This window comes from Ostrinia furnacalis, unplaced genomic scaffold, assembly GCF_004193835.3.
Source record: "Ostrinia furnacalis isolate ACB-3 unplaced genomic scaffold, ASM419383v2 OfSCF0606, whole genome shotgun sequence".
Taxonomy (NCBI): domain Eukaryota; kingdom Metazoa; phylum Arthropoda; class Insecta; order Lepidoptera; family Crambidae; genus Ostrinia; species Ostrinia furnacalis.
This window is the reverse complement of record NW_021130845.1, coordinates 125,996-270,174: the sequence shown is the minus strand read 5'-3', so window position 1 is coordinate 270,174 and position 144,179 is coordinate 125,996. Positions and strand designations below refer to the sequence as shown.

General features: G+C 37.2%; 1 protein-coding gene and 1 non-coding gene across 2 annotated transcripts; both read right to left on the bottom strand.

The window, feature by feature from the left end:
- Positions 1-20,747: 20,747 nt before the first annotated feature.
- TRNASTOP-UCA (transfer RNA opal suppressor (anticodon UCA)) lies at positions 20,748-20,819 on the bottom strand. Its single transcript has one exon. It is a non-coding gene; the product is annotated as a tRNA-Sec (tRNA).
- A 38,895-nt stretch (positions 20,820-59,714) lies between these two features.
- On the bottom strand, positions 59,715-138,295 carry LOC114366252 (Meis homeobox homothorax). Its single transcript, XM_028323068.1, has 6 exons — positions 138,018-138,295; positions 110,031-110,203; positions 105,251-105,392; positions 70,175-70,225; positions 66,586-66,636; positions 59,715-61,194 (listed from the first exon to the last, which is right to left on the bottom strand). The coding sequence occupies exons 1-6, from the start codon at positions 138,030-138,032 to the stop codon at positions 60,925-60,927; spliced, it is 702 nt and encodes a 233-aa protein (XP_028178869.1). The 5' UTR covers positions 138,033-138,295; the 3' UTR covers positions 59,715-60,924.
- Between the last annotated feature and the right edge of the window lie 5,884 nt (positions 138,296-144,179).

Sequence of the window (144,179 nt, the reverse complement as noted above, 5' to 3'; positions counted from 1 at the left end):
AAAAAACTATCGACGAAAATTGAAAAAAATTGAAATTTTTACTTGGCCTGGTAGGAAAGTGCAGTGTCGGACAACATTGACCGCGTTGGCGTTCAATGTGTTAAAATTGGGATTGTGATATATTGGCAACATAATAACATTAGACTTACTGATTTTCATTTGACCCAGACCGTAACTTAGACAACGATTGACGTCAAATCTTAGAATAACTTTTTAACTTTCCCAAAACTCGAAGCGTTGTTTTGAAGCTATACAAAGAACGAACGAATCCGCAGCTCCGATTACAATCTAATGTATATTGCCGGTAAAATATCAGCGAGCTGGGAACACCACGTATTAAGCCTGGTTTCCACCAAAGTGGAGAGGAGACAACAGAAGATGTGCTGCGAAGCTGGCAGGTTGATTCTATCAAAGCGGAGAGGCGATGCGTCACACCCTCTCTGGTGTGGTTCGCCCGCCGCAGCCTTAGAGTAGGCGCACACCGTTGATTTTTCGTCGGCCGATAGTTTAGTCGGGCAGTTGATCAGTATGGGCATGTATGGGAGTTCGCACACTACGCCGATTCGATTTGGCCGATTCTTTATACAATTTAAAATCGGGCACAACTATCGGCCAACTAAAAATCAACGGTGTGCGCCTACTCTTACTCGCAGCATTAAATTCTATGAAAAAAAAAGAATATCGTAAATTGGATCAGAAATCTCGGCTTAATCGGTGCGCATACATAAAAAATACCAACCGAATTGAGAACCTCCTCCTTTTGATGACGTCGATTAAAATGAGACAAGTCTCCTCATATCCGTTCCATCCATTTCCACTAAAGCTGAGCGAAGAGAAGATGTGACAATTTTCAATCAAAACCCATTGCACAAAATTAAAGCACAAAGGGTGAATAAAATCTGTTACTTATTCAAAAAACTTAATATTATGTAAGTCTAGATATTAGCACGTCACTACCTTGTTTAATATACCACGCAATCTTGTATTCCCATTCTTATGATACACCATACAAGAATGCAAGGTAAATTCAGTGAACTGCTCCTGAATCGAACGTACCTACTACTACTATTTCTATTTATTTATATTAACCGGCAGACAGTGGTGACTGAGTTTGTTGCGGCGCTTCTTCTCAGCACTTGCCAAATGTTGGTCTCGAAGCGCTGGTAGGGTAAAAAGATTATGAGACATGTAGAGGCTCCTTAAAGAGCATATGACGATTTGTAAGAACTATTTATTAGTCTAAACAAATAAAGAAATTTTGACTTTGACTTTAAAAAAACATCTCCGCTTGTCTCCTCTACTCTCCGCTTTGGTGGAAACCGGGCCTAACCGGCGCATGCCGAGTGATGCAACCACTCATGCTGATTTATAGGCTCTGACAACGCGGATTTATCGCGCGCCCCTGATTGTACTAAACATTTTACTCATATCCCTAATTTGCGCGGCTTTACGCCTATGTGAACTGAGATTTATTGCCAAAAGCATTAAATTATGGTGTTAGTGGTATTTTTATAGCTGTCGTCTAAGAAGGAATTAGTGAAAAATACCTACCTACATCTTTAGGTCTAAGTCGCTGACATAGCCCGACGGATTACCAAGCTGAAGTGGCAATGGGCAGGGCACATAGTACGTAGAACTGACGGCCGATGGGGCAGCAAGGTTCTGGAATGGAGGCCGCAGCCTCGGAATTATCGGAAAACGCAGCGTGGGACGTACACCTACAAGGTGGACCGACAACATCGTAAAGGTAGCAGGAAAGCGCTGGACGCAGGCCGCTAACAATCGCTCAACGTGGAAAGCATTGGGGGAGGCCTAGTGTTCAGCAGTGGACGTCCTATGTTTGAAATGATGATGACGATGATGATGACATCTTTAGGATGGTGAATATAGGGATGACGGTTATTGTAATCTACGAATGCTAGGTACGGACGACAGTACATCAAGCTGAATATATGTAGAGGCGTACGTCTTATCTAGTTGTTATAGAGGCTATTTTGCAACGAAAATGTAGAGTTTGATGTGCTATCAACTTTTACATCCTGTTTTCTAGTGGTCTCAGGATTTAGTGGTTCAGAACATCTATCGTAAAGCTGCCAATACGTATTTAACATCATCGAATTCATCAAAAGTTTAGTACTTAACCTTACCTTACCTAAATCCTGGGCTCAGATCAAGTCGTAGCAGTCTAACTTTGCATGTGTTTGCTCCAGGAAAGCGACTTTCAGGCACACGAAGTAATGAAGTCACAAATAGACATGATTAAGAAGTTTGATCTAATGTTTCTTTGGTCAGCTAGAATGAAATGACTCTGGGACAACGGTTACTCTTGAAAGTTTCTGCAAGTTTAGTGGATAGAGCAGTCACCCAGCAAGTGATAGGTGGTATGTTTGAGTCTCATCTGAATCATTATATTCTGACAAGTTTTGATTGATGTAAGAAATAATTTAGTTTGAGATGCGACTCTTAAAAGAAAAATAACGTTCAACGAATGATTGACATTGTGTCAATCCATTTTGGTGGAACTGTTTTATTAATCGACCTCACTGTTCGAATGGGCTACATTTTGCTGTCCAAGCGACACAATAGAACGAAATTGCGCCAAAAAAATGGCCTTAATGAAACCGCGTTTTCATCTTTATAAATCCTTCGGCAAAAGCTAATATCTCTTTTACCCACTTGTTACTAGGAAAATTCACATTTACTCAGCGTTTTATCAAAAGAGAGAACGCGTACGTTTTGTAAAGCAATATAACGACAAGTACACACTTATAAATTAACTAGCTGTGCCCGCGACTTCGTACCTACACGTGAAAATAGTTTGAATAATATTTCCCGTTGTTGCAAATTGGTGTAGGGTCATGTTGTAGCCTAATAATTTTCCTCGATAAATGGGCTATCCAACACAAAAATATTTTTTCAAATCTGACTGGCAGTTCTTGAGATTAGCGCGTTCAAGCAAACAAACTATGCGACCATATTGCGTATGGAAATTAAAATGAAATATGGACGTGGTTCAGTAAATTACATTTCGCGGTTAAACTTAAAACAACGCCGTTGATTATGGTCGGAACTTGTTTAATTACCCTTCGATTGGCGGATTTGAGCCATGTTTCGGCTGTTTGAGCTCAAATATTTACTTTGTTTGAGTTAACCATCAACCGTCATGGCTGATTAAAGTCGGATTCTATTGTTATTTCTATAAATACACCTACGAAGAGCAATAAACCCGAGCTGTTTCATAACGCTTTGCTAATAAAACATTTGTTAATAATTATTAGTAGTATAGTAAAAAGTAAATGTAAGACAAAAGATTTTCATCATACAATACAATTTAGCGTCAGACAAAATAGGGTCATATATTTTTAGATTCATTTGCTGCTACGCCCATTTCATTTTCTATGTCTAAAGTGTCTGACTTGGAGATGACTGTCAGTTTCTGTAATTGGACATGAAATCTGACGTATTTTCACGATAACATAAAGATAGTAATATTATTATGCATAGGTTATAACCCAGGACAGACTGTCCTGACGCCTCAGAATAAGGAGAATCGACCCCACATAATGGGAAAAAATGCTTGGGAAAAAAAAGAAGATGCATAGTTTTTTTATAAAAAAGTTACCTACTATCGGCCAGAGTGTAACAATCCATTTCCTTTTTGCTCTCACTCTCATAAAATGGTGTTTCTTTGCGATAAAACGAGACGACATGACCGGCAATTGGTAGTTAAGACTGTTTGCCGATAGTACCTTTATTTATTATTTACACATTTATTATTTTATTTATTTATAGTTAAGTTAACTTTAAGTTAAAGTACCTACCTATAAAATAGAACATCCGGTTCATTAAATTGTGATTGCCTTAGCCTACAGGCTGTTGACATCAACTTTGAAGTAACTCATCGTGTATCACCAACTTCGATAGTGCTTTAACTTAAATTACGCCCTGTTCGCCAGTCGACCTGGGAAACTTAGTGTACACCTGACCTTACAAGTTGACGTGCAGTAAGGTTAAGTTATTTTAGTTAAGCTAGACTAATAATATTATAGACATTTGTATTTTTGTATGTTTGTAACGAATAAACTCAAAAAGTACTATATCGATTTGAAAAAAATATTTAACCATAGAATCCCTTTTTTGTCTGATAAAAATCAGCATAGGTATCCTAATTTATAATATTTAAAAAAAGTTAATAAGCTCTGCACGGGGCAAAGCTAGGTCTAAACACAAACTGGGTCCTACTTTAAAGGCTGACAATTTTGAACGAATTTTTTTTGACATTTAGGTAAATAGTATTTATCTCACAGAACCAGCAACGACCAAAATAGCCGTGACAAAATAACATACTCGCAATAGTGAAACTAATGTAATAAAATTACTCATGATTGTTGACAGCATGGTAAACATGTTTTTTCCCAAGCAAAAGCTTTTCACGTGAACGTGGGCGAGTGATTTTTAAAGAGGCTTTTAGCATCTAACTTTTATGTCTAAAGATAGAAAAGTTAATTTAAAAGGTTCAACAGAATATAATTAAGTCAAACGATATAATTAAGTTAATAAGACTCAATGAGTGCTAAATATCTAGAAATTATCTAAGACCTTTTTTAATGTCAAGGTTTAGTGCTTTCAACTTAAGAATATATTTTTATTTTGTCATTACCTTTTCTATATTAGTAAAAGCCGCTCAACCTAGCGACAGTCATGTTCCTAAATTACGAAATTACCGTATTTTCTTTTAAATTAGTTTCCCTTATACCGCCTACATTTCACATTTGCTACATAATGTTTTTATTAAAAGCAAGACATTTAAGTTTGTTGCCAGTAAACTGCTTTGCATTTTCCACACGAAAGAGGAAAATTTTCATATTATATTTGATATTTAAAATAGGAACAAGTAATGTGAAAGAAAACCCGTTAGCTCTGCTTATATGGCTTTGCTTTTAGTTCTTAGTTCTCTCTCAATACTCAGAAAATGTACTGATTACTGATACTGCACTGCAATATCGGGATTAGCCTAACAGGCTGAGGTACTGCATTAAAAGTGATATTATGGTCTGTGTATTGTTCTTCATACTTATGTAAAAATTCCGCGAACATGGTACAAAAATGTTGGATCAAAGCGAATCCTTTTAAAATTATGTTGCTTTTACCATTATTATATGAAACGTGTTAAATCCACGTTTCTGCGAAATTCAATTACTAGGAGTCTTTTAACCATAATCTCCTTTATTTTGTGAAATCAAATTGAAAATCACGTGACAATAAATATAATATTTTATTATGATGATTTGGAACGTGTATCGTTTTTCGCAGAGAGGTCATGACATCTTTTAAGGTTGAATGTCCCTGCTGAATAACATAATGTGGCAATAACAAAATAATATTATGATTTCCAAAAAACAACAGCAGATATTTCGAAGAAGCAAATTACGAGGTTTCCTAAAACACGTACAGAATCTCAGGTATGTTCCGCACTCGAAGCAGAACACCGAAATCTGCAAGTCAAAACGGTTTTCTCGGAAAGCCATTTTATTTTTGGCTAGTGATATTTATTTTGCCTTGAGGCTAAGAATTAAGGGGGATTTGATGTCGTCATCTCAATTAGGGATTAATTCATCATCCCGCCACGCCTGTCAGGGCCCGACGGCCAAAAAACCATGCAGTAAGTTCTATGGGGACGTTTTTGCTTAGTGGAAATCGCCATTGTTATGATTTTGGAAGTTAAGGAAAGCTTTACGTACCTTAAACAGGAAATGAAGTATTGCTTTGAATATTATTAGTACCTACAAAAATTACAATGTGTATTCACACGAAATCCCGGTGTTTACTCATAATCTGAAAATTTCCGTTTTTTGGCTGGTAAAGAAAAATTATTGGGAGGCCCTCTATTTTTTGCGAGAGTTAAAATGATGTAGGAACTAAATAATTATCTTCTTCTTCTTCTTCTTCTTTTCAGCCAAATGACGTCCACTGCTGGACAAAGGCCTCCCCCAAGGTTTTCCACAATGAACGGTCCTGCGCTGCCCGCATCCAGGCTCTTCCCGCGACCTTTACCAGATCGTCGGTCCACCTAATAGGAGGCCTGCGGCGTCAACCTAATTGATTAAAAAAAGTCAGGCCAACCCAAGAAAGCGACATCTAGTTGAAGATATTATGCCTCGTTGGTCTAAGTAAATTCTTCAAGAGGCTCACAGCACAGTAGATTTGATGCATAAAAGAGTAGAAGCATCCATCTTGTAAAACACCATTACATGAGATCACTTCGCTCGTAAAATGCTGTTCCTAAATAAAATGTTTGCTGCCTCCATTTCCTCTATGGCTTCATTCCTGTGATAGTATTAGGGGCAATAACAGGATATTATGAAATATGCTCATAATTTCACTGTGGGCGTTTTATTTTGACACTAATGTATTGTATTGTAGGTACACAAAATCACGCTCTTATGACTATTGGTATACGCGCTTCCTAAATATAATTTACCTAATATTGTTAATAAAATTATTGCGACACAAAAATTCTGACGTTTCCCTCCAAAATGTAAATACATTTTTATCCTGTCTAAGCACCTACAATCCCAAGGGGATGCTTGGTTTTTCGCTGTCATCGATATTGCCTCGTGCTGTAACCAAACCTGAATTTAATATCTGAATCAATAAATCATTACCATGACAGTCACTGTAGACCGGCCGATCTTAATGATCCATTTGTATTATCAATTTGACATTCAGCACCACGCCTCAGTTTTCTTAAGTCGGAGCCGAGACAAATGAGCCAATAAATCCCTTAGTGGCACCTCTATTGTGAGTGTTTCTAATGAACAAGCCCCGTCTATCTGACCAATGACCGTTAGTATTCTCGTTATTGACGAATAGTTAGATGCTGATGTGAAATGTGTTGTACAGTGTGAAAATGTGAACAGACAAAACTCATAATCGGTCAAAACCATTTTTTACTGGAAAAATCACTCAAAAGTGATATTGAAATCAGTTAAAACCAGTGCTGACTGATTTTTGCAGTCAAAAGTGATTTTCATCGATTATGAGCTTTGACTGTAACTTAAGTAGGTACTTAATGCGTCTTGTTTGAGTTTTCGTCCAATTAAACGTCATCCAAGATTAACGAGAGGGTGCATAAAAGATCTCACCCTGCCGTGCTAGATTGTGTGCAGATTTGCTGTGCGATCGCAATTTTTCAAAACCAGAAACCGTCTGGCATCGAATACGGTATTGTTACCTGGAGAATTGACCGTGGGCGGAATTAAACGTCGTCCGAGATTGACGAGCGAGCGCATAAAAGATCTCACCTCCCCGTGATAGATTATGTGCAGATTTGTTACCCATCCATCCTTTGCTGATCAGATTGTCCCGGATTCCGTAGATATTTTCCACTCGAACAAACGAAATTGAGAGCAAATACTCCGGTGTTGCTATTTTTAGGGATGACCGCAAAAGGAAAATAATTTTTATATTAGTTTTTAGGTTCAGTATTTCTTCGTGTGTGTGAAGGCAAAACGCTTTATCGGAAAGAGCAAAGTTCAATCCAACAATGACATGAAATTGGAGGTTGGCATTAGTCAAGCTATAGTTCCAAAATACTGGACTGTCCTGTCGATGACATTGACAGTGGGGCGCCACCGTCAATACCGGATCGCTGATTCAGATTTTTGACATGTTGGAAACCATATAGTTGAACGATGGTAGCGCCCCCCTGTCATTGAGTTTGGCGGGACAGTTCAGCGTGGGTCATCTATACTCGACAATCGCCGAATAGGGTTGTTCATAACAAAATATTATAGTTTCTTACGAGTATTTTAGATTAGTTTCTGATCAAAGTACGAAACCCTAGTGTTGGGNCACACTGATCCATGTATTCATGCACTTGACAAATTTATGTCTTGAAACGCTGGTAGGGTAAAAAAAATAACGAGATTTGACGAATTGTAAGAATTACTTTATTTTAAAAAGGTAAATAAAGATGTTTTTGGTTTTGTATTTAACAAATTATCAGTTATTTTAAATCTCATTAAAAACTCACTCGTAATAAACAACTCGATCGAGTTGTATTAAGGCAAAAAAATGTTGGGTAATTTATCTTGTAAATTTTGAATATCGAATTTGATGTTAAATTAACAGTCTGTTTTTATTTCAATTATTGCCATCTTGAATTTTGCGTACTTAATAGTGCCAACATTATAGATCTTACAAATTAATGTTCTTTTTATAGCAATTTCTTTTAGGATATCGTGTGAGTGAAAGTAGAATGGCTTCCCAAAACAGTTTTAACTCCAAAACATGTTTACCTCGAACTTCTAAGAAGAACTTGGCACCGAAGCAACAAGGCTAACCTACTTGTTACTTGGCATATCTTACAGTGATGGAGGTATGCATATCTTACAGTGATGGAAGACCTTTTTATTTAGCATCCCAATTTTAAGACTGTTTTGCCTATTGGTTTGTATATCAACGACAACAATCTGGTTGGAATTCGAATCCCAAAGGCAATGTTAGTATAATATGAAAACCAGCAGTTGAATAAGAAGCCTAGTGTAAGTATGATAGATACGTTTCTTCGGCACGTTTACTTCTGAATATGAAGACGTCCACAGCTGGACAAGACGCCTCAAGGAATTTCAATAACAACCAGTCCTCCGCTGCTCGCATCCAGGCACTCCAGGCGCTTCCCGCACCAGGTCGTCGGTCCACTCAGTGGTTTCACGGTCTTATCTCCAGCTGATACAAGAGGACCAGATATTTTATTTTATATTACAAGGCAGGTATTTGACCGCAAACGCACCTGGTGTTAAGTCTAGGATGGTTCATATCTGCCCTGTAAGTGCCTATTCACTCTCGCCTTGAAAAGACCCCGATTATAGTGTATGCCACCCAAATAACTATTATTAAATTAAATCAAAGTGCGATAACCACCTAAATTGTGTTGTGCGTTTGACTTAGAGTGGGGTTGCACCACCTATCTTTAACGGTAACTATGACGATAACCGGTGCTTTTTGTGTGGAATTTGACAGATTTTTGACGTTTGTCAAAGTTAAAGTAAGGTGGTGCAAACCAGCCTTAGTATTTCTTTTGTCATTTTTGCGTCTGCAATAAACAGTATCTAAGGTTAATGTGTAAAAGTCATCATCATCATCATCATTTCAGCCATAGGACGTCCACTGCTGAACATAGGCCTCCCCCAATGCTTTCCATGTTGATCGATTGGTAGCGGCCTGCGTCGGTCGTCGGTCCACCTTGTAGGTGGACGTCTCACGCTGCGTTTTCCGGTACGCGGCCTCCATTCCAGAACCTTTCTGTCCCATCGGCCGTCAGTTCTGCGTACTATGTGCCCTGCCCATTGCCACTTCAGCTTGCTAATCCGTCGGGCTATGTCAGCGACTTTGGTTAGTTTACGGATCTCCTCATTTCTGATTCGATCTCGCAAAGAAACACCAAGCATAGCCCTCTACACAGCAAGCTGTGCAACTTTGAGCTTCTGTATAAGGCCTATAGTGACTTAAAACTTACGTGTAAAAGTAAACCTACAGTATGCCGGTAACTCATTACGGTGCGCGCATTCGCTCCGAGCGCTAATGAGGCGGCGCGCACGCCAGCGCGCCATTATGCGCGCGCGCACCTGCACGCGGCATGGCTAGTCTATGGGTTCCTGGTTCAATATCATAGGCATCTTGGGACATTTGACACAGAGACATCTTTTTCTTAACTAAGCAGAGCTTGGCCCAAGGCGTGCAGGATCATACGTATGGTAAGGCTATGGGTTCCTGGTTCAATATCATAGACATCTTGGGACATTTGACACAGAGACATCTTTTTCTTAACTAAGCAGAGTCAGAGGTCGACGGGCAAGGCGTGCAGGATCACACGTATGGTAAGGCTATGGGTTCCTGGTTCAATATCATAGGCATCTTGGGACATTTGACACAGAGACATCTTTTTCTTAACTAAGCAGAGCTTGGCCCAAGGCGTGCAGGATCACACGTATGGTAAGGCTATGGGTTCCTGGTGCAATATCATAGGCATCTTGGGACATTTGACACAGAGACATCTTTTTCTTAACTAAGCAGAGTCAGAGGTCGACGGTCAAGGCGTGCAGGATCATACGTATGGTAAGGCTATGGGTTCCTGGTTCAATATCATAGGCATCTTGGGACATTTGACACAGAGACATCTTTTTCTTAACTAAGCAGAGCTTGGCCCAAGGCGTGCAGGATCACACGTATGGTAAGGCTATGGGTTCCTGGTTCAATATCATAGACATCTTGGGACATTTGACACAGAGACATCTTTTTCTTAACTAAGCAGAGCTTGGCCCAAGGCGTGGAGGATCACACGTATGGTAAGGCTATGGGTTCCTGGTGCTATATCATAGGCATCTTGGAACATTTGACACAGCACCCATTTTGTTGCAATTGGGTACCTGACAGTGGTCAACATACTGTTCTATATAACACTAACCCCCTTACAAATAAAAAGTTTAGTTCACACGCGTTCAACAGTAGTTTAAAACGACATTTCCATTTTCCATACGAAACGTCACTAGTGTTCAACGCGATACAAACAGATATGAGTAGTTCATTCTCAGAAGTGTCTTGGGGATCAAATCCGCCACCGCTCTAGTTGGTCAGTTGGTAAACTACGATGGCAAAAATACGTTAAAAATGGCACAATGGTTATCTGTTTCTTTGTAGTTCTAGGACTTCCTAAGCCATCACTGATTGTGGTCGGTCAAGTCCAAACATTGTCTTTAGGCCGTTTCTACTTGCCACTATCGTCTTATTGGACCAGACATCCCATCTAACGTATCGTGACGTTTGTCGACCAGCGACTAATACCATCAACAATGGTAGCAGCCGCGAGACTGACATCTAGTCTATGGGATTCTACGGTAAAATACATGCCCAACGTTATTTCCTTGAAGCAAACCCAATTAAATTATATTCTATTAGCTGTGCCCCCAACTTCGTACGCGTGAAAATAGTTATAATATTTCCCGTTTCTGCAACATTTTTCTTTGCTGCTCCTCCCCTATTGGCTGTAAGGTGATGTTAAATAGCCCAAAGCCTTCCTGGATAAATGGGCTATCCAACACAAACAAAAAATTTCAAATCGGACCAGTACTTCCTGAGATTAGCGCGTTCAAACAAACTCTTCAGCTTTGTAATATTAGTACAGATTCTATTCCAAACGCAGTCGATTACCGAGCACTGGTTTATCTACATTTGATTAATCCCCATCAATTTACCGTCGGATAGCGGTAATTACCGAAAAAACATGTCTAATTGCGTACCGGTACCGGTACGTACCGATTGCTAACGATCGTTAGTGTTACGCCATTGTTTCCATTTAAACTAATGGACGGTTTAATTGAATACGTTACACTAATTCTTAAGATCACCCTTGACCCAAATTGATCTAGCAATATGTCTATGAGAAGTTTGAAATGAGAACGGAAATTATTAAGAAAAAATCTTCTAACAAGATGTCGCTTTTTCTGTTCAAACTGTTAATTTTTAATTGTAAGGAAAAAAACAGGCTAAGGACATAAACTGTAATGCCTAATTTCCCGCGCAAGTGATAACTGTCAAATCATATCGCCATTTTGATTTTTAAAAAGAAAACACCACTTCAACTTATCAACACTTTTATCCTGAAAACCTCTCTTGATTAGAAAATTTTCAAATAGTCAAAGTTCGTAGTGATGAAGAATATACAGTTGAAATACAGTTGAGCTTCTTATCTTAATTGATGTAAGAGCAAGACAAAACTCGCATCCCTAGGGCAGCCTTGGATGCATACGGGAATGGATTGCATCAATGATTTATGACACATGCCTGTATATCACAGCATCTCAATGATGAAATAATGAAAACCATTTACCGGTTTACCATAAAATCACACAATTCATTAGCCCAATACTGCCAACCGCACCTTATTTTAATAAATGGACATTACAAAATCCCGTTCGTTTATTTTCTTAATTATTATTTATGTTAGGCCAATTTGCCGTTTCGCAAATTGAATTCCGCGGTGAATGCAGATTTAAAAACTATTTTCGTATTATTATAATTAATTTTGGATAAGCGAAAATCATTTTAGAGTACCGTAGGTATGGATATAATAACTAACGTGACGGTCTGTCTGTTACGGGCAATTTTCTCCAAAACAAGTTAATAATGGGTAGGGTATCACAAAAACCACTATGTAATCTTGCGGTGGCGTTTTGTTTCATGGCATTTCAAGTGTTGACACTGGCAGCCCGCTTGTTTGTGAAATCGGATCGGAATAATCTTTAGAAATTCCAGTTCAAAAATAGAACGCACATAACCCAACTGGCAATTTCAATAATCATTAAAGAAACCGAACAGACGGCGAATTTGAATTCGTATTTAGAACAGATGTCCGCCGTTCGCGGTTGCCAATCCGAGATCCATTGCTCGAACTTCAAACCTTCACAAACGAATCGATTACGTGACAAAACAGTTTATTCCAGACTCTATTCCTAATTTGAATATCGAACACATGTTTCCAAGGACTTCCTGTACTAATTATTCAAATGTCTAACGCCGTATGCGTTCAGTCAGAAGGTTTCAAATCGCGAGCGTAGGCTTGTTCCTGAAGAGCGTTCCTTTTTCGAATTACGAAATAGTTTTACGTTTGTTTTTTTAAAAGTCCTTTTTGTGGCAGGAAGCGCGGCCGCTAATGCGTTCCGTTCACACCATATGTGAGAATCGAAAACGAGTTCGCGAGTTCATCATTATGTAGGTTTTATTGTTATAATTTTGTTTATTCACGTCATTGGGGCGGGCGTAATTTAGTATCGTTAGCGAATCCACTACGTTGTTTAACGATTGGAGTAATGTGTAACACCTTTGCTTGTAATTATTTCGATATTTTGGTTGGTTTGGTGTTATTTATTTATATGCCCGCATGGGTTTGGAAATTTCGTTAAAAGTGGAATGTTAGTGAAAGCGGTGAGTTATGTTCTCTAAACGCGTCAAAACATTCGCGCCATTTGGACAGGCCTGCGCAAAAAGAGTTTTTATTTGAACGCATCCGTTAATATGCGTTTTAACGAAATCAGCAGATGTGCGAGTAGTTCCTATTTCAAATATTTTACAGTTCGGTTATGAGGTCAAGGTTGTGTTTGAGAATAAAAAAAAACATTTTAAAATGAGGTAACATAACAACAGACAGAATAATGTTATCAATATTAATTGAGTAGATACTCAATTAGTTATGTAATTCCAAAAGCAATAAGTTCCTACCGCCACTTCTTCTTAGCACCAGTCGATATGTTCTTTCGAAGAGGTAATAGGGCAAGATGTATTAAGTACTTTTCGCCATTTATTTGGAGGACTACACCAAAATTGGCTGAATTTCTTTAGGTTTTCAGACAATGAGAGGCGTGGCGGCAACAGCCGGCAATCCGCACGGTCCCGCGTTCGGTTCCCGGAACGCGCAAATCCCTTCCGTAGAAAGTTTTTGTGGTTAATAACATTTGGCACCGAATCTGTCTGTCCCTTGGATTTTTTTTTAATCCAGACATATCTTGCTGTCAAAAGGATTTATATTCAGAAATGTATCATTTAGTTTTAGTTAATTCGTTTTAAGTTACAGCTGTCATCACTAGCATTAACAGAAACTCTAAGAAAAATGGGTATTTGGAGTTATTTTTGCTGTTAAGAAAATAACTCTTTGGTTATAATTTGGGTACAAAAAGCATAGCCCTCCTTCTGGCGCAGTTGGGTAAAAAGTGCGTAGAATATACCAAAAATGAAGTAGTACAAGTAATTTGACAAGTAAACATAAATTAGTGCAAGTCTCTTGCGAATGAATGAATGTTTTTTTTTGTATGAATGCACTTTGAACGTAAATTATTTTATTGTCACACAGATATAACCTAATCATAGCATTTATCGATGACACATCTATTTATCATAGCGTTCAAACAATCACATTTAACCGACTGAAAAAAGTAAATGTTTTAATCACCGCAAAAAACCATATCACCCAACGCATGAATTGGGCCTAATCAGTCACACCGCCACAGGGTCGAGTCCCGGGCGGGTCACAATAATTGCAACACCACTATTCACACGCGCGCGCCGGATCGGGTGTCGTGGGAACGGGGGTAGGCAGAGAATCAGATGTGGGGGTAGTAATGAAATTAGCAATTATTGTATATTCCATTTCTATAAAGATCGAGTTGCAAATAATTTGGAGGGTGTAAGGAATGAGGGCTATCGTTTTAGCGCTCACCAGTTAGCGCCACTGTAGAGTAAGGTCCTGTCACTTGCTAGTAGCGAAGACAGTGGCGCCAACTTGTGAGCGCTAAAGTGGTAGGAGGACTATCGCATTTGCACTCATCAAGATGGCGCCACTGTAGAGTAAGGTCCTGTCAATCGCCAGGGGTGCCAACTGTTAAGTATAAAAACGATAGCTCTCATTGGATTGGCAATATTTGGTGGATGTCATTTTGGCATCATATCTAAATATACATATACATATAACTCAAAAGTGACTGACTGACATAGTGATCTATCAACGCACAGCCCAAACCACTGGACGGATCGGGCTGAAATTTAGCATACAGGTAAGAAAGGATTTTACGAAACTCCACCCCTAAGGGGGTAAAACGGGACCCACGCGTACGAAACGAAGTCGCGGGCGGCCGCTAGTGTTAATATAATTATTGATTTTAAAGGGGATTTAGTGTTAACTAATTTACATATTTATTATCTCAATTACTTATATTACACTTTAATCGAACCACTTTGCATTAATTGCAACTAATATTTTTAGTTATATTTGCATCCATTTACATTTATTACTAAGATCATTTACTAGATAATGTTTAGGCAATAATATCTTGCAAATGTTGGATTAATATTTATAAGATAAATACATAAAAATTACTCCATAGCGAGTACTACTAGTATCTATACGTCAAAAAAGTTTGGACTTTAATAAACTGTCAAAACTTTCGAACTATAAAGTTTAAATGGTAATTATTCATATTTGTAGCTTCTGAATTTTCTTTTAACTGACCAAAATAATGATAAATAGATTATTGAAGTCTCATAAAAATCTAATAAAAATAAGTCGATGTTTCCAAGAACGTTTAGGCTGAGTTTTCTGTATGAAGTTTGATAAATTTTGACGTTTGTTAAAGTTAAAGTAAGATGGTGCAACTCGGCCTTAGAATAGAACTGGAAACCCTTGAAAAGGAGACTGACAATAGTGACTGAGTTTCTTGCGCTGCTTCTTCTCAGCACTGGCCCGTTTATTGTCCCGAAGCAGTGGTAGGGTTAATACTGGGACGTGCAAAAGTGCTTTTTAAAAGCCTATTTGCAAAAAACAATGAGTTTTATAAAATCATCGTTTTTAACTCTAATTCAAATTGTTAGTGACAAATCTACTATCGCGAAAAGGACTGTCGCCAAACCGCTTGCTAGCGATCCGGATCAATCCCGGGTGCGTCTGGTCCAGCTACCCGGGTACCCGGGTGGGGGGAGGGTTGACCGGACTTTTCCATTACCATTAATTCGACAAACAAGACTTTACTACGGTGTCATCGGCGATACGTCTTAATGTAAGCCGTTGTTTCAAGACAAGGGAGTAAAGAGGTTTTTTGGCAATTCTGTAGAAGGGCTGTTTGGCTGACTGCAGAAATAGGGTAATGTTTGGCTACTTAAGAATGGTATTTTTGTAAGCTAAATTACATTTTTAGTAAATAGAAGTTGAAATCTAGATTGTAAGGACAATTTAGATTGATTTACACGGTTTTTTAGTTGGACTCTACATTTTTAAAAATTTATTAGTTTTTAAAAGTGTAGACTCAATAGATTGTTGACTCAATTAATATTTTAACCCCCTACTAATAATAAGTTACACACTTGTTGAACACTTTTTTAAAATAACATTTCCATACTAAACGTCATTTTAAAACACTGTTCAACGAATGTTTAATTTTTATTAGTAAGGGGGTTCATGTATTTAAACGTGTTGCTTAATTTTCACATCTAGCTGTCTATCAGACGTAGAATATAATGATTAACAAGGCCATTCTCACTTACGGCTAAAAATATAAACGTCTACAAAAACACTAAGATTTAATAACACAACCTCGTTCTTTACCAAACAAAACAATCCAATACCTTCAAATTACAAAACACGCTTCACAATCCAATCATTGTTCTAAAACCAATGCTCCTTTGACAAACACCCTCCCCCTCTCCCCGCAGTAATCCGAGATGCGCACGCGCCACTATTGTAGCGCGATCGTTCCCGATTGTTCCCGATTGTGCCCGACCTCTGCCGCCGACGGCTGGCACGGGCGAGTATTCTTTCTTAAACAAACTACCCTCTGTTATACCCTCTACCCTCTAAGAGTCGGTTTTGAGGGTGGCTTTGTGGGCAGGATCTGGCCCAGACTGTTTTTGATTTGAATCATTTCCGTGTTGCACGATTTGTTGTGAAATTAACGGTTGAAATAATGAAGGGTACATAAAAGTGTGTAAATATTGAGTTTTGATCAGAGACCCCTATGTAGATACTTTCTTGAATTAAAAATGCTAGCTATCACAACCTTATTTAGTCCATTGAGAGCTAGCGTCAAGTCAAGTCAATAATGTCAAGGAGCCCTTGAAGGTAGAGTCAACAATGTAACACTCAAAAGTCACTTGTTCATATCACACAAACTTTTGCTAGTTGGTTAGGTGAGATTCGAACCCGCAACCGTAGCTAACATGTCTAGCATGCTAGGATACGCACGGGACTATTCCCACCTCTCGTTCCTACCGCTGCAACTCCTGTGTAGCCAGGATCTACATATTAACCGCCAATAAAACCCAACCCGTGAAGGTCAAGTTTATCCCAGAATAGGATAGGCATTGGAAGACGAATTAGCTATGTATCATCATTAAAACACTATAATACGAGCCTCTTCAAGATGAGAGTGAACAGGCGATTGCAGGCCAGGTATGTACCATCCTAGACTGCATCTCTTAACATCAGGTGTGATCGCGGTGAAATACCTGCCATGCTGCTAAAAAACCCTTCAAAGTTCAAAGTTTTCGGTTAATTCAACATTTGCACTTTAAACTGCGAAGTATAAACTCAACTGTCCACTGGCGCAAGCGCATGACATTTCATTGTCATTCGATCTCGCGTCACGTTGCACCTCGAATTGTTGCAGAATGCTAAAGGCCGTTACTCATTGCTCGCATTTTTATGTTTGTTTTTTGGAATATTTTATCCTACAACTTCAGAATTTAACTTAAATTTTTATGACTGGTCTTAGTTGTGTCCTTCAAGTACCAGCGAATCGAGGTACAATTGTCATGCGACCACTTATGGTTCCACAAGTTATAAAAAAGTATGTAAAATAATCAATATTCAATAAACAAATTAAGTATCAGTAACATCTCGATAAACGGACGAAGCCAATTACCGTTTTCCAAGAGCCATTACAACTGCGCCGTACGCGCGAACCATACGCAAGTGACAGTCGCGTGTCCATCAATATTCCTTACCGCCTCTCTATTACAAACGAGGTAATCACTCATCCAAATAGGTCATCTTCCGGGCATAAAACCCCTAACAATTGTACGTCAATTATTTGACACTTAGTATGGCCGGCGAACCAAGGTCAAGTTTTATCGTCTCTCGTCGAACCTCCGCGGTGCATGCCAAGTAAACCCATGGCGCCCCCGGTTCACCGACCCACGGAACTTGGCCCAGCAATTGGTGTAACCTTTCGATCCTAAATCCGAGGATTAGAGTCCAAAATCGAGGGAGGACTGTTATCGCGATTTGGACTGTTGATTTTTGTGGCCCCGTTCTCAGGGAGATAGTACAAAATCAGTTCAGCAAAAAGTTTTTAATCAAAAACTAAACATTGACTAGATCCGCGTCTCAAAATTAACTTTAAAAAATAGTAATTTAAACGAAGCTAACCAAACAGACCGCTTAATTAAAAGCATTTTTCTCCACGCACATTTACATCACCTATCTTAGAGGCAGAGCGAAATTAATACAGGCTCATTTAGTATGCAAATAGTGTAGCCGGCGCCTTATCTGCGTGTCCGGCCCGTTCAATCAAAATGTCCTTTACGCCGTATCGCGGATCGCTTGCTCTCATGCCGCCCTGGTGCCTCCAATTTATTGCAGCCCGGTATCACTTCGCTAATCTCGGTTTATCTATTTCTTCGGTTTGTGTCTAATTAAGTAGTTTGACGGATATCGGTGCAACCCGCCGTTTATCGCGAATGTTTTTAGACAAATGTCCGCCTACACGACGTGTGATTGAACGGACAGTCAATTTTTAGTAAGACCTGTACTATTACTTATTCTGTGGTAAGAGGTAAGAGTTAAGCTATTATTAATATTATTGATTCTATGACTTTTTCATGTTCCAAAAAACAAATAAGTAGGTAAAGTACATCTCAGGTCAAAAATTACCTAAAAATATTACTAGCTTTTGCTTAAGATTCACCTGCTTGAAATTTCAGCCTAAGATACATAAGTAGTAAATAAGTAATCATGTAGCGTTATATTGGAGGAAGAATTTTCAAAATCTCTTCAGTAGTTTTACAAACATTTTTTATGCAGAACAAGGCAGGTATTAATTACTTAATTCATCTCTTTATAATTTTCTAAAAATAAGTACAAATAAAGGAGTTTAATTACAAACACACCTATAACAATGCCGTAACCAGCGCACGCTCACCACCCCAGAATCGGTCCTCTGCTAATCAGAGGGTCGCGGGTTCGCTTCCATTGTGGGCCAGCCCTCGGGCGAGTACCTACAAGCATATTGGCGCTGTTTGCCCAACCAAGTGGTATACCACCGTTTGAAGTCTAATTGGATCGGCAAATACATTTAAACTATTGAAGTATTAAACTACATGCATTAATTAAGAACAGTATCACCTAATGTAGGTTAACTTGATTATTTTTTATAATTATCGCGATTTGATTGGCAACAGAATTACAGTTAATAAACAATTTACGTTCTGTATTTTAATTTATTGCTCGCTGAAATCTAATTAGCATTAAATTTCATAATCGGCTTAATCCTTTTATCCTTAATTTTCAAGACCCTGTAACACTTGAATGTAGACAGTGATTAAAAATAATACATTTCCTACACTTTCCATCGTCAATTAATGTCTAAACCGCATTATTTATTACATCAGTCTTCTGTTTGTATTATTTTTATAAAGAGCTGTGGTTTTCTGAATAAAGAAAAATAAAAATAAAATAAATCAGTGCCCAGTGGCGGCAGATTTTTCTATTCGGTTTGGTTGATGGTAGGGCTTGTTCTAAGTCCGCCTGGCTAGCTACCACCATCTTACCTAATTCTGTCGCCATAACAACAATGTTAACGGCATTGTTGTGTTCCGGCGGTTAGAGATAAGATAGCCAGTTCCTCCGTGGTTGAGGATTCCGGGTGAAGCTCGCTTCCACCTTCGGCCTGATCGTCACTTACCATCCGGTGAGATACAGGCCATGAGCTTCCTTGTTGTGGATAAAAAAAACTGACTTATAGACTTTTAATATCACGTTGACAGCACAGCTAAGTGTCCACGGACAATTAACAGTAATGTACAGCGACAGCACGTCAGACTGTATACTTTTCTTGCAATATAGACCGTATTACAACGAGATAAGAGCTACTATGTTTAGCTTGATGAGCCGTCGTCTGTTCAACAGCAGACGCCAGCCAGACTGCCGCTTCCTACCGGCACATCAATAACTAAACTAAAACTAAAATGCACGCACGGTTTAGGCTAGCAATCCATTGATTGAGCTAGGCGATGAGCTAGCTCAAAGCTTGCCACACAACTTCAGACAAGGAAACTGAGCGGTGAACTAGCTCAAATCTATGCTGTCAGATTATAATTTTTTTTACAATAATTGCCACTATTTCAACTGCATAATATCACACAGTGCTTAGAAATAATATACACACGTCAAGTCAAACTTTAGCTTACATTATTCCTCTCTACGTAGCTTCATATGAGTCTTCCAGTGACTTGGCCCACGGGCAACTTTTAGGGACTTTTAGCTTGGTCTAAGATTCCGAAGCTTATATTTTGATTTTATGTTGAATTTATTAATAAAACATTAAAGTGGGCCCAGTTACTGGCAGAAAAAATATTAAAAAATTGAAACCAGTCACTCGGTCCGTGGACCAAGCTAAAAGTGGGCCAAGTCGCTAGAAGACTTGCTCACATTCGGTGGAGCCTCAGCTTTAAGCAAGCTGACGGAACGCATAGTAATGCATGCTGTAGGAAACTCTCTTCCGGCCCGTTAATTGATTAGCCATTACTTAATAATATTCGTCTTGAACGTAGAGTCATAGCCCATTAAACATCCTTCGATTGAGTCAATTAACACAGTGAAATGTATGACGTTAAACTTTGAAGACAGACTTTCCGCCATACTAGTTAAGTTTTGATTAGTGTCTTGACTCGCTACGATATATCAACGATTTGTATGTTTTTTTTCTTAATGTATCTGTATTTACAATGTATCATTATGTTTTAAAGCTAAGCTAAGGCTCTTCTTATTTTGGGACCTAGAATCTAGAAATTAGTACCTCTAACTGCCGGAACACAACAATGCTGTTAACATTGTTGTTATGGCGACAGACTTAGGTAAGATGGTGGTAGCTAGCCAGGCGGACTTAGAACAAGCCCTACCGCCAACCAAACCGAACAGAAAAATCTGCCCCCACTGGGAATCGAACCCAGGACCTCCGCGTCTGAAGCAGGTGGTCTTACCACTAGACCACAGAGGAGGTTGTTGATGCCACTACACAAGAACGCAAATTAAAAAGTGACAGTAAAGATGCAGTCACATCTAAGTTTACTCGTGCATTGCAAATATTCTCACCGCGTACGAATAAGAATGTAAGTACCAATCTTTCCTCGACCCTTCAACCCTCAAGATTTCCTCTAACGTTAATGAGTGTGCTCAATTGTAATTGATTATTTAACTCGAGTTATCGGGCGTTATTCAAATGAGATCGCTCAATGGGGGTCTGACTGTCCTTTATGTGGCCTTAAGACCACTTGTAATTAGCGCCATCAGAATAAGATTTGGAGATAAAGACAATTGGGTGGTTTTAAAGCGCTTTAACTGTTTTTATAGAGCTTTAAAAGAGCTTTGGTCTTGTAGGTGTAAGTAGGTCTTTTGACAAGTAGCCTTTAAATATTCTATCATTTAGGTAGATATTTCATCAATGAAAGCTGTATGTGTGATGTAGAGTGCATTTTTTTAGAATTTAGGAAAATCTAAATATATAACTCAAAGGTGACTGACTGACTGACATAGTGATCTATCAACACAGCGAAAACCACTGGACAGATCGGGCTGAAATTCGGCATGCAGGTAGATAATATGACGTAGACATCCGCCAAGAAAGGATTTTACGAAACTCCACCCCTAAGCGGGTAAAACGGGATCCACGCGTACGAAGTCGCGGGCGGCCGCTGTTACCAATACATAGATTGTTATGTAATTTTAATTTACCAATTACTTACATTTTTTAATTTATGTCGCTCAGCACTACTGTTAATATAGTTATTGTTAATTAAAGAAAAAAATACACATAAATTACTTGTATGATGACAAAAATATTGCAAAAGATTGTTCATGAATCAAAGTGAAAACTACTAAACAGGCGAATTCCCGTGTCTATCTTTTAGGTGAATAGTTTATATTTATATTTATAAATATTATAAAGAGGAAAGATTTGTACCTATTTTTGTATGTTTGTAATGAATAGGCTCAAAAACCAATGAACAGATTTTGATGAAACTTTACAGTACCTATTATTGTTCATAATCCAGAATAACATATACATAGGCTATAATTTATGACGATCTGTGACAAACGAAATTTCACGCGTGCGAAGCCGCGGGCGGAAAGCTAGTAGTTTATAAATACAACTATTTATATCTCAAAATTACTATTAAATGTTCAACAACCGACATGTCAAGCTAATCTCAGGCAACATAGTGTAGGAACTTGCTACAAAATAATGTTTCCTGACAAGCGAACTGAGGAACTGGAAAATCTAGATCCTCATGAAGTCCTCAATCTAGGTGGAACTATACAAACGACGGCATGTTAAGCTTAACACTGTGGCACCTTATGTTAGTTGAAATAGAGACGATTTTTCAATAAAAATGTGTAGCCTAATGTACTGTATGTACGCAGCAGAACGCCTCAGTGAACTAGTAGGATGTTAGACAGGGAGGTCTAAGGTTTGAATGATGAATGGGGTAATGGAAGAAGGAAATACATAGTTTCTAGGCTTATTAGAAAATTGCAAGCAATTAACTGGAAGGTTGCTAAGAAAAGCAATCACGCTCTACTCAGATTTAAACTGATGTTATGAATGAGACGTGTTATTCCGGACAATACTTTGGTGTTTGTTTTGCAGACTTCATCTGCAATAAATGTCCCAAACACTTACCTAACTTGAAATCAAGCCCTGCTTAAAACTTCTCAGTATGAGAATCCATTCCACCACTTTTGTATGGAGGAAACGTTATAGCTTAATACGTGTTGTTTTGAATTTGAATTTGAATTCCGTGGTTAATTTTATTGAATTTAAAAAACCCAACTCTTTCAAATCCACCCTCAACTTTCACAAAACAAATCCTATCAAAGTCAATCGAATTCCAATCCCGTCGAACGTGTATATTAAAAACTGTCGCCTGAAAGCTTTGAATGGGCTTTTTACGTAGCTTTCATTGTGAGCTTAAAGGGCCCGCGACAATGCGGCCGGCTTAATTAACCAGAGCTTAAAGCTTAATTGTAAGTGCCGTAAGTCCGACACGTGTCTCGCTCTGCATTGATATTGAAATTTCGAAGTCTAGGAGCTTTAACCGACATCGGACAAGCTTTTGATTTAATCAGTTGAACTTTAGATTCATGGGCTTATGGCGAGCTTTGGTGAAAGGTGAGTAACTTTTGAATGAGAAGAAATTAATTCTACCACAAGAAGGATTATTCATTTTATCAGGCAACCACTGAAAATTGATATAACAACATTTTCTAATAAAAACAACACAGAATATAGTAAGGCTAATTCTGGTGATAGACTTCATGAAGTTACCTTAAGCGTCAGATGGATCTCAATAAGACTAGTAGTTATCGTATATGTACGAAATCATATTTATTTTCATACTAACAGAACCGAGTTTGACACAAGCTGGAAACAGCTAGGGAAGAGGGAAACCTCTTTTAATGCTTTTGCCTCTGTGAATATTTATTGCACTAAAAATATAAATCTTAACAATAATTAATTAATCTCTCCAGTTTCTTATTCCAACAGCCATAACCTTAATCCCCCATTAAATCCCCGCAAATTACAGCGAGTATTAATTAAATTTTCAGGTGGTCCATTGTCAATAACAAGCGTAAGCCGAACTTACCGCAGCGATCCTGCGGAAAACCAAACAACAATTACAGAACAAAAACAAATAATAGGAAAAATCATTAGGGTCTGGTGAGGGGAAGCACAAAAGAGTGGTGGTGGCCCGAGGGTAGTTCAATGCGAGATTACTGCTGTTCTGTTACGGTGAGGGCCGTAATCAGGAGTGGGAATGTAGGCAGAATAAATAGTTTGCCTTTGCTTGTACACAGGCAGAATGGATTGTTGTCTTTGCGTGTTAGGCAGTGTGAGTTGATTGCTTTGACAGCTTCCCTTTTTTATCTGCGCACAATTTTACCCGCCACAAATTTTAATTGTCTGTGGTTCTTTAAAATGCTGCAAACATTCAATGCAAATAATATCATTCAGTAGAATTAAACGACCGCAATGAATAATTTGAAACTGTGACAAATTTAGGATATCTAATCTAATAATCTTATCTATCTACGCTATGATTATAAATACTCAGTAATTCCCACGCTAAAGCAATAATGATAAAATTTAGTGTAAAAATAGAGTGGTGGACTTGGAAGAAGGACATAAATAGACTAGCTTTGGTCGCAAAAACAGTCAGATAATATTTGAACGGGTGACCCATCACTTCTTATCTTTGGGACATCACTATTTCTATGATGTACAAGTCCAATCAGCTAACGGTATTCAAATTTTTACTATTTTCTATCGACCATTTTGTTACCATGTTTCTGAGCAAATAGGTAAATGATTTATTATTATTTATTATTTATTTAAATAATATTCTTTCGTTCGTTCGTTTCAGCCGAAAGACGTCCACTGCTGGACAAAGGCTTCCCCCAAGGATTTCCACAAAGACCGGTCCTACGCCGCTCATAGAGAGGAATATTCTTTACAATAAACAAAACAAAATATACCACTTAAAGTGTCCCAAAACTAAATCAAAAACATAATGTTACCTAGTTTAACAAAAACTGTTTCCAAAGTTTTCCACACAACCCCTTGGAATCTTTTAAAGAAATAGAAAAACTGAAATCGGATGCTGATTCTATTATTCTTCGCACATATTCAATCAGGTCGGGTAAAGTTGTCAAACGGGGGTGTATTGTTTTACTATGGGGTGCGATGGAAGTTATTTTTGCCATGACTGTTGGTAGAAATGGTGGTTATAAACATACGGTTGTTTTTAATCATAATAATTCTGATGTACGGATAAGGGAAAGGAACAACATGCTGGTGTAAATAATTGAGTTTAGGCGGGACAATTTTTGAGATACAATTATCATTGTTGTTAGAAAGTAAGAAACATAGATGGATGGACCGATTCTTGGCTATTTTCATGTAACCAACTAGCGAAAAGCAAGATTGTCCTAAGTAACTCCATTTTGACCGAGGGATCCATTGCATCGAAGCAATGTACTCTTAATAACTAAATGAAATTTTCAATTTACAGTAGCTGTAAGTTTTGTAATACTTACATTTAAAGTAGCTATCTACTTTTAAGCTACTCAAAGAGCTCTGAGAATATGGACTACATAATAATATTATTGTGTACTAGAAAATATATATACACTCAGTAGGTATATGTCATATCCTTCATAGGGCTCTATAGCTTCGCCATATCCACATTATTTTCGCCCACAATCGCATTGAATAGAGTCAGTGTGTTTGCGTGTAACCCGACACCCTCTCCCCAACCCCCCTTATTGTTTAAAGTGCTCCTTCTATTAATGAGTTATCGGGTTACGTTTATTGTTGATTAGAAATCGACAAAAATCACGGAAGTCGTATACAATTATAATTTTGAATATACCTACATTATTATTTTCCTTTCAAAAATACATTCCACTTCATTAGTGTAAAAACTCCAGTTTTTTCCAACCAACTAACGTTTGAATTAAAAACAACAACCAAGAAATCACTTTGGACGGAAAAATCGATGAAAACAATAATTAGTAACTTGTTCTAAGTATATCACAGTAATTAGCACCAAATTAAGCAGAGCGTGTACTATGGCGGCTTTATAAAGGATAGTTACAAAAATAAAATAATGAACGTTATTTAATGAATGAGGATATAAACGCTCTTCCTCATCATACGAACGAATTGGCTTAGATATGATTTGAACTGCTGGTATTTATGGCAGAAGAGCCGTCATCATCTTAAAATTTCATAAGTGGACTACATGAGAACTTCCTTATTCCCTACAGGTAACACTAGAAACAAACACTCAGTAAAAATGGTACAATATAGAGCTGAAAACAATTAAAGCACTTCACACTATCTACATTACGACTTCCAATAACTCATAATATAAATATAACATAATAACTCATCCGAAAGCTGGCATCGACTAAAATATGGCGAAGAAAAATTTCGAAAACGTCACGCTCCCTAATACGGGCGATAACATAAACAATATCTCCATACAAACTCGTAACGTTACAGTCAGAGACACACTCTTTAACGAAATGCAAAAACATTGTAGCCAGAGAGCTAAGAGCTTTCTCGTATAAAAACAAAGTCCATAGCAAACTTTGGGATGATTGAAGCAGGTCTTAGAGTTCCGAACACGTCCCTCTAAGTGTATTAAACAGTCTCAACTCGGGGAAAGTAAAAGGAGACAAAGTGAAATAATATAAATACTTTCAATAATAAAAAGTTGATATTGGCGGAAGTTTTTTGCGGGCGACGCAAGTTGCTAGAAATTCGCGTTTTTGTAACTATACGACTTTGAAAGTAAATATGTAAGTTTCGTAAAGAACTTTGCTGATACTGTTTCTATTAAGAACTATTAAAATTTGTTCTACTATGATCATCTACATTCAAGTATGACAACGTTAAGGAGTCTTTCTACGCTAGATTTGCTACACATTTTTTGCCTTTAATTGCACTCTAGATTTCTAGAATCTATCAAACTTAGCTCCTATAATCATTTCATGAATACATTTTTGCTAACTCCTTTAAACACTCTGGTTTTTTAAATACCAAACCAAGCAGAATTCGATTTTGATACTATTAATCGATTTTTCTAGCACTAAAAGTTCTCTCATAACTTGAACCACCCCGCAACTTACAAAGTTGGTCCAAGGGGCGAGCCCTGGGAGACCCCGAAAAATTTCGAGAATGCGTTGGATAAGCGCCCGACCTGGGAATAGACCGGGACGCTGAGTGTGGGCGAAGTTGGTGACATGTCATGATGCAGAGGAACCGAGAAGTTTTTGTGATAACCTGAAGGTGTAAATATCAATGATACTTTTTGAGACAACTGGAGAAGGGTGCCCTTTCCATTAGATAAGAGGCTGTTATTGGAATATAGGACAAAATACGAGAAACCATCTAAGTAATTTGTCTAATTTGGATTCTGTGTAGCTATTTTTTAAGTATAGTATCTAATAAATGAATCTGTATTACATAATCCCTTGACAAAATACCTTTCTCAACAAATCTTTGTATTTTCTTACAACATATTACATTATTCTTTATCCTATACTTATCTCTTATTTATTGGTGTCAGATTACATATTAATTAAGAATCATTCTAGATCCTATCTTCACTTGTTACACAAAAAGTATGATAAAGACTTGATTAAAATTTATTAAATTTTTTGATACAATCAGATAATCCCTTTGTTCACTCTTTTAGTCAATGGTTAGTGTTTTTTGAGTCCTACACAAAAAAGCTTAAAATAATCGTAATTGGTATTGATCACGAAGTTAGTTTGTATATAATATTAATAATTTAATAGGTAATTAGTACTTTGCCTGCGGCTTTGAATCATATAACAATAAAACGCGTAATGTACGTAATTACCTGATCCTATAATTCAATAGTTATGATAATTCCATTGTTTGTTTTTAGTGCTAAAGTTGAATTACCTTAATGATTTACATCTTTATTTTAAAGGCATTAAAGTTTTTTATGTCCTATTGAAAAAATGAAATGAAATGGTGAAAAAATACAAAAGACAAACATGTCGTCAATATAGATGAAGGAAAATGAAAAGAAATGGGTAAGTACACCTGACGGCTTCAGTTGTGTAAAAATAACAAGTTGCAAACTTCGCAAACTGTCGGTTGTTACGACTTTCGTCGGAGATGAATAATATAGGAATAGACGGATAAAATAACCGATGACGTGTCGGCAATTTTGAAACTTGGACTCGTCAATTTTTATTTCTATTGGGTGACTGGAAGTTGTCAACTTAGTACGTTGTTGCAATTCCAACTTCCCCTACTTAAGTCGGCATAAGCATGTTATAAATATAGTTCCCCCTTTTTTGTCATTGATATTTTAGTTACTTTTTTCGAACAAATTTCTACCAGCAAATAGTTAAGTTACTTATTACTGACATTTTCAAGCATAATGATACTTTTAAGTGTACATTTTTGTTGGGATTTCAAATTAATTCTATTCTCTCCCTTTGTTCTTTCCCAAATTAAACCATTGCTATGTGAAAAATAAGTAATTATACAATGGCTTAAGGCTATATTAGACAGCATAACAAATATTAAATCGATTTGTATACTGGCATAAGTGAAATGTTAGAATTAACTTTAAGTTACATCATAACGACATGTCCGTTTCAATGTAATTCAAGGTGTGTACATGAATTTTTTTGTGCGTTCGAAAACTTGTAAATTACTCAAAATCATGTCTTTATAGGGAACGCTTTATCTACAAGTATTTCTTATCAAATACATGTTTTCCACGCTCGTTATCGGTCACTTGAACATTCGGCAAGATGCCGTAATCTGGGCCCTTATCGCTATCACGGCGTATCTACCAAACATTCTCGTGTACTTGCTTTCCGATATCGAAAACGTACATTTTTGCAACTAGACATGTTGATTTACAATCTATTGCTATTTTTATTACGGCTAATATCAGATTTTGAGGAACAGATAAAGGTTTTGATTTATAACCGCAATTATTACCAATAGCCATCCGTCTTGGTATGCAATACTTTGTTTTTTTGTATAATTCGGTAGTGGTAATGCTAATTGAATCATTCGAATGCATAATCTAGTCATCAGTACATTGCAATTAATAAAAATCTTTATCAATCACAATACATAACAACTTTATTACATCAATGTAATTATAACACCAGACACACTTGAACTTTCAAAGTTGCAGAATTTGAAAACAAGCTTAATAGATCTGCTATTGACAATAAGAGGTCCACAATAAATGAAATCTATTGCAAGGACCCCCGAGATGATTTATCTTGAATCTGTTTACATGACATCCGTAATGCCTACTCGGAACAGAATTAATGAAAGGAGAGTATATCACTTCCTAAGCCAACATTGGTCCCCGCTAATAATAGCACCACCCTTATACCCACCCTTTAAGAATTCCAACTAATAGAATGCGCATAGACAGACAGACGATCCATCACGGTCCCCTACCAATGTATTATTTATGGGGACATCCTCAGCGCAGCCTACTGCTAATCTTTCAATATCTTAAGAATTTCGGGGATCCTACAACTGGGGATGTGTAGGCAATGCAAACATTGCGATGATTGACAACGATCTTAATGTTTACGCGTTAACGCCGATTTTCGATTGATTTAATGATACGTAAGACGCTGCTGCACCAGAAGTGGCAGTACTTAACAATGCAGTGCCAGAAAACCTTAAATCAATAGCAGTAGAGGCGACAGTTGAATCATTTATGTATGAAACAGTTTGTCCCGTTAAGATAATTGCAAGATTTGTTTGTTTGGTAAGGAACGACCGTAATGGCATTGCATTGGGTTCGGAATGAAATTAATGGTGCAGCTTTAATGAATTTTCGTTATGAGACTCACTAGCAGTAATGTAATCGTTTTAACTGCAAATGAATGTTAAAATAGTATCCTTATCAATTTCATATTCTTATTGATTTAAATATCGCGATTTGCATTACGGAATGAGTAATAATTTAAAGTTTTAACTACTACACTGTCACCATTAAATAACCCATAACACACCTAAAACTAGCTTTAAATCTTCAAAACTTCTCCTACTGATTTACCAAAAGATAAAACTAAATACAAATCTAACAGTTCGCCGTCTATTTCTATAAATACATCACTTAGTGGCAGGAGATGAGGAAAAAAAATTTCGAGACGCAAGCAGAGGGTACCCAGAATAGATCCCTGTGGGACTCCTTTATGCGGTAACCGGAGCTGGCTTGTTTTACACACTCCTGCGCGGCGTGACTCAGCTATAGTTTCCTTTTAGTTGCTATAATTGTTATAATGAACAGAACATGCGATGCTTATAAATCGACGCTGTTTGTAACTTACTCTAATGCTTTTTATGGATCTATAAATAGTTTTGTTAATGTAAGACTTAATTACTATCAATTTGAGCCTCGTTAAGTGACCAGATCGGAAGTAATACAATAATCTCTTACCGAATCGCCTTTCTGAGTCTATTCAATCAAAAACAACACTTACCTGAAACAAAAGCATTGAGAACACCATTAAAAAAACATCATACAAATCATAAAATGAAAATAAAAAACACCCAACTCAAACCGAAGGCATTTTAAACCGCTCCTATTCATCATCGAGGAGTCTTAATTTAAAAATGGCCGCGTGTAATCGACGTGATGTAAATGAAATGCGCCCGCGCTCATTACCGTGCTCATAACGAGCGTTCGTAAATCAACCGAACACCCAAAGGCCATTGTCTCGATCGAGATGGGATTGTAAATCGATACTCATTGTGAACATCGATTCTAACAATTATCGATTCTTGGGATGCCGATTGTGACTAATATGATAAATGATGCATTGTTGTTGACAGACGGCGGGGCTCTGATAAAAAGTGGAGCAGATTGGATAACGGGATGGCTGGCTGTCACCTATGATATGTAATTAAACCTAAAGATCTCTTTAGTATATTTATTTATTGATTTATTTTTCAGAATCGCGTGAGTTGTATTCTCGGATGTTTATAAACTGGTCCACCAGTGCGCGTTTCTGGGTTACCCCACTTTCCAATTTAGGCCCAGGGCCCCAACCTGTCCAGATATAACGCTGCAATACCTGACTCCTGAATGTTTTATACGCGACAGCACTTTATACGAGCGGTCGGGTGCTCCGCTGCCAGCGGCGATCACATAAATTTGGACCTTAATTTTGAATAGGCAGGATCCACAATTGATGTTTTGTTTTCGGACAAAGGTGATCTTGGTCTGTGACCCAGAATGCGCGGGGACTCTGCCAAATAATCGACAACGCAGTGTCATCGTCTCGCCAGCGGGAATATTTCGCAATAAATCTAATTCGAGTGTCGCTCGCGCTATCGTGCGGAAAAATGTGGGTCTGAATTTCGCTTGAATATGCATAGTCCTGCATGTTTTAACGGCAACTGAATAATGAACCGAGGAGCGTGAAATTGATGTCTTCTAAACGTTAATTATAGTGCACGTGTTTTACGGTGTAAACATTAATTATAACAATAATGAGATTTTCTTTAGAGCGGATTATGAAGAATTTATGATTAGTTAAATTATTCTGCGTGCGGTTTTAAGTGTTTTCTTCGTCGTTAACCTACTTTTGTTCGTTGGGCTGACTATATTCAGCCGTGTGACATTTAGGTGCTGCGGACGCGGGTTCTTGCCAAAACGGCCGTCGGTTATCAACGGGCATTATCCAATCGAGTTCGAAATTCAAGCCCGCATGTTCAAATTAATGTGTGTCCGTTTAAGAAAACAATTGACACAGCGTTCGGGCCGGTTCGTTCACCCGTTCGTGAATCATCGGCTGGTTTCGGGTTGGCAGCAGGCCTAATCGCGGGTGCCGCGCTCGCATATATCTCGCGCCGTCATCGCGGCCCATTCTTCAGCTGGTTGGGAGCGCTCGCTGACTGACGGGGTGGTGGTCCGCCTGACAAATTGACGGCTCGCTCGAGCCCATTCACTCGGGAGCTCGTCACCGGGACATCGACGCGACCCGGCGTCACTCTCCTCGTCAGGTGGCGACGTGACGAAACGTCAATTTTCACTTTCATGGGTGTCAGAAAATCGATGTTCTTTTCTTACAGTCTCCTAACAAGGCCCAGATTGCTCTGAAGCGGCACTTTTAAATACTTCGACTCGTATTTTCCAAGAGAACGCGTTAGTAATAGCACATTTCGCTACAATTCTCAACGCCTCAATGCCCGCAACAGCGCTGGCGGCTGTAGACAAAGGCCGAATTGATTTTCTGTGTCTGCGATTCTGTACAACACTAATTTTGAAGTATTATAGAAATACCAAGCTATTTAAAATTTTAAAACGCTCTTAGTCACCGTATGTAATGAGATTACTAACATAATGTACCTGAAGCTCAGAGAATGGCGACTAAAGCACTTCAAATGAGCCTTGAGTACTAATAAGTGCACCTTTTTTGGTTCCAAGTAGGTAGTAAGTTATTGTCGGGTTGATTTCTTTATGTGTGCCAGTGTCTATAAAGTGCGCACACTTGACGGCGATCGAGCTTTACATGTGGAACATATTTATAAGTAGCTCTGTTAGGTTCAGGTCAAGTGACTACATTATAAAGTCAGACAAATTCACTTCGAAATTCAAATTGTTCGTTCATCAGACATATTCGATCAAGAAGGATGGAACCTATTTTATTGTCTTCTTCTATTCTCGTATCTAAATCTTGACAGAAACATCACTCAAAAGTTTTACTATACGATAAGAAGTCCAGGCAATTAGTATAGTAGCAATACTATCTATTGCCTGGACATCAACCTCACCTCCTTTCAACTAATATTTTTCTAATTTCAAATTTTCAAATAAGGAACTGAATTCTTCTAAAATCCACTTCCTTCACAGCTCTGAGGCTGGCACAACAAGGCAAAGACACAAACAACTAACGAGAGTAACCCGAGCTCGCGCCGATCCTTCATTAGCCTGTAGAGGATGATATTCCTTTGCTATAAAATATGATATCACGCGGATAAAAAGCTAAAACATTGCTTCCAAGATGCAGTCTCTTTATTAAGCTGTATAAACTGATATTTTGTTGCAAGTAGATGCATTTTACGTGACCACTTGTTAAGCTGTCAATCAAAATTATGTCATTAACAGCGCCATATTTGACGTTAAAAAAGTGTTTTAATTTGACCATGACACCTTAATTTTTTCATCAATAACAGCCCTAATAATTCCTTTATTTTCCATAGAATTATCTTCGTTCCAGTGAGTTGTAGTACAGATAATGAGCAGTATCAGCGCCGAGGCTGCATCTCACAATGCGAGGGTGGCGCTGGCGTCGCTAACGAGGAAACCCGAGCCCGCACCGATCCGTTCATTAGGCTGCACGGCCGATACGCCTTCGCCTGATAAAATTTGATACTGGCCGGATACGATGTAGCGCTATTTTGCTTGTCACAACTTTGAGGTTCTAGAACGCGTTTTTGAATTTAAAAGAAAATTGCGTTCTTTGTAATGAGGTTCGAAATTTCGTTGAGTCGAAAATTACTAGGAAACATACAAAGAGCGCCATCTCTTAATTGAAATGTATAACTATTTGCATATTAATGTTAAATGCAATGTACATTTATTAAGAAAGTATTAGTAACAATAATTTATACTTAAATAATTGAATCATACGCCTGTTAAAAGTTTTCTGTCCGACAAAGATATTCATAATTAACATTCGCATGTACAATTAATACGTGTCAATTACTCCTATCAATATGTGGCAGTGTAAACAGGCCTTATGTAGAATGTACAGTCAGCAAAAATCAAACTGTCATTAAGAATTTTATTGTTCTTCTTTTTCTTCCTAATAAGGGTAATAAAACCTTTCAAAGACTGAAGCTGAAAAGCTAAAGAACTAATAAAACCTACTGAAAAACTGATTCAGAAGTATATGCAGCTAACTACTGACAACCATAACTATTATGACTTAGTTCTCATAATAAAAAAATAAATCAGTTTTCACTTACTAACGGTCCAGCACAGAACGCTAACTCCAATCATTCCAACGCTACAGTATTAAGCAATACGATTTTACGTCGTCCCCTTTGTGCCGATTTTGGCGCGTCAGCAAAAAGCGGCCGATGTGAACACGTCGTTAGGACACGTCAGTTTTTGTCAGCTGATGAGCTGACAACTCATAAAGGAGCTCTGTTTAGGAACGAGAGAATCGCAGAGTATTGGAGAAAGTTCCGTAGATAATGTCTTCAATGAAGTTTGGGAATTATATCTTTTCAACTCTAGATAAATTTCCTGATTATCATGATTGGGACATTGCAAGCAATAGGCAATGTTTCTAATAAGCAATATTCTGCTTGAAATCCACATATCTTTGAATTTTATCTTCGTCTAACATCATAAGAGAAGAAATAAGCATATTCATGAATGTAGAGTGTCAGAGGACTGCTCGACTCTACTTGATTTAATTAAAATCTGCTTGACTCTATTCGCTCTATTCATCTTTATAATTTTAGTTTTCACTAAAGGAAGACAGCCCCCTTTGATAATACCAAAAACCAAACCTGGTATCAAACTAACTTAGATAGCAGTATAGCCCTGTTATCAGAAATTCGAACCCAACGCCAAATAATTCCCATTTTTAATACCTTCCTTTAATTAATACCATGTCTGTATGTCATTCATTAGCAACAAATAAATAAAAAGCCATCATATTTCTTTAAATACCTACATCGAAGTTCGATACGGAATTCCCGGTAATCATAAGAAACGATATGTTTCAGTCAAATGCTAATATTATAGGTTTCTGAGGCAAATTCAACTATTATATCGTGCGCGCACGCCACGGCAGGTGCGCCGAATTGTGCGTACGCGCAGGTCTAGCCTTTAGCTGGTAGTGGCGGAATTGTTGCCAAGATATTTTGAACTTTAGTAAGATAACATAAGGTTTTCTTTATACTATTTAAACTAAGTTGAGGGCTGGCAGATTGGCAATTAATAAATTATCACGATAGTGGAATATTTAGATCATCATGTCATTTTGTCTCCACTGTAGGAGCACGGTAAAGGTCGTCCATCCATCCATCGTCTTCCATAGCTCTCTGCCTTTAGCAGAATTATCCAATCGCTTCCTACTACTTGAGTCACTAAAAGAAGTCCTGAAAGGAAACTACAGCTTGCATCTAAAAAAAAGTGGCTTTTGATACATGATCCATGTCTTTCTAGTTTACCAGAGGCAAATGGAGGTATACATCTGTTAGCCGCTTCTGTAGTCTAGTGGTAAGACCTGCTTCAAGCCCAGAGGTCCCGGGTTTGATTCCCAATGGGGGCAAGTATAGTAGGATCTAGCAGGATATGACTCCAGAGCGCCTGGTTGTAGGTAAAGAGCAAACACCCTTTTCTCAGGTCGCGCTGGATATGCATTAATTTATGAAATACCGGACTACGAAACAAACATTTAGTGCCTGTCAGGCTTATTTGACCGACATCATAAAAGTAGCAGGAAGAAGAAGAACCAGTCAATATGGAAGCCATTCGGGGAGGCCTATGTTTAGCGGTGGACTTCATACAGCTGAAATGATGATGATGATTTGACATTGATTGAGGTATTCACGTCTAAAGCAACCCAGAGAACTGCTCCTGAATCAATATTGTACCTGCTACTGCTATTTCTATTTATTTATATTAACCGGCAGACAGTGGTGACTGAGTTTGTTGCGGCGCTTCTTCTCAGCACTTGCCAAATGTTGGTCTCGAAGCGCTGGTAGGGTAAAAAGATTATGAGAGATGTAGAGGCTCCTTAAGAGAAAAATATTTGACGATTGGTAAGCACTATATAATAGTCTATACAAATAAAGACATTTTGACTGACTTTGACCAATCAGAAAGACTACAACAATATTGTTGAAAAATTACACTTACTCGTATTTATACAATTTCTACTAGTGGCACCCCTGAGCACCGAACCATTGACCGCAGCTTCTGTGCGTGTATGAACTATTACGATCGCATTGCTATGGCGCTTATCTTAAAAACACTATTTTGCGAGAATCTCACTTATTTTGACCACAACTTTCCCAATACTCAATTAACGAAACATTGTTTAAATACACGTTAACGCGTAATATTGTTCTTTAATACACGATAACGCGTGCGAGAGTGTCGTGTGCTTAATTTTAACATGCACTGGCAATTTTATGTTGTTTTAAGTGACAAAAGTAACATTGTATTGCAAATATTGCACTGTTTGTGGATTTTGAGAAACTTGTTAGGGTCATTCCATGAAAATCTGTATATTTTCGACGTCATTTTGTCCCAAAATTTTTTAAGATGCTTTTAAATACTTTATTAGTGTAAATTATAGTTTATTTATTAATTATGTTATGTCTTAAAGGGCCAGTCACTTTATGCTTTATTTTAGGAGAAATTATAATTTTCAATTTTTTCATACTACATTACTCCTATATGACTTTTAATAAAGTATAAAACTTATAACCTTAACATTTATAGATAAGTTAATATACTTCATGTAGTTGTTTTGTTATTATCACTATATATTATCCTGCTTTCGCCTCCGAGATTTATTTTACCATGTAGTACCCCTGTACGACAAGCCAATCCGCACACAATATTCAGCGCAGTAGTAGTAAAAAACAAAAGAGCGGGCAACCCCACCCCTACCACGCTGTGGGCTCGGTGTCCGAGCGGTCTCATTTCCTTTGTGCGCACGCGCAACGACCGCACGCAGTATAAGAAAAATGCTTAAGTGACGTCACCAGGACGTTTTTACCGACAAAAAACGTAATTATTTTAAGTTGTGCAGTGTAGTGACGAGAATTAGACCCAACACAAGGTTGGTTGTAACAACTATTTTGTGCAAGTGCTCGTACATTTTTATTATAAGCGTTGTGACACGACGCGTAACTTTGACCCATTTTTAGCTCCAAGTTAACGCGCGATGTTAACCAGTAGCCATTTTTTAATGATCAAACGAACTTACCAAGTGAAGTTCGATCTAAATTATCCTGTTTTCGCCGGTCCCTCCCAACCCGAAGATTTCTATATCTTCTTCCCTGGAGGTAAACGTCAATGTCATCTCTTCTCTAAATATAATGAGACCGCTCGGACACCGAGCCCACAGCGTGGTAGGGGTGGGGTTGCCCGCTCTTTTGTTTTTTACTACTACTGCGCTGAATATTGTGTGCGGATTGGCTTGTCGTACAGGGGTACTACATGGTAAAATAAATCTCTTCGGCGAAAACAGGATAATTTAGATCGAACTTCACTTGGTAAGTTCGTTTGATCATTCAAAAAAATTTCATTCCCTAACTAGTAACATAGTCCCTAGCGCCGTTTTAAGCTAGGGCCTGACGGTCTAGGGACTGACGATTTGGAGTAAAACTTAACACTAATGCAGATTAACTTTATAATAAACAAGATGCTTAATACAATGTGCCGAAAATAGCCGAAAATCCACACGTAAATGCTATTAAATTATATACAATTTCCTATTGTAATCAATAAAGCTACTCAACTAGGGACTGACGAAGTGACTGGATCAACACATGTTTCCACAACAACTGGCACGTTTGCACTTATTCAAAAAACAGCTGCCGCAAAGCCAGTATGGTCTGAGGATAACTTCGTATCGTACTTTAAACTCAACTAAATGTCATTCACTCTTAGTAGATATAAAAGCGCAAAATTATAAAATCAGTGCGTGGCGAGGGAATGACGCTAAAAGCTGTGGACTCTTTTTCAACTAAATAAAATCAAATTATTGTTTATTAAAACTGCAAAATATTAATAGAATTTGGTGTAATATACGTTTAAATAGATTATTCGTTACTTAAAACAAAGGATGAATTTGATGTTTCTGTTAATATGGGTTCCAAAATACAAACTTTTGGAGTACGGACATGCCTAGGGAATGACGATTTGGGTCATTTAAAAGGAATTTAAGATTTTTGAAAAATAGTTTTAAAAAATATAAATGGGTTATGAATAAAACACATTGCGAGCTGTTATTTAACCATTTTGGAATAAAATATTAACAAATATTCCATGTGAAATGTGGCGCGGACTAAGAGTTGACATATTTTGTGGAATGACCCGTTAATGAGATTTAGCTTTTTACGGGAAACAAACAAACTTGTGAGAAGATAATGAAATGCGATTATTTCTTACTACGTTAATTACGTTTTGTTTGTTATTAAGGTAAACGTACTTTTGGAATCATGTCCAGAAAGGAACCTAAAATAATTTTCAGTAATGCTAAAATGAAAAAGTGGGATTATTTATCAGGATGTTTGCATTTAACACGAAAGTTTATTACAACCTATTGTAAAAAGTAAGAAAAAAGATTGTAAAGGCTCTTTTCCACGGAGGTCGGAGACATCCCGTTTTTTGCAGGATACCGTTTAGTAGTATGTGATTTAATATTAACTCTCACACGAACATCCGTTTGCAGGGTCCCGCAAAAAACCGATCCGTTTGAATTTGGAATTCGAATTTCAAACATACTTGTGTTTTGTGTGTTCACACGACAGTCCAGTTTTGCGGAATCCTGCAAAACTGGATTGCAGTGGGAAAGAGCCCTAAATCTTATTGATTGTGGCCTCATTTCCTCATTCCCAAAAAATCAGCTCCGTCACCATAGAATTTTCATGATTCAATCAATTCTGGACTAAAAAACTTCACACATTCCGCGGACGGTCCCCGACCAATTAGAAGGCAATAATTAAAAGCGCGCTTATTTCGAGCGGCGAGCGCAAAAAGCTATCAGGCCCTCGCATTTCGCTCGTCGTATTTTCAAAATCGTCGCCCGGTCATCTTTTAGCTCGGATTCTTGGCTCTTTACTGGACCAAAACGTCCCATTTCATTTAAACCCACAATAAAAAACCAACCCTATCCTTTAAGGATTAAAGTGCAAAATCAATCGAACGGTCCCCATTGAAAGATGGACGATAGTATGCAGAATGAAGCCGCGTCGCCGTCTGAATTATTCGCGAGATAGTTTCGGAGATATTGCGGTTGTGCGGTCGAACAAAACTAATTGAAATGAAGCAAATTGAGCTTTCGAATGCGTTTCGATCTCGCACCGCTCCGTGTTCATATTTCTCTGTTGCGTTTTGTTTAATCGCCGAGGAGGATCGGTAAATGGATGGTTTAAGTTTTAAATGTTTTAAATGAAGTTACTGGACACTTTTTAACTCGTATTTCAGACAGTAAGTACAAGAATAAGAATAAGAAATTTATTAGGTACTTCAATAAATACATTAAAGAGGCTTTATTGCTGTAGGTGTTTTTTTGTTGTAAAGGGTATTTTTTCACTAGATGTGTTGTTTTCTCTTATAATTTCAACTAAATTTAATCAAGGTTCATGAAATTCAGCAGTGTAGGTAAATATTAATAAAATAATCCACAATTTGAATATAACAGGATTGTGTCTCCATTTACCAAATTATACTTTACAAGCTCTGTGCTAATGCCATCTTAAAATTCGCGTCTACACTTGTTGGTCGAACGAAAAATTGTAAACCTGAAACCCAAATGGAGTACCGTTTCATTCAATACCATCGTTCCACTATCGACTTTGTTACGAACGTCATAGTTGTCATAACTGCATGCATTTACATACGGTACCAATGGCGCGTGTTCCAAATTTGAAATTGTAATAACAGCCGGTAATATTTGAAATTTAATAAATGGAACCGAGCGAACGCCACTTATACTTTTTAATTTTATATCTCGATTGACCTTCGTTTCAGCCAGGATGAATACATCGGACTTTTTTCGCCGTGCTGTCGGTCCGAATCTTTTTGCCGATTGAAAATTTACTTGCATAATTTTGGGTATAGCGGTTGCATGTTGTATTTATGAAGTTTTTTAGGGTATTGAAGTTAGTGAGTGCTAAGTGAGCACACGTGTGCAGGCCCGGGTTCGTTTCCCGGTTAAATTTAGCCCGGCGGGTGGAGGGGCGTAGGGAATTAGTAGCGAAGCACCTTTTTATAGAAGCGGCGTCGGCCACACTATCTCGTAAACATACTCCGGTATAGCTAAATGATGTATCGTTAACGAGACACTTTCGGATTTGGAACACGGTTTTGTTTTTACTTTGTTGGAGAGGATATGTTTCGGACCGATTCTTGGGTAAGTGCGTTCTTTTTGGAACAGCATTTGAATTTTGAAACGAAAGATATCGAATATGTATTTCATAATCTGTGGGCTGTAACAATCATACCAAACTTTACGAGCCTTCATAGGCGTCTAGACTGACCTATTTAGAGAATCCATCATCCTATGAAGTTAATGAAACGTTATTTTCCAAGGAAAGAGTAGAAAGTTAGTTGTTGTTGTTAAGGAATATTGTTGTTCAAAATAGAACTTAGTAGTTATGGTTAATTATATCTCTACTAAAATAGACTCTAGAAATACATCATATCAATCAAACTTCTTCATCACATAAGTATGTACCTACTTAACATGCACTGCTTAAAGGTCATTTCAGAATAGAGAAAAGTTTGAATCAATATTTTTATTGACAGCCATTCGACTCTATTTGATAGTTCATACGAAGAATTAAAGAATTCGAAACTTTTCTTCACTAGACATCACCCTTAAGAGCCTCTTGCCAGCATTGTAATCACAAAAGCATCCGTTTCCCAGATTAAAATAAACCTAAGTTGTCGAGTTACGATGCCACTTAGCATAGACGTCACCTCCTTGACCATAGACATTGTTCGTCAAAAATTAACTCCTGGGAACCACAGAGTGCGCGCGCGCAGCATAAAAATGGCGCGTTAACGCGAATTCGCGCAGACGCGGGCAGCTGCACCGATGAATACAAAACACCATTATACGAGTATTACTCGTATAATAAAGTGCAGAATATTAGCATTTTGAATTACGCGGGGTGGGGACCCGGTGGTGGCGGGTGGCGGTGGTGGTAAACGTGGTGGAGATGCTTCTATGACCTGGATGAGGCAAGGTTTAGCTCATTATCATCGTCATTTCGTACCACAGCTGGACATTAGAGTCCTTCAAAGAGTCCTAAAGGCTCAGATCATCAGTGAGCTTCAAGAGTTCCACTTCTAGAAATAGGTGTTACAGGTTTAACTCAATATCATCATCATTTTGGACCACAGCTGGATATTATAATTTGACTACAGCTGGATATTATGATTCATAGAGTCCTGAAGGCTCTGGTCATTAGTCGACTTCAAAAGGTCCTCTTCTGGAATGATGCTTACCCAGTTGAAGACAGGAGGATCTAGTAGTTGGATATAAGACTCCTTCGTAGAGTCCTGAAGGCTCTGACTTCAAAATGGCCACTTCTTGAAATAGGAGTCACAGGTTTAAGTCATTGTCATCATCATTTTGTACCACACCTGGACATTATGACTTCATAAGAGTCCTGAAGCGTGAGTTCTGGTCATCATCATCAGGCGGGTTTAAGAGATTCACTTCTGGAAATGATGCTTCCCCAGTTAAAGAAAGGAGGATCTAGTTAACTAGTCATCCAGATCCAAGAGTTCACGGTATAAAAGAAAGTCATATGACGCATTTCTGAGAGCCAAGATCGTCAGGGAAGAATCGAAGAATCTTCCTACAGGAAATACGATTATGATTTTGAAGTTAAAACCATAGTTTGTAAGAAGATAAAATGATACAGAAGGTTTAAAAGAACCATGAACTGCTTGGATAGTAAAGTTGACTTGGTAGAGTCACTCAAGTGTCCTCAATATTTTGTAAAATATTAGTAAATTATGCAAATTTTTAGTCTGTCGCTCTAGTCAACATAATAACCAGGCCGACTCACGCTTGACCACTTTTTCTAATAGACATTTAATAATGGAGCTTATTAGATTTGTAAGCCGATAATGACAATGTGGGCTACATACTATGTCGCTATGATGGCGGATACTGACGGCTATGCTGGTCTATTGAACAGTATAGCTGCTGTGGTCAGATGGTAGCGTTTTTGCCGCTGCATGTTAGGCCACGGCTCAATAAGGGGGTAATTATTTAATGTATCTAATACATAAATAAATGAATATCAATAGAAACAGCGGAATCTAAAGGTAACATTAATTACATTACTGTTACAGTCAGTCAAAGTATCATCATCATTTCAGCCACAGGACGTCCACTGCTGAACATAAGCCTCTCCAAATGACTTCCACATCGCCCAGTTGGTAGCGGCCTGCATCCAGCGCCTTTATGAAGTTGTCGATCCACTTTGTATGTGACCTCCACTCCAGAACCTTGTTACCCCATCGGGTGTTAGTTCTGCGTACTACTGGGCCCTGCCCATTCACTTCAGCTTGCTATCCTCTCGTCAGAGCTACCGTGGCAGCGAAAAAAAATTATTTGAAGACACTTGCATAATTCGTATCTACAAACGTGTGTCTAGTTAATTATAACACATACCGCTGTCTTTTTAACAGACGCGCCCTGTTTTCTCTCAAAACTATTGGATAAGCGTGGATTTGCTAACATGATTAATTTAAACATGCCAGCTACATTTTTCAGAAGACAGTTGTCAAATTATAAACAGCGTTGGCGCGAGTGACAGCCAAATCTGAGAACGCTGTCAGTCACGCCACGGCTCTCACAGTAGTCGAATTCACAGTCGCGTTCTCGAGATTGCCATCTAAGAACTATCGGGGAGGCGGACCGCTTACTAATTTAGTGCTCGCTGTCGGTCAGGCCACGGCCTCGCACAGTAGTCGGCATCAAAAGCGTGTGCGAGATATTATCGACGAGTACAAGTATTGGGAAGGCGTGGTCTCCATCGAAAGAAGCGCCTATTTAACCATTTGCATACGACATAGTTTGTAATTTTATGCATAGTGTGGTATCGATTTCGTTGATACCAAGGTGTGGTTCCTTATTAGGAAATCAAGTACTATCTGATAGGTACAACAAAGTAAGAAATATGCATGTTTTCCATATAAACTTGACTATTATTTTGACTGGTTATCGAGAATTATGAATGTATGTAAATATGAGTATCTTGATCGCAATAATATCTGAATTGAAAACTACAAGACAGACACATCAAGCTGTTATACAGTTGTAATAGTTGCTAATGCAATATAATTAATAAAATTTCATTTTGTTTTGCATAAATTAGTCTTTAAAAATGCACTTTTACAGGTTTCAGTATTAACCCCACCACTGCTTCGGGACAATAAACGGGCCAGTGCTGAAAAGAAGCAGCGCAAGAAACTCAGTCACTATTTGTTTGTCAGCCTCCTTTTCAAGGGTTTACAATAAAAATGTATAAGTATTGATATTATGTCGACTTTCCACAGTACTAATACTAAAATGATTTGAATTATGAAGGATTAAAACTATTGTTCGATAATTATTTTCATAAAAAAGACATTAGACAAAGATTTAACACGATCAATCAAATCAATGAATAATAGATTGCTCAGTAAATATGTCAGCTTTTGCCCACTAACTGATTTTTATAGTCTTACAGAGATTGATATGTGCTCATGCGCACTTGACACCTTGTCGCATTAGCATATTACATTATTCTACGCTAAACCGCCCGAGACGGCCATCGGTTTGCTGTGAGAAGGTGCTAAATGTTTATTGGGATCATTTTTATAAGGCTGTAAAGTGATCAAACATTTTCACGCTGATAAATTGAGTTAAAGAAGTGCCAGAAAATTAGATATACATAATTACTTTCATTTCATAAATAACAATATTATGTAGGTACTAAGAAGTGCCAGAAAATTAGATATACATAATTACTTTCATTTCATAAATAACAATATTATGTAGGTACTTTACAGTTTGGTCAAGAAATTCTAGAACTTTTGTGATACTAATGGCCATTTTCACCATCAATCGCTAATTTTTAAGTGACCCCTATGAAAACAAAATTCCTGTTATGTGTTGCCATAGGGGTCACTTAAAAATTAGGGATTAATGGTGAAAACGGGCGTAAAGAACTTTCAGGTTTATCACTTATGTAGAGTTCATATTTCACGTTTGCAAATGCCCACAAACAATAGCCAGCACTATTTATACGGTAAACTGTGTTTTGGTATAAGAAATGCAATTGATTACTATTAATTATGCCTTTAGTAAATTAAGATAGGATCGTCCTCCTGCGTGGAAATCTGAACCTGAAACCTGTAGGCTTAGGATGCGCACCGCGATAAGCGGTTATCACGCCATTTTATCGATTTTGCCCATACCTTTTGACGTCGATAAAGTATATCACGACGCGCATCCTAGCCCGGATGATGATGAAGACGATAAACTTATCACTTTGCCAATTACATACCTAAGTGTCTTTCAATAATAAAGGTTTTATTACAAACTATGTCTTCATACGAAACGTTTCTATTCTACAAAACTCTATATTAACGGCACCCAAGCAGGTTAGCAGGAACCGCGCGGTTCCCATAGTGTTTATGCATGCACGTGACAGACAGACAGACTCGGCGGAACCCCTAGGAATCTATGCGACTAAAAATACTATACATTATGTATTTGGTGTAAGGCTACGCGCGGTGTGAGTGTGGAAACGCTCGAGTTGTAGAGTCGAGCGGTCGATATTGATATATTTTTTGTACAAAAAAGTTTTTAGAGAGCGCCACTTAGTACCAAATTAAGCAAAGCTTGGACATTTGGTAACAGACAACGGATATAAATATACCTACTTTTAAATAAATAAGCTACATAGAAGATGCCCACACGTTTTTCTAGTTTTGTACGGGAATCGAACTCACGATTTCTAAATCCAATATGCAAGCTAATAGGCTAGGTGGGACTAAACTTTAGCCTTGTTTTATTGATTTACTGTCGTGTAATAATAAAGAAAGACTCCTAGTGTTTTCACGTAATCTCATTTGTGGTACAGTTACTCATCATTTAAGAAGTGTTTTATTGATAAAAGTTAAAGATTTTCCATGTAGAAGTGCCTACCTCAAACATACAGATGCCTGCCACTTACTACTTACATTATCGATCCAGTAAATCTAAGAAAAAATCACAAGTATCTGATGAAGAACCATAATCCTTTTTCAAAAATCTCTACCAATATTTCTTAACAACTCTACCGATACCAGAATAAAAATCGAACCGGCGCTCATGCGGCGCACGGCGATTGCGATCGCTCTCACGCGCCGAGCATGACAAGTCGATCGAGAAACCAACACTCCACACCCTTAGTCCCCTGACTTAAGGTCTACAATCGCGCGGATTCTGACACAAAACACAGGTTACATTGAAGCTGACCAACACGTGTTTTGAGCATAAAGATCGCGAGTATTTCTCTATCTTGAGATACGAAACTAGAATAATCTCGGCTTTCATGCTGCATTGTAATATTGTTATAACTGTTCGCCTTTACATGGAAGGTATTGACATAGAGTCACTGTCATATAGCGCGTAATATAGTGCCTATCTGGTAAGACGAACTGATAAGTTTTGATGGATAATAGTGGTTTGACTTTTGCAAGTACTTAGAACTTAGTACATAATATTTATTAGTAAGTATACAGGGTGTTAGGTAAATGGGTATATGAGCCGACACTAGCCCATGTTAACATGGTCATATAAATGGTATGGTGAAGTCAGAAATTTGATATCATCATTTTATTTTTTTAAATTTTCATACAAAATAAATTTTATAAAATCCGATTTGTATGAAAATTCAAATAATTAAAATGAAGATATCAATTTTCTGACTTCACCATACCATTAATATGACCATGTTAACATGGGCTAGTGTCGGCTCATATACCCATTTACCTAACACCCTGTATAGTCAAACGATTCCAAAACGTCAAGTGGCAAAAATGGCAACTAATAAGCCAGTCAATATTAATAGTAGCGCCCTTCTGTAAATATCATAATTTTATGGGACCTTCCAGTGTTGTCCAACGTGGAAAAAATTTGAACACAATGCAGTTTTGATAGTAGCGACCTGACAATGTCATAGCTGGGACGGTTCAGTGTTGAACAACTAATACAAAAGTTCGATTACCACCCAATTATTTTGAATACCTTTGGAATAAGTTTCTTATAGCCTATGCCTACTTCATCATATTTAAAACTAGAGCCCGTCTTATAAATGTCAAATCACTCATTCATCAATAAAACATCGTATTACACAATAAAACTGGTATGTGCCTCTACACACTTACCTACATTTAAGCACAGCTACCATAAAATCAAGAATATTAAACAGAAAACTTTTCACTTTTACAGTATTAGTTTATCATCCAAAATATAAATCTACTTTGAATTTAACGGCCTAAAAAGGCACCAATTGTAATGTTTTACCACCATAACAAAAACCATAAAATGGACGACACGAGCGCCGCCATAAAACTACAAGCCAGTTTAATTAACTAAAAACAAAATCATTAAGAGATCCGAAACTACGAAAATGAGCAACGGAGCGTCAAGAAAACATAGACCTATGGAAACTGACAAGCTTGCAAACAATAAAGTTACAACGAAACAGTATATCACTAGCTTTTGACTGTGGCTTAAAGTTTGATCAAAATCCGTCCAGTAATTTTTGCGTGAAAGAATAACAAATTGATATCGATCCATCCATCCTCACACACCTTAATGATGTGTGTGGGTTTAAAAATCAATATTTTGTAGGCAAGTATGTAGTTTTGGTTTCATGGTAGAGCTAGTTATAAGTACCTAAGCATTTAATTCTGTCGCTACAACAATAATGTCAACAGCATTGTTGTGTTTCGGCAGGTGGAGGTGAATAACCAACTATACTATACGTATTCCAATTAGAGCCCAAATAGCTCTCTTTTCTTCTTTGCCTGGCCCATTCCCATTTTAGGTATTTGGGGTCGGTCCTCCGCGTCATGCGTCTCCAGGCGGTCCTAGGTTGTCTTACTGTTAACTTGGGCTTCTTTAAGGTCGTTATTGATTACTGACATCCATGTAATTCGGGATGAATCTTGCTTCCATCTTCGGCCTGATCATCACTTTCCAAGTATCCTAGTGGTTTCAAGGTGACCCAAGTTAAAATTATTTCAGACAATAGAATGAAGTTTTGTGAATTACGCTGAAAAAGTTCAATGACTTCTAAATTATGTTAATACGTATGTTTTGAATAAACTTGGTTTGTTTGGAATAAAATTGGGGATTGAATCTACGTCACCCTGTATATTTTTACGTCAATTTTTGACACACGCATTACTTCAATGTGATTTATATCTGACCTAGCGGTCACCCGCGACTTCGAACGCGTGGATCCCGTTTTACCCCCTTTAGGGGTGGAGTTTCGTAAAATCCTTTCTTAGCGGATTCCTACGTCATAACATCTACCTGCATGCCAAATTTCAGCCCGATCCGTCCAGTGGTTTGGGCTGTGCGTTGATAGATCACTATGTCAGTCAGTCACCTTTGAGTTATATATAATTTAGATACTTTTAAAAATAAAAATACTCTGCATAATATAAATTAAGGTGTGTTCCCTACACAGTCCACAGAATTAGTAACTCACTTCTATTAAGAAGCTATCTCTGAGCCAGTTCTTACCTTATTACCTCAAGATTATGATGCTTTTGACGTTTTTATTGCCCGTAAATTTGTATTTTTAGCGTAAGTAATAATTTAGGCGCGATTGTTCGGTCACAGTCGAAATAAGGACAGAAACTCCACTGCGTACAAGATTTTTTTGTTGTATTTATTAACTCATTATATTTTTGTCATAATAAAAAGAATCTCCACTGCGTAGAAGAGTTGTTTTTGTCTTCATTTACTCATGTATTTTTGACAAGATAAAAAAATTAAATCAGTTGTCTTTTGTTAGTATAGGCAACAACAATTTATCGTTGCAGATTTGGAAGGAATGTGTATGTATGGTTACTAATTGTTGAAAATGTATTAAAAGTTTTCACATAAAGATTATTACAGAGCCTACGAAAGGATATAAAAATCCTGAAATTTGTATGTCATATCACTAGTTTTACTGGGCTCTACATTATGATTGTAACTATGCCTACTGTGAAAATACCTACCTAACAGTACAGTGAAAGCAAATTTAATTTATTAACTATACGAGCTTTCTTTGCCTACCTGCACTGTGCTGTGAGATTATTCAGCGAATTTGTGTAGTACCCACACTACACGGTCGCCGTTAGTATTAATGTGCTTTTTATTGAAATCGCCTTTTTGTTTCGAGCCCATAGCTTTACGAGCATTAATGATGAGCACGTGTAAACTATTATGTTGTACCTACATGCATTCATTTCATAAATTACATTCTGTACTTTCTCATTAACTTTTAAACTATGCATCAATGTGTGGACAGATTTGAAATGTTTTTTTCTTTAGATTATAAGTAAAAACGTGTCTAAAATCTGGGTTATCTGCTATTCTGTAAATTATTTACTCCTAAAGGATTCTGCGCAGCATTTTGTACAAGATCCAATTCGTGAATTGGATCTTGATAGTGAACTAAAACTTATTCAATATCAGGCTGCGCTTTAAAATGAAATTAATTCAAAATTCAATAATCATAATATAACATTGCTGTACATTGCCTGCAAATATCAGGTTACTCTTTCATGTACTATTGACAGCTCATCACTGCCACATTTAATTCGAGCTACCGATTAACAAATTGAAACAATAGTAACCACTAGTATCAAAAATTCGGCAACAAGCCACCTCGAACCAGACCGTACGGGACTTGCATCATAAATACGCTGCTTAACGAAACACCTTTATCTTAAAGCAATAAGATTTAGAATCACCCATTGACGAGCCACAACAAAATTGCCATTCATTTCATTGACATATCTGCGATTCAATCTAGTCTTTGCTTGTTTTTACCGATAACAAATTACAACGGACATTATAGGCAGAAAGAAGTGCACAACATTTAATTGTTATGCTTTTTAGACCTTCTGTATCTCACTGTGGTGTTTTTATGGCTCTATCAGAAGCCATGGGAGGTTATTGTCACCGATTTCTTGACGTTGGCAAGTTTTTGCGCGGGAAACCTCGCGAAATGTCGGGTAACTTTTTAAAATGCGCGCTGGGACGCCGCGTTTCGGCCGCGTTATTTCTTTTGCAAATTGTTTTCGGTATACATGGCAGAAATACTAATTTACTCAGTTAAAATGCTCATAAGGTGATGTAGTTGAGCTTCTGGTGTTTGAGAATTTCGATCTCAAAAACGGAGTGGGAAATGTGAGACTGGTCAAATAATGTTTTGGTTTCTTTTGGGGGAAGAATTTTAGAGCTCTTCCCACATTTTAAAGACCATCTAATTTTGTACCTACTTAGTTTTTTTTACTTCCTTGTGTGTTGCTTCAATCAAAAATAAATATTGACATCTCCAACCCTGCCCTGAAGAGTCCCAGGCGAATAAATTTCCCTCTAATTAGATAACCCGCATTCCCGAAAGACGGTGTCGCCATCTGTCGCGCGTCAGCGGTACATGCGCGCGCGCCTAAATTTGGATCCCTAATTAATTGGGAATGAGAAACGCGGCTTAGCCCGGCGGGAAATGGCCGAACACCACTGGTCCAGGTTTTAAATAAATCGCAACTAAAATATATAGACTAGGTATCACAATAAAATATGTCTATTTAGTTAATAAATTGACAATAATATTGCTGTTAGTTTTCCCAATAAATTAAAAAATACTCATACTTCATCATCATTGATGTCTAAACGTTAATTTCGTAAAAATACTTCAATCATTCAACTTCAAAGTGCTCAACAACATTTAAAATAAAATAAAAGAATTGATAATGCGTTGACATTTGGAAAACTTCTTGTGAAAACATATTAAAATAATATACCTGAATGTTCATTAAATTATTCGAAGCATTTTATTTCTAAACGAACAATTTTAATGACAAGATGAGGAAAGGTTTACTAGTCCGTAATAATTCAAGAAATTATTTCAATGAATATAAATTGCTAATCCTCTGATCTTATTCGCGGCGTCAAAACACAATCATGTTTGGTAGTTTGTGGTCAAGTAAAAGTAATTACAAACAGTTATTAATTTTAACGAGAGAAAACCGTTTTCATTATACTTGTAGATTATCTATTAATGAAACTAGTGAAAGAATCGATCGATTGCCTCCTCGTTACCAACATTTATAATCACCCGCTCATAAATATAAATTAATTGTAACTAATTTTTTCATTGCTGAGTAACATTAAATTAATTCTTTGAAATACAGCGCAATTAATAACGAATCAGGTGCATCGACCTCTTTCTCCAAACATCATCAGTGTTAACACACCAGAACCGCTGATGTATAGGCACGTCCGCGCCGGCCGACGCGCGATGATAAACTGGGCCCGCGGTGACAACGCCGGCGCGACAAGGACGCACCTACGGCCGCGCCTCGCGAAGGAACGGGACAAAACACCCCGCGGATCGTATAAAAACCTAAGCCGTTGATTTTATAATTTATTTGTTACACATTTGTCGTTCCGTGAAGATGGAGGGAGATACATGAGCTTTTTGTAGGCGACTAGTGGGATATGCGCATCAGATGTGATTTGAGTCGTAATTTATAGTGTTTGTACAACCGGCGACGCATGCGCAAGACGCCATAAACAAGTACTTTAATAGACTCAATTACGAGGAACGGATAAGTGAGTAACGTCGTAAAGAACCTATCGTACGCTAATGGATTTGAATTTGGAACTAGATTTGAATTGAGAGCCATAGACGAATTTGTGATAGTGTTTTTTTTCTGCGCGGTGCGTTCGGAAATCAATCATGCGCGTATTAAGGCGGCGCGCGCGCCAACTGTCTGTCTGCGTCGACGCGGCCGCCATATTTCAAATGCGTTTGAGATATAGACCGCGTTTTATCAATGCATCGTCGCGCTGATTTTGATGATTTATACTTAATTATTTCTCTTGTTAATGTCCTTTTCACGGTACATTCCCATACGTCTCGGGATCATTAATTTTTACAATTTGTGTGCGAGATAAATCGTGGAAATTTTTTGAGGTTACTCCGAGCCCGTCTGATATATCAGGCACGTCAGGGAATGTTTGCTCGTCAACCAATTAGAGATCTTAACTTCGTCTATTCATAAAAGCACTCGGCGTCACCGCTTTAAAATTTCAAACGAAAAGTTGAACGTCCTACGTATCCATTCGAGCCGATTCTGACAGTTTACGCTGCGAACCCAACTTGGGATAAAATATAGCTCATGTTCAGACGGATACCGTAGCGGGGGCAGCGGGGGAGGGGGAGGGAAGACGTCCGCAAATAGCGACCATCTCCACCGAGCAAAACAATGCCGGTATGATATTATTGTACAGAGCAGTGAACGAGACGAACTTGGGATTATCAATTTTGAACCCTAGCTTTGGTACTGTTATTTTTGTATCCACTCATAGACGCAACATTGGCGGCGATTTGGAAGTGAATATAAGTGTGGCCGTCACAGATCTAGACAGAATGACGTTGCAGTGTGTTTTCGAAACAAAAACAGAATGGAACGTCGAGTCGCGTAATTCGTTACGAGACAAAGAACCGCGGCTTGCTCGCCAAGTAGATATAATAACAGCTAAACACACAGACGGACGACCGACAGCCGGAGACGGACTATAAATAAATAATGCGCCAACATTTTATTATTATCATAGCGGGCACGTGCGGGGACATTCCTGGCGACTGCCAGCGTAGCGCTGAAATAAACTTCAGGCGTGCACAACAATCGGATTTGATCTTATTGGCGATCAATGGCCGACACCCACCAATTTACCGCGCGAAATGAACCGCATTCTTTATTGGTCGCAATCAAACAATGCAGCCCGTTAAGTATTCTGGAAGAACTCATTGATATTCTTTATTTGCATGCATCATCAGAACTCAAAGAATTACCATCGTTGTAATTTTTCATTTACATTTTCATGTTTCGCTAAATTATTTTATGAATAATTTAGTTTGTTTTTATGTTATCGATTATGATAGCATGTAAATAAACTGTAGCTTCAATATTCTGCAATACTTTATAACAAAATATACGGTTGGCTGCCTTTTTTAATTCATTTATTATATTGTCAGAGCGCGAGCATTACCGCGTTCTTTCATAACAATTAGCCAACTAGTGTTCAAATCAAATATTTCATCTCGAACAACATCAATCTTTGTCCCGGCGTCGTTGTTACCTTTCCCTCGAATAACACCGCGGCCGCTGCCAACTCCAAGTAAATATTTATATAAATAGAAGTCGCGGCATCCGCGCCATGTTGACCACGCAGGTGAAATGCGGCTTCATTTCGACCCACTGTTTACTGAAAGATTCTGCTGAAACACCGAGTTATGTTTCGGAAAATGGCTGCCGAGAAATGGGAATGACACTTGCTTATTGGAGAACAATTCGGTTGGTGCTATTTCATATCTGTCAAATCTATACAGTTCTCTTAACGTCAGTATAAATCGTGGATGTTATTGTGATTTTCGGAGTTTAAATTTGTCTATAGTATTACTTAGCGGACTCAATATACTACCTTGGAAAACTCAATTAACTCCAATGAAAGTGATAAACATATAAACCTCGACATTTACGTTTTCCTCTAGCTCGCGTTTACTAGAGGATAAGTGCCGCTCATATTCTTGGAATACTGTTAGACATTAATTTTATAACATAATCTAGCCTCATGTGGCGGCCATGACACTTTTCTGCAAACGTGACAAATTAACGAGATCCGTGAATGACTAACGACGCGAGATTTTATGTCGATACAGAGCTTCGACACAGTGGATAGGGAACACGTAGTCTCATTACACACTAATCAAGAACACTGCATTAATCTCACTAAAGCAAGCTGGTGGATTGAAAATTTCCAGAAAATCGTATAAGTGAATTCGTTTTCGACGGAGTTGTTTAACGTTATTGTCGTTAGATTATTAAAGATTTACGACTACCTTTTACCTTAGACAACTTCTCCCAACGACAGCTAAATAATTTAAAATTCGACTATTTTAAAACAATTTTGTCTAAAGCTTTTAAGTCTTTATTCGTAAGCTTTGGCAATGATTCTGAGCTTTCGGAGAGCGCTACTGCTCCCATTTTTATTGGAGCTTCGATAAAGTTGCACTTTACAGGCAATTAACCGAGAACAGGCCCTTTACAATCCCACTGACTGTAAAAGGTTTTATATGCTCATACACAGGCAAACATTGATTTATGTGGTTGCTTTTGCCACCAAATCAAGTCATAGCAACATGTACATTTGCTACTATAAAAAAGAAAAACAAATAATGGAAATTGATCCTTGAGGCTCTGAATCAAAGCCCATCGTCATTATTTACTGCCAGTACTCACGTTTTAATTAGAATAGACAATACAAATTACATTTGAATTTGAAATTCGAACGCTCTCCGATCGGATACATCCGCACATTCTATTTGCGAATGCGGTCCGTTAGAGGTAGTCGCCTCATTGATTATTATTTTAACGCACAATTAAAATTTGATGGCCCCTTCTACTTCGTTCATCTTCTACTTGCCTCGTATTAGTTGGTACCTTTACGTTTCTAAACGAGCATCAAGCATTTGAGCACATTCCAATCCCAGTCTTATTGCTCAGAGATAGAGACCAAAGTTGAAGAGTCGATACTGTTTGTATAATCTTTTTTGAATCCAAGAGCTCCATATGAGTGTCGAGACTAAGCGTCAATAAAAATAGTCGTAAAATGTTCATGCCGATGCAAACTGCACCATACAGCATGCTATTAAAGCTCAATGTCAACGATTTCATTTTCGTTACAATACCGTACTGAGGAACGTGTGAAATAAAAATCATGCGTATGCACACATTCGTTAAGAATTGACACTTATTAAGGGGGATAATTTTTTTAATTGGTATGACGACATCACTTTATTTAGCGCTGTTGACCACTTAAATATTGCATGACTGTGTTTGATTTAGAATTCCCTTAGATTGGCTCGCTGACCGCTCGTTTAACAATCTCATATTGTATCTGAGTGGAAATTTAATAAGCGTTGCCATATTTCTTGAATGATAACATGAGCTACTTTTACTATTACGATGTACATAAAACAGATCATAAACCATAAAGCGCCCTAATTAATGTTTCAGTGTGGCTACTGCGGTAACAATAAAAGTATTAATTAAATCTTTTAGTCATACAACTGGTAACACGACCCGCGCTTCATAAAAATGTTATCTCGTCTATGATTTTACGAGGAGGCGATTCTTGGTGGACCGCGACCGTTCCGAATTCAAATTGCTGGATTCGGATTTGGAATAATGGCGATCGCCGCCGCGCGCGTGACCAATCGCTAATTAGAAAATGTGTTCAAAGATGCGCTTTACGGAAGCCGATCGCGGCCCGTAATTAAACTTTTAAAATTTAATTCGAATTTTTGATTTTGAACGCGCCATTTCCACTCCCGGTGTTACTGTGTCGGCGTTTATGGCGGTTTTTTTTATTGTTACGAGAGAAAGTTTAGTAATTCACAGACAGAAGCTTAACGGGTACATTGATAACTTGTACGATTTTGATTAGTTCTCCATGAGTAATTGCTCGATATGTATATCAATTTGTGTTGAAGCATCTCCATTGCTGATAACTGTTCTCATGTCTTGAGTAATATTTTAATTAAATTTTAGTACCGTGAGAATAAACAATCACGGCTTCGACGTCTAGGCTCTCGGGAGAAGGTCAAGTGAGCAGCAACATTGGAGAGATGAATGAATGAACTTGAATGAATGGCTACGTCCGCTGAGAGTAGAAGTAAATCTCTTCAAACTTAGTGGGATTTATTTAGGGAATCAGTTTGAATGTAGTTTAATAATTTTATTAAATATCAAGTGGTAGGCTATGGTGTGGCCAAGATCATTGTGTAATTATTAAAATACAAGTCTTGCTTTTCTATGTAATTCAGAGCCTGATCATCACTTTCCATCAGGTCCAAAAGCTTCTTGATGGTGGATTAAAAAAACCTCTTCTACAATATCTACTTTAACATTTGTGTCTATTCCACAAAATTACAACAACATTACACATTTCTCGAGCTGTCACATAAATTGATTAATATCCACAACAGAACTATCCCCCGAACAACCAATATTGCAATAGAGTGCATACCCTCCGTCCTCAGAGGTCGCGGCCCGGAAGCGGTGCTGGTTTCCCTACAAATGGCCCTGCGGGGGGCCGGCCCTCCATGAGGTCCATACGGCCCGTCAAGCTGAACTGTGGCACCTTGAGTCATTGTAATAGGGCCCATTTTCCAATCAAAATTTAGATGTGTGTATTTCTTTGTACGATTTCCTGGATTGTAAATTGAAGCTCTTTGTCCTCCTACGTAAGAAATCTTGGGGTTTTTGTCCAAATTGCCCATTTATGATTGTCCGTTAATTCGAGGGCCTTGTTTGGGTTAGCTTGGAGTGTGATTGTGTATTGCTTAATTTGTTCCTTTACAAATTATGTTATTAAGAAATTTATTTGAAAACTTGCTTCAACTACTATCAATATTGCAGTAATAGTTGTAACTAAGCCTAGTTATCAACCAGGAACTATTCTAATAAGACCTACGTAACATGTCCTAATGTATGAAAAGTATTACCTAACCTTACAAGTTCGTAACCTAAGGAATCATACTCTACAGCAGAATAATTTTAAGACTTGCTCTTGCTCACATCACTTTCAAAAATATACAGTACTTCTTTTTACCAAACTACATCTTAAAATGGCATTTCGAATTACGCATTATTAGTCACAAGCAACTCATTGTTCATTATTCTCATTTCAATATAGATAAAGGCAATTTTTAAGCCAGCAAGGATATCTGGGTCTGCAAGGGAGCGAGGCTTGTGTGGGCTGTACCTAATGGCCGACAGATGGCGAATGACATCAGTGTCGTTTTCTCCAAATTGAATAATCTTGGCGGTTTTCGAAAATGATATCATTACTTACTCTTTGGCTAATTTATTAATAAATTTTGCATTGAGTTTTTTATCGAAGGACCAGTGCTGCAGTGATTGTCCTTTTGAATATTTATTGCAGTATTGTGTTCATCATATGGGACTCTTTCTTCGACGTCTTTTAATATGCATAGTGCTTCAACATCAAGCACACTTTTCCCACATGTTTATTCTACAACTTCCAAACTTTTTAAGGGGAAACCATCACCATTTTGTAATTTGGCAAACATCAGTAAGAGCCTACGAGTCCGCAAACGTCTCAACAACACATTTCTTTGTTATTAAGGAAATAATCATTTTTCCAGTTGGGATGAAGACATCGGCGCCCCGCCGCCTCCGCAGCGCTGTATCAAAGCGCAGCAGGTAGCGCCTATTATTTCTATTCAGCGGAAAAAAGATTAAAACAACCTCCTTTGTAATCTATAGGCACAGGTGGAAATACGAAAATTAAAAAAGGAACGCGATTTCGTTCGAATTTATGCCTTGTCGGACCGCGCCTTTGTTTTTTAATTTTTACGCAGACAACGCGTATAAGGCATGAAGATGTTATTCTTATAAAGGGAATAATTACGGTGAGCGGCAATGACAATAAATTACACGGGGTTTTACGACTAATTTATTAATAGAAATTTCGCGAGGCTTAGGTCTGTCGTAAATAAGTTACCGCGTTGCAGCCAATGGATGGCAGTAAAATCCGTCTTTGCGTGCAGATTGGCCGGCGGCTGGCCAATGGCGCGCGTTCCAGATTTGAAAGCGGCGGTTTACGAGCGACAGGCGGCGTCTTTTTACTGTTTTGGCGCCAAAATTGACAGGTTTAGGTCCGACTTTTGGTAATTTTAGCTGCAGTTGGTATTTTGCCGGGAAAGCACTTTGGGCTATTTCAATTTGTCGGACGACGGCCGTTATGCTCAGCACTTACTTGTTTGTGGCCCCATCTTCTACTATCCACTAACTTAACAAACTTCGATTTTACTATAAAACCACTAAATGTTCGTTTCAAACATGATTTCGCTTGATATATGTCTGTGTCGTTTACTTTACCAAAGCTCTTTATGATGCTCTTTTGTCATTTATTCAATTCCTCGTCATCATCATCAAATCAATTAGTTTCCACTACAGGAATATGAACTCTATTTACCAGAGTCAAAAGTAAGATTAAGATTTGGCTTACACTCCCCACCATATCCAAACCGTTTCTTTTCATTTTCAACTCCTCAATACCTTTAAGCTCAAGCTCATCTTAGGAGCTACCTACATCTAAAGGCATCTACTCTATGGCTACTTAATTCACCAATGGAGCCTGGTCAATATATTAACAATAACCCATTCATTAATTACCGGTTATCAGCAATTTCGCGCCAATCTCTGGCGTTTGATTGGCCGCCTAATTAACCAAATGAACCGACGGTAAGCATGTGCCTGCCTATACTAATAAGCTAAGTTCCTGACTTTCACTGGATAGACCTGTATTCATAAGCTGGTTCTAACATTGAGGATCTACTAGTAGCTTACTTATTGCAATATCTACATGTTTCTTTCTATTTAGGCGTAGTTTTAAGTAGCTTATTAAAATTCTAAAAAGTTGTACAATTTTTAATTTATAAATGTTACTGTAAAAGCTCGAATTGCAGTAAATCCTAAGATATTCCAGTAAAACCTAAGATCTACCAATTTCTAATGGTAAATGTCCCAAAAGGTTTGCGATTCGAACTCTTACCACCATTTCGTTAGTAAATCTTAGGATTTACATTAATGGCACGGTAAATGTTGAAAAACAAAACATGTCATAACGTGCTCAGCGCATCTCATCATCATCATCATCATCAGAAATTACTTCAATTGGAAAAAATCGAATCTATCTTAATATTGAAGTTGCCCTCTTTGTATTTCTAGTCGCTCACTTAGTAATGTAGTCGCACGGACAGAATTTTAATATCTAAAATGGATTAAACATAACCCACTTTTTGTAAGCTCGTTCTGCATTTGATTATATTAATCAATATTCGTCGTTAGTTAAGTTAATTTTTCGCTTACTCAAATAAGTTATTAAAACAGTAAGTATGCCATCATCAGTCGCTAAGTTATTTTTTAGTCGATCGTTTTATAATTCTCCATTAAGAATTACTCATTGTTTTATTCCTAAAACCAACATCTACCAGCTGACAGAGGTAAAACCTAGCATATACTGAATTCGAATGGTAAAAGCTCGAAAAAATCGTCGTATTTTCAGAAATACTTACATTTACCAACTCATGTCGGTAAATCCTAAGACTTACACTTAAATCTTAAGATTAACCGTAGTTCGAGCTTTTACAGTAACATAAATAAAGGAATTCCTCATACGCTTTTTTCCAAATTTTTAATTACCTACGTGTGATCGGACCTCGTTAATTAAAAGCAAATCGCTTTTAATCCATCCAAGCAGATATGTATTAGTATTTCCCATTACATTTTAAGGTTCTCAAACCCCTATTACTGCAAGTTGTGTCCCAAAATAAGCCTAAGACGCATCAAACAAGTTGTATGTCCATAAAAAAGTTTCATAAGTTATGAGATACATATGACCAATTTTAGTTTTTATGTCCATAATTTTGGGACAGCCTGTACGCAACTACGCACTAGTATGCTCCTATTCCTCAAAGCTAGGATCGCTTTACAGCCGCGGGACGTATTTTAAAAGCGACTTAATTAACAAGATTTATGGAACAATCTCGTTTGCTATAGTTATACTAAGCTGCGTCTAGCCCACGATTTACTATGGTATAAAGCTGTCGGACAGACAGACAGACAGACGCTAATGAACATGCGCAAACGCTACCTTTTGTTATGAGATTTAGGTCTGACGACGTCACGTGAGCGTGGCGTGACGTAAACATATTGAAAAATTACGTACAATTTGATAATTTTCGCCTTGTACAGGGTCAAGAAAGTCACACTCTACGCATAAAAAAGGAATGAAGACAAGATATAATTTTTGGTAAAATCAATTCTATGACTGATCGATCATATTTCTTCGATCGTAAGTATCTCTAAAGAAACTTCTTTCTTTCCTTTTATATTAAAACCGACTCTACATTAGACTACAGATTTTTGTTGTAAAATACCACCTATTGCAAGGTCATAAGATTCACAGTAACTTAGCTTGAGCTACTATCTTATCATATTTACAAAAAACAAATCTAAGTTTCAAAATTACAGGTAGATGGTAGTAACTGGATCCAAAGATCTTGAGAATGAACTTTCTTTTTTTCCAGTTTCAATTATCGAAATTTCTATTCATCCAGCCTAAGCAACCATTAAAAACAACCATGTCCCATCCATCCGGCTTAGCACAAATCACTCCACATTCATTAATACCAGTCATAACCAGAGATAAGTGCCTCCCCATAGACCATAGACAACCGCCGACCAGGCATTGTCACGTCACATGCTCGTGACGAACGCGTGACGGATCGCGACCCCTAAATCCCCGGCCTCCCCTTTATTACGTCTTATTTCTGTTATTGCTAACATACATGTTTTATTCATACCGTTGTTCATATGCTACGTTACCAATTTCTAACATTTTCCTTATTACCTACTAGCAACATCGGCTGTGGTAGGCTATAAAATGTATCAAACGAAATATGCACATTTTTATTAATTGAATCGCCTATTAGTACAAAACAATGTTTGCTGTACTAAAATGTTTCAAGCTTTTTAGATGGAAAGACCGATTTAGTTGTAAAATCTGTTTTCGTGAGAAATATTGTTTCATTAATTTGGGCAGATTTTCAATTAGTTCGAATCGGTTTGCACTAATGTTTACAAATTCAACATAGGTGTACATTGATAAATTGCTCAAAACACCAATAAATTTTAAAAATACACTTGTTCTTGTGTAATTTGTGAAAGAACTTAAAGCTCTTGTAAAAACATTGTGAAAATCGAATTGGAAATTCTTAGCTGTCAATAACGTTCAGCGTGCGGCGTTAAAAAATAAACACATCTAAGTCGCCAATTATACTAACCCCAGTTGTTCTCAACCGCCATTTATCCCCGACATCCTTCAAACGTCAATGGCAGACGATAAAATATAAATAAAATATCAAGATTGTCGCGGGGCTCCCGGGCGATAGATTAGAGCGCGGGGCGCCGTAAAGAAACAATTTCCCGAGTTCCCCGCCAGGGGGCGCCGCAGCGGCTTATAGAATCCGCCGACATGATAAAAACCCCAAGTTATTCCCTAAATCCCCCACCAACTTTACGGTGATTTCTCCCAAAAAAAACCACCAGATAATTTCAAACAGAACATTTTTATTGTTTAATCCGTTCAGAAAATTAAATTATAAAATTAATCACATTGACATACAGGATGGACGTACACCAAATAGCATTATTATACATTTACGAGTTAGATTTAAGAAATTAAGTCTCCAGACTACTACCGCAACGTACACTAGACCTAACTTAAGTGATCAACTACACAAATTTTATTGTTAAAACTCATATACAGACAAAAATAACTAATTTTAGTATAATAAAATATTGTCCTGCGCGGACAGTAGCGAAGCTCCGCGGACACATGGCTCATTTTAACAAAATGGGAAATAATAATATATAACACAAACAAAACAATTCAGTCTCAACGCCCAAAAATATCCTTAAAATTATCAAACAATCGAACTGAAAGGAATCGTCCGGCGGTGTGCTGCCGGGAACAACATGCAATGTACAAAAATACAGCAATAAACGTAATTATCTTATCCATCTAGTTATAAAGAGGAGAAAGGGGAATCGTGGAACACAATCAACGCCACCGCTAAATATCTGTGAAGCAACTATATCCTATCGGAACGCACATACATATATTTATAGAGTCCGTGGACATTACACCTAGCGTATACTTGCATACGTATTTTTGTTTTCACTAACTAAACCGTATTCTTGTGCTTCTATCGTTTAGTAAACGTAATAGATCAGAATATCAACTATGTACGTATATTATGTTGTATTATTTACTAGCCAAAACAATAACACTCTAGCATCTACCACCGTAAATCAATTACAATAATTTAAAATTCTTAAGTAAACCTTATTATCTCACTTAGGCAAGTTAAAGTTGTATTTTTACGTATACTTCGTTTTCGAATAGTTTTTTCAAATACATCTAATTAGTTAGTTTTTATTTAATCTAAGCTCGGAACGCGTAGCTAAGTATGGCGTTGGATTGGGTTTGCCTGTCAGCGGCTCCAGTTAAAATTACTCTAACGTTATTAGTATACACATATTACAATCAACGTTATACGTATGTTTTTTTTTTATATTTTTCAATCGTATACATGAATTCCGGTGCAAAACAAACGAATATCGGCGCAAATATCATGCGAGAGTGGTTGCTACCACCGCACCCAGTGTACCCCTTCACTGTCAAGGTTTTAAGGTTCGAATAGTATCGGAACAGTGCAAGAGGTTGGCCAATTGCAAAAACGAAGATTTGTAAGGGAAGGCGCGGCCTCGAGGGGGGTACCCTCGAGGCTGCGTTACAAAAAAGCATTAGGAGGAAATTGGGACTAAATTGCGAGCACCCCCTTTGTGTACTTCGTTTTTGCAATGGCCAGACTAAGAGCAGGGGTGGACGAGGTAGCTCGTGGTTGAGTTGGGTGCAAGCTGGGGATCGCGCCTTTGTATGAGATGGGTTTTGGTGTAGGGGGTACTCACGACGTCGGGGGTGCTGGCTCCGTCGTGCGACGAGTCGGGCGCGGAGCGAGGCTCGCCGTTGGCGTCGGGCGGCCGCGCCGACTCCCGCTCGTCGATCACCAGGTCGATGGGCATCTTGCCCTTCAGGCAGCTGATGTAGCGGTGGCAGAAGTTGTCGCACAGCTCGTGTACCTGCCACATATCAGCCGTTGTAGTGTCTGCTCTAACTTCTGATACTAGTACTGTTAAGAACCTACTCCTAGAAACTATTTTGGTAATACAACTCAAGGTAGTCAATATTAGATTTCTAATTTTTCTTACTGGAAAACTTTTAATTATTTTGCTCAAAGTTAAGTTTTTTTTATTACTATTATCATTGTCTTTTATTCTGATAGTGACTAGTATCGTTTGACCCCGGTCTCCTCTGGCCTTTGCATCATCAGTTTTTAGGTACAAAAACACCTTAAAAAGCAAATGGTTATCGAAAACCTATTGCAATCGCTGAGAAAATTATATTCTAGAAAAAATCCTTTATGTCAACATAAATCATCCTGAAAAATATTCTGAAAACATGAAAACTTAACGTTTACAACATTGATGTGTGAATTTGGTTTTTTACAACAACGTTAATTGACAATTTAACAAATTCAACATTTCCTCGAAAGATCCAAACACACATTAACATTGTAAACGTTAAGTTAACAACACACTTTAGTTCACAACCGAAACCTAACACTTGTGACGAACGAACTAATAAAAAAGAATCAGAGTCACAACACCTAACTGTCAGGCTGGGCCCGATCACAAACAAAGGGAATACATTCGGACACAACTGGCACTCAAAAAACTCAAAATGAATCGTAAAAACGGCACGAAACTCACATTTTTTACGTTTCATCCGATAAAATACGGCCCCCGGTGGGCCTGTATTAATTTTGTGCGTCGGCCTTATAAATTTTCATAGGCATAATTAGCTTAGAAATTAACATAAGGCAATAAAAAGACTAACGAAATTTTTAGACTGAATTTACACCGAGAAATGTTATAAACTGGCAGGTGGAGGGTAGAGAAAAAAAACGCTCCGATTTGAAAATAGAACAGCGGAAGCGGAAACGCCGTTGACAGCTAATTATGTCTTCGATACTAATTCGTAATCGACAGCTTTTTGGTCGCACGCGCCGAATACTATTTGTTTATCATAATTTGAATTTTACAACCGACTGTTGAAATTCATATTTACGACTGTGAATTTTATTGACACTAGCACGTAAACGCACCGCTTGGCGGTTTCCGAGCATTGCTGTCAATGTCAGATCATGATTGAGAGTGCTTTTATAAGCTCACGAATGACAGAGTAAACACACTGGCTGGAATAAAACTCGCTCTAATCCTCTGTGACGCCGATACTATTTTCGATTTTAGTGACAGCCGCTAAGATTTGACATCGTAACTCTTGGGGATTCAAATTTGGAACTGTCTCCGCACTAAATCGGTAAGGGCGTAATCCTGATACGACAACTTAAACCTTGAAAACTTGTAAGAAGAGTTATTATCGTTTGAAAAACATCCCTTTGATACAACGTTGTTTAGTTAAAATGTAATGCCTTTAATGAGATATTACGGCATTCCGAGTCGGGTTCGGGGCGATTATCGTTCCGAACATCAAACTCTTTCCAGAAATTTAAATTTGGAATGAGAGACTCACGGATTGAGATATGGAGTGTTTCTGAACGAATACTTTTTATTTAAACTCGGAATGAAATGTGATATAATGGCGGTTCGTTGACGTATAGACGTTCCCTATTCGATTGGCTGTCATTCTTTTGGATTTGGAGTTTGGTCGTGATTTAAAAATACAACGAACAGTGTTCGATTTATGTTTCGTTTTTGTTTTAGACTTTAGTGCTTTGTGCACGTTGGCAGTATTATAATGGCCCGTTGTAACTTTGGATTCCATCATGTTTTTAAATAAAGAGCCATTGGGGATTTAATTGAATTTATTGATGGACCACAACTCGCTCTAAACATGTTTATTATCAGAGGTAATAAACCTTCAATAGCGCAATCAGTTTATTAATACGGGTCATAATGTTTTGAAAGTTTTTGGTCGGTAGTGAGGCAGTTGCCAATGCGTGGGCGACTGTCGCAAGTCGGAATCTCGACTAAAAGGGTTTTTCTCATCGCCACTCAGACTAGCCGTGGGAGTAGCTGCGTAAATTGGAACGTTTATTCATTACTAAACGGATTAAATCAATCTTGTGAACTGCCAAGAAAGTGATATTTTAAACCTCATTATACATTAACTAATCCACTTCGAGTTAAAAGTAAATTTCTTTGATAGTTTTAAAAGCCAGTATTACCATGCAAATTCATATAAGTTATACGTGGTATCCTTCCGTTTGGCCAAATTACTTTTCGCCAAATTTCACTTCGCAAACAACTTATCGCCAAAGTTTCATTTCCCAAATAAACTTTTAGCAACTGTACTTTTCGCAACTAATTCATTTGGTCAAATTAACATTTGGCCAAATTTTACTTGGCAAATGTTTATATAGCAAATGTTTTATTTTGCCAAATATTATATCCCAAATAATTTGCTTGGTCAAATTGACACTTTACATACTTACGAGTACCCACCGTTACCCACAAATCAGAGATTGCAGAAAATAGTATGGTTGCAAAAAGTAGGTAGGTATTGTAGAAAATAGTAGGTTAGGTTAGGTTAGAACAGTGACCCTTAATGCGCGAAGGCGAGCGAAGCGTGCCGCGGCAGCGGCCGCCGAGCGCTAGAATCATCTGAATCATGAAATTTCGATAAAAAGAATGAAATATGAAAATTTATTTAGAAAAAATTGTATATTAACTACCCACTAAACAAAATAATAACCACATGCTAATTTGTATTCCATTCTATGCACCAATCGAATTGTTTTGTAAATAGTTTATCGTGAAATATTTTTGTCAAATGAAACATTTGGCAAAACATACTTTGCCAAACAATAATTTGCTAAACAATAATATGCCAAAAACGACATTTGCGAATTAAAAGTTTGCAATAAGTTGTTTTGCCAAATGAGAATTTGCCAAATGAAAATTTGCGGAACGTTGTTTGCGATGTGATAATTTGGGAAACGTTTTTTGGCCAAACATTAGTAATCCGTTATACGTATCTACATTTGGCCGACATTTCTGATCGGTGAACAGGGCCGGATTCTTTCTCTCCCTTTTTTATTTTTCATTTGAATAAAAAATCAACCGGTCGAGCCCACATTCAAATGAGAACTCGATTGGTTCTCACCTCACTCGAACTCCGTAATTTTATTTATAAAACCGCCTATTTCTGCGGTCCACTTCTTAATTAAGGCTTAATTAGAAGTGTTAGTTTTCCAAACGCGTGTCGCGTAACGAAATATACGTACTAATTCAATATTCCAGTTGTATAAAGGTTGTAAAAACGGGCGTCATAAACGCGGGTCCCAAGTTCGAGCCCCGGCCCGTAAACCAACAAATCTGACCTACATCGTAAATCACTTAGCCACGTTGTTACAGATAACGTTTACGAGTTAGAAACAAAATATGAAAAAAACACATAACACGAGTCAGCTTTTGGATTTGTTGCTTTTTAATAACGGCTTTTTATAATGGCTACCGACGTTGCGTACACAAAGGATGAAATAACGCAATTTTGAATGCTTCCATTTATGAAAATAACTTGAAATATTAAGTTCCAAAAGTAAAATTGGTGATTACATCGAATAAAGAATCAGAATGTCACTGGCCACATTTAATATTTGATAAAAAAAGAAACTTTAAACTAAATCATGGCCACTGGCCGTTGAATAAGAATTTTGAAAAACGAACAGAACGTTAGTTACCGTCCACTTTGAATGTTCCAGTTTTTGAAAAAGGAACAAAGTTGGCCATTCAATATGAAGCACCTACATTACCACAGGAATCCAATCCATAATTAGGGAATCGGTGACCATATAAAAAACCTGCTGGCCGACCAATCGCAGCGATCCGAAGGACTTCGATACGGGAGTGAGGTAATGCGTTCGCCCGCCGGCCATATTTAAAATATTAAAAGCATAAATCAAAAACCTTATTGGGTATTTTAATGTAAATACGGTCGGCTAGGATACCAACACGTTCAATAATATCGAGTCTTCCCTTCACTAAATCGATCATTACTTTAGAGCGGCTATAGAAATAGCTTTAAAGAACTCCCTTGAAGCTTTTTTCTAAAAACACAGCAATTATATTAAAAAAGCGAAAAAACTGTACTTAACAAGATCTTATTGAGCTCGACTGGTGGTATTTTTTATTTTTAATTATTATAAAGTAGAAAAAACATCACCTGTGAATAGTGTGTAGTGAAGCGGAAATGGATCGGAGTAACGGTGTTTTTAACCGCTCTTATTCGACAAAAACCGTAGACAAGATAGGAACGGACGCGTATAGGATGCGAACAAAAAAACTTTTCGATTTTCGATATGTGGACAGGTAGATGGATGCAAAAAGTCAAAGCTTAAACTCTTTCCATGTCAGACGACTATTCTTATTTGTATAATCTTTGACAATTTGCATTGATCATTGTCAATCTCTTCATACGCATTAAAGGGATGAAATAATGTATTCAACACACAATCTTCAATAAAAAATGTTATTTTAAGAAAATTGGCACACTCTACATGGGAAAGGAGAGCCAGCGAGGCCTCCAGGCCTGTAATTCCATTATAAATCAATGGCCAACAAATTAAAACCGTCTTGAATTCGTGCGTTTGATTGTAATAATATAATAATATCATTACGGCGGCCCGGGGCCGATGTTTCGAACTTGGAGCGTCATTTTCCTTTTTTAACTGCCTTTATCTCGCCCTCCGGCCGGGATTCGTACACCGGGATCGCATTTCACTTTATCTCGTTACCGCTTTTTGTAATGCCCTCTACTTTTTTTACCGGTACTCACCGAATTTACCGGTTCCTAACACATGCGATCGACGCCCGGATATTTTTATGGAATCCGCTTCGAGACAGCTAAGGTATCTCGTTTCTCGAGATCGTTCCTCTCGATATAGACGTTAGTCAAACTAGTTTCGTTGAAACGTGACCATAATATTGACAAGTTAAATTAATTCTTCGAGCGACACGGCCGGCTCGTAAAAAACATCGGAGATTTGAATTTTATGCCGCTAATTAATACGACTGCGCGCAAATTGTGCGATTTGACGGCGGACGGCAAAAAGCGTCGTCCCGGAGTCCCGTTAGCGGAGCGTCCGCGCATAATGGCGCGGCGAGAACCGGACCGGTCCCGCTCCCAAATGGAGATAAACCAAAAACAAACATTCGGAAACCAAACGCGCCCCATTCACGGCGAAACACCTGATCGCGTCCAAATCAGAAATAGTTTTCGAAATTTGAAATTCGAACGCGAGGTGTCGCCCGACCGGTCCGCGCATCAATATCCCGATTCCGAATCGAGTCCTCCGATAATCGGGACGCTGTTATGTGATATTTACTAAACCGGTTGTGTCCGAATGTATTCGACCGACTGAAAACGATAACTTAAAAAGTTGTACTTACTTTTTCTAATTCTAATAGGTGAAACCGTAGCACTTGTATCGCTTGCACCATCTGTAAAGAAAGGGTATGTGTTAATGAGGCATATAATTAGATGAAAGGCCGGCGCATAATGGTGGTATGAGTATACGCACGTATATTAGGCTTGCATACTCGATAAAGGCAAGTGAGCAACAATAGGCGGGCAAAGTGCGCCCGCTGCGCGTAGGGATGTGCGCGAGCGGTCAATAAAGTATCGATATTTCGCAAGTCGCGTCGTGACGCAGCAATGCGATTGATGAGCTCAACGATGAAGCATTCGATATCTCGAGCCGGCGGATCACGCGTGGTAACATTCCTCCATACGCGATGCTATCAGGTAACATTGTTTGATTTTGTTTGGAGATTTAATCGGGTGTTTTTTCGAATCGATACTTATCTAAAAGCGTCTTGATGCCGTTTTAATAGCGCAATGATTTGTTTCTGATTGCTCGGGGACGCGGCTCGCATACGTTCCCAACTTATCCTATTTCGGCTGTGATTGATGATTTACAAGTGCATCTTAAGTCAAATTCGAAAATAATGCCGACTGTGGCAGTGCCGCGGCCGCTAATAACGCTCTGTGATGGATTATTCGTTTGTAATTTTCAAGTGATTTGCTTTGGGCATACAACTTAGATGCGTCATTAGATACAGCGATCTACGTCACGTTACCGCGAAAATCTACCAGCATCATGATAAAATCCCAGGAGATAAGACTTCACAGAATTCAATCTCGGTAATCTTTTATGACAATTTCTTTGAAAGCAAAGAAACGAACAAACAAACTGCAACAATAGGCTAGTTTCTCATCTCATCTCATCCGTCATGTTTAATATCAAAAAATATTGGACACCTATATTTTTATTTGTCAATCTAACAAATAATTACATAGTTATGGTGCGTTGAAGTTCCGCACGACGTCACAACGTGCGGCACTTTTATGCACGCATTGACGTCACGGGCCTCTTCTTATGAACTTTGGCGCGCTTTATCTCTTTAAATTTTCATTAGTTTGAAAAAGTGAAAAAATACGTGTAGAGTATTTTTTGATAAGTTAACTGACGGACTAATTAAAACTCTTGCTTTTTGACCCAGGAAACATCCCTATTTAGATTACAAAACTAAATTGGTAATCCAAAGTACCAGGGCAGCATAAACCCAAGGAGTTCCAGTGACAAGCAGTAGCGCCACTCGGTGCGCCGGCGCAGGCCGTTGACACAGCAGATAACCCGTGTTTGAAGAGGAACACTTGCCACCAGGCTCTGTTTGAGTAGGGGATATAAAACTCTTATAGGTTGACGACAAATTTTGAGCAAATACGGAGCAGGATACTGGGGACCCTTTTGGAAAACATTGATAAAGTTTAAACAGTGAATTGGGTTTGGTGAATGAGTCCAATTGAAAAAAACGCACTTATAGGAAATGAGGAATCAAATAAGATTAAAGTTAACCATTACTGTGAGTGTGAAAAGTAAACAAAAGCTTGTAATGAAATTCAAAACTTATTGCTGAAGGTCTCTTATAACGCCAATCATATAGGTACTTATCAACTTCACAAATAAGAAATCAATAGTTCAAAATTACTTTTGACAAGCATTACTTTTCTAGATCATACTCGTAAATGACTAATAACTCTAAATTACGATATTCATCTCAAAGATAGCCTTGATTTTAAGCTGTCACCCTAAAACCTGTCTCATAACTTTTCAATTCAGTAAGCTTAGCTGTCAAGCCACTGCATTCGGAACTGTAGCAGTTATCAGATACTAATGACTGCAGTCTGTTTGCCGACTACCGCTGCCAGCGACACTGTTTGAGGAGTTTAACACTCAAAAGGCTGTGACAATCCAAACACAGATGCGACGCGCGACGGGCGCAAACAGACCCCGGGCGCGTAACCAATCCGGGACGGGTCAATAATACCCACTGTTACCACAAAACCATCGGCTGTTTACATTTGATACTCTTAGGGCACATTACAGATATTTGTCCAACACCAAGTTCAACGCTCTTGAGAAACAGCGCACTGCAAGGGCGTATTTTTGGACCAACACTTCAACATGTTAAAAAAGCATTCAAGATAAAAATGACGTTGATATCACAAAGAGGCCTAATTGAGCGCAGGGAAATAAACGAGGCACAAAAGCCAGTGACGTAACCGCTGACACATTGCAAGCGAGCAATCTCCATTACCCTGCAGATATCCAAGTGTTGAATGCACCGTTCACAATAACGCATCGGCAAATACGCACAGACCTGTCAGTTGGCCACAACGGAGCCTCCGGCGAAGAAAAACACGACAATCTCCCATCCACGCATTACTTGAGGTCAAAATTGTCATAAAAAGCCAACTGAAATTAAGTGTAACAAGTAAAAACATATGGCTGCACACGACTACGAGTTTCTTATGAATATTTCACAAAAGATCATTCTGGAATTTTAATTGAATTGAAGTAAATTACTCGCGTGGCCGCTCAAAAGACTCATTGAAAACCCGATTGGGGGGACTTTGAATACATTATTATTAAATACGAGTAATTTGCGTCTTGTAAAATTATAAGTTTTTTTCACGAAAGCACCGATATAAAATACCATTATTGCAGTGAGTGTTGACAGGGCGTTATTAAAGCCCTCAACTTGGATATTTTGATGTTAAATTAATTCGAAAAATTTATCGGTGTTAATAATGTGACTCGTTTCGTCTGTGATCATCGATTTGTCACATTTAATAAGTTACTCGAGCAACTGGAGCGTCGGAGGCTCGGGGTTAAAGTTAAACATCTGCAGCAGCGTGCGCAGTGGCACCACATGTCATCTTTGGGACAAAAACGTCATATAATTTACGTATTTTCGACGCAAGTTTGCTTTGGGCCCGGATGTCGTCGGTTGTTTGGGCTCCTTATCTGGCGAAGGTTGGTTTAGGAGAGCATCAATGGCGCTTATCAGCCCAGCGCAGGTAATCTGACATCTTAGTTTATGGCGTCACCTCCTGCTACTGTTTTGACTCTCATTCCCTACTTGAATGCCAGGCATATTCCGGGAGATAACACAGCGCTAGCGCACAAATTGGCTCCGTTTGTATCAATGATGGAGTTGAATTGAATCACAGAAAGTCTTTGATGCATGTCAAAACGGTCGAGTTGTAACAAATTTAATTCTTGGACAAAGTCAAACATCGAGTCGCGTCGCCCACTGCCGCGATTCGTAATGCCTTAGATTTTATTTGTTAAAAATCGGTTAAGTATCCGTGTCGAACGGCGGCGGTGGGTGGCCGCCATGTTGCTTTTATTATTTCACTTTTTGTCCGAGCTAGCCGCGGGAGGCGCACGGTACGATTCAGCTTTTTATGAGTGACAATATATATGTTTTTTTAATCCCTTATATTGTTATTCCGAGAAATATTTCTCGTTTACCTGTGGTTAATTTTAGACAGCTCTTTAACTAATCAAATCGTAAATTATTTGGGCGCTCGAGAGCGAACTGTAAAGTGTTCACCATTTTATGGCATATTAAACTGATCTTGGAATTTTATTTATCTTTCGTGGAATGTAATAAACTGGGGGATACTTACTAATGAGTCGACCTCTGGGTCTGCTATGTAATAAGGTTTTTCTTGACGAATCTGAAAACAAAGAGAGGTCGTTTTAGTATACATTGAAACGATTAGATGGTTAAATAAATGTTACGAGCAATTAGTAGGAGGCATAGTGTTTTGAATATAATGACGAGAGTAGCGGCCGGATTAATGACGGTTGAAACATTCTGGTGTTAAAAAAGTACAATTTATTTGATCCTTATCCCGCTGGGATAAGATACAAAACGGTGTGCATTATTTGGCACCTGACTGTACGCGTTAATAAAATGCTCGCTCGGTTGGTTGCGCGCGCGCTGTCACAGACTATCCATCGCAGACTCGCTTTTTGCGAACGATTTCGTTAATGTTCAATTAACTGCTCATAACACCTTATTTAAATGCATTAAAAATAACATTCATTTGTATTTACAGAAATAATTAAAACAATATTTCTGTTTATGTTTCGTTACTTTCCCTTTTTTCACAAGGATTAATTATAATTAACACACCGATATCCTCATTACAATAAATTAGCATAGTTATAAAGTTTTCGTACGTGTTATAAATTATAGTCAGCACAATGTGACGCTCTACATTTATGTTGACAGCAAAGTTTCCATTATGAACAAAAATAGGCATAATATCAGCATAAACAATCGGTATCTTATCCATAAAATCTTTTAAACCATTTGTAGCTTCTGTTCGTTACTCTTTGGCCTGACTTGAGAAACGATTTTTTTCGACATTTAAACTTGACCGGAATTGCGATAGTATCATGCGTACTACCCGCTGGGTTCGGATTTTTTATTTTTACAACCGGTATATTGACACTAGAAGCATTCATTACTTAGTTTCAGCTTGTTCCATTTTAGATATTGTTAATTACGTGTATCTGACAGTGGGATCGCTGTAGAAATATGAGCGCAGAACAATGTAGAGTCGGGTGTACGATGATGGATCCGCTAGATGCGAGCCAGATTAGTGTAGGTAGTGACTTTTGAACGCTTTATGCAAATGGACCTTCTGTTACAGTTACTTATCTTTTCGATTTGACCTCTATTGGTTCATGTGTTGTATAGTTAACCATTTCAGATGATGCAATCAGAGCTTGGGGGATTAATAATCTGAGATAACTGACGAATATAAATGAAAATAGAGCAATATTTGTAGAGTATACAGTATTGACCAACTTCATCATCATCATTTCAGCCAAAGGACGTCCACTGCTGAACATAGGCCTCCCCCAACGTTTTCTACGTTGATCGGTTAGTAGCGGCCTGCGTCCAGCGCCTTTCTGCTACCTTTATGATGATTGGCCAACTTAAAAAGCTTTGAACTATTGACTGAATTTCAATGCAGTTCAAGGCATTTTTTTTAAATTTATATTTGTAAACTCCGGCAGGTCAGTATTATGATAACTAATTACTGAGCAGTCAGCCAAGCTGTATGCTCGTTGCTGCTCATTTAATCCGGCCACTATCAAAGATGTAGAAAAAAGGTCGTAAAAATCTTTTAGATGAGATAAAAATCTAACGCCGTCCATCAAGAGACGACGCGTTAGGCTGTGCGCAGACGCAGGTCGTCCACAGACAACGGCAGGTCGAGCTTAATACTGTAGCCCCTTGTGTTATTTTAATAGGAACCATTTTGCGACAAAAGTGTATAGTCTGCCGTCTCTACATAAATACACATCTATAAGCAAGTCGCGTACAAATAACGGCACGTCAAGCTAAATAAGCTATGATTTCTTAAGTAGTTGTATTAGGAGACATTTTGCTACAAAAATGTAAAGTCTGATGAGCTGCCGTCTAGATATGTAATACGCATTTATAGGTAAGATTAGTTCGCAAGAATATTTTTTGATTCTGGTCACTCAGATTTTTATAGCTTGACTCCTAATTGATAGATGATAATCAATGTAAGCTTGATTAAAAATACTAATAAAAATAATAATACGCTTGTCGTCAAGTCATTGAGATTAAAATCAAATTTCAAAGTACATATCAGTAATTATAATTATCGTGTTTAATGTCTTACAAGATGCTCGGTCAAGCGAGACTTGATATTTTTAATTAGGTTAAAATTAAACCAATTCATGATTCATAGAGAAATGTCAACTTAAAATTACCTTTTTTATACTGTGTAGCAAATTTTTTAGAGAAAATAGTTAGCTAAAGTTCAGCGAAAACTTTTAGGCTGGGTTGCACGATCTTTCTTTAACTTTGAGAAACGTCAAAAACCTGTCAAACTCCATACGAAAAATACCCGTTATCGTTAAAGTTACGGTCAAAGTTAGGTGGTGCAACTCAGACTAAATAGGCAACTTTAGCTACTGTCAAAGTTGCCTCGTCTGCGGCTGCCCTAATCTTCTTTCTGCAGTCAGTTAGAGATGAGTTATGACTGCAGCGAGTGCAAACAAATTAATTTGACAAAAACAAGCCCGCTATTAAGAGACAATGGCTAGTGGCGCGAATTACTACTTGTGAGTCCAAAAAGAACACACATTTGGCGCCAAAACTTTTGTTCTTTTCTTTCCGATTAAACCGGTGGCATTATTTTTTTTTAAAACGTCTAATGGCATTTAGTTTTATGGTAATTTAAAATGTCTAATGTAATACTCTATAATTATTTCGATCACGAATATCGATGATAAAATTACTAATTATAACACATACCGTTTACATTATTTTAAATATCGAAATAAAAATACCGCCGTCGGCGTTCGCTATCTGTATTTTAACGGTTTTTTACGTCATACTTACGATATTAGATACATTTATTTTTCCCCAGTGTAAGGTCATCAGCTGATTTCGTTAAATACCATCGCTGCCGTACATCAGTAAGAAAACGTTTTTAATGCACTACAATATGCATCTTCACGCTAATAACAACTTTATTGGGTTATAATAAAACTTAAATTAGTCCTTCACGGTATGAATGCATTAAAATGTATGGATTCGATTAATATCTCGAAGCCATAAATGTCCTACGACGTTGATTAAAGAATAATTGACGTTTAGGTAAAAGAGCAGTTTTAGAGCAGGATAGAAAACTTTCGTTTTAATTTCTAATTTATTCATAGGCAGTTTAAGAGATACCGTGCAATGACGCAAATCTAATGTTGCGGATTGAATTAAATCTGTCATTTGTCAACCTGTCAAGGTGACACATAGTTTTGTCACAAGTGGAGTTATAGATGACCCACGCTGAACTGTCCCACCAAACTCAATGACAGGGGGGCGCTACCATCGTTCAACTATATGGTTTCCAACATGGCAAAAATCGGAACCAGCGATCCGGTATTGACGGTGGCGCCCCACTGTTTTAATGTCATTGATAGGACAGTTCAGTATTTTGGAACTATACTACGCTTTAAAGTATGGGAGCGTCATGGGAGGGAGTTTTGTGTGTGACGGTCAAACGTCAGTGAGACTTCAGATTTGTATGCTCGGTCATGTCATAATATGTCAATGTTACCCCTCCCGTGCCGTTCCCATGCCTCAGGCACTGACTGAGTTAATTATATACCTATTAATACAGATAAGTCACAGCTACGAAATTAGCTTGCAAAAAACCAGAAGCAACAAAACCATTGCATTTTGAATAACGTAAATCCTCGTTACAAAAAACCCAACTCCAAATATGGGAACAAACTTCGTCTATTCCAACTTCGTGTATAAATCATGTCGGAGTTCCAATTTTACTAATGTTTTGGCTAGCGACTTGTACAAAGTTGTTGTATTAGTGGCCCACTGGGCGAGGTTATAAAAACACCGGTCAAAATAATGATTGTGACTGCCTACACGGTGTATAGGGCAAATAAGGCTGTGCACAGACGAGTCTTCCAGTGACTTGGACCATTTTTAGCATTACCCACCACGGGCCAAGTCGCACCTTCAATGTTTTATTAGTAAATTAAACACCAAATCAACAAAAATCTACTTCAGAATCTTAGTGGGCCCGGTAGCTGGAAGAAAACATATTAATTAAAATTAACTACCAGCAACCAAGCTAAAAGTGGGCCAAGTCACTGGAAGACTCCACAGACGGTCGAAAAACCAAAACCAATGTATAATATAAATACACCAAGTACAAAATAACGTAATGCATATAGTACACAACTCAGTGCTCACTCAATAAATGATTTATTAATGACTTTTTTTCAATTTTGATCATAATTGCTATTTACGAACGTCAAAAATAATTACCCGCTGCATCGTAATAAATTATCACTTTTACTGACAGCCTTTTATTACAGCTTTGAGATCTGTCATGTCATACGTCAGGAAGGTTTATGTCAATAAAATCAGGTTTATAAACAATAAACTGTTTTTGAGTAAGATTAGTTTTAAAGTTGCGAGTTAAAATTTAACATGACGTTTAAAAGATATTAATGACATAGTATCAAGGGCGTGTGAAACTTTAAGGCTGAGTTGCACCACCTTACTTTAACTTTGAGAAATGTCCGAAATCTGTCAAACTACGTACAGAAAACACCGGTTATTGTTAAAGTTACGATTAAAATAGGATGGTGCAACTCAGCCTAAGAAGTTCTTCTGGATAGCCTTATTTATGAGAATTTTTATTGACTTTATTGGATTTTAATTAAGTTAATGCCTACTTCAAAATAAACGAACGCCGTTAAGATATGCAGTAGTCTGTGTAGAGCCTAATGACAGCCTACACTGGCACATAAAAATGGAATCGGAGGGCGCTGGAGTCCATCCCGCCCACTTCGTAATGGGCATTACACCGGCGATCATTTGATGCAACGATTGTTTTGTATCGGCGGTGTAACTCGATGCACAGTGGGCAGGACACTTTACTTTATGGCATTGAGTTATCAATGCTTTATGGGCCTAATTTTGTTCTATTTTAAGAACCTTACGCTACTATTTTTTATCTTGTAAAATACAAATAGGAAAGTATTTTTTTTTAATTCATTAACGGAGAATTTCACTTTCGAAAAATATAAAATTAACAAACTGCTACTGTACGATCGCGATAGACAGCTACTTCTTTTACGACCAAAATATAATTATTTAAATGTCTACGATTGTTATCGTTTCTAACAAGGCGTTGTGATTTCGTTTTTTCTGGCAATTATGTTAAAGCGTGGGCTATGAATAAATTTCGTATTAGCGGGTCAACGATCGGATGTTTATTCTGAGGTAATGAGTTGAGGGATTGGATGGTCTGAGCCTGCCACCCTCGTGGAGACTGACCAATCCTGTCGTGGACAGCAGCCACGCCGAAGCCGCCGCCCCTCCGCCCTGAGGCACGGAAGTCCCTCATTTGGGGGGGCACCGACCCGTGGAGCCCCCACTTTTGGACACCACGAATTAAATGCTAATAAGATATGCGATCGGCCGACATCAGCCGCCTGGAAACTACCAATTCTTGTAAGGTTCTCAAGCCTTCAATGGCGCTGCATGATAAAACGCCAATTCAAAGCGAGTTACGAGCGCACGCTCCGCTGGCAACTTTATTTAGGCACATTATCACTCTATATTTGAAAACATCGCTCTGTTCCCGTTCTGCGGATCATAAATATTTCACAGTAAATTACCGAGCAATTAATTCAGTATGCCTTTGGCACGCTTAATGCCGCCATAACGTTCGACAGCGCGACAAAAACCGCGGCCCGAAGTTAGGTGTCGATGCGGACTCAAACTTAATATGAATCCCAGTTATGGCATCCAGTTTTTGCGGCGATGGCCCGTTACTGCACTATCAATTCAACCCAAAGGGCTCGGATAAAAGAGTTTTTATTTCCGTAAGTCCTGAATGTCTCGTAAAAATAAACAAACCGTGCAGTATAACTTTTGACTCGTCCCAAAAATCTTTGTCCAACGACAATCGTCGTTTTCTCTATTCACAGCGTTTACCTGGGCCTTTATTGTTCGCCCATTGTGCACTTTCAGGCGAAATACTGTATTGTTTGTGTAATTGAATAAATGCCTTCATGTAGGGCTTTTGTCGTCCCCTGCCGTGTGGAGACGATGACGCCACAAACTGATTCCTGATCAGCAGATAAGCGATCGATTGACTGGGCCCTGTCTGCGGGGACTATTTCCCGGACTGTGAATTTAATATTGTTTGTAACCTTAAATCTGGCGTCGAAAAAAGCTACGAAACTCATCATTACCGAGGTCCCATGACGACCAAATTATGTTCACGCGCATTTACGGATATTAAACCCTATTAGCCACAAATTAAAGCGCATAATAAAATAACTCCCTAAACGGCGGTTATTACTACAAGTAGCGGACAAGCGACGGCCTCAAAATCGCTACCAAACGTGGTACCCTGTAATTTGTAATAAAAAATCTATTTATAAGATAAAATAAAGCACCGAGAGGCTACCTAAGATGCAGGCCGATCGATCTCGTCAGAGTTTTAATAAATCAACCTTTTCGAGCCATTTTGACGCTTGTCAAACTTAAACATATGATTTAGAATCGCACGCGCGCCGCAATAGCCTTTAATGGTAAATTATTCTATAATGCGGGGAGATCGAGTTTTGTAATTTAGTTAAGTCGCCTCCTATTTAATAACTTTTTATGCGCGCGGTCGAGCGCAGGTGATTTTTTTTTCGAGTTTTTAAATCTAAAGCTGGCCGGTGGAGTCGCTACTGAAGTAGTTCGAATTTTAAAATTATAGTGTATTAATACGGTGCATTCCTCTTACGAAATTTTTATTTATAGCGGACGCGTGCGCGTCTTAGCGGGCGAGCGGGCGAGCGGGCGGGCAGGCGACCTAATCACCTGTTTGACACACGGCGTGCGAATATTATTCCCTCTCAGTTTACTGCCTCCCATAAAGCGACGTAATGAACAAATGTCTTTATGGTATACTTGTAAACGTCAAATATCAGTCATTTCTCATTGAGCCCACAAAAAATGCCATAAATATTCTTAACAAAATGGCTCCTACTGAATATTGTGGCCATAAACGAAGGTCTATAAAATGAGGTTTGGTTGTTTAACTTTTGTTTGGGCTCTATGCTGGAATTAAAAGAACTTGGACGTGGGACGGACCTTTGTTTGCACTGTTCGACTCGTCCCCGCCATAAATATTATGTAAATGATCGAAAATTATTCATAACTAACAGGAATTTGTAAACGTTACTCTGTTTATTTTTGTGCCCCCGAATATGCAAACTACGCGTTGCCCGCCCGCGTCTGTTGCGTTACTAAACAAAACGCGCTTAAATTAAAACGTCTCTATTTTCAGACAAATGCGAGTCGAAAACTAAAGCCGAACGTTTATAATCTGAGCCAAATATTTCTAAATGACACTTCAGTTTTGGCTAGCAGGGCATCATCCCCATTAGAGGGAGACGGCGCACACGCGCGGGAGAAAGAGCGAACAAATGAAAGGAGCGTTTTTCGTGCGTTTTTTGTCCCGAAATCCGTGCCTTCAAAAATTTTATTTTAATACAAGAAAAGTATTCAAAAGATACGAGGGCAGGTAGACGTCGGCCGGCCCGGGGTATTTGCTTAGTTTCTTTTTTATAACACAAAGAATTCCAGTTGATTTATGGCCGTGGTGTGTGACGATTTGTGACCTGTAATTTCTGATGTGAGTTTTGTCACTAACCGGCGTCCATGTTTGATTTATTAATCCACGAAACTGAGAGGCGTGATTCGTTCTGACAGATGTCAGTGTCATTATTGTCTCAGAGGTATGATTGGTGTCAATTTTGGTTTGTTGGTTGTTAAGTTTTTGTGCTGGAGTTTTGGCGTTTCGCACCACTGTTTTAATGAGTTGTAACTCCTTGAGTGGAGGATAGTTGCCTACTTAACCGGTCCCTGGCGGGTCGTTTGGGGGCGGAAGGTCAGTTTTTCGGGCATTAACGCGATCAGAGGGCTGAGGGAGTTAGAGGGCAATAAAGGTGCTGTAATGACTCACTCCGGAGCAGTCGGCTAAACGCTGTCCCGCCGTAACGACCGTTATACGTGCTGTAAATCCGTTCTGAATTTGTATTATGTATTTTATTCGTCATTTGGAGATTTGCTTCAGTTTGCTTGTTAAAACCCGCGAGTTCCTTCCTAGTTCTAACATTGACTGCACAGTGCACATTTATTCATTCATGGGAAACTAAGTTTTATTACTTTAAACTACTAGATATGGGATAAATATCTGATGTCAAACTTTATCTCCGTCGACGTCTGTCATGACGTCTTGACTGGTGCTCTCCTAAGCAAAATCCCATTGTTTCAGAAAACAAACTGGAAACTGTAACACGACGCGCCCCTTTGTTTACTTCGAGCGACCAGCGCCGAGCCGGCCACTACGTCACAGCGAGGTCTACGCGCGCGCGCAGCCGGTTTACTGCCCTGCCCCGAGACCCCGCTCGCCGCAACGGGTATATAAGGCGGACGAGCCAGCCCAGCGGCCAGTTCATTTCGCGACGCGCCGCGCTTCCGTACCACGGAACACGATACGCCCGAAGTGAACGCACACACGCACCGCGAGAATACGGTCTGCTTACGTAACACGGAACTGACCGGACTCTCGCGTTGTGACGTCACATGCACGCCTCCCGTGCTTATAGCTAGATTTACATGAACTAATTAATTGTTGCCTCGCATTAGCTTAGATAATGATATTTCACGCTTTGCTATTAATTAGAATTCTGCACATTGTTTACATTCATGCTTAGCTCAAATGCACAATCCGATCCTGTCTTTATGACTTTATTATTTTTCACGCTTCTTGCTATAAAATTATTAAGAAAATGCTATTGTACTAAATATGGCCCTAATGCATACGCCGATCCTAGATTTCCGCTTTAATTAGTTTACTCATACTTTTGATATAAGCTTTATTGATTAAACGTAATTGTTTAGTTACCTATAAAGTGTGGCCCTGATTCATATACCAATCCTTGCTTTATGCTTTGCACATGCTTTTGTAATGAACTTTAGTAATTAGACGCAATTGTTTAGTTAGTAATTAAGTTTAGATCAAATGCATATACCGATCCTTGTTTTGTGTTCTAATTGAATTGCTCACGCTTTAGTTATAAAGTTTATTAAGTAAATACAATTGTATAGCTTGCTATTGGATCCGGCTCAAATGCATATACCGATCCTCATTTTTGCTTCTAATGTTAAAATTACGCTTTGCCATAAGATTAATTAGTCAATGCAATTAGTATTGTTTATCATTAAGTATTGGCCATATGTACATACCGATCCTCAATTTTGATTTGAACACTATAATCATGCTTTGCCATAAGATTGATTAGTCAATGCAATTAGTATTGCTTATTATTAAGTATTGTTCATATGTACATGCCGATCCTAACTTTACTTATTTTCATATTAGCTTAGTAACTTGAGAGGTTGTCTGCTTTAATTGTGTAATTTAGTCATAGGTTTATTGGCAATAAACACGAGATAAAGCCCTATAAAATTGGTTTTGGTCATTTCTCTCTGTAGGTTAGGTTCCCCTCTTACAAAACCTATTTGATTCCATCTAGAAATTGAACACATAACCTTTGAGTAGAGAGAGACTTACGCCCGTATTCACAAACATTACTATGAGGTCTCACAGTGCGCGTGGACGCACAGGGTGACACACGAACCAATCACAAAGCTCTATTCAACGCTGTGCGTTCGATTTGCTACTTCACTTAAGCAAGCGTCGTTTGTGAATACGGGCGAAAATCATCAAAATCAAATACTTATTTATTCAGTATTTTCTTAGGCCCTTTCTAGTGCACTTGTACTACATGAATTGATTTAGAATAAGCTTTTCGTCTGTAAAATTTTAAATGGGAAACATTAATTTATTCATAAGAACAAACTTCTAATCAGAAATCATATCTCATTAATAACATTAGTAACAGATAATTAATTATGTTGATTGATCTGCCAATATTTAAATTCGTCATACGTGTTTATAATACATACAAGTATTATAAAACCAATTAATGGGCATATATGAAACTAATTAGTGAAATATGAATAAAGCAATTAGTTTATTAAAATTCTAGTTATTAATTAATTTATTATCAACCCTAATCAAGTCGTAAGGTCATCTGAGATGATTGTCAATATTTAACTGGTATTAACTGCGTATGGGTCGATTGGTTAATTAAAAATCGAGTTAAATTGGTCATCATTATCATCATCATCTCAGCCATAGGACGTCCACTGCTGAACATAGGCCTCCCCGAATGCTTTCCATGTAACATGATGTCGTCAGTCCACCTTGTGGGAAATTGTTAAATTGGTGCCCTTTGTCAATATGTATAGTGAAAGCGTGGATGTATATTATACAAGGTATGTATGGAAGTATGAATCGTCACATCCACTCGTCAAGATTAAAAGTAGTACAACCTAAATTTTTAATATTTTTGTGTAATCGGATAACTAATTCAGTTTTTAAGGGTGGATTCGACCAAACAAGAGTAAATATTAATCTCAAAATAAGTCGTCAGTTTTGACATATTTCCCATACTGAAACTGTCAATGTGCCAGTTATATCAGGAGTTATTCTCGGATAAAAGTTTGGTCGAATCGGGCCTAAATCTGAAAACGAATACTCTATCTCACAAGCTAAAAATCGAACATAGAGTTTCTAATGCCGAGTTGCACCATCTTACATTAACTTTGACAAACGTCAAAAATCTGTCAAACTCCATACAAAAGACACCGGTTATCGTTAAAGTTACGGTCAAAGATAGGTGGTGCAACTTAGCCTTAGTTGAGAGAGTATGACCAACAGTTACATACTCTACAATAAGTAGTACTCACCATGTATTGATGGTAGTTGATGCAAATCATAGACAAGTACCTACATCAAAAACTTAACGAAAAAAATAGCTAAGTATAACTAAAGTTCTCTATTGCTCACTTTCAAATCTGCAGTGATAAATAATGAAATACAGAAATCGTCGCCATTTTTTCCACTGGCAACACGAGCGTCCAGCATTGGCAATAAAATAAGAACAACAAGAAACAAATATTAGTTTATTATATTGAAACATGTCAGTGTATGCCTCATACGTAATCAACCAAACTTGATGTTAATTGCGCTATTTTACTTCGATAATTATAATAGGTGTTCAATTTATTTTAAACATACTCCGGTAAATAAATTATCTACTAATTACTTAACGATGTATAGTTATCATCGTAATTATACAAATACTAACAATTCAGTAGTAAAGATATATTATTAAACACTTTTTTACGAACCAATTATTTTACGAAAAGAAGTTAAGCGTGCAAATAACTAGCATTTTTACACTTGCATTCAACATAAATAAATATGATAAGGGAGAGTCCGCTAATTTGGACCAGTTTTTTTCAATCCCATTTTACACATAGTTTTCTTTTGTTTTTGCTAATGTCCATGGTATATAATAAAAGATACATTATTCAACTTACTATTTCATAAGTATTAATTAACATGATTGTTGTATATTTAGCACAAATCAACAAAGTACGAGTTCAGAGCTTCGGTCCAATTTAGCCAACCGGTTCGATAATTTGTACCACAGGGTTACTAAATTGGATTTCAATAAATTTCAAGCCTATAAAAAAACTATGGCAAAATATTATACGATACATTCTTAACAAATTTGGAAACGAAGAGGAACAGTAGTTAATAATATAGAAAATCGATATTGTTTTACACGTTATCACGATTTTGAGTACAAGTTTTGTAATTCCAATTATCGTAACGCACACTTGTACCTAATCTACTTTGCCAGTCTTTTGCTTTCATTTATTGTTAGTCAAACATAACTACGCTATTATAACTTCAAAATATGATTTACTAAAAAAAAATTCAAAATCCTTTGGTAAAGTTCCATACAACTTGATGTGGTACAATTTAGCCGACTAGGTGATAGTGCTTTTAAAAAATCGGTAAAAAATATAGCTTATAAATACCGAAAAATGTTTCAAATAATTGTAATCCACACTAATTTACGCTTCTAAATAATATATTAGAAACACCCTGTGATTAAATTTAACAAAATTACAATCTAAACATGTATTGTCAAAAGTTACTTGAAAACAATGAAAAAATACTTTTCAAAATAAAACACACGTGTTTGTTGTCACGGCAAAAACCACATGGCCGATATTAATTGTTTTTAGTTGTGTATCGCTGAGTGTTGCAGTTACAGACATTCAATAAATACTTTACGAAATATGAGGGTGGTACAATTTACCCGGCGGTACAATATACCGAACTCTCCCCTAGTATTTTTTCTTTAGCAATCCGTTTTATTATTGAAGAAAAAGTTATGAATAATGTTGGTTGATGAAATATGCGTTATTGTGGCCCTAAGTTTCTTGCATTAGTAATATTATGTTAAATATGAGTACTTGAACAAATATATCTTTACAGTCATTCGAATATCGACTTTAAAGCTTAAGATTATGGTTGATAATGCCAGTGAGTGGTTCAGTGCTTAATTTTTATGATGCAGATGTCCTGCGCATCGCTATTGATAGAGTCCTTTAGATAAACCAACTTAAGATTAACTTGAGATAGTAAAATTCGCTTGCAAACTTAATTATAAGTCTAAGCAAATAAATATGGACTTTATCTGAGATATTATTATTATTGTCCTAGATCCTTGTCAGGGATAGACTATTTTATTACTGAAGATAAGTTTGATAATAATAATATTGTAGAGTTTGTGATATGGCAACATTTGATATAGGTAGAGTTTTAGTATAGTGTGTTGCAATTCACGAAGGCATGTCTGTCTAATGACGGCCTAGGTAAAATGGTAGAGGTCGCAAATGTACGACCAAACTCTTTGGCCGCTCGCCTGGCTGGCGAGAAACTTCTTTTTCTTTTTCGTGTTTTTTATTGATTGTCACTTTTTTTCTTCCTCTTTACTTTTACGTGAGCTTTACACGTGTGGTGGCTCGCTACTGTTCGTTTTTCAAATGTTTTGATGACATTACACTATCGTTATGTGCATGTACACCGTACACACACAAGTAAAGCTCACTCGCCTTCGTGAGTTGCAAGAACCATAATTAATTTAGACACAAATCCTAAAGTATAGAAAACTCGTAGTTTTCTTTGTTCTTACTCTACTTATAGGCAAATAATTGTCATGTCGTGTACATAAAGAGCATAATCGAGTATCTATCAACCTAAATATATAAAAGGAGAAACTGACTGACTGACTGACATATCAACGCACAGCCTAAACGGCTAAACGTAGGCACTTGAAATTTGGAAGGGACGTAGTTTAGGTACCGCAGAGATGCACTAAGAAAGGAATTCCCGAAATTCCCACGGGAACAGGAATTAGCGGGAAAATCCTTTTGTATGAAAAATCTAAACCGTTTAAGTTAGTCGCTTGAAATTTGGCATGCAGGTACCTTAGTAAACTTAAAGCTTAGTTACAACAGGATATTGCAAAATTCCCACGGAAACGGGAGTTAGCGGGAAAAAACGTATGAAAAAATCTAAACCGCGTAAGATAGATGAAGGGGTAAAACGGGATCCACGCGTACGAAGTCGCGGGCGGCCGCTAGTCTTTTATAACAGTTAATGTGGTTTCTTCAGCACTTCCCACGACTTTTACTTCAGCACTGATACCTATTATATTTTGTTATTACCATACAGTGAATCTAATCATAGCATACGTGCAGTTCACACTATACAACCTTTTTCATTGAGCAAAAACTAAAAATTAGAAAACGTACTCATGAATTTAAATAGCCGTATTAACGTTTTTTTCTTGTCTATTGTACGGCCATATTTTATAAAGGAACGTTTTGCGATGACCCCATAGACCATAGACAGCTGGCGTCAAAAAAAGATTGTAAAAAAAAAAAAGACGGCGCGAAGGCAGTATGTGTGGTATGTGTGTGTGTATGCATGGCGCAGTAGTAATGAATTTTAAAAAGATTATTTATTTGAATTTTATAATCGATTCGTTTTTCAAACGCTGAATGCCATTTTAGGGTTGATTGAAGACGCGAAAAAATTCATTAACAAATACCAAATGAGTTGTGTTGATTTTGAACGTTTTTACAAATCGCGATAAGGCGTTAAGCATGTTTAATTAATTTTTAAACATCTGGATATTTTATCACAACATCCTATTCGAATTGGAATTCGATATAATATAAAAAAAAATAAATAAAACTGGTGCAAGTAAAATAGAAAACTGAAAAAATTAATGACAAACCTGTTAAAGTTAAAGAAAATAAAAAATCGCCATTTTTTTGCATTAACACGTTCAATGCCATCACTTAATTAAAATTATTCTTTTGACCCATTATAAAAAATATGCAGCGCGAGTCAAAACCGTGTTTATGTATAATAGTTTATGAACCCCATGCGCCGGCGCAGGCAAACAGCGTCGAGTGTTTACTCAGCCACGAGTGCACTCACGCGGCGATTTGAAAATAAACAAGCAAAAAGTGTTTTACAACAGAAAAAAACATTTAAACAAGGCCAAAGTTTAACCGTACAAGAAAAACACATTTTAAACAAGACGAAAGTTGAACTATACAAATAAGAAACACAGTAACAGAATCGGCGACTGAATTGCCTACATGACCTACTGAAATACACAGATACTCACTGAAATACTGAAGAAATTTAGGCTGGGTTGCACCACCTTACTTTAACTTTGACAAACGTCAAAAATCTGTCAAACTCCATACAAAAAGCATCGGTCACCGTTAAAGTTAGATGGTGCGACTCAGCCATAATGTAACATTATTATGATAGAGTTACGTATTTGTGTTTAAATTCATGCAAGACAACGTCATGTGTCAGAAAAGAGGTTTGAATACTACACCGTTATATAATCTATGGTTTACCTCAAACTATCCTAGCGCCAAAAAAGACAAAACTTCGACAGAGCTACCACCTCAAGCTTTAAAACCGCGTGAGCTAGCGCCAAAAAAGCCAAAACTTTGACAGAGCTACCACCTCAAGCTTTAAAACCGCATGAGCTAGCGCCAAAAAAGCCAAAACTTTGACAGAGCTACTACCTCAAGCTTTAAAACCGCGTATGTTAAACAAAAATAAACGCATGGCATATGAATGGCTAAGCATATTCTGCACTGCACCCCTATTGCCTTTTTTAATTTCGAAACTCCCCTAAATCCCAGCAGGGCAGAAATTAAAGTGTAATGGTGCAATGTTTAATAACTTATCTGCGGGTAGCGATGTGTTTTGGCTTTTGTTAATGTAATTTTTTAAGTTAATTTTCGGAGGGTAGCGAAAGAAGGGCTTGGCCGTATTGTTGATTCTTTGTGCGCATTTGAATAGTCTAGTATACTTCAGATAAGTATACTTGATGATTTCACACCTATGGTTTTGAACAAGTAAATGGCACTTGAGTGTATTTTGAACCATGATCTGACAATGACAGTAACAAGCAAGTTTAAAATTCAAATTGTGGACAGTTAGTTATCAATCATTGATGGACGGACATACTGGATTACAACGCCAGCTGCATTTTCGGGTTTGAATCCTGTAAGGGGCGAATCTATGTCAAGCAAAAGATGTTAAGACAATCATAGTGCAGTTTATATTTATGAATGTTTATCTTGTATTTAGTAGCCATGGTAAAAATTTATACATCTCTACTTTGGAAAAAAGTAATTTTCTAATCGCAGAACGATGTATTAACAATCAGACTGCATTAACCAAATGCACATCGAATTGCAAAAATTACATTAACGAAAACTAATTTTCGGGAACGACATCCCTCCCAACCCCTAATCATCGACACATTGATGAAACAATCACAGGCCGGGGGCCTGTGAGACCGAAGGGTTAACGCATTACCGCCATAATCTTGATTGATCTGCTACAAATAACGTCGGCTCCGCGTGACGAATTGACCCCGCATTTTCTTTGTTTGCCCCGTAGAGGGTTGATTGCACTTTTCGCGAAAGCAAATGTTCGGTTTTATCGTGGGCTGTGATCCAGAAATCGGCTAATTTTAGAGGGAATTTGTGTTTGTTTATACGCCCGTTTGTGGGCAATAATTTAAAGAGTTTAAAGTATTGTTTAAATTATGACCATCAGGAAATGAGAAAATTGTAAATGCAGGGCTATGTAAATATCTATCTAGTCTCAGTTACATAGAGGTATCGTTAGTAAAGAACCATTATTTATTTTGAAGTAATGAGTACAAGTTTTAAAGTGTAACTTAAGCTCAATATCCGGAAGTAAATTATATATATATATCATTTATTATCATGCTTGGCCATTAAAAGTTGAATTTATCAAACCCCATCCAACATGCATGTTTTTGTAAAGCCCCTTAGGTCTAGCTCGAGCTGTGTGGTCTAATTACGATAACGAGCCCTCCGCGTAACAATTATAATTCGATCCAAAATACCCCTAATGATTCATAATTCAACTGAAAGAGAATTCTCCAAACGCATTTCATAAGCAGTGACAGCGGCCGGCCGCGTAATAACCCGACCTACAAGAATAAATTTATAGTCTGTAATCAACGTATAGCGAAATAATAAGTACTTAGACTTAACGAATGCCCTAGGCTATCATTTCAATACCTAAGGGGGCCCGCAAATTACCTAGGTTAAATTACAGGGTGGTAAACGGTAGGACTTGATCGCGAAAATTATTTTACAGGTGCCGCTGAAATATTCAGGCCTGCGAGCGAGGGTTGGACGTTCGATTGTCGTTCGGAATTTTAAATGAAGGGAAATTTTACGATCGGTCTCTGAGACCGCGCGCCCGCAGTTTAGTGTTAAACGCTCTGAATCGGCGGTGAATAATAGATTTGTAGGCTTTATTGCTCTGTAAATGTAGGTGTAAGTGTGCTTGTACCATTATTATTAATAAGACGTGCTTTTAGAATTACCAGTATATTTTATTCTCTCATTTCATATTTTCATTGCCATAATGGTAAGAAATAAAGTCAGTTTTCAAATTTTCTTAGTTGCTTAATCAGATAAAATTATGTTACTAAAATTTTACTAACTCAACCATAAGAACTCTACATCGAGTAAGAAGGATCAAATACATTTTTTTAAAGAAAATAATCCCATATTCAAAATGGCAGATGCCTATAATCTCCGTTATAAATATAATGCACGTTTAAGATACAGCAAGAACCATGTTTATATCTGCACTGAAAAGCTTTTTGTCTGTTCACTTTTATTCCTTTGCTAGCGGGATTATAAAAATTACAATATGTTTACTTTATAAAAATTCATGGGCCGGATTAAATACTTTTTTTGGTACAACCTTTTTGCCCGCGCGGGGGTTTAAAAAATATAAAAGTTTTTTAATCTGTCATGTTGTGTTTTGGCGGGAAATGCTTGTTGTGAGAGGAGCTTTTTATAAAATGACAAAAAAAAATCACAGTACGATCTATTACAAATTATAACTGTAAATAAATACTACTTCTATTTTTAGGGCTAATTTTTCACGTCTTGCAAACTTTACAAGGCTAGAAACATTTAATTTACTTACATTCAAATCAACATGCATAAAATTGTCAGAAACCTCAATCAAAGCAATCCATTACCAGAAATGGCCGAAACAACGCAGGTTAATTAAGTAAAACTAATCACTAGCCTAATTTGCCGCCATTTTCTTTCATTTTCCCGCTCTAACTGTAAAGCGGATTATACACTGCCCGAATAACGCCCGTATTCAGAAACATTACTATGAGGTCACACAGTACCCGTGGACGCACAGGGTGACACACGAACCAATCACAGAGCTCTATTCAACGCTGTGCGTTTGATTTGCTGTTTCACTTAAGCAAGCATCGTTTGTAAACACGGGCGTAAATGTATTACCATTGTATTTCATGATAAGAACGAAGGATTTAAAACGGATTGAATCTAAAACCTACACTTTTTTACCAATAAACTATAGAAATGTCACAAGAAAGAAATTTAAAATTAGCGCATAGCACAAAAGCCAACTAGCATAAAATCTGCATACCTTATTCTTTAATGCCATTTCTACGACATGTTATAAATATTTATAAAACTAGACCAATTTCTTTATTTGTGAGTAATGACCGTTTTAGGCTAGGTCAAGGTTACTGAAGATGAGCCAGACACTTATCTAACAACCGCAGTGTGACCGCAGCCTAACCGGTGGTTTTGTCTGTCTGTCACTAAAGTGGCACGTCACCGGCCTTACATTAATTTAAATAAATGAGACCGTATTCATAACCGTTATAAATTAACCATTGATAATTGCAATTTGTCTCGTACATTCATTACTTTTGTCTATGGCGAGCGCGTTTCGATTTTAAAACCGTGTTTAGTCTTCAGTTTTTGGTACGGCTGATCAGCTGGAAGATTCATAGCTACTGTAAAAATGATTTTATTTAGAATCTCTTTTGAAACATCCAGAACTGCGTTAATTATGCACGTTATTATCCCTAAGTTTTAGCTATTTAAAGTGAACAAAATACCAAAGTACTCTCATCTCGCTTGAACTCTACAGAAAACGAAGACAATGCCGTCATAATTGCATAGACAGAATCCACGCTAACTCATCCAGTTTTCAATATAGTCATTACTGCCCCATTGATATCAATAACAAACAAATAGGTACCAAAACCATACCTACGGTTTCCACCCCATGTTTGTAGGTACTCCCTCTAATCCACGTCAGCTGGTGCTGACTGCCCCCACCCCTCGCGACCCTACAATGCTTATTTACCCCAAAAATGCTTCAGAGCCGTCACCCTGAACCGCATCCACGGAACTACAGCTCAACTTATACTGGCTAATCGGCCAGCGTAAAATGACCTCTCTAAACATTCCTGTTACCATTCCATCGGGCTGCTCCACGCGGCGAAGGGAGACGCGACATGTCAAGATATACTGGTCGAGGTTATAAGGGCGCTGGCCCTCCCGTCAAATACATAATGAGAGTTTTTTTAGGCGTCTATACGTGTACGTTTAATTTAAACGATCGATGGCCGCGGGTGGCGGATTATAATGCTTTTAGCGTATTTTCGCACTGGTAAGTAGGTAATTAATTAAATAGTAACACCGGCCTCCTTTTTTGTTAAAACTTTTTTGATTGTTTTTTTTTTCTATTTCCGCGCTCAGGAATTGCGTTGGCTACATTGTATCCAGTGCGTGTACTCTACGCTTAATGTTCAAGCTGCGTTCCGTTTCACGCATCCACATAATTATCACTTTAAAATTATTGAAATGCGCAGGTAGGTAGGAAGCTCATACAAATGATTAAAATACGATTACATCGCAATAAGTGTAAATGAAGGACAAAATCGTCGAAAAGAACTCGAAAGTTAACCAGTAACTCGAAAGTAAACCAATGAGTTTCGGAATGGAAGCAAAACGAAGCTGACAAAATCGGGAAAGCGCACGAAACGTGTCGCGAGGAATGCAGGACCCATTAATAATTACGCGGCACATACAGGCTGATGTCAACCTAGATAAAGGATTTACCCTTTCATTGTTTCAGCATTTTCTAACGAATTGCTCATATAACTACCTATTTTATTGTTTTCTTGCTGTCAACTAATGACGCAACACTGCAAAATGATTAATTCAGTAAAATTTTCCACTGATGGACAGGTAAACATTTTCCATGGAGGTAGGTATGAGATTAACATACAATTTACAAATAAACATTTAGGTACCTATAAGTTAATTTTCAGCTTCTCATAAAGATATAGAGAAAATCAAGAAATGCGCGTTCGATGGGCAGACGATTAAAGTCAATGGCTTGGTAAGACTAATTTATGCAACGCTGATAAGGGCATACATTAATTTACCCTCATTGGAAGCAAGACTGAAAATTCCACATAAAAATTATAGCACAGAACGGTATGTAGAACTAAGTTGTACTAGCTACTGCGGTGAGCAAAAATAAAATCAATCAACATCCAACTACCAGCGGGTGATCTGTCATTGAAAAACGTGCGACCTAGCTGTCATATCGCATTCTATGCGTTTGACATCACAATCAGCCTGTATCGTACCTAGTGTATTTATGTCATTATTAACCGGTGCGAATTAATACTCATTTGGCGTCCATTTTTATCGCATCTTCTGACGCGGCCGCAAAAACGCGGTCGCTCGAGCGGCGAGTTTTTTCTCGCCGAACAACTCGCCAAAAACGGAACGCTCGGAACCGAATTCGTACAAATCAACGCTTAGAGCGGCGGACGCGTGAAACGGAACGTGGGATATTTGACATGGCTCTGGCTGGTTCTGTTTCAAATTTCGAATGTGCTTATTTTCAATGAGTTCTAAATTCAATTTCAAAAATTCATTCGAACGATATACGATTAGAGTGGGTCTAGTCAAAATGCCATCGCAAACCAATGGGAAGTTTTCACTAATGTCAGTCGCCGCGTCACCAGTGATTCGATTCGATCGGAAAATGGCAGCCAAAATGCACATTGAACCACCAACGACGCGGCGATATAAAAGTTCATTCAAAATCGAATAAAAGTTAAAAAATGTCTATGACTTTGTTGCGATTGTTTTTACTTTTTCTAGCTTTTTTTTTAAATTAGTTTCTTCCTTCTTTCTGCTCTCTGTTTACGTCTATGCTTCGCTGTCAAACTAGCTGTCAAAACGACATCGCGATNAAAACACAACTGGCATAAAGAGACAACCCGGGATGGTTGTTCGCATTATGGTAATGTGTAACGATGATCTTCTGTTGAACCGCTTGAACGACGTTCAGCACCCAATATCTTCTGCTCCAATTTATTTATTTTCTTCAGCAAATGTTCCTTATCCTCATTTGACGTTTTTCGTTCGGCATTTTGACGACACAAAAACACTATTTTTAACACTGGGTACGTATTTAAGTAGAAGAAGTGCGAACTGGCAGAGCACTGAATCGTGACTGACGACGGATACCAATGTCAAATGGGATGTAAACGGAGATACCCACAAAAAAAAAAAAAAATATCCTCAACTAACAGTGCGTAAACTGGCATCACCGTACGTGATACTACATAGTTCTTATTTCTAATCTCGAGGACAAAGCACGAGCATAATGTAGTGTTTCTATTCTAAAGATACTCTAAAAGCATAAAATTATGTTGACAATATTGGTTCAGTAAAAAAATTATACTTATCAACCGAATTGTTCTCCTTTTGTTGAAGTCGGTTAAAATTCAACATCAATTACTTTTGAAATTTTTAACTTAACTCAATGTAATTTTAATTTCATTAACCTCATTGTAGGTTCATCAATTCATGACACGCCCAATTTGAAACTTCGCAAGAGCATGACGACTTTAATTACACTTTGATCCAAGTCTGGCCACACTAAGGCTCAGTCGGCCATCGCGTAAACAAGCACAGGTCCCTTGTACCCCGACTAATTTATATTTCGGCCGAAACTTCTTAATTACGTTTGGTAATGTTGTTTTCTTGGAGTAGGGATTTATCGGTTATGTTAAGTGGCGAGAAACAAGCAATGCTCACGTGTGGTTCAAAGTTATTTAGATTGAGGTTTAGGGTTGCTAAGGGATGGTTAGAGAATCAGAAATACCTAAGGATCTTAGAGAAATAGTAGAGTTATATTAGAGTAGAGATTTTGTTTGATTGGTTGAATGCTTCTTCTTGTTGTATCTTCGTGTTGGATTGAGTAAGGCTATATACCATCACAAAATTATTGTACAGTCACGGAATGAAAAGGTTCGTCAGTTTTCAAATTGATTCCTTCAACGAATCGCGAGCACATATTACCTTTTGAAACTATGTTATAGAATAATCTCGAGTTAGAGAAAATAATCTTTAACTGTTCGTCAGTAAAGTTCAAAATTATTCAGATCAAAGTTGTTTGACGATTTAACTTGTCAAGAAGATTATTATGATTGATAAATTAAAACCTTCTTGTTGGTTCAACCTGCCATTATCTATTAAATAAAAAAAACTACATTTTGTAAAATTGCACTGAATGATGGGATAGAAAAATAAACAAGCATAACCTTATTCGTTAGCAAACGTAAAATTTATTTAAATGTTAGCAGCACTGTTTCTTGCACGGTTATGTTGGCAGGTTTGACTCTTACAGTACCTAGTGCAAGCGAAAACCGACACTAAGGTGACGAACCTTTTCATTCCGCGACTGTACCTAATTACCATTTCATAAGATATAGAAATGTTAAATTTGATGTTTTTTTGTTTCAGGAAATTGCAGCAATACTCATCAGTTTTGACAAACACACGGAATGGCAGTCCAAAGAGGTCAAAATTCGGTAAGTCCTCTTGTTGTATTCTTTCTTACAATACAATTTCTTGGACATTATGATGTATCTGGTATTTTAGGACACAAGGAATTCTAGTTCTATTAAATTGAGCGACGAAGAATAGCCACTATTAAATGAAAGAGACTAGCATTTTCAATGAGAGACAAAGCGAAAATATTCCGGTCGCGTACAATCGTGTCCGACAGAGCGGGACAGCAAGCCTTAGTTAAACATGTAGACTCGACATTAATAATTATCATTTATTCCCGTTCCAAAGTTCAGGACTTCCAGCCCATTCTTATTCCACACGGCCCCTTACCACGGCACCTAATTTGGCGGGCACCGCGGGAGTGGTTCCAACTCGACCGACTACGAGCAAATTAAAACTTGTACGGTGACTACTGCCGCTTTTGTCTCTTCGTTTAAAATATTAACTCGTTATGGGCGCGCGATGTACAACCGAAGTTGTTAAGATTTCGGATTTTTCTCGCGGGACTCCGTGGTTTACGGAATGTTTTGGAGTTTTAAATATTCAGGAAACTGTGGGGGTGTTTGTAATTGAGAAATTCATAAGGAATTAATTTGGTATCATTTTCAGATAAAGTTACGGAAATATAAATTAAACTGTATTTTGTCGTAATCGCTCTAGAGCTATTTTTGTTTTAAATTTTCGAGTAGGATATAAACTATAAATTATAAGGTCGAAAATGGCCTGAATTGCTTCGAGAAAAGGATGGTACGGCCGTGCCGCTTTTTTGCTCGACTTGGCGGAGGCACTGCCGTGCCCCCAGATCCGAAGAAGAAAGAGGGGAAATGCAGAATTATACAATACATTAATCTGCTGCTCAATGGAATCATTATGTACCCATCTTTTCATTCAAAAATATTTATTTTAATCAAATTACTAACATTTTCCACTTTGAAACTGATATTGAGGAAAATAATAAAGCTGAAATTAGAGCGAATAAAGAAAAATCTCCCAGATTTCTTACAACAAAATGTACCGTCTTTAAACAAGAAAGTTTAGCCCTTAAATGAATCAACCCTTTCAATGCCGAGCGTCCCCTCCGAAACAAATCATTTAAACTGTCCTACTAAATCGAATAAAAATGTTTTAACAGTTAAGTACATTTTCAGTGATTTGTTAGTTAGTCTTATTGCGGATTTTATGGAGTTTTATAAGCCCTCGTGAAAGCAATTCAGCTTAATGTATTTGTTTGTTTGGTGTAAGCTAATAGTTTTTTGAGACAGCGGCGTTGAACTTTGCTGTTAGTTATTGACCTGCATCGATTATACCCTTTTGGTTTTAGAACAAAAGAAGATTTGTGTAGAGTCTTAACTATAATCCAGGACTTTTTAAGGCGAGAGTGAATAGGCACTTACAGGGCAGATCCTAGACTGCATCTCACTTAACATCAGGTGCGATTGCGGCCAAATAGCTGAGAATTATTATTTACAGATGATAAATCTATATTTTCAACTAACTAAAGGTATATGTGTGTTGTGGGCAGGCCTCCTACTAGGTGGACCTACGATCTGGTGAAGGTCGCGGGAAGAGCCTGGATGCGGGCAGCGCAGGACCGTTCATTGTGAAAAACCTTGGAGGAGGTTTTTGTCCAGCAGTGGACGTCATTCGGCTGAAACGAACGAACGAACGAACATAACTGTTAATCTAACATACTGAAACCTATGGTCGTAGCTTTTGTCGGTGGCTTTGCCCACGTGAAATTCAGTTTGTCACAGAAAGATCAACTTACCTACTTACTTGTTTTATCGTTGTAATTTGGTAACTGATTACAAAAAAACTAACTAATGACAGTTTAACTTGACTTTCACTGGTTGGGTTTTTACTGGCGGTCAAGCGTAGATCCTGGCTATACAGGAGTTGCAGCTGTAGGAAGGAGAAGTGGCAATAGTCCCTTATTGTTTGTAGTATAATAACTGCATTCAAGCCGGGTAATAACATGTAATCAGAATGCGTAACTACTAGCGCCAGAGCATCATGGATCATTGGGTAGATTGCGTTACTGCTTTGTGTCGCGGCGGTGACGTACTAATTATGAATTAGGCGAGTCAATGTGGATGGATTAACTTGCGGTATTTACACAGTAAGATTTTGTTTAATTTTAAATTTGACGAAAATGTGGCTTTAAAAGTCAGGATCAGGAAATAGTGACGTTTATAAAAGTGCCAAATCACTGGTCAAAATTTAGTAAATATTTTTAATTTGATTTAATTAGTTAGAAGTCCCACAACTTATAACTATGGCCGTAGTAATAAGAACAGAGAACATTATAACGTTCCGTAAGTGCGTAATGTTAATACTGATGTGAGAGATTTCTCGATCGGTGATCGAAGGTAATCCTCAACTCAATAGGGATGTTTCCTGGGTCAAAAAGCAAGAGTTTTAATTAGTCCGTCAGTTAACTTATCAAAAAATACTCTACACGTATTTTTCACTTTTTCAAACTAATGAAAATTTAAAGAGATTAAGCGCGCCAAAGTTCATAAGAAGAGGCCCGTGACGTCAATGAGTGCATAAAAGTGCCGCACTTTGTGACGTCGCGCGGAACTTCAACGCACCATAACTATGTAATTATTTGTTAGATTGACAAATAAATATATATGTGTCGTCCATTTTTTTATATTATACATGACGGACTAAACATTTTTTTTTAAGAAACTAATCTATTATGTCGCACTGTGTATAGTCACACTACACAGATGACTGTCATTATGTAAGAGTACAAGTTCACTATTTATTACAAAAAACTACGTGTTGTTTCGTAAAAGCAAAGAAAAAAAGGTTTGACACGTTCCAGTATAATTCAGTATTCAGTCAAAAGACGACAAAAGATATTTCTTAAAATGTTATATTCTTTTCACAACGCAAATACCTTTCGGATTACCAAAAAAGAAAAAAGCAGTTCCTTTGCCCTTGAAAATATCTTCAGCGATTCCCTTTGAAGTAGTGAAGTGTAAATCCTGTCTTGTCAGATCACTCGCCCGAAGTAATCCCGCATTGATATGTGACGTGTGTAGGCGTGATTGCTCATTTAAGACATTGGCCATAATAGCTGGATTAATTTCGCTGAAATATACTCTCAGTATTATGACAAGGTACTCATTAATGTATGCCTTAAGGCTGATTTACACGTATTAAGTTATTAAGTAGATAACTGAAATGTAACTTAATTTTAAGCGATTAAATTGCATGTAAACAAAGAATTTAGTAGCAAGTTGTAAGTTAAAAATGTATTTTACAACAAAAAATGTTTTTTTAACTTGCAACATGTGTTTACCTGCAATTTAATCACTTAAATTTAATGACGCCGCGATTGTGCTCTTTTAATATTAAATCATTTTATTAAAATAATGTCTGTTTTGTGGAAGAAATAACTGATTTTAATATCTTTAAGAAAAACAGAAAGATTCCTAACTCTTAAGACATTAACATGGCTTTCTTCTAGCACCAAGTCTAGGTATATTAAGTCAAGCTTGAAATTGTATTCTCAATAAAGTATTGGTTAACTAAATGTTTGACGAAATACCATTAAATCAATACGTACCGATTAATGATCAAGACATAAAGCACCATGTTATTTGCATACTAACAAAAATAGCTATCAACCACTTTACTTTGCCAACTATCCAAACTCATTCGTTTCCATTCGATTCGACTGAAGTTTTAAGCGACATTTTCAATATATGGAAGTTATCTCATTTGAAACTGCGCCCACAAACTATCTCGGTAATAAAGAATTAATTCCCAAATGCCGTGTACCGTGACGGTTCACATTATTGCTTGTTTACCGAACTTAGTTACTGCACTTGGATTTATGTGTTTACTTTGACCCTTAGGGCGCCGATATACTAGTGAACGTGCCCCGAACGCTCGTCGATCGTGTTTGCAGATCGTAGATTGTTTCGCGCGAGATGTGCTTTAGTGCGCGTTTGCTTTTCACTTGTGTAATCGCTTTCATAAAGTGCTTTATAGAGTACTAGCTTTCCGCCCGCGGCTTCGCCCGCGTGGAATTTTGTCTGTCACAGAAAAACTTTATCGCGCGCGTCCCTGTTTCAAAAACCGGGATAAAAACTATCCTATGTTCTTTCCCGGGACTCAAACTATCTCTATGCCAAATTTCATCAAAATCGGTTGCGAGGTTTAAGCGGGAAAGCGTAACAGACAGACAGACAGACAGACAGACAGACAGACAGACAGACAGACAGACAGACAGACAGACAGACAGAGTTACTTTCGCATTTATAATATTAGTTGGGATTCGCGCGTAGTAGTAAGACCAAAAGTTGGTCTTTCAAAAAGCTAACATGGATAGATTTGCGTTTTTCGTTTTTCAATGCCCCAGGCCCAGATTGTCGAGGAGACTGGTGTGATGACTGGTACCTAGCACCTGCCGAACTATTTTTTAGTTTTTAGTACATTGTCTACATCATTTAAATCTTTTTTACAAGAAAACTCTTTTTCTTGAAAAATATAATAAGAAAGTGACTTGAAATTTGCTTGCAATTAAAGTGAACGAATGCGTTTGTGATTTGTTTAAAAGGTGCTCGCGAGCAAATGCTCTATGGTGTATCCTCAACACACCACTAGTTCGTGGTTCGCTAACATAACTCTTATTTGAAATAATAACTTCAGTTCAACGAGTCAATTGAACGGCCTCGTTTTTTGGTATTCCCTGATTTATTAACGCGGGGTAAATTAAATTTGAAAGTTCAGCATAAGTTTAGGGTGATTTATTGAGGACTTTAGTGGTGATTATCGACTATCGTTAGGGTAAGTGGAAAGCGGTGTTGTTTTGAGAAAGTATTTGGATTGTTGACATACCGACTTTTTTGTAGTTAAAGCTTTTTTAGCTATGCCTAATAGGCAAACAAACTTATGTTTTGTTGACTAAACATACAGTTAGTATGTGCAAATCAATTTATCTACCTATTTGATAGACACTGTCCAAAGTAGGTATAGCGGTGTTTTCACTTTTAGCAAGTAATTGTATTCCTTTGTAGTACTAAATGTTATTGTTTATATTATCATTTTGACGTGATAAATTTACTAATATAAAAAACATTTAATTTATTTTTACGAAACGACATTTAGTTTTTTGCGCTCTCCATCTCGTGTGACTACAGCTTTATTTACATTGTCATGTAAATTACAATAAACAGTTAAGCAACTTCAATTTATTGGACTTTCAAAAGTCAATAAAAAACACCGACATACCTCATTTAACAGCTACATTAAAACGTTTAACTACAAGAGTTTTTAACAAAAATATTCATAAATTCGTCCTGTAATCGTTTTTATAGCGTAACTTGACACAGAAACGGTAACCGTAGCGGTCTTTATTATGATTTATTTGGACTCAGTAACCCGTATTTTGGGCTGGGGAAACTTGGTAAGGCGACCTTGATACTTTATAGAAATCCTAACTAACTGGGAGGTTTATAAGGTATTCTTATTTCTGACTTAAATTAGTGTTGGCAGAGTGGTAATTACCGAAATGATAATAACCGTTACTTAAGATACTTCTTGTACCTAGATACTTGCAGTCTCCTTTAACGACTAAACAAAGGATAAAATCTACTATTTCAGTGTGTTATTGGCGATTTCCTTTTTCTACACTCATGCCAGAATCTCTGTATGAGTGTGAGAGTAAGATTGAAGATTTTTTTTAAAGTCGTAAGAGGTGACAAAGGGATAAATACTAGGCTTCAACCCTGGCTAGCGTTGGGAGTGTATCCTAAATCCTAAATATGCCTTTGGTAAATTAGAGAGGATACTGTCATGGAATTCAAAAGACTTGATGATTTTTCTCAACTGCTAATTTTCAAAATCCGGATCGTGAAGCTTGCCACCAAACCAGGTATGACTACCACGACCTTTCTGTCAAGATTGTAGCTACCTACGAAGAAGAAGAAGCTCATTTCCAAAGATCCTACCGTCTTAAACCGTTTCCTATAAAAACCAGTCTACACACTACAGAAATGTTTTTTCTTTAACCTAGGTGTAACCAGTTAGTCGGATAGCATCTCGTTAAAATGCACCGCGCGTTTAACAATTGCAGGAGCAATTAGACGGAAACCGGCCGCCTCTTCAATTGATTGGACTCGCGCATACAGAGCCGCCTGGGACTAGTTGCTAGTTGATTTAATTTTAAACTAGACTCACCAGTGGTGAATGATAGTTTTGATGATGAGATGCCTCTTTAAGATAGGTTTAAAATACCAAGGGCATCTGTATCTACTTCAACTGTTAGATGCAGTGCAAATCACTCTAATTCACAATGCGTACATAAACTAAATCGAGTATACGTAGGCACATACATACATGGTAGGGCCCAAAAGATAAGGAGACATGTAAAGTGCCCCCTAAGGGCTATCCCTTTTTATTTTTGACATTCATAAGTGCCTAAATACTGGTTTAAATTGAATAAGAGATTTTTGATTGATTGATTGATTAATTTACATCCTCTGAATTTAACTTTTATAGTTTGCGTTTTTATCAAGTCATATTTTTCGCGTAATCTTTTTAGCTTCCAAACCTTTTTGTTCCTAACATTGAATATTCATCAACCCTATTAGATTGTAAGAGCTAATTTCTAGTGGCGCAAACTCTGCGATCTAATTCCACCAAACTCTCCACGCAAACTGCAATTTGGTCACACGAAAACGTTTTAGAAACTCATCTATTAAAATCCATTGTAAACTAAACTGCAATCTATCCCGCAAAAATCCTCCGCTAACGAACTACCGCCCAATTTGTAGTCACGTGACACGGGGATCAGATTCCGGGGATGAATGGCGGGACGACCCTATTCCAGGGATGTATCACCTTATCCCTTGTCCGATCTTGTGACGGAATTTGAGGCTTATAACGAGGGGGTAGGGTATAAATTAGAACGGTGTAGTGGAAGGTCATGCAATTAGAATAGGTGAGGATGGCCGCTCTTTGTCGGGTTTAAATTTATATTAGGCCATTTATAAGCGAGGTTTAGTGTGGTCTACGCGGGGAGATAGGGTTTTTAAATAACTTAAAACCATTTTACTACGGCTTCCTAATTTGGAAATTAAGGTTAACCCTTAAAGGACAATGTTCGTTCTCCATACATTGTTCGCCTAAGAACCAACAATTTTGACNTTTGCGATTCGATTTTTTGCCGTTTGACTAAGCCTTTTTTGTTATAGACCTCTTTTGCGATTTGTTTATTTGTTTGCGACTGGTTTGCGATGGGTTTGCGATTTTAAAGTGCGTTTTGACTAGACCCACTGATCTTTTTACTCTAAAATGAAATTAATGTAGAGTTCTTAATTCAAATTTTTATTCTTGCACGATGCAACCTCGAGCGGGGTTCGTCCTGATTTTCGTTCGATTATTATTGAAACATCTCTGACGTCACTGGTTGATGAAAGAGCTACGTTTGGTTCATCGGCATACTAATGCGGTATAAAAACGCGACGCGAGCGGACAGCGTGTCAGCCGCTAATTGAACGGCTCACGCCATCGCATGGCGTCCATCGCAAAGGTTACAGCGAATTCTATAATAACATACATTCGCAACTGGCCCAATGACACAAATTGTGACCACTCTATTACACGCCTGTGATTTATGTACTCAAATGCCTCAATATTGTACACGCATTTCTAGAATTTGTCGCAGATTTGTAACGTGAGTTGAGGTTATGAAATTAAAAGTCGATAATGATTTCGATCAGCTCGTGCTCGCTGACAGCTGAATACCAAACCAGTTAGTTATCATGTCAAGATTTCATTAGCCTTAATAGCCGCCAAGGCCGAGTAAATGCATTTCATTGCATTTGTAACTTCAGTTAGCATTTTTATTGCGAAATTAAGATGGGTGATAGAGACGCTTCAAGATTTACCAGTAGAAGAAGTTGTCTAAAAGTTAATTTTCGAAAGTATCGCGTTACGTTTCCCACACGTTGTAACTGAAATTGAAAGTATCTACGGTGCGATTTCATCCACAAACGAACCCGAAACGAGATACGTAAGGAATTCCAAACGGCAAAAACCACTCGACGGGGACGATAAAACGAAATCGCCGATGCGTTGTCGAAAAAAAAATGCAAGTGCTGCGTGCGAGCGAGAGACAAAAAACGTATCGTATCGCGGTTCCACTCTAGCGCGCGCGCCTAATGAATATTGTGCAGTGCGCGCGCGCAGCTGCGTCGTCCGCGGATCGATCCGCCATTATATTTATTTTATTTCGGCGCGAAACGCTGAATTGGATCATGGCGACAAAGAGGTTAAATTGCGCGTCCAAATCCCATGACAATTGATCTCCGCGTTAAACGAAACGTGGACAGATGTAAACAAACGAGACAATGCTGAATGCTATTGATGCGCCTCGGATGGGAAAGAGCATCGCTGCCAGCTTGTGGTGACGTCACCGGGCAAAAAGAGGCGGCTCCGCGGTCGCGAACTGTACTCAAAAGCAGCATATGCTCTCAAAAGTATTCAAGTATCGTGTCAGTGGATGTAAATCGCAACATTTCTATAAACTGATCCGGCGGCATGTGCGTGAGGTGTCTCGCTAAGTTTTTTCCGCGGCGCTGCTCGCTCGCAATTACGCGGCTAACTGTGTGGATGCCCCTCAAGACTATTTACTTATCGCGTTTTAATCTGACATTAAAACCGCTAGGCAACGATTATGCTTCAATGATACTACTTAGCGCGATCTTAATGGCTATTGTTAGAAAAGAAATTCGTGATTAATAACGCTTGAATCCATTTGAATTTTACAGACGCTACTCGTTTAGAATAAACGTTAGAATACTCGATGTGTATCTGGTTTAATTTTAACGTTTTCTTTACATAAGTGTAATAATATCTTTGAATATTAACGCACGACCTTCGTGGGTTCATTTGAATAGAGCTTCCATTCGGTTCCACGTTATTTAATCGAGGCAAAGAACTGATATCTGTGATTACTATTGAGTACAGATTAAAGTGCCTATTCTTAATGACTGTGAGAAGATATTTTATGAGAACTGCTCTGAAAAACGTGGATCCGTCTAGAAGAATGCCTAAGAAGCTCGGGTTATATCACGCGATTCAGTCGACACAGATACGCTTAGCAAATGACGTTCTTACATAGTACTGTAATGGCATTACAGAGGCCTATTTCTGGAGCGAACAAAAAATTGGAGCCACCTTTTGTCTTAGTCAGTTGCCAGATAATCAATCTAATTTTTAATTTAGCGTTTACCCTGCGGCGACGCGCGCATTCCTTTCATCATGCAGAACATTAACTACCAGCAGTCCAGTGTGATCGATAACACCATTCCCCCACTGATCTTTATTAAATTGTTTAATTACACTTCTTCTATAATTACTCTTTCTGCGCTCGCTTTAGGCGTTCGTTATTGCAATGCCATTAACTGCGCAATTTTTTTACTGATTTTATGATTAGATAATTAAAAACAGTTTAAAATGTCTTTCAAGATCGGCGACTACGCCACTAAACACGATAATGTTAATAAGGAATTGTAGTAAATGTGAGTTTAAGCTCATGAATAACTAAACTCAGAATCGAGCATCGGCTGTCGCCGTTGGCAAAAATATCGCGTCGCAAAAAAACGTCCGCGCCCGAACATCATTAATGACGACAAAAAGAGCGAACTAATTCATCGAGTGTCAACGTACTCGAATTCTTGAACGAGCGGTCACTCGCGCATCACTACGCTAGTGCCGCGACAGTCGCACTCCGATCGCTCGCGAGAGCACTATATCAATCACCCGACACAATCGTACCGCGCGCCACTTAAATAAATTTATAACATATTAAGTACGTCGAAAATAAACACTTTACCGTTTATGATTTATTTCGTGTGCCGATGAATTATGGACGTCACTATTAAGACCGCGTTAGAGCGAGAGGTCCTAATTTTTATCTTCGATTTCACGTGCCACCGCTGCTGATAAACATTTTATTGGAGTAATTAAACCGCGCGATTAGCGTTTGTGCGCTCTACACGGCTAAACGCATGATAAATGTGACATTTTACTGCGTAATCTGCAAGCGATTACTTTTATGGCGATATCGGTTACCTGTCACAGTGTACTGATTTTTTAATTTACACAACACTGTTGTTTATTTACACTGCGCCTTGCGACGCGCGCATAAATAATAGACAGTGGTCAGTTCCATGACACTGACAAGTTATCTATTTTAGTTATCACAGGCGGGTCTTGGGGTCGGAGCCGTTCGTAATACTGCAGCTATAAATACAGTTTAATTTCAATAATTACCACCCGATGAAGTCTTTGACTGATAGCGAATCAATAACGCTGTTGTGGCGGTTCGAAAGTGAAATTGAATAAATACTCCGACACAAAGTCACTTCCGCCGCGCGCCAACTTCGTTTCCCTCCAAAATGTGAAGACGTCAAAGTTGAAATCGGAACTGCCGCCGCAACATGTCAGCACCCATTGTGCTCGTCACTCGAAAAAAGGAAACCCACAAAGAAATTGCGGTATTATAAATTTGTTAAATAAATTACACGGCCCTTGATTGTCGGTTTGTGTCCAGATTACCTGTTTTACGAACGAATTGTTATAAAATGACTCCATTTATGAGGTCTTTTTTGTCGCTCAAATAATAGGTCTTACTATGTCGATTCGCCTCGTCATGTTATTACGGCTGCGTAATGAAGTATTGGATAAATGCCCGTTTGGGCTTCTTTTCGTATCGGAATAACTATACTTTGTTTACTTTGTTTGTCTTTAACGGCGCTGTTTCTGAGATCTTCACAAAAACTCGGGTCGTCTTTTGAGGAGACAGTTTTTTTTTGTTTCTGTGAACTCGGTATTAGTTTAAAAGGACCATTATTGTTTCTGAGTCGTCACATAAATCACGATTGGAAAGTCTCTAACATCCTTTTATTTTTATTTACACTCGGGTATAAGCGATAAAAATGCAAATAGCACCGGTCTCAATCGAACGAGCAATGTTTTTATTCTTATCAGCTCCGCGTTCAGTAAATTAATAAAAAACGAATCGGATCGATTATAATCGATACAAGAGTTAATTTAACCACTGTGCGATCGAATTTTGCCTGCGAACAATCAATCTCGTTTCAATCGAATCTATAATGCATGCCGAATGGCGTTTCGAAAAAAGGCGTAAACAATCAATAATGTCGCGGAGCAGGCCAATCCACGTAGAACTCCCGTTACTAATTACGCTTTATAGTTATTAAAGCATTATGCGAAGAAATTGCCGCTTCTGATTTACGAGCCGCCATGTTGTGCGCGACATTTTAATATCCGAATGCGATCGCGCGCTTTTTTACTTTTTAATTCTGATGGGAGGCAGGTGCGTTCAAGTTATGCTGCCTGTTTTCCCTTTTGAGTGTAATTTTTAAATTTCGAATACCCTGAATGGATTTTGAGCTTGGAATCGGGTTTGATAGGGTTCGTTTTTTAAAAAATGGAGCGTAATATAAACATGTCAGCTGATCGAGGTGAATGGAACCGTTGTGGTGCTCTTACTGAGTACTGACTGACCTTTGTTCGCGGCGGGCGATAAAGCGTTTGACTATGTTAGCATAATAATGCTAGTTCTGAGCTTACTTTGATTAAATATAAATATATTCAGCCACCTGTTGTTTAACGAGCGTTGGTTCAGAGACTTATTGTCACAATGCTGTATAAGAACTTCCAATGGTTATTTTCAAAGTTTCTTAATTCATCATCATCATCATCAACAGCCCTTTACAGTCCACTGCTGGACTATGAGCCTCCTCCACTATAGTAGAGGGTTTTGCCATAATCCCCACGCTTGGCAGGCGGGTTGGAGATCGCAGTTTAAAAGATTTATGTTTGTCAGAGAGCGCTGCTGCCCGTTCTCTGTTTGATGTGTAGTCCCTATGTCGCCTCTTACGACACCCGCGGGTAGAGTTGGCCGTGTGGTGACGGCAGAGTAGAATACATTTCTTAATTATAAATAATAAATGCGTATTAGGTAAAGCAATTGAATCTAGCTGCTATAAAAAAGCTTTTAACGTGACAGCAGGCACTTAACCATTTGCATTCATCAAGTTCCTCAAAACAAAAATATACATTCGCATTACTACATAGTTTGCAAGTTTCCTTGCGATTTGATGTGACTATCACAAGCTTAGCAACCTGATCATAATTCGGGTCATTGGTCCTTTTAGTGCGACAAAAGCCCAGTAATGTCAATTCGAGGATCAGTAGTTTGAACTCTGTCGACCGCTGGAATACAGTGGTGACCGTATTCCTTATAGATTTAGCTTAACCCCTCTTGTCCCGTTAACCCCTCTTGGTAAGCTGGAACCAACGTTTCTTGGAACTCGAGTCTGCCTGTCAGACACCGCTGGGCTATTGTCGCCTCTGTTATATTGCCGTTAAGCCTAGTCGCAGACCACCGAATTTTAGTTGGCCGATTGTTTGGGTCGGGCTGATAATCAGTATGAACATGTATGAAAGTGCGGTAAGTATCAGGATTCTTCGTATAAATTATAATTGGGTATTTGCCACCACTCCCCAATAGTTCCAAAGCACATTTTTTTTTAAAATGCACTTCATTCTGGTCTTAAAACTTAATTAATTTTAAATTACCTCTTTAAGATTTTTGATTGCATTGTAATTGAAAAAAGTAGTTTGAGTTGACAAAATAGTGACATTACGGGCTAGTTTTGCCATACAAAATCTGGGAGAGTCTCGTTTTAACAATTTTAAAAAGTAGGTACGTACGTCAATTGCCCAGGTGGTAGCAAATATACCCTATTGGGCCCAACTATCGGCCGACTAAAAGTGTGAAGTCTGCGGGGAGTCTAACCCTTTTCAAAGGTGGCAGTGTTCTGCTGACCTGTTTGCTGAAGACGGCGATGTCCTCGTTGAAGGACTCGGAGGAGCAGACGTCGCCGCCCGCCACGCCGGGGTCCCGCGGGGTACACGTCGCCAGCTCGCACTTCTCGAAGATCAGCGCCAGGAGGGGGAAGAGCGGGTGCCTGCGGGGAGGGAGAGGGTTAGTAGTTTCATCATCATCAACAACAACATCATCATCAAATACTTATTTATGTTACGTGAACAAAATTGCTAATTAGGCCGAAAGATTCTGGAATGGAGGCCACGTACTGGATAGCACAGCGTGGTGGACCGACGACCACATAAAGGTAGCAGGAAGGCGCTGGATACAGGCCGCTACAAACAGGCCATTATCGAAATCATTGGGGGAGGCCTATGTCCTATGGCTGAAATTATGATGATGATGAACAATATCATTCTCACCTTCGTCATCCTTATTCTTTATAAATCATCATAATCTTCATCATCATCAAGAATATCTTCATCATCATCAGGTCATAATTAAGTAGTCTCCATTGCAAGATCTCGACTATGTTGAATTATTAAGTAAATACTCTAAAGGGCATTTTTTAAAGATTTCAAATTACCAGCTAGTTAAATATTATGAAATAAAGTGATAACATAATAAAAGCTCAAAAACATTACTTTGTCACAAACACGTATTCATTAACACCACTTTATTACTGCTTTGCCCTGCATCCATCATAACTGTTAAACTTCCATCGAGCTTAAAAAAGCTCTCAAATGAAGGCTATTAAGCTATCTCAGAGGCCCAGAGGTCTTTGAGGCCCGCGACCTCCCGATCACAGATTAGATGGCATCGCACACGTGACACTGATGCCATCTTGGTCTGTGCCAGGCCTGTGGCCTCACAGGCAGCGGGCACAACAGTCCATGAAATGTGAGATAGACTATAAATTTTAGTTGCACATTAGCTTCTATTACAATTACATAAAATACTGTGTTTAGTACATGGAAAAAGAAAAATGACAAAAATTGAAACTGAAAATGGGGGAGTGATGCCCTATAGCTGAGCTTTATGAAGAGTGTATTTTGGCAAATTCATAAGATAGGACATCCTACATCTTTTGATTAACTTACCGATCTATTTAAAAAATCTTGATCATACTTGATGTGAACGAAATAAGTCATTAAACTGATACAATCAAGATCATTGGACAAATAAGGAAATACTTATCATCATTACATTAATCCTTTAGGGAAGATGATTGTGATTGGAAGAAATTTCGACTCAGTGTGAAAATTGAAGAATTCACGGTCATATGATACAGACAATCCCATTCGAACACCCGGCAGTTAACTCGAGCACCTGCGTTTATCATGCAGCCTTCAATTCAAAGCCTTTCATTCAATGTAGATAAATTGCTCCAATTCAATTGTTCACATTCTTATCCTACGCGCGTAAATCGTAAAAACTAAAAAATACCGGTTGCATAGACCGTTGCTCTAACATTTGTACGCATCATGTTAATGTTAACACGTTCCGGCTTGCGTTTTATAAGCTCTATAACATATGATTCGAATATAATACAGTATTACAGTCCACATAAAACCAGCCGTGCCTGGCAACAAGAAAAAGGCAGTTGAAATTAAAAACAAACACCGCTTTCAAACTTTTTCTAGGCACACCCATTGAAATTACGTAAAAAACGTATTCAAATGTAAGGAGTAATAACTCTGTCCCCTTGGCCAGTCAGCGTGACGAGCAATATTATTTATTAACAGCACTGAGGTGCACAAAAAGCACGCTAGTCATGGATGTATGAGTTTGAACTAATAGAGAATTATAGACATATAAATTGCTTTTTAATTGCTATAACTTTCGTGTGTGTAGAAAAAGTTAAAACCACGAGTGACCTTTCCGAGGTAAGATACTGTAAACAGAGGTTTGTGAGTTCAAAGTCCTCGAGCGCAGCAGCGGAATAATAATGTTATTTTATTAGAAAATACGTGATGACTTAACGAACGATAACTGTCCCACGATTATGTTAATACATCGGCGTTGATGCCAGTTGTTGAATAATCTTTATTAAAAAGTGAACGTCATATAATTTAGATTAGTGTGACACATGAATTCCTAAATTATGCATAACAAGACACTCGGAATCTATTAGGTTAGCGTGTCAGGAAGCTGTCAAAAGAAATGTTAATACATGATTTATTTCCTTTTAAGCCAATTCCAATGAAGGCTGACGAAAGTTTTTGACAGGAGTAATATATTACTTGTAGAACTAAATAATTATGAGATTACAAGACATTTAATGTTAATTACTTTTTTATTTATTTTTATTTAAGAAAGACACTGCTGGACATGGAATTTTCCTAGCAAAACACATCACTATTTTATTTTCTTCTTTTTGCTCCAATAAGATAACGTCGACTTTCTCAAATCTGGTTGCTATGGTAACAGACTCTAGCATCATTTTACGAGCGAACGTGTCACTTTATGTCCCGCTGCTGGCGCGGCCCCACCCAGGAGCTACCTGAAGTTTCTTGACAAGTTTTGATCAGATAAAGGAGATTGCGCTAACCGGCGCCTTAACTGCCAAACGCTTTGTGCTATCTGATGGATATAATGGACCAAATAAACCAGTGATAAACGCCATAGAAGGGGAAAAGTTAATTACTGCGAAGATTACTAGTTTTCCAACTTGTTTTTAATTTTATTCTCTTCGACCGTGAATAGGTTAACAACGCGCCCTTTTACCGCAGAAATGAAGGAGCCTAACAATAAATTGTATTGCATTTTCTAGTTTAATTAATAGCAAAACCTTTTCACTAAAGGTCTATAGTTTCCATATCTCTACCAACATCGAATCCCCAAATACTTTGTTTGTTTTCTTATTAGTAGACTAAAGTGCATTACTTTCTTAATTGTAATTTTATTCATCAGCTGATAAAATTCAATGCGAGTTCTCATACAGAGCGTTATAGATTAAAACCCTGGACGTATAAAAAATGGCGGTCATTTAAAAAAGTCGAGTAAAACATTATGGTACACTCATCGCAGTGCGTGGTTCCACTAGAGAAAGCATAGATAAGCGCATTTCTTTTTTAATCCGCTGGTTATTCATAGAGCCGTCGATTTTAAATTACTCATTATAAGCACGGTGGTAATGAAAACTACTCACTTTGGTCGTAAACATGCTAAGCAATTCATGATATGGTATTAAATTGGATCATCTGACTGTATTCGCTAATCATTAGAAGAACACACGCATTGTTATGTTTTTGTTCCCTAAGTCCTTAAGTTAAGGTACAAAGACTTTTACCCACTTCTGTTAGAGACTAATGAACTCACATAAACTCTTCTTTACCCCATTCGTAACAGAGGCTAAGGAACAAACTCCACTTTACCGTTCATGCAACAGAGACTGGTTTTCCCCACTTACATTATGACATTTTAGTGCAAGAAAAAGACTATATCAAACTTTTCCTTTACCCACATACCTGTATAAACTATGACATCTTTGTCCAGGAAAAAAGCCTCGAAATACCTAGCTAAAGTCTTCCTAGCAACAGAGACCAGGGTATAATTTACCCACTAGACATGTAGAGTCAATATCCTGTTCTGGACATCATTCTGGACACCGTGCATCTTCTTCTTGACATTTCAACAATATACCATCAGCCCAAAACTCCGCCACATTAATGGCGTTTTCAGTAGCCTTCATTAAATCTTCCTGCGTGCAGTTGTTTGGGTACGCAGGGCACGATATCATGTGCTTCGTCGACTGGGGAACTAAACCACACTTGCACTCCAAGTTTGAGCCATCCTAGAATCCCCACCTGAACAGATTGTCCTTACTACGTCCGAAGTCTGTTTAAAGACTTATAGGTAGGCCAGGGGAGCTCATGCTGCTGCTAACCGTGCTGCCCACCATGGAAAACTTATGCTGGGCTCTCGTTGTACTGGTATGCTAGGCAAAAGCAAGTCTTCCTGAAAGACCACCACCGGGGGTTGTGAGCCGGTGCTCGTGGTACATATAGTACTCAACTGGGGCATCTTAAGCCGTTGTATTAAGCGCTAGTCTTCCTAGCTACAAACCAAGGTAGACCAACCTTTCCCACTCACCCGTATATGGCACCCTTATCGCGCTTGTGCTCGAAAAAAGCCTAACCTAATGCCGTCTTCCTGGCTAGAAACCAAGGAATGTTCTTTGCAGCCTTATATCTAAAGAATCATATGCAAATCTTCCTGGCAACCTTCTCACTCACCCGTATATGGCATCCTTGTCGCGCTTGTGCACGAGCGGCTCGCCGGGCAGCGCGTGCGTCGGCGCCGCCGGCGAGGGTAGTAGACGACAGCAGTCTTTCTGGGAGGAGACTAACCAAAGCCAAGTCTTCCTGGCTAGATTCTAAGTATGTATATGACATCCTTGCATAGCTTGTGCATGAGGGCTCTTGTCTTCCTAACGACACTGAAGCTTAACCAAAGCCAAGTCTTTCTGGCAAGTCACAACCTTTCTCACTCACCCGTATATGGCATCCTTGTCGCGCTTGTGCACGAGCGGCTCGCCGGGCAGCGCGTGCGTAGGCGCCGCCGGCGAATGTAGTAGACGACAGCAGTGCTTGTCTTTCTAGCTAGAGACTAAACAAAGTCAAGCCTTCCTTGCAAGTCACAACCTTTCCCATTCACCCGTATATGGCATCCTTGCCTCGCTTGTGCACGAGGGCTCTTGTCCCCCTTTTATCAATGAATGCACTGAAGCCTAGTCTTCCTTAGCTACTGAGACTAAGGCACAACCTTTCCCACTCACCCGTATATGGCATCCTTGTCGCGCTTGTGCACGAGCGGCTCGCCGGGCAGCGCGTGCGTCGGCGCCGCCGGCGGCGGGTAGTGCACGGGCGGCAGGTGCGGGTGCGTGAGCCGGTGCTCGTGGTACATCGCGCCGCCCTCCATGTAACCTCCGCCGTGAAGGCTCTCGTCGTACTGGAATGGTAAGGGGTTAAATGAGTCAAAGATTAGGAGTCTTCTGTAGTTGCTGTGGTATAAAATATCTTGGGAGTCTTCCATTATAGTCTTACTTAGGACATTTAGAATCCAAAGTTTAGAGAGTTTCCTGTTCTGGAGTAGTATGGTAAGGAGTTAAATGAGTCAAAGATTAGGAGTCTTCTGTTGGTGCTGTGGTGTCAAACATCTTGGGAGTCTTCCATTATAGTCTTACTTAGGACATTTAGAATCCAAAGTTTAGAGAGTTTCCTGTTCTGGAGTAGTATGGTAAGGAGTTAAATGAGTCATAGATCGAGGGGGTCTTCTGTTGGTGCTGTGGTATCAGAGATGGGATAGGTCATCTGTTTTCTTAGGAGACCTCTATTATGGTCTTAAGACATCTCATCATATCCAAATTTTACTGAGTTTCCTGTACTGGAAAGGTAAGGAGTTGAATGAGATGGGGATCATAGGTGGAGATTCTTCAATTGAAGTCTCAAGGTTCTACGTGAGCTGATATGTATGTTCCTGGAGAATCTTCTCAAGCTATCTAGAATAAAGTTTAATAGGGACTCCTGTACTGGAATGGCAAAGGGTTTGATGAAAAAGAGTCTTGGATGTAGAGTCTTCTATTTTGGTTTCAAGAATCTACGGGATATAAGGAATCCAAGATCTGGTGAGTCTTCTTAATTAAGGGATCTACAATTCAAGTTTAGTCTATGGGGAGTCCTGTGCTGGAATAGGTCTTCTATTCTTCTATGGGATCTTAAGTATCTACATGAGATAGGACATCTATGTTTTTTAGAAGTCTTCCAGTGACTCTTCTCAACGAATCTAGATTACCTACTTACAGGAGTTTCCTGTGCTAGAATTGCAAAGGGTTCGATGAGATAGGGAATTTTCTTTCTTTTTCTTTCTTTGAATATTTGGGAAATTATTTAGGGGAGCTAGAATCTATGTTATGCAGTTTTCTAGAATCTCGGTGTCCCATGATCTAAAAATTTCTTGGAGGGTTGTTCCAGCTATGGAAGACTTTAGGACTTGTACACCTACACGGACATGACTTGCTATTTCTACTCTTGTGATAAGATTCTACAACCTGGTTAAATATTTCACCTGCCAACTACAAGCACCAATGTGTTTTCCGTGTTTGTTAATTAAAATAACAATTAGACATTATCTTAGACTAGCACATCCTTTTACGTAGTGAATAGGTCATGGCAGGTTAATTAGTAATTGTATAAAATAAAAAAACTACTTATACAATTGTTTTCGATACCAAATACATGTTTTGAGAGAAGTGATGTGTGACACCCGATTAACACGTTGTACTAGCAGCATAATCCTTAAGTTAATGTTTTAATTAACCTTAACTCTACAAAGAGTAATTGACATAATTATAAATGGCGTATTCGACAAACCTGACGACAAATCTCATTATTTTTCATGTTGTTGACGATCTAGAAAATACAGCATTAAATTGTGTAAATTTTAAAGATGACAAAATTCTAAGTCTAAATATACTCGTACAGTCATCGTCAAATACCTAAAGTGGCCAAATGTTGACAACACAAGACAACCTTATTCCAATTCTGTCAAAGACGTTGAGAACTTTTTGGCTACTTTGGGTGTCACAAATTATTTGACGCTGACTGTACCATATTAAAACTGCGCACACGCAGCTAGAGAAATACCTATGGAGAATTCTTTCCAGAAATTTCCTAACGTTTTATTGTTGTCAAACACCAGTTATAAGTGGATCTTTATTTTAAACCCATCGATTAATGTTAATTTATTTAAATTGAATAGTGTATTGTACAAATAATTACTTTTGTCAGTAAATGTTTAGGAAAAGTTTCAAAAAAACCAACATAATGTAGTTAGTCGCATACAATACACTTGAGAAGTTTTGGAATAAAAAAATAGTCGAGTCATCCACAGATCACATCAACGTGCCGTCAATTAAGCTTTTAAGCGCACACCTTTGCTTTTAAAGCAGATTAGTGAGTTTAAAAAATATAAAAAATAATTTGACAGCTCGTCTAAAACCTCTTTTGTTGAGAAATAGTGAGCACAAGCCTCTGATCCATAAGATAATATATTATGTTAATATGAACCTTTAAGAATGAAAAAATACATAACATGTGTATGTAAATGTGCGTTAATTATATTAGGTTCATGTATCCATTTGGTTTTAATTTTATGGATTTTTTATTCGTTTCGCACTTGGGCTGAAAGACCGATGTTGGCTTTAAAACGAAGGAAAACCCGGAAATTGGGCATATTTAAATATGTCCCATTTTCACCATCGTAAAACTGTATTAACTACATTATTGAAATCAATTGCTAGATCTCGTTTTTTAGATTTCAAATACACGTGTACAATTAATATTGGTAATGTTTAGGAAACAATGAAAGTAAGAATTTGACTATAAAATTTCTGTTGATGAATAAACTTTTTCTACGTCATTTGTTGTAAAAACAACTGAAAATCAAAACTCAGTTAATAATCTTAGTAACGTCATACACATTCGAGAAAGAAACACAAGTTAAACAAGAAATATGTCTGTAAATACACACCGCATGTACACAACAGTAGGTACACATGCACTTAGTAGGTAATATTTAGTCACTTCACCTACAAAGCCTCAATGGTTAAGCAAGGTTAATAAAAAACTTCGAAAATGTTGTTAAATTAGGTATATGCGTTACCAAATCTGAAAATATCTTAAAATTCATGATAATTTTCATGTTTTATAAGTTTTGATACACCTTTTAAATTTTTCCTCCAATGATCAGATCTCAACAAGTAAGTAAATAAATAACTTTCAACTCTTAATAAACCGAAAGGTTAAAATTAATAACTATTTGCATGAAATACAAATTATTTCCCTTTAGAATTTGAAGATATTTAATAAAGTGTATTTGAAGATATTAATTCCGCACATAACTAATGTAGGTATTCAGTAAGCTGTAATAAAACGTAATACTCGTATTTCCTATCATGATAAAGTTTTATAAACACACATAAATAATAAAAATGCTACTCCACATTCTCCCACTGTGGCCCTGTCCTATTACCACACAATGGTTAATTTTTGTCCATATTTTAGTCACGAAAATATTCTAGTGGATTCCATATGACATATTCCTTTGACCTTTATCACCTGAACTCTCTGATCTCATATTATAATGTAATAAAGTAAAAAATTGTATGAGAAACACGGAAAGAACAATGGCCGCTTTAAAAAGCACCAATGTTTATTCATTAGCGACCAATGTCTATATTAGATGTACAATATAGTAAATGCAATAACTCCGTTGCATATTTTTGTATTGTAATAATAATTAAAGCATTATTTTACAAAAGCCCCGCAAAGTATTATGTGAAAAACTTAAAATATTCTTTGCATGAACGAAGACTAAACTTGAATTTCGTTCTAATTTTAAATATCGTGTTTTTTTTAATCCGGTGTTTTTTCTAAGTGGTCAATATGTTTGTCGTTAATCGTAGAATTAAAAAATAGAATAGTTTGAAATTAATATTTGTATAAGTTTGAACTGATTTAATCTTTAAAACCAATTATTTTATTGAAACTATAAATGAAGTGACTTAACTCTACGTTTGCAAACAAACCTACTGACTCTAATTATACTGTAACTCTGTTCGAAATCCGAGCAAGTTATATTTTCATGTTTGTTAAAGATTTTTAGAAACGAATTAATTTCGGCTGCGGTCGAATTGTTTATTTTTATTGTAGCAACTGAATTGTTTACAAATTGCTTGAAGTGAACTGAAGTCATTTGATAAAGTATATTTTATGGCATATTTTCTTTAATTTATGATCCCTCTACAGATTATTTTGAAACACGAAACGGTGGTTATAAGGCTGACCATAGATATTTATGATCGTAACTAACATTTTTGAATGAATAAAGCAAAGGAATCCAACTCAGATTTTTAATTTAAAACGTATTTACTTTCATAATAAAGTTTTTACTCCGTCTCTACATTTTCTATGTTTTAAATTTTGCAAATAAGCAAAGGCATTCGACATACAGCCTACAATGCGAAACCAGTATGTAGATACAGATCCATTCGCAGCCAAATTTCAAAGCGCAAATAGTCGAGTCATGCTGGCAGTACATAATCGCACAAAGGTAGGCAGTGGTATGCGCCCCAGGGCCGGCTGCCATCAAATACAGTGACTGTGCAGTCCCCCCGATCGATAGTCCGGCTCTGTCATTAGTACCTGAAACGCTTTTTCCAGCCAGTGTTAAAAACTTTGTTTTTATTATTCAAAAAGTTCAGCCAGCATTTTACGGGTTCCTTTTTTGAAAACGGCAATTAGATTTTATACTAGTTCCTTTTTTAAAAACGAACTCCCAATGGCTGTCTGTGGTTTACAGCGCGCGCTTTTTTCGCTATTTAACAAACCTCTATTGGTAAACAATGAATAGTAAAAATGTCGTCATAATGCTCAATAATGACATTGTTTAAACCCTTTATCGAAGATCTTCAGATTTCGATTAAAGTACATTCCGTGTCACTCAAGCGTTGTTTTTAATGTGAGATTTGTAATCACAAACCAGTCCTAGCCTATAAACAGTGGAGCGAGCCAATCGTCGTCCACAATACCAATACGGTAGCGCATTTTCTTACATAACTTTTCAATTCCTATCATTGAAGGTCCGAAAATATTTCTCATACAATTTGATACCATAATGATCATTCTTCATAAAAAATTTAAAACCTACATATTTAAAAACATAATCATTGATATTCATAATATCACTAATCATACACTTAGTTTTTACTAATATTTGTTTTCATATATTTTTCTATACTAATAATCGAAACTCATAATCATTCGAATAAATAACTGTAATATTCATAAATGTGAATTATCCTAATATTTGTTTTCATAAATTTATTACTCATAAGTGTATTTATCCATATTATTGAAAATCATGATGTCTATATTCGTATTAAATCGTATTTTAACATTAAATTAATTTGAAATAGTCCAAAACAGACAATATTTAGTGCCACAAAACTAACGTGACAGAAACGAATCGCTGCAAAACCGACTCCACGTAGTCTTGTCTGCCCTACCCCTAGAGTGTAATTTAAAAGCCGGAGGCGCGGAGGGAGGGCAGCCCTCGCCCGCTGTAACGAGGCTCAGGCGCCCGGGTGAGCTGGAGCGGCTGAGGCTGGTCGCCGAGGCGCCGAAGGCGCCGATGGCGATCCAAAAAGCCGAAGCTGCGGAAGCAAGCGTGGGTGCCTGAGCCTCGTTACGCAAGGGCGGAAGGGCTGCACATCCCGCAGCGCCGGAGACGAGGAGATACCAATGCATGCTGCATGCTTGCTTTCATGCTGCATGCTCTGCATGCTTATCTACTCTATTAAATTATATATGATTTTTTTAAAGATACGAGTATGTCTGTTATAAAGTAAATTATTCTGAACAACAACATTATGAGTTGAAGTATGTTCTTAGTAACAACATTATTAATTAAAACAATATGATCAATGAATGTTATGAAGAAAAAAGATCTGAAAATAAAAATTATGTATTTTAAATGGTTCTTGGTAGTAACAGTATTGATAAAAAAATTATGATTACTAACTGTTATGAGCTCCGATGGTAGTAATAAAAATGTATGAATAAAAAAAGTATGAAAAATAAAATTATGAAGAGAGATTATTATGAACACAACTCGGTAGTAAGACAAAGAATAGGATTTAGAATTTTATGTGAGCCAATATAGAACCTACCAATACACAATCATTGCTGAACTAAGTAGTTGTACAGTCGGCTGCGAAAAAGTTATTAAAGTAATGAATTAAAATATGACACTATCAATTAACGATTTTCTTGCTTTCAAATTATAAATGTCTGTAAAGTGCAATGAAGTCATAATAATGTGAGCATTTTTCAGGTGTTTTGTTAAATAAAAATAATTTAGGTAGGTATTTTGAAACTGAGAGCGTTTTACTTAAATCAGTTGCTTAACTCTAGCTTGCTTAAAGTATTTATGCTGTGGTTTTGGTGGTCTTCATTATGTTTTTATTTTGTGTAATTTGTGTTGTAAGGGTCCTGAAATTATCTGATATTTTTTCCTTCGAGATGCAGTTTGTGTCTATATTATTTTAAATTAAATGTGTAAACATAATCTAGATTAATATACACAAATTCTCATAAAACACCTCAAGAGAAACAAACGACAATATTTTTATGCTGGTCACTGTACTTAAGACTGCAACAAGAAACTAGACCTTAACAAAACACAACAGGGTTCAAATTAAAACACACTCAGCACACTATCGAGTAGTTTTATGGCGCATTCAAGGCGGTATACTGACTCTGATATTGTAATTTGTTCTGCCGATGTGCGTTTTATACGCGGAAACGCGGCGTTTGTATGCGGAAACGCTGCGTTTATGTGGCTTTCAATAAATAGTACTTTAGTATTGATATTAACTGACATACAATGGCGACAAAACTTATATTAAACCAACTTATATTAAATTAATAACATTCTATCAAAAAATATAACAGCTAAAATCAATTCACACATCAGAATCTTAATTATTAATTTTGAAATAAAATATACCCCAGATTTTAATTGGTTGTAATTAGGTAGGTATTTTTGTAACCGATATTTTAATTAAATAAAAACCCCATTAAAAGTATTTGAATCTATACAAATATGTAATTAAGAAAATTATTCCAAAATGTATATTTTTGGACTCTACTGAACCCTGCGACTGTTGCTATAATTTATCTTAACGTCCTTTTTTAGATTTTTATTCTAATGTATCAGAAGATTCCACTATCCACCTCTACCATATCAGTGTAACTGATTTGCATACAGTACCATAGACAAAAACGGCGCATTACAGCTTCATTAGTTACAGAGTTTTCTAGTCTATGCCTATTTTTGCTGCGCTGTGCGTGTGATTCGTTTTTGCCGGTTTGCATAATTTCTAACTTGTCTGTGGTTACGTAAACAAGTCTATAAATTGCTATGAGCCTAGATTCTAAGTAAATTCTATATATTTTTGCTTATAAACATACTTAGGTTATTGCCTGGTTGTTTATCTAATAGTTAGTTTAATGAATTCTATTTTTTAGTCATTATTTTTCCTTTAAATTGATAGAGACATTTTGTTAGGCAATTTAAGCCTATTTTTCATTAAAAACAAGATGGATTTGCACAATTTTGATACAAAAGGAGAGCTTAATATTAAAACATTATATACCAGTCAAATGTCTCACTTAGATGAACTATGAGTGTCTGTGCGATAAAAAAACTATTATGTATTAAAATAATTTAAGCTTTATCATCTCTCTTTAAAAAAATATCAAGAGTGCATAGTAATATAAAATAGTTCCTAATTTTTCAGAAAAGCTTTTCCTTATGTTTATGTACAAATTATCAATCATGGATCTCAACTTTTATGGTTTTATTTTATGGGTCAACGGTGTCAGTAAATAATCAGCTGATCTATACAAAAAATAGCTATCGATTCAACCAAAATTGGCAGCACTAGGTATTAGATGTTTGTCGACTGGCTGGCTTATTTGATGGATATTTTTACACAATATTTAAATAAATATCCCAGGTCAGAAGCGTTTTGATAATTCCAGATTCAAACTTGAGAGTTTAGGTTGAATTCTAATAAATTTGAACTTATAATATAATAGGAGAGATAATGCTTGAGTGTGAATAGAGTGTTTTGATTGTCGATTTTAAATACTAAATATAACATAATTAAGATTTGTGGGTTAAGTATGACTCATAAAACTGTTCTCAACTCTTGAGCATAAATTCAGGATACAGTCCCTATTATTAACCGACTTAAAAAAAGAGGTTCTATGTTTGACTTTATGTTACTCCATATCATATCATAGTGATGCTGAATTTCATAGTACCTACTTACATCAAGTTAACTTTCAATTCAAACTATTTTTATGTCTCTAAAACGATTCGAACCCAGTCACCTACGCACATAAAGTGCTAAACGCAACCAGCATTCTATGCCCCACCGTTTACCCCGTGACTCTACCATTATTTCAAATTATAGTCTATGGTGCACCGTAGAAAAAATGCCACAAAAACCCCGTCGATTACCTTGCTATTAAGTGCTGGCTTCCGATGAATGGTTCAAGGGTTTAGGTTAAATAATATAGTAAATTGTAGAAATGGGGATTTCTAGTTCAATTTCTAGATTTTTAATTAGTCAAGTAAGGATTATAATAGAAAGAAAGGAAGAAAACCAATTAATTTGGTGCAATGCACAGTAAATTGGTATTAAACTATCTTTCTGAGTTATACCTCTTGCAAAAAGAGGTAGGTATCTGTCCTCAATGCCTTATGATGAAAACCAAAAGTGATTTTAGTGTTTCTTGCAGATATTTGGGAAACATTATTATTTGTGCTAATCTTTAAAGAAACCGAACCTAGTCGTATTATATAAAATATGACACTGTATTTTGTTACAAAATACCACCTATATACAACTACATAAGTTACAGTATTTAGCTTAGTGTATTATAGTAAGTAATATCTCTTATTTACCTCTACAATTCTATTACTTCGCTTATTTATCTTAATCAATGTATAAACATCACATAAAACTACTTCAAAATATCTGTATGATAACTTGACACATAAATGTACATACCAAATAAGGTACAAGCTGTATTTTCATTGCATATGTGATGTTAGTATGTATGTACAAGATATTAGATTTGATGAAAATGCCAAAGCGCTATACGACATTATATTGGCTATACTATAGAAGTACATATAAACTCTATGGAATGAGACTCTAGTTACGTCAGTTACGGTGCATTTTAGTCTATGGTTCTATACCCTAAGCCTTAGGGTTTTTAAAAATAGTATTAACACCTTAGGCCCTAAGGTGTTAATACTATTTTTAAATTTTTAAAAAGGCCAGTGGGCTGAGTCCGAGTTTACATCAAAAGCGCTCGCTGAGCGCGTTTAAAAAATGTATGAAAATTTTAGTTTTTGAACGTTTCCCGCTAGAGGCGCTGTACAATCCGTCATACTTTTAATGTCATTTTTTGACGCGCTCACTGATGTAAACTCACACTAGGTCCTCAGGTAAAAGTGTTGCATTTTATTTAGTCTATGGGTCTTTACCCTAGTAAAAGGTGTCAAAAGTATTTAAAAAAGGTCAGGTAAAAGTGTTACTTCGAAGATGGTTATTCACACACTACAATAATATTCAAAACGTTTTATAAATTTGCATATTTACGTTGTCATATTGTTATTGTACACAACATTTATGTAAATAATATTAAGACTGTCCTTTTAAGAATCAAAGATTTGCACAACCCCATGTTCCTTTGTTGAACTCTAACAATAAAGTAGAGTTTGCGGATTATTTTTCGACTGCACACGGATCCCTAAAATGCAAGCTAGTTTAGTATCTAACTTATTAACTGGCTTTGCAGTCTGCCTTGCAATACCTACTCTATGTAATGATGACGCGGCACAGTGTAGAATTGATTCAGTAAGTCTAACTCTACCTAGTAGGACTTTCGGTTGAATATAGAGAACTAGCTTTCCGCCCGCGGCTTCGCCCGCGTGGAATTTTGTCTGTCACAGAAAAACTTTATCGCGCGCGTCCCTGTTTCAAAAACCGGGATAAAAACTATCCTATGTTCTTTCCCGGGACTCAAACTATCTCTATGCCAAATTTCATCAAAATCGGTTGCGAGGTTTAAGCGGGAAAGCGTAACAGACAGACAGACAGACAGACAGACAGAGTTACTTTCGCATTTATAATATTAGTTGGGATGTTATTGGTCTGTACAAAGGGCCTGGTATTTTGTCCTAAAGTTGTAGTAGAAAAGTCTATATTTGGGACGTGTATACGCGCCTGAAAAAGGATTTGATTGTTTACAATCGTGAGATCATCAAAGAGTTTGAGTTTGAATTTTATTGTAGCTCAACTTTTTAGTTTATTTCTGAATAAATATAATTAAAGCTTATCAAATCAAATCATTTATTTGTAAAAACATAGGTGAACATGTGTTTTTTTTTCTGAATTGAGAGTTTTGCTTGAGTGTGCTCATTTTCTGTTTATGTAATGTGCTTTTTTATAAGTAATACAAGAACAACTTTACAGACAGAATACTCGACAGATGTAACAATAATCGTTTAAGGAGCTTAGATTCTGAAAAGTTTCTTAAAAGCTTCCTACTCTTCCCAATAGTTTCTCCTACATCTTATCGATATCTGCATGGCTATGTAAGCTTATCCCTCCTAATATCAACAAATCCTACTGCATCCAACTGCACTATGACAAACGCCAGCCTTGGCAGTTCGATACGATAGCGATCATGCGCAAACGCATCGTCCATTGACAACGACATGCGTTTCGATAACGATATGTACTTTTTGAATTAATACATTGACGTTTATATTAGTGAAGTGACGTCATTACGCGACATTTTCAAAAGTTTATTCTATGTACAGTCACCGTCAAATTGTTCGTCAAATAAAGTAGCCAAAAAGTTCGCAATACGTCTTTGTTACAATTGAAATGTATAAATGTAATGTCCACCCACAAGATGGACCGACGACTCATAAAGGTAGCGAGAAGGCGCTGGACGCAGGCCGCCACCAACCGGCCATTGTGGAAATCATTGGGGGAGGCCTATGTTCAGCAGTGGACGTCCTATGGCTGAAATGATGATGATGATGACAATGAGGGCTATCGTTTTTATACTTAACAGTTGGCACCCCTGACGATTGACAGGACCTTACTCTACAGTGGCGCCATCTTGATGAGTGCAAATGCGATAGTCCTCCTACCACTTTAGCGCTCACCAGTTGGCGCCACTGTCTTCGCTACTAGCAAGTGACAGGACCTTACTCTACAGTGGCGCTAACTGGTGAGCGCTAAAACGATAGCCCTCATTGAAATAAGGTGGTGTTGTCAACTTTGAGTGTCACGAACTATATGACGCTGACTGTACGTACAGTCGCCGTCAAATGTGACTTTTCAGTTTTGATGCAAAATCGTACTATTACAACTGGATAAGAAACTACAATGCTAATAAGTTTGATGTTCTGTTGTTTTTATATATATTTTTTCATTTGATTAAACAGCTTATGCAATACGACATACGTATTATGTCATTCATAGCATTTAATATGGAAATCCCCGAATTCTTGATTAATTAATAAAAATATGTTCTGCGATTATGTAATCACAGATTTTATCGCATCCTTTATACAACATTAAGATTAGTAGGCTTATGTATTGATGCTTATCTGTTTGAGTATCAGAATATTTATATTACATGCATAAAATATACAATGTTAAAACTATGTTAGATGTGTTTTCTTCCTTTTACGTATTTTCAGAGTGCTATCTTACGATTTGTGTTCTATGAAAGCGCGTTTTTAAATTAAATTTGACGGTTATTGTTGAAAAATTAAATGGTAAGGTACTAATGACATACAGTATACCTTATAAATACAGTATACTTTTGCATGCTGTGGCAGCCTGTAATTAACCCCCTTTGCTTGTAATTGTGCCTGTCTTTTTAGTTCTCCTAAGTAAATAAAATAAAAATAAATATTATGTGCCTTTTCTACGTAGTTCTTTTGTCACAAAAATGGCGGGAAATCATCGACGCACGCGCATGTGGACACGCCCTAATCCTAAATGTTCAGTTATCAGATAGTTACGATAGTGTATCGCAAATGTCATAATTCGCTCATAATCCCCATAATTGACGTTTGCTACTGTGTGGCCTTATCTTCGGCTTGCAAGATCTATCTTCGTCTTCGAATTTTGTATTTAAAGGATTTTGTTTAGAAAATATGTCACCGTAATCTATTTTATAGAACGAGCCATCTCTTGGTTAATATAAAAAAAACCTTAAATAAATAAATAAATAAATCTTTATAAATAAATCTTTATATAAATTAACGATCTTTAAGTTGATTGCTTATAAACTATTATTGTTCATATTTTATGGCACTGGCTGGAAAATTGTAGACCTTAGAAAAATAAAATCATGAATATTTATAAAGTTTCAAACAGCGCTAATATTTAATTTGACACTGGCAAGCTGCTTAATGAAACCAGAAAAAAGTAAATCCTTCTATTTTCAAATTTTCTAAATTTATGCTCATTTATTTTACTGTGTTCCACGATAATTCAAAACTTGACACGTGTAGCCCAATTAAATTGCTTTTTATTTGTGCGTTATCAATTTAAAAACAATGAATAGGCACAATACACAAAAATAATCTTCGAAAACAGACAAGCCTCCCTCGGACATGCAATAAATCAAAATAATTATCGCGATTTATCACAACAATCTTGAGTGACATGATTTTTTCTCTGATAGCCTTTATTGGCGAATTGGTTATGTGTTATGTATTTATTTATATATTTATTTATTCGCCTACAACTGTCCAGACTTCAGCAATGATGTGACAATGGAATGTAAATGGTTTATTACATTAAAATGTTAACTTTTAAAAATACAGCAGGCTTTTTCGTCTCTTATGATGTCACAGACCGGGGCATTGACTTCTGTTTGTGGTGATCTGTTTCCGAATGGCATAGACATTCTCATCCCATAGAGTAGAGATGCATAGACTCCATGTGTCTAGAAATCTGTTTTCAAATGCCATAGACATTTTCATCCCATAGATTAAAAATGCGTCACAGCATCTGTGGCAAATTAATACGCGTGCGTTGCAAAGAGGTTAATACTAAGTAGCGTAACAAAACAGTATTTGCTCTAAAATCGCAATTACCAAGTGCGACCAAGTATTGTCGGGAGCATATCAAACTGTACAATTTTGATACAAAATCGCTTCTATTACAAAGATTTAAGATGCTAGAGAGTTCAAGTTGATATGCCTTCATTTGTACTGCTCATAAAAGTCGCCTTCAATCATAATTACTTGTTACGGTATGGAAGCGATCACCTGATGGACCATTTTAAACCCTATTCCCTTGGAATAAAGACAATGGATTGCAGTAATTAAAACCAAATCGCGCTTTGTTCTTCACCAGGAGTTTAGTATGACATCTTTTTTTAACTTCCACGTTCTTGGTTTAGGTACTAATTAAATTGAATACAAAAACATATTAAATAACTTTGTAAGTAATTAATTAGTTTTTGCGTAAATTTCGATTAGTCATATACTCTGCCTATCATTATTCTTCATCCAAATGTATTTAAGAATTAAAAATATTACATAATAATAAGGTACTTGATACAAATAAGGCCTACCTAACTTTAAATGCTTATATTTCAATAAATATTAACGCCAGACAACAAAAACAAGGTTAATTAACATCTTTCATCCTTTAATTTTAGCAATATTACAAAAAATAACACAATTTTTAACAAAATCTATTCAAAATAAGCAAATTACGAAACCACTGATTTTGGCTTTAATAAATCACCTACACGGAATAAGGCCTATATGATTCAAATGCCTGTAGACCTTAAAATTGAAGTTGTAATAAACAAAATGCGGTCTTATAACATTAAACACGTCGATTTGTTTGCATTATCAAAATTTTACATACCAAGTAAACAGAAATATACTGTATATCTCTACATAAACTTAAATTCCACTTATTAAGAATAATACATAAATTAAAAATAAAATTAAACATTCATAGTAACAAAGTAATGATTCTTTACTTAAATTATCAAAAAAAATATCAAAAACAAACAATATTATTTTTTTGTATAGGGCTTATTAAAACACCGTGTTCGAATAAGGCCTACACATAAAATCTTTTAAATAAATCAGTTTAGGAACATCATTTTGTCTTCAATTTTTTAAAACAAAATGAGATCTCAATTTTTGTTAGAACCAGGGCATAAAAAGGCTTCTGAATCATCTTTACGAACTCCTACATAACCTTTGTGATACCACCAAAAGCAGTCCTTTATGGTCGCATATCTGCTACATTGTCTTCGAGACAGGCATAATAATACCAGCTTTTATTCTCCTTTTCTTTAGAATTATACATACGGCTTTTTTTCTTATTTTTAATTGGTTTTGTATTTTGTTTCTTTTTTTTTACAGGTTTTGTGTTTTTTTTTCGACTCTGTTTTCTTTTTATTTTCCGTGCTGTCAGTAACATTCTTATTAAATAAATATTTAGTTACTCTTTGACTCATTTAGTTTAATGAATTTATCCGTAATCAGGTGTTGACATAAGTATCTAATATGGCCTACCATGCTGAAATAAGGCCTAGGCCTTATTAGATATCTCGCTCTTGTTGTCTTTAAAAAATTACAAATAATGCATCTATAGCCAGTAGTACAAATTAAAGTAATTATTAGCTAGTAAGAAATATTTAGAAACGATTACTAAGAAAAACTTAATCTAAAACAGCGTCATTTTACCGAAAATTTAAGATGAAATCGCCAGATTTTTATAAGAGAGCACGAAATCACCCACCACCTTTGAAGAACGCGTGCCAATTGATGCTGGGATCGTGGATCGGGACGCTCTTGCACTCTACCGGGTTGTAGGGCATATGAGTACGTGTCCTTGAAGTATTATCCCGGTTGGATTTATTTATCTGTGTTTTCTGATGCATAGGCCTTATTAGAACGTAGGCCTTATTTGTATCAAGTACCTTATGTTGTTTATGAAATAATTTTTGAAATAATTCTTTGTAATATTGAAATATGTATTGCGAACTAAGAACTGTGTGTGAAGAAGACTGTGTGTGAAGAAGAATTACAAGAATACTGAAATCTAAAATGTTAATTTATTAACATTTTGAAGTATTTTAAGCCTGACTCTACATTAGAATTCAGGAATTTCTTAACGCTGTTTTTTACTTAAACTAAACCACAGATTTATTAGTTCGTTATACTCATATTTCTAAAATTGTTCTTTTATTCTAATACAACTTATTCTTTTCAGACCGGAATCATTATAAATTCATAATGGAACATGCTTTACACTCTCTATTTATGGACTCTTTAATAAGTGGCATAATTAGGCTGAATTGTAAAAACAAAATCAAAAATTTAAAAATAATGTACCACTCAACATAAACAATTAAAATAGAAGTTGAACAATTTGGAACTTTAGAACTTAATTTGTAGAGTTCAGATTAGGTTTCAAAAATTGTGTTCAGTCAGTAGAAAATGGTGATTTGCTAGACGTCATATTTTTAAATATGGAACAGCCTACCTTTAACAAACTCAAATGAATAACTCGAAACTCCTTGCTCATTTATCTATCCTTCCTTTTTGTGAATAAAAAAAAGAAAAACTAGGTATCGCTGTCATTAAGCTAGTGTCAGGCAGTTTGTAGTAATTCCATTGACAAAAGTCCGCATTAAAAAACAGCAAAACATAAATTTGATAGAACTTTATTGCTGACATGTTAATGTACCTACTATGATACTTATGCCGACATTTAAAAATGGTGAACGTGTGTGAAATAAATAACAACATAATATATCTAGTTACGATTGCCACAAAGAATGGACCGCGTGAATTTATTTTAAATCAAAGCATCAGTTACGCGGACAAAGCATTTTGTGACAATACGCGCCGAATCTATGATGGCGCCTAAAATTAAACGGCCATTTTTCCAAAATGGCGGCCGCGGAAAACGGCGCGCATTCGTTTTAGTTCGGCAAGTTGTAATAGTGGCACGCACGCGAGCGATCCCCGATAACGCAGAACCACCACCTTACCGCTGTTTCGGGGTGATATCCTCCATTATAATACGAATACCACGAAATTAGAACAAAAATATGCCCGCCCGATTACAGCACCGCCAATTAAAATGCCTTTTCATATTTTCTACCACAGACTAAAAGCGCAGTGACGTCAAACGACTTATTTTTCCTAATTACAATTGATTACTTTGTCATCAACGCGTTAAGACAAATAGGCAATCATTTCAAGTTGCCTCAACACCATAAATTGTAATCGTTTGATAGTAAAAACTTTAATTCTTAATCTAATCGTTACAACTTCGTACATCGGGAATAGCTCCAAGTCCAAAGCTACCACTTACATGGGTAACATAAACATCTGTATTATACGACGCGCCTAAAAAAGCAAATCGTAGAGTGCGTTTCGTTGGTAACAGAATAACAACGAGTGTTTTGGAGACGTCACGATCAATCAAAAGTGGAGTGGCCGCCATGACACAGTTCGGCGGTGACGTCACGGCCTCCGCGGACGCCACACTGAACCCATGCCCACCGAAATTCAGCCCGCACTTTATATGCGCCACCCGTCCCACAAAAAATATTTTCCCATAAATTTTTAGGTCAACTCGCAGCACATTCCTACGCGTACGAAGGGATGGGGCAATTAAAATTCTATAATGATCACATTGACACCTCGCTCGCAATTACAAAACCGGCCCCGATGCAATTAGTAAACGCATAGCTTCACACGCAAAAAACTACTAAAATGATGTCATCTTACCATTTCAGGACCGCAGCGTTAACCCTAAAGTTACGATACGTCGTAAAATAGTTGATATAATCTATGGACGCGAGCTTGCACCGGCCACAAAATATGTAATGACTACCTTTTGACGTTTTGAAAGCCGGTTCCAAAATTAAAATGATACGTTTTAAAAATGGAATCGCTCCGTCCCGCCTTTTTTCCCGAGATAACCTTTAGTCCATTTGTGTTGCCATAAAGAAAAAATAAGCATCGTACGTTTTAATTTTTTTAAATGACATTCTTGTGGTTTTTTGTGGATGGGAATCTTCGCGGAGTAATAAGTTGTTTTCGTTCGGCGCGTTTTTGCGAGCGGTATGGTTCGCGTTGTTCTCGAGATTGAGCGCCATTGTCGCGGACGTTAGGCATAAGTCATGCCGTCAAACGCTGATGAGTTCTGGGCCCTGTAGCGCTAATTAAGGCCCGTGGATATTAATCGCTTCAGTTATTTAAATTTGGCTCGAAATACGCCCGTGGGTCATCGTTTTTTACGACTTGCGGTTTCGAGATTAGCGTAGGTCGATTCCGAGAAGCAAAAGGACTGAATATGAGTGAGCTGTTGGGTGTCTCACGTGTCTTATGTATAAAGAAAAAGCTAAAATGGGACGAGGTTTCGTCCACAGGCGGTTGGGGAAGACAGGCATGTCACTTGTGCGCGACGCGGGGTGGGCCACAGCCAACGCCACCCTTAACGCCTGTCCCTTTCCGTTACACTCCTTCCCGTATCATTCCATCCCGCTCTCTGTCATCTGGCGACGCATTCACATGTCTGGGGGGCTACCAGAAGCGATTCGTAACAGTGAATAATGTATTTGAATAGTTCACTGCACCTAATAATAATAACCGTACTACAATCATCATCCGCCGGGAGTTAACGCGCGATACACATTTGGCAGCATAAAACATTAAAGTGGAGTAGGTAGCGATCGTTCAGGTGTGTTTTTATGTATTTTTTAAATTGATAGTGGTAAATCAGGCATCGTTAGAGCGTTCGCGACGTTCGTATCGGATTTTACTGTCGACCCGTACGTAATACGATCATAAAACTTAGAAAAATCTTTATATGTTACGACTACAAGGCGGCCGAGTGGAGAGGGCCCTGCGCCGGAGCACTGGGCTCGCGGGCGCGGGCCTTCCCTCGCGGCCGCGTGACAGTGGGCGCTAGTCATAAATTCCGTTTCATTCATGATGCTCGGAGAGTATAACGAAGAATGCTGTGTTGTTTCGACCATAAATACTAATAAAACGTCCTCGTTACGGGGACAGTTCGAAAATCGGGCACACGACTCCTTTACGACACCTATTAGGGATCTTCTGTCTGTGTGTTTAATTGAAAAATTGTATCCAAGCGTTGCAAGAGCTGGATCCGAGGCCCGCGCCGGATGCGGGCCCAGACGGCCATTATCCCATTGGCTCATCCGCATGGGGACAGCTACACGTGTCAATAAACCGATACCAACGCCACCTACCTTAATTAACGACTGTTCTATATTTGAATTCGAATCCTTTAGGGCCCGTTGCTACACTTTCGGGGCTACAGCGAGTGCCACTAATGCTCTGTCCTCCTCTATGCCTTTGGAACGTAAAGTCCCACTGTGTGTTGAATGCCGTCGTAAAAATTTTATAGAGTACTTTGATGCCATTTTCAACGGCACGCAGGACTTTCAGTTCCCGATTTTGTAAGTTGTGGATAAATGGTGTAACCTGAACCGAGTTCGCGTTTTCAAATACCACAGAAGTTAAGATCGATATAATAAATACGGGTTCGAGCTCGAAGGCTAACCGTCCAGATGCAGTCGCTACGTATTTCAATATCCATCTTGCGCGCGAGTGTTTTTCTTCGTTCTTTTAAAAATAGAACGTGTGAGCGATGTTTGGCGTACGGATTCGCTCGATTCGCGAGCAGATTTATCGCTCGAGAAGTATTAACACTTGTTTTAAGGCCGCGGATGAAAGTTTTAGCTCCCATTCCATTTTTAATTTGAACTGTTTACAAAAATAAAGCGATAACCGCGCCACCCGGCGTCAGCCGTTTTATCTACGTTATGATTGATAGAGTCTTAAAATTAATTTAAAGTGACCATTAACCTCTGACTTTACTTGCATTTACAAATTATATGAGGTTTATCGTAATTTCTGCGCTATGTGGAATTATTAATAACATTGTCTCGAGTGTAAACAGTGAGGTCAATAGCTGGCACATGACCGCGCGATAGTGGTGCCCTCTTATCGCGTGGTGCACTCCAGGGAACAGTTCCAGAGTCTCAGTCAGATTTCACGTAAATATAAGTCGTTAAGATAACGATTTCCTTCGGCACGACGACCGTATCTTTTTCCTTTTATTACTACCTACCTTTTATTCCTTTTATTAAGTACCTAACTACTTAAAGGTTTTTCGTGTCACTAATAAAAGCGGCCATGTTAAATTATCTCGGTACTTTTACAAAATAAAATATTCCGTATCAATTTTGTAATAAGAACAAGCACGCTGCCAGTTGAAAACAAATCTCTAGAATTTATCTCAAATATTTTTAAATTTCGAACAACACAGACACTTCAAAAACAAAATCAAGCACAAGTTCAAAATTTAAAAAGTGAAGATGACATTCCATGATTTCAAACTTCGAATCTCGACCCCGAGTAGTGTTGCCATCTAGCAAAATAGGAAAAAAGGTGTCTCATCATAAATAACGTTGACTTAAAGCCGCCCACGCGCCTTATTACCGCTGTCCGTTTGTCCGCTGTACAGTTCACCTCGGAAACTGGACTTCTTATGGCCAAGTATTAGAGTTCAAGGGATGTGCGTGGAGGTTGGTTCACGTTCGTTACCTCCATTGTGGCGCTGAATGCGGGATTAGCCACACCAGCTCGTGATTGACTATTTAGTTTGGTTCGAGTGACGCGGAGGTGTGAGTCTTTGTATTAACACCTCTTTGTTGTACTTTTTTTACTTTTTCGAATGTTTGGAATGCTTTTTCAATACGCACAAACTAGTCTACATTTAAATATTTTATTTTATTAAACGTATTTCAAAAATAACGGTTCCACGGTGTGAGATATTAAAAATAGCAATCATAATATCAAAATGTGTAACATTTCAACAAAACCCATAAATAAATCAGTTCCCGAAACTAACAGTGTAGAGTTCCATTTAAAAAATATATTTTGCCATTTATCTTCTTAACTGTTTGATATTTAAAACTTTGATGTTTATCATTATTTTTAGACAGCTTCTAGAATTGAAAATATTAAAAGGTTATAAACAATTTATGTTCGTTGGTACTGTTACAGAATTTCTGGATTTGTTCTTAGTCTTACCGAGTTTGATCAAAGAAAAAAGTTTTTCAGTGAAAAAACAAGACCAAGCTCGGCTCGATCATATGTACAAAGAAATACACGATCTGACTCTTTTATTTTACAGCTCCAGCGGCCATGTTGGGTCTTATTTCCACTCGCGATCACAATTACAGCGCTATGTGCGGATTGAACATAGGCGAGATAATGATAGAGCGGCCACGCCTTGATTACTCATCCGACGATTTAATTGTCCTTCATCTTATTTCGATTGCGAATACGGCCTTTAGATACATGGAAATCAAAAAAGTATACAATACTCATTTTTGAACATACAGATATGAAACGTACAAGCCAATTATATTGAATCTCAACCCAGCGAAATAAATATCCTTTATTTTTCGTCGAACTCTTATCAAGATCAAACCAACGCGGGATCGCATCGGATCACCGGGACCTGTTCTTACGAGTTGGTCATCGCCCCTTCGGAACGACACAACGATATATAAAAAGTATAAAAAGCTCAAGTGACGCTAATCAAACTGATAAGCCACTAATTGCCCATAACAGCTAGCTATTCATCTCGCGGAGCTCTAAAAAAATCTCAAAGAAAAGTAAAAAGTGTCCCCGAAAAGCCCGCGCTAAACAACCAACGGACCGTCGTGATTCCAATTTCAAACCTCGTTATCAAGCGCCCGAAAAAAGACCGCCATATTCGAGAAAGAAAAAGATTTCAAAAATGGAACTCCGAATTCGTACCGGCCAGTGTTGGCTGTTGGCCGGCCGGCATTATCCAACCCTCGAATGCCGAATCATGCCGCCACAATTAATATTGTTTACACATCTCGCACTACACCGTTTCAGGAGTCGGATCTGTCGATCGGCGATAACTCCAGAGGTGGCGTGACACGAGCTAGGAAACGCACCGATATGTCTGTCCAAATAGCTGTCAGTACAAAAGATTAGCTTGATTTATTACAGTGTTCAAGGCGGCAGTATTTTGACGAGAGATTATGCGATCAAGAATTCGGTGGGAGTGTGTATAAAAGGATGTAAGACAATAAAGGTTCAAATTAGCGATTGGGAGGGTGGTTGGTGAATGTAAAGTGCGCGATTAAGGCGCGTCTACAAAGCGCCAATTCGAAAATGAACAGTGATATTCAAATTGAAAAAGGAACGCGTTTGGAATAAAACAATGCGGAGCCGGTGCTGCCCGCGGGTAGTCGGTATGCGCGGGCGCACCAGGGCGAGCTCGGCCGCGCGAATCCAAATTCAAAAATGGAATGGAACAGTAATTTAAATAACAAATTAGTGGGTGCGTTATAAAGCGCGTCGCCCATCAGAATGAGTGGAATTGATTTCGTTGTATTATGCGGAGTTCTGTCCAGGATTTGAAAATATACCGCTATCTGCGGTTAAAAGACCTCTACAAATAATTCCTTTACTTTTTGTAGTTTCTAACTAGATAAACCAATTTACTAATGCGATAAACACAATGACAATAGCTTGAAAAGTGTCTGTTATTGTTTGTATTATGGAATTCATAGAACTGAAAGCCGTCGCTAACAATAAACCAAGTTTTATTTCAGTTCTTCGCAAATACGAGTACCTACCTACTTTCACTAAAGCGGGCAATATTTTTATGGAAGAATGTTTGTATTCCAAACATTTTCTACTAGTACTATTCACAGCACAGATTAAAAATTATATCTTTAATCGTAACAGAGACATAATAGTTATTTTAATGTTATTTTGGTAGTAATTTAACCGCTCAGTTCGAGGGGCAACGGTTCACATCCTACATCGCTTCTAAGTATTTTAGTTAATCATTTGAGACCATTAAAGCCACAAAAACACGTACGTTTCCAATCCGAGAGCTAATCTACACCCACGACCGAAATAGTAGAAAAAATACCGGTGACGTACCGGAAAGACAGTGTTCAAGTAATCCGGCTTGAAAAATAGCCGCTTCTGATCACCATATCGCATTAGCCCGTCCCAACCGGCTCTACCGGTCATGTTTTATTATATTAATATATCATTTTGTCATATACACTGTTATATAATACATCAAACCTAATTTATCTGGTCACTCGGAGCCGATGACCGATTTAAGTGACATTTATCTACGCGCATAGACAAGCTAGAGGCCCATTACGGCCGCGAGATGGCTCTCCATAATGTTTCCGGCCATAACTAATTAATTTTTCTTTCCAAATATTCGGCCAGACTTTTAATGGGAATACTTGAATCCACACATCACTATTTCGACGATTATCGCATTTTTTACCGGATCAACGATGATTAGATGGCTCGAATCAAAACTTTTTAAATTATTATCTCTTATTCCATTACTGGAAATGGCTGCCTTTTAAAATATGTATTTGCATAATAAATTAATTATACGATCCATTTTACATAGTTTCAATGACACACAAATGGACAATCGACGTTCTAATATAAAATACTGGTACATCCGACATTTTTTAAATTTATTTGACTGTTTTGATTGCATAATTCGCGGATTTCGTAATTTAGGAGCGGCAACTAAGAAATATTACATTGTGCACTTACTTTAATAATTAATAAACATGTGTACGTAAAGTTGTTGACAGTCCGTGCATTTTTCGTGTATTATAAAATCAAAATAAAAAATTTACATAGCCTTAAAAGGCCTAACTAGATGTCCTAGTAACATAATTTTTAACTATCACCGTAACTTCCTGGCCCTAGCCGCGGTTGTGCAAGTGTTGCCCGCTAAAATTAAAAACTCGCGTTAGTGTTGCCGTGTTATCTGCCCGCCAGTACTAATGGCCGGGGCATTTTTCAACACTTAAAGCATTAAAATCGAGTTGCTTTATCGCGAAATGTGAACAAAACTGCCTATACAATACCGGTATTATCTTTACAGTTCGTCGTAAGTGCCAATAATAAGTATAATGTCAACCCGCAGATTTCCTTGTCTTAGAAAAAAAATCACGAAGCGGACGCATTTTAGCAATTTATATTTCAACTATTCAATAAAAAAAACTGATCAGGTCGCTTCAATCGATGCGCACTAGATAAATATCGCATAAAACCAACTTTTTGACTTTAAAATCGATAAAATAGACACTTTATAAAATTTTAAGCGCTCTAAAACGGATGCGGCTATTCCTGTAACAATTTTCAAGTACCCGCGGCCGTTTGTAACGATAAAATAACCTCGTAAATTACGTAACACTGTCTTCACTGTTTACGATCCGAAATAAGTGGCCAATAAAACGGTATAATTCGCCAAATTTTAATATCACTTAAGAAAATTTTATCGTACGTAAAAAGTAACTTTTTCTCTATAATACAGCGCTGGGGATTGCAAACACGCGACCTGATAACTTAGGCGCATTTTACATACCGTTCAGATTGCATTTAAAAACCATAAAGTGAAAAATTTAAATCGGCCCACGGTTTTTTTATGGCATTTTAAAGATAAAGAAATGTACTTGGGTAGTTTGAAATCAAATAACTCGGTTAACACTATTAAAAAGTAAAAATAAAATTGAGGATGTTGCAATTTATTTCAAAGTTTCCAGAGATGTAGAGCGCATTTATTTATTGACCTAATACTTAAACTAATCTAGTTGTGTTTTGTATAGCAAAAGGTTTAAATATCTTTATGTATATTATATTTTTACGATAGTCTTAATGCCACGTAATCTTAATCCCAGCACACGTTTTGTGATTAAGTTTTATTTTGATTACATTTTTTAATGTTATTATTTTATTACTTTTAATAAATTATGTTAACGGAACCTTAAAATAATAATATCCCTCGTGTTATGCACTGATTTTATATTTTAATTAGCAACTGCAAGAGTTCATTTACTTTTTAAGTTTTTTTTTTACTTTTTTTGTCACTAACTTTAGTTTAAAATCCTTCTATTTTGTGACAACTTGATTTTGTTTTGTCTTAATATTCTTTTAAGTCTCTTTAAAATGATTGCTGCATAATTGTATTATTTTTCTACAATAAAAATTCATTTTGGTTAAAATTTAATTAATTTTTACTTGATTTTTATTTCGTCCTTTTCATTGAGCATTGAGGTAATACAAAATTTGATAAAAATGAAATTTTCGCCTAATACACGTTATTTTTCGTGTTCGAACGTTATCAATACTCATTTAGTGGGCCACTGCCAAACGCGCATTATCACAGATTACAAAGGCCATTAGCAGACAAATTGATACCTTATCGCTGGCATCATAAAACTCACGATAGCCTCTCATTTACAATGCATGGACAAGACTTGTGCAAATATAATTTTGTGTAGGTACCAATTTAGGTAATCCCAGGTAATCAGAAATGGCAATGCCAGATTTAGTATGGAAAGTGGCGTCTTTTTTTTTTCGCGCGGCCATCGACCAAACTTTGTTTTTTGATTACAAAATAGTGTAATAAACCAAACTTAATATGGCATGTATACCTCTAAACTCAGTCTGAACTGAGTTACGAGCATTAGAAGTTTGATGATTTTCATACTAGATTTGCTTTTTGTGCGCAAGTTTTGTAAGAAATTGCAACAAAATATTGCGCTATTTTTTTATTGCGCTGATTCTGCTCCATATTGATGTCTGGAGCCTTTAATGGATGGTATTGTTTGTTTACACATACAATCTCACTATTTTGTTGCAATTTCTTACAAAACTTTGCGCGCAAAAAGCAAATCTAGTATGAAAATTATCAAACTTCTAATGCTTGTAACTCAGTTCAGACTGAGTTTAGAGGTATACATGTCATAGTAAGTTTGGTTTATTACACTATTTTGTAATCAAAAAACAAAGTTAGGTCGATGGCCGCGCGAAAAAAAAAAGACGCCAATTTCCGGCATTGTCTTTTGTGGAGCCATAAAAACTACAATAACACTTGTAGTCTAATTAAAAACGTGAAGGATATTTTTTTACAACCATATTTTATTTCAACTTGGTCAATTTTATTATTTACGTTCACTGGTCACTAAAATTCAACACTGTTTTTTTTTCAATTGTTAATTATAAGATTATTGTCTTTTCTAATTTAATCACCGATTTTTTTGAAATGTTAGTGTATATCTTTCGTGCATTATGAACTAAAGTTTTTGTACACAAGTATTTATATGAGTATTAGGTAGTAATGTTCTAAAAAGTACATAACGGCTAATTTCACGTCAAATCTTCTAAAATGGCTACCGCAAAATTTCTTTGATCAATTATTTTCGTTCCGGGCAATTTATAGTTTAAATATTTCTACACTAATAAGAACTTTATTAAGCACTCGACTAGCATCTAAATAATTATCTAAAGCTGTTATTTGTATTTATTTTCAAGCGACGGATATCACACAATCTTTTTTGTTAAGTTCCGTGTTTTCCTCTAAAAATATATTGGCATTGTAAAATTTTACGGCTCTATAAATCGAAACACTAAATAATTTATGGCATAAAAAACATTGTAGTCAGATGTTTATACGCCACTATTACTGTGTAATCATTATGCAATTAAATTAGTACTTTTATTTGATTACATTTATGCTTTGTTGGTTTAAACATTTTTGTAACGGTAAACGCTTTCTTAAAATTGTAATAACTTCAATCTATTTTTTATGTTTTAAAACTACAATTGTTTTATTGAGATTTATTTTATTTTTATAATTGTTTCGCGATTAGTAAAAGCGGTTGATTGCATTAACAATTATTTTGTTAATAGAATTACATGAAATATTGTCAAATAAATAATGGAATAAATAATGCTTCTTGTATTGTAAATTCTGCCATGTTTGGCCTAATTGGGTATTGTGACGATTTATATTTAAATGTATGCTAATGTTCAACGTTTGTTGTAAGCTGCACTCTTCTTTATTAATTAGCTTTTAGTTATACAATCGTGCAGTCACATCGTTAGGTTTGTTATTTATATTTATAATTGTATATAATCACTTGTAAGAATAACGGCAAGTGCGGCAACGGTCCAATTCATTATTTTATTTATGTAGAGCTCATCAACTGCTAAATAACACAACACCTAAATTAAATGGGTCTATAAATATTATTGAAAGTATTAATTATACAGCACTTTTATAATAATTCATGTTTCTACACAACACAAATTTTCGAATTGGCATTGTTATGGAGTCAATGGACATCCAATTCCGCTTTGATCCAGATATTGTTTTGGTAATTAAAGTGACTGTTCTCTTTACACCAAACGAAATTTCAACGGCGCCGTTATTATTTTTATTGCACCTTAAAGTGAGTACCAACATACATTATTATTTTCATCATCATCATCATCATCATTTCAGCCATAGGACGTCCACTGCTGAACATAGGCCTCCCCCAATGCTTTCCATGTTGATCGATTATTATTTTAATGTTCTCAAAATTTCAAGTTTTGAAAATGGTTGCACTTTGTAACAAGCATTACCATTTTACAACAATGTTTATAAGATTGCCCATAAATATTATCTGCGCCTATTTTTATGACGTTGTTTTACAATATAATACAATAATTACCACCGGCTTTTGATAGCCCAGCGTTATCATTGCTTTGCTATTTATTATTACATATCTCATTTTCGTGTCGCTTGCTCTATCGCTGTGATATTTGATTGATATATCTGGGTAACATGCGCATACTCATTATAATCGCTTTCATAATAATTGTCATGTCTCAGCAATAGATAAGTGTCTGTTATTGTAAACAATAGTTTGTTTTATTTCCTAGATACAGCCCGCGGTTTTCTCCACTTAGTGTTGTCAATTTATCGTGCCGCATTAATCACTATGCAATTAATATTGATTTACGGTCTTTATGAGTTTCAATAGTCTGGAGTATTTACTCTACTTGTGGGATAATTTATATCCCAAATATTCAAGACGCTTAACTTAATTTATTCGAAAGATTTACTTAGATGAATTTATTGCAATTTTCAGAACGTTTCAAAAATTTAACATTGTTATCTTTTTCCTAAATGACAAAACTTGGTACTTTACCAATGACAATTTTATGTCAAACAAAGGGAGGATTAAAAATTACATTCCCTAAGCAAAAACAAAACGTCCCCTAAATCTTTAGAAAGTTGTCCCCGTGTTCCGTTAGGCCATCTTTGGGGTACAAAAAGTTTTTTTCCTGCTCATTGTCAATTGAATTTTATTGTCGGTTTGTGAGTTGGTCTTTTGTGCCTAACCGTGCGTTCAAAGCCGCTTGTTGCGCGAGTGTCCCGGCCCAAGAGAGCAGCCCGGGGCCGCACAATAGCCCCCCGCTGCTTGCCATTTTATCCCATTTATCGCGAACGCTTCAACAAAGTTATATTCCGTCAGGTGTCCAATATATGGAGACTCATTCATTTATTCACTGGCCGGTCGCAATTTATTCCCCGCCATTACCATGTCTGGTCAAACGCCACTTTGAAACGAATGCCTACTTCGATCCTGTCCATCGGCAACTGTTTTTACTTCGCCTACAACTTTTTCAGTATTTTTCTCATCAACACTGTCGTTTTTGAGGTGTTAATTACTGCTCATTGGTTTATTTTATATTTGTAACGCGTCCATTTCGTTTTCATTATCACCGGTAATGTGCCGGCAGCGGCTGCGGCCGCGTCATTACGTATTCCCGTCGCGCGCCGCTTGTTACTACCACTACCAGGCTGGGCCTGGATAATGGATCGCCTCCTATTTAGACATGTCTCTATTTTGATTTACTATTGAAATTACAACCGCACCGTCCTAAGCTCCAACGCCTAACTCCTTTCCGTCGACAAAAACAACAACCTAACTAACACAAACACTTTGATCGACCTCATCAATTACAACTGTACCGTGTTGTACTATTTTGACACATTTATCACTAGCATCATGTTTTAGCCGTCCATTATCAACTTCTTTATTTCCACTATCGTCTAATTGAGATTTATCGCCTAGGCCATCGACTTCACTACGGCTACTCGAATCGGGTGTCACATGTGTACCTACGGTGTGATGGTACGTACCCTAGGCTGAGCCATGAAAGCTCGCCCCGAGCCCGGGTGTAAGGCTCCGCTGGCCACCACGAACGTTTTTCGTCACGGGCCCAACCTAACACAACACACTAGCACGTGAACACATACACATAGATTATTGACACCGTCACAGCGGCCCGCTAGCTCACTAGTGTCATAGTGCACTCGCGACGGTAGCGAACTTGAGGTTTGGTAGAGTCGTACGCGGCGTGGCCGAGCGAGGCGCGGGGAAGCGGGAGGCCCGGCGCGCTCGGCAGTCTGGCGGACACTGGCGCGGGCCGCGCGCGGGCCCGGGCAGGCGTGGCCCCGCCCCCCGGCGCCGGCCAATGGGCCGCGGGCCGCGCGCGCCGCCCGCCCGCCGCCGCCACACCGCGCGCGCGCTCGCCACACACGGTCGTGCGCGTTTTTTCAACGCTCCTGCGGCAATTACATGAGAGTTTTCCTCCGCTCGGATTTTCTGTACCTAATCAAAATTACTCAGTTCTTCTCGGATGGAACGCCGAGTCGTGTGTACCGCTATGGGATGACGGATGTTGGATGTTTTTATTTTTCTCCAGTGGCAGATCTTTGTCTTCGGCGCGGATACTGGTGGCCAGACGTCTGTATTGAGGATGATAGTATTTTTTGAAAGAAAACAAGTGCTTTGGTCCTTCGCCGCCGCGCATGCGCTGGCTCCCGTTGTAGACGCCGCAGATAAAAGTGTTTAATGTGAAAACTTTGTGACTGCGAGAGTGACCCGCTAGTATTCATAATTTAGATTCAATCTCCATATTTGTTTGGAATTATGAATGAGACGCAGGACCATAACAGTTTCTTGGCAAAACTTTAAATAGAAATGTAGTCTCTTGTTCCTTGAAACTCAATTCAGCTCTTCTTGGTTACGAGTAGTTATTGTTTATTTATTTCAAATAGTTTGAATTTCATTATCAGATCATTTTAAGCTAACAGCAACAAAGAAAATTAGTAAGAATTAGAATATCATCTAAATACAAACTTCTACACAATACATACAACACAATAACCATAAACTAACCTCCGCATTTCAAACGCGCCTATCGGAGCGTTCGCTATGCCAAATGGTCACTAACAGTACCTCCACGTCAGTATAAAAGTAATCAAACGTTTTTATACGGCCAATCTCAACAAAATTACACGTTACAGAAACCACCGGTTGAAGCAAATTACTGTGTATTTGTTTTGTACGCATTCATATTTTTTACCGAGTACTTTCACGAACTGTGGTATTGGTAATACGTATAAATCCTATAATAATAACTGCTTACACGTTCTAAACTTATAACGGTAAAATGATATTGAAAATATAGCAAGGCAGACATTAAAACACTCAGAATTTTATGGCTTTTGGTTTTATGGTGTTAAAAAATGTAATAGGTGAGTATACATTACACCTTATGAAGGCATAATAACTAGGAAATGACTGGCTATATGAATAAACAATACTTTTATAGTATCTCGGGAAATTTTATAGGGGATCGATAACATTAATATAAGCAGCATAGTAGCAGTGGTTGGTCTCCTCATATAAATTTTAAAGCTTCTATTATAGTAAGTTTAAATAGGATTTCTAATTTTTATTTGGAAGTTGATCATTTACTTTTATTGTAATAAAATAATCAAGCAGTAGATTTGCTTGGCATTGATCTTTTTAAACGATGCCATTTTTTTAATAGATTCTATGAAGTAATTGACTGCATTATTCTTATTCAACCACAATTTATTGATTGCTTATTTAGTGGAAAGAAAATACAATAAATAATAAAAATTAGTTGAGTATTTTTAGTAAATATCATTTCAGTACTTTAAGATCTGACATTATTGAAAGAAATCAAATTAAATATAAGTTTTATCTATGGTTACTTATCATTTACCTGCAATAAAAACTCATAACTCTTTTATTTTTGCAAGTAGCCTTTTCAAAAATACTTTGACAAGTCCCAGTATTAACCCTACCACTGCTTCGGGACAATAAATGGGCCAGTGCTGAGAAGAAGCAGCGCAAGAAACTCAGTCAACTGTCAGCCGCTTTTTCAATGGTTTTCAGTCTTTAAAATATACATAGTTATAAAAATTGATGCGATAATCGCAATATGATGGTAACAGAACACATAACGTAAAATATCCGATGATGGCTGCGTCCCAGTGGTAACATTACGGCTATCATAGATTTTAATCGCATTATTTTGCTCTGTGTTTATCACATTTGTTTTAGTTTTGTGATTTCCCTTGGTTTGTATTCTATGAACCATATAATATCATATTTGAATAAACAATTGAAAATTTGACAGACAGTATACTAAAATAATTATTAAATAATAAATCAGTGTTAGTGAGTTATAGTGGTTAGTCTCTCCAGAATCTTATTGGAAAAATATACAAAATTTTATTGAATACTTGATCATATTGAAAACTGTAAGTGTATTGTTAAAAACAAATGCAATTTTATAAATTCAATAAAAGAATGCAATTGAAATAGCATCTGCAGCGAGATATCTAGGAAGTAACAACTGAATTCTCTTACTAAATAGGTTCTCAAAAATGCCTAAACGAATTAGAATGAACGTTGCCACACTCATTTATATATAAGCTTTCTTTCAGTATTTGTATTTAGTATTCTTTAGTATGGTAGATAAACGCGTATTATTACAATAATAAATTTATATTTCGTACAAATATTTATTATACCAGTAGGTAGTTATCAATTACATACAATTTCTAAGTCCATAACAACTTATCCTCTAATTGAATCGTTCAACAACAGTATCGTATTTTGTACCGATGGCTTAGTGGAATGAAACGCTGGTCCAGGATTAATAGAGTGGTTCGTTGCCTGCTCCGGTTCACTGATCGATGGGTGCAGCTTTCGAACGACATTTCGCTTCTAAACAAGGAACAAATGTATGTATTTGTTTAATTTAATTGAGCGGTAAAGATGAAGGTACCTACTCTAAATTATCGACCATTTATGAAATTGCTTTTGAAAGTGATAATAAACTTCAAAGTTCTCAGAATAAAAATTACAAAACACTTGTTGTACCTAGTTATTTTTTATAATCAAACTATTTTTACTTCTACTAAAAATCTGGCATTCCTTTTTCAAACTTTTGAATTTTGATACGAAATTAAATCTAACTAAAATACACACTACTCATTCTCCCAGAAACCGTAAAAACTGAGGAAGAAAACAGTTCTTTTTTCAAAAATATTTTAAAAGTTCACTGTTTTATAACCATTTTCCGATCAAAATTGATAAAATCGACCTGAAATTAGAGAATTTATAGTCTTTATAATAAGTTCTAATTTAGTACTTCTCTTATGATTTTCATAACGGTCACAAACTAACCTTAGCTTAACTCCGCCTCATTGCTGCATTTGCCGCTCAATACTTAGAAAATTAATGCGCCCAATACGACTAACATCGGTTATCTACTTAACAGATTAACATGAAACCAATTTCTTAGGCTACGACTAAAGTTAAGAGCGCCTTATGTTATGTTTATTCCTTTTCAAAACGGTTTGAAGTGACTCAAAATAAAGACCTACGTCTTGCTTAAAGTTTTACATGCCCTCCGTAGCACGCAAGAATATTTTTTATCGTAGTATCAATTTGATCTAGACTTAAAAGCATATATATACAGACTATAATAGAGTTTGAAATACAAACTCAGGTAAGAATGGAGGCTTACGGTACGGTACTAAAAGGCAAGCAGTGCCTAATTTACATGATATCTTACAATCGAAAATCCTCAAAATAATATCTGTCTGAAAACTTAATACCTACTCTTAGCTCTAGAATCTAGAGTCTAGATCATGCCTGAGATCATTTCCAATTATATCACCTCTAAAATAAAACAAATTTGCAGTCCTTAAAAAATTGGGTAGGCGTAATAATCCCATTAGCTGACGTTTAAAAATCACAGTAGAGTTTTAAATTAAAACACAAATTCAAATCCTCATTAAGATGTAATCTCGACGAAGCTAGGTTTATTACGTACCTTTAACGATAGCCCATGATATTAACCACAAAATTAAACTCGAGGTGATTAATTTTTAACGTAATAATTATTTTTATGCCTCGAAATTTTTGTTTTTCTGAAAACGACTTATGGAATGAGAAAATCTTAATTACTAAAGACACAAGTGGTGCAAGGTTTAGCAAGAAGTAACCAACATAATTGATTATATTTTGTGATCTTTCATATTTAAGTGTTTAAAAAATATTAAGGAAGGTTTCCCAGTTCATAACTTTTCGGTGTGTTTAAAGTTTTGTGAAAAAATAAAATGCGTTGATTTTATAAAGGAAAACAGTCTCAGTTTTAATAGATAATGTAAATAGTTAACAATTATTTTTCACCAAAAATAAGCATTAAGACAATCTATTAAAGTATTAATTATCTTCTTTCTAAAATTTATAATTGTGTTGGTGACAAGAACCAATAAATTGAACAACTAAACAGCGAATAAAAAATATAAAATTAAACACAATTAAAAATATAAAAGGCCTGTGAACGCGATAATTATTGCCAATTAATAATAATATACTGTTTTCAATTCGTGCCATTAATTACCGTAAAACATATAAAAATAACTTTTATTGCTATTTCTATACATGTTAGCTTTTTATTGGACGATTACATTATTATTAAAACACAGTAAATTATCATTAAGTAGTTCTGTGTAATGCCAATATAATCAAACCATTAAATTGTAATGAAGTATCCTAAATTATGCATTTTATGCATTTCTATGTGAACTAGTAATTTACCAGATGTAGTGGTCTATGTACACTTTCATTTTATAAACCAGAACAGAACCATAAAAATACGAATGTATAAAACTACACTACTAAACTACAAAATAGAAAAGTAGATAAAAAGATACCTACCAAGAAAATAAGCTCGCGAAATGAAGAATTACATTAAAAAAAATAAAGGTAGGCTTTTTAGGAAAGCAAGAATGAAACCTACTCAAAGTTTCAGGTCGGTATCTCTAATTTTTGGTAATAAAGTTTAAGTAAATTCATAAAGTTTCTCACAATTGAACACCTAAATATCTTCAGATTTTTACCCTAAACTTCTTTAAATAGTTAGATAAAAAATATCTGATGGTTGAAAATTATATATTTAAAACACACAAAATAGTTGAATTAATGTCTGGTTTTAATAAAATACAAAAGATTACAAAAACTTCCTAATTAAAACGCTCAATTTAAAAAATAATAAATAAAACCATATTCTTGTAACGTTACCATTTCCTCTTGTTTTATGATTTTTTAGACGACCTATTAAATCTGCCGAAGTATCTGTTTTATGTTGTATTTAATCGAATATAACATAAATGTAGAGGGTTCAGCGTTTACAGAGCTATACAATAAACGATTAACTTTTATTGGCGTAGACTATGGATTAATGGATTTGGATGAAACTAGAAGATAGGTCACGAAAGTTGATGTAAGTTGTACTGAACTAATTTTAAACGAAAACACTGGAAAAGAAATGGTCTGCTTTCATAAAAAAAGTGACTTGCGAACTGGAGCATATACTACTAACTAGTTACATATTATGTACTAACTTTAGTTATGAGGAATAAAATGTTGTATAAATTAAAAAAACTATTTTGTAGTGAGCTAAACCGTATTCCTTAGGTTAACCCTCAGTTCGCAAGTCACTTTTTTGTGTAAGCAGTAACTGAACTTTTTTGCGGTGAAATGTTATTTCGGTTAAATTTTTCAGTGACTGAGTTTCTTGCACTGCTTCTTCTCAGCACTGGCCCATTTATCGTCCCGAAACTGTAGAAGGGTTAATACTGGAACGTGTAAGAGATTTTTAAAAGCCTACTTCTAAAAATAAAATTATTTTTATGAGTTTTTAATTAGGTAAATATTTTTATGCAGAACATTATGTTATGTGAGATACAGTCTAGGATGGTAGGTATGGTTTTGTAAAAGCAAATTCACTCTAACCTTGAAGAGGTTCATTACATTTCATATTAATTACCTAATCACAAAGATTTTTCACTGACGAGCATGACTTGCTAGCCACGAAAGAAAAATGCCGTGTTTCTGTAAAAACTAAAGACCAAAATTACCCAAGAATATTTACCCTAAAGATGACGCAAAACAAAAGGCAAAATCAT

Excerpts from the sequence above, each read along its gene's own strand:
- LOC114366252 (XM_028323068.1), bottom strand. Across the intron at positions 105,393-110,030 it reads GACAAGGATGCCATATACGG|GCACCCGCTCTTCCCCCTCC; the intron begins GTGAGTGGGAAA and ends CCCTCCCCGCAG. Across the intron at positions 61,195-66,585 it reads ACCTATTAGAATTAGAAAAA|GTACACGAGCTGTGCGACAA; the intron begins GTAAGTACAACT and ends GATATGTGGCAG.